Source organism: Grus americana, chromosome Z, assembly GCF_028858705.1.
Source record: "Grus americana isolate bGruAme1 chromosome Z, bGruAme1.mat, whole genome shotgun sequence".
In the NCBI taxonomy this organism is placed as follows: domain Eukaryota; kingdom Metazoa; phylum Chordata; class Aves; order Gruiformes; family Gruidae; genus Grus; species Grus americana.
The window spans coordinates 67,996,864-68,141,042 of NC_072891.1; positions in this window are offsets into that span (position 1 = coordinate 67,996,864).

The following is a 144,179-nucleotide window of genomic DNA, read 5'->3' on the forward strand; positions in this document are numbered from 1 at the left end:
CTGTCACTTTCTGTAGTTTAAAGTCTGTTTCTATTCTATCTGTATTATCGAAAAAGACTCCCATTAATTGTACTTTATTATAACTACATTATACTTTCCATGCTTCATTGTGTTTCTTTTAGGTAAAATGGGAAGAGCCTGGTTCAAACCCTGACTAAACTTACTGTTAGGGAGTCTTTGCAGCAGCTTCAGAGGTCATTATGGATCATTACCTTGCAAATATAAATATATGGTGTTTTATAGTAAAAATGGAAATTTTAGATTTCAACCTATCCGGAAATTATTTGGCTTTATTTTTATATTTCTCAGTATTTTATGTTTTATCTCACATCTTATTTATTTTATTAAAGTAATTAAAAGAGTGATGGAGAAAAAGCCTAAAAGGCTATCATAACTTGAAGTTCATTACTTTCATCAGAAAATTAGTGGTTAAACTGTGCTGTACTCTGCAAGAATTTTCAATATTTATTCTGGGACTTAATTTGTACAGAGTATTTCTGTTTTTATTGGTGGAATTCAGATTCTGAATGGTTACATCCTTTGTGCTGAGCTATACTGTCTTGCAGTCTTTATTGATTGTTACAAAACTAACCAAACCAAAATAAAAATTACATGTGTAGTGGTTTGCCTCCTGGCATCCAAGTTGAAAAGACAAAACTTATTTTTACAAAAGTATTATTCAGATCATTATTTCTCTTACTCAGGGTACCTTATCACTCCCTTTTAAAAAAATAGGCCTTATTCTACTTGCCATATGGTCCATTCCAATGTACCTGAACCTCGACTGCAGCTAGAGTGGATAAGGCAAAAACATTTTTAAAGCTGGCAGTACAGGCAAAAAGATTCTAATCCTGAAGTGCCACTGGTTTTGATTCCTTAACCCAAGTGATGCTAAGAGAGAGAGCAGCTTTTGTGGGAAAACTTAGATCAACCTCTGAACTTGCTGAGTTGCCTTAATCATTTTGTACTTGCAATGCTGTATAAGAAACATGTTGAAAGACTTATTCTACCAAAGGCCCTATCTACCGACTTTGGACAACAGGGTTGATGTTTGTTTGAAGCCATTCGCTTTGCTCTTTGTAAAAATATATCTTCTTTAACTGCCTGGGCCCCTCTAGCTTACGAAATACCTGCTTTGAACAAGTCAATGACACTAAGAGCAGTTTGTGATTTGTGCTGAGATTATACCTCAGAATAGAATGCTTGAAAAAACTGCATTGCTATGCTGGTCATTTTCATAGCTATTCTGTGTCCTTATAGCAGATCATTAACCCAGAGAAACCTCAAAAGGCAAAGCTCAAACAAACTGCAGTGTAAAGATGGTCATCACTGTTTTGCAGGTTCCCCATCTATGATAATAATACTACTTATAGGTTAATAAGTTAGCTGTAGGAAAAGACCACAAAGGAATAAATTATTATTAGAAAATTTTATTTGCATTTTTTCCCTCTCTGCTTTTAACAGACTCTTTAAAGGTTATGCAGATATTTGCTTGGTCAAACTATTAGCACATCTATTAAGCTGCTCAGTTTTTTAATTTTTCTTTAAAGTTACTGTATAGTATGATTTTTTTCACCCATAAAATCAGTAATGTTACTGTCATTGCTTTTTGGATCAATTTAGTCAAATATATTAATTTAAATTATTGTATTGACAACACAAGTCAGATCAGTGAAGGCTGCTCTTACACTTGACTGTTCTTATCAAAATAATTCATATTCACACAAGACAACTTCGGTGGGAATAAAATCCAACCACACTTTAATAAGAATCAAGCTTTTTATTTCACTGCTACCGTCTGTGCTGGAGGAAGAATATACAGACTACTCTGTCATATGAAAAGCCCAACACTTAAAATTGTATATTTATTTTTTAGAAAGGAAGCAGAACGCGGTATTGGAGGGACATGTATGAATTACTGAAGAATTCTAAATTAATCTTCAGGTATATTTATCCTAAGGGTCTGGTAAAATTTCCTTTGTTTTGAAGCTCATCACATTAACTGTGCAGTTAAGTTACACCAACGCTGCTCTTTGGTCAGATACATAGCTACGCATCAAGCTCTCTGTGTAATTATCTGCACTGTCTTCATGAGCAACTGTAGCAAAATGCTATAGCAAACAGGAAATTACTGTTTTAACAAATGCTGATTAAGCTCCACATGGAAGTATTGTGGTGAAGTGAAATTGCGTGTAATCTACAGGAGATCAGGCTTTAAAAAATGTGTGAATCTGTTAAATATGCTTTGCTTCAGTTACTAACTTGCACCTAAATAAGTCTCATGGAGGAGAACAGGACTTCCAAGATATCCATACAAGCCAATATATTAAAGATTAATTTCACCTCTTTTTCCTTGTGTTGAGTTTCAGTTCACATTCAAGTCTGGATATGGTGTCTACTTATAAATTTTGTTATCATTTTTATTTATATCAGTAACAGGTTTTTGATGTTTGTGTTGGGTTTGCATGGCAAGGTTTTGGTAGCGGGGGGGCTACAGGGGTGGCTTCTGTGAGAAGCTGCTAGAAGCTCCCCCTGTGTCTGACAGAGCCAATGCCAGCCGGCTCTAAGACGGACTCGCCGCTGGCCAAGGCCAAGCCAATCAGCGCCTCTGTGATAACATATTTAAGAAGGAGAAAAACAGTTAGAGAGAGCTTTTGCAGCCGGAGAGAGGAGTGAGAAGATGTAAGAAACTCTGCAGACACCAAGGTCAGTGCAGATGGAGGGGGAGGAGGAGCTCCAGGCGCCGGAGCAGAGATCCCCCTGCAGCCCGTGGTGAAGGCCATGGTGAAGCAGGCTGTGCCCCTGCAGCCCATGGAGGAAGGATGAGGGGGTGTAGAGATTCCACCTGCAGCCCGTGGAGGACCCCACGCTGGAGCAGGTGGAGGCACCTGAAGGAGGCTGTGGCCTGTGGGAAGCCCGTGCTGGAGCAAGCTCCTGGCAGGACCATGGAAAGAGGAGCCCACGCCAGGACAGGTTTGCTGGCAGGACTTGTGACCCCGTGGGGGACCCACGCTGGAGCAGTTTGTTCCTGAAGGTCTGCACCCCATGAGAGGGACTCCATGCTGGAGCAGGGGAACGATGAGAGGAGTCCTCCCCCTGAGGATGAAGAACTGGCAGAAACGTGTGATGAACTGACCACAACCCCCACTCCCCGTCCCCCTGTGCCGCTGAGTGGGGAGGAGGTTGAAACCAGGAGTGAAGTTGAGCCCGGGAAGATGGGAGGTTTGGGGGGAGGTGTTTTAAGATTTGATTTTATTTCTCATTCCTCTACTCTGTTTTGCCTAGTAATAAATTAGATGAATTCCCTCTCTAAGTTCGGTCTGTTTTGCTCGTGACGATACTTAGTGAATGATCTCTCCCTGTCCTTACCTCGACCTACAAGCATTTCATTATGCCTTTTCTCCCCTGTCTAGTGAATGAGGGCAGTGACAGAGTGGGTCTGGTGGGCACCTGGCCCCCAGCCAGGGTCAACCCACCACAATGTTGTATGCTGGTAGCAGTGTCACAGACTGGAAATATTACCTTGCTGAAAACTCACTTGCTCCTTCATCACAAATTTCATGAGATGTAGTGTGAGATTTCTTTCTGTTTATTATAGTAATGGTTGATGAAGCAACTTGTCCTGGAAACCATTTCCAAACATGGGAAGGACAAGGTAGTGACTGGAGGTAATCAGCATAGATTTGCAATGGGGAAATCATGCTTAACTAGCAACAGCCTTTTACAATTAGGTGACTGGCTTGGTGGATGAGGGGAGAGCAGAGGGTATTGTTTACCTTGACTTTAATAAGGCATTTGATACTGTATCCCATAGCATCATCATACACAAGCTTACAAAGTACAGACTAGATAAATGAGTAATAAGGTGGCTTGGAAACTGGCTGAATAGCTGAGCCCAAGGGGGTTATGATCAGTGGCACAAAGTCCAATGACAGGCAAGTAACAAATGTTTTACCCTGGGGTTGATATGGAGCCAGTACTGTTTAACCTCATCATTAATGACCTGAATAACGGGCCCAGCAAGTTTGCAGGTGACATGAAACTGGAAGGGGTGGAGGGTGCGCCAGATGGTTGTGCTGCCATTCAGAGGGATCTGGAGAACTGCACTGAGAGGAATCACATGAAGTTCAACAAAGGGAAATACAAAGTCCTGCATCTGTGGAGAAATAACCCCAAGCATCAGTACACACTGGGAGCCAAATGGCTGGAAAGTGGCTTTACAGAGAGGGACTTGTGGGTCCTGGTGGACACCAATCTGACTGTGAGCCAGCAATGTGCCCTTGTGGCCAAGAAGACCAGTAGCCATCTGGGCTGCATTAGTAAAAGCACTGCCAGCACGTTGAGGAAGGGCATCCTTCTCCTCTACTCTACAGTAGTGAGGCCAAACTTGCAGTCCTGGATCCATTTCTGGGCTCCCCAGTACAAGACAGTTATAGATTTACTGGAGCAAGACCATGCCAGAGACACAAAGATGATTAAGGGACTGAAGCATCTTTTACATGAGCAGAGGCTGAGAGAGCTGGGACTGTTCAGTCTGGAGAAGAGGAGGCTCAGGAGGATCTTACCCATGTGTCTAAACACCTGATGGGAGCGAATGAGATGAAGGTGTCAGGCTCTTCTCAGTGGAAATGAAAATTTTATTTTTCAGTTAAGCAAAGCCAGCAAGTCATCTATAGAGAAGGAAAGAGATATACACATTTTGAAAACATCTCCAGACTTCTCTTTCCATTTCTTTTTAAAGATATATCTAATAAATAGAATCAGTACAAATATTATGTTTGGTTAGTACTGAAAACCAAATAAATGTAAAATAAGACATAAGATTGAAACTAAAAGTAAGTGTTACTTACATTCTGACAAATAACACAGTTCACACTGCAGTGGTTATGAATCAGATGGTTCATTTCAGGGATCTGAACTTCATGATGACTGAGAACTATTTCAGTGCTGTAAGATCTGTGGGTGTCTGAGATGATTCAATCAGCTGTGACATGACTTGTAAAAATTAGAGCAATTCAGAGAATATATAGCAACTTCTTGGAGCTCATCCAGGAAGGTTACTGGGTGTGTTACATTGAGAATTTCCCTTTCCAAAAGAGTGAAAAAGTTAGTGGAATAAAATCATAAAATAAATATATTTTTCACACAAAAAAGGAAATTCATTGCTTTGGAATAAAAAAGAGACTGAAGCTAAAGGTAAAATAATTTTAATTTCACATGCAGATAATATATTTAACATCATTTACTTCTTTCACCTTCTTGAGCATAAATTACTCTTCTAAGGAGAAAGGACTCATGGGGCAAAAAAGATGCAGTATATATAAATAATGGATGTTGACTCATCAACAATAAACTGAACTGTTCCCTAAACAAGTAATAGTGTATTCAGTGTATGATGAATAAAAACTCCAAGGCAATCCTATAACATCCCACAGGTGACTGAATGAGTATCCCACTGCATTCTGAATGCAGAAATATGGTGACAAACATTACCTGCAGTTTGTCTTCATCACATGGTAGCAGTTCAGAAGGAATTGCAAATAGGCTTGCTTATTTATTAAAACCGACTGAGAAAGCATCTTTTCCCATCTCAAGCTTTATGAGAGAACATGCTTGGAACAATAGTTTCTCTGTCTGCCAGTTTAGGAAAAGTGAAGAGGAATGAGTCGTTTTAAAGCTTTTGCAGGCATTTACAGTTTGACAGCTCACAGCAACACGAAATTGATAGGAATGTCAGTTTTACTGAACCAATGCCTGAAATGTCAGGACTGGTGACTCCTTAGTATAGTGCTGAGATGTCATAAGTTTTAGGCATCAGTCTGTGCATAACCACAGACTTGAGAAACATGTTCTAAGTCCCTAGTGTTGGGGCAGCACCGTAGAAATAGCAGATTTAATCCACAGTGATTGATTTAGTGCCATTTTCTTGAATTTGAGATTATTTTGGTAAACAATCTCAGGTTGCACAGTCTGCTAATTTCTGATGAAATCAATTTGCTTGACATAGATAGCTATACATTTACAAATGGTGCAATTTACCTGTGTTTCATGAACAGCACAACATGTTAGACATCAGGTCAATTATTGAATAATAAAAAATTTCAGATTCCATCTCAATGACAATTTTGGGCCTTGTAGAGAAAGATATGGGTGAAATGAAGCTCAACACGCAACAAAAAATGCCAGCTCGATACTTTCACTTTCATAGCTCGTGTACACTAAAAGTAAGTAAACGATTTATATTCTTTTACATACTTTAAGTTTCCTATTGCTAGCATAATTACTTAAATTTGCAGTTCTACACAGAGTGCTGATTCCCAAGCCATGGTCCAATAGCTCATTAAAACACCTCTCTGCATAACTATATCAATAGCATTAGCAGATAGGGTTTGTTTTCAGTCAAAAGACTGACTATAGAGGCATGGCACACCACAGTTCATTTTCTGAAATGATAGGAGTCGTTGATCTGAAATTTTTGATTTAACTTAAATTTAAATACTGCTGAATACATACTATGGAGTATCTGTCTCATCTGACTTTTGTGCAATTAACTGAGTACATAAGTATGAACTTCTTATTCTCCACTTCATATATTAAGAACATAGCTCTGTATAGTACACAATGAGACTTTGTATGATTGCTTTGTAACGTCTCAATTTATTGCTTTTATCTCATTAACTGTATAACAAAATGCAGCCTGCACATTGGTGTAAAATTTCCTTTAAAATAGAAATGATCATATGTACCACTCCTACAAAAAAACCCAAAAAACAAACAAACAAAAAAACCCCAACCAAAAAAACCCACCAAAAAAAGCCCCAAAACCCAAACAGCTGCCAAGAAAAAAAACCAAAAAACAAACCTTTATTAATATTCAGACTTTCCTTCAGACTGGTTCGGGATGAATGGAAAATCTTTTGAGACAGCAGGATTTGTTGCTTCATTCCCACAAATTCATTCTGAAAAGAGTTGTCAGGATTATCAAAGATAGAGGTATTCCAAAAGAAGTTAGAAAAAAGAGTATATGGAATTGAAAACAAAACCCCAGATGATCTATCTGTTCTTAGAATAATCATCTAAGATAATTTTGAAGTTTGATAATGGGAGATCAATGAAGTCATACTAGGAAAGTATGACCCATAAGCTACTAGGGTTTACTAACACTGATAAAAAGATGTTATCTGAAAGTCTACCAGCACCTTGATCCACTAAGGAAAGTGTAAAATCATAATATTAATTACATTTAATTTTTGAGGAATAGAGTCATACCATGCAAAAGGTGTGTAAAAGATTCTTGTAGAAAATCGTACTGTGCTTATGTCCCACAGTTGGTGTCTTTTTCACTCTTTTAACTGTTAAAAAAACCCCACAAAACAAGGTGTTCTGAGTCGTCTGAATATTTTCCATTTCATTAATGACCTGTAAAAGAAAGCAATTAAAAATTCTGAGTGTTAGAAAAATGATATTCATTAAATGGACATTATATTATTGTTAAAAACATGGACCATGTAACTAGTTATTTTAGCTTTGTGATACTGTCACTTTGCAGAGGCAACCTTCATCCTTATTTAGATATATTTTGTCATATTTGCTATGAGTATGCGTATTTGCTGAGATTTTTGTTTTCAACCTCTATGAAAAAATAATTTACATTTTTTTTTTCTTGCATTCATCATGCTTCTCCTTCAGAGGTGTCTCTGAACTTAACATTTACAGTTATAATCTCCAAGGAGTTAAACTTTCTCAATAACATGTATGATGGCAAATTACTTTAAGTTGCTAAAGTATTCCTCCTTGTAAAGAATGCAAATCCTTTACTTTAAAACTGCCAGGAAGTCTTTACATTTAAATAATGCCACATGTAATAATTCTATTTTACCCAGACACTGGTGAAAACACGGGATGAATTAATTGATAGGATGCAAATATATTTTTTATGGAATGTGTGTACATTCATATGTCTGGTGTTCAGTACTGGTTCTCACCTGTATCTCTGGTGGGAGACACTGAAATCTCCATTAAAGAATGAAGAGCTCTCACTCATTCAGATCTACCTCCTTTTCCTGTGACTTAACACTACATATTCAGTGTTCAAACACAACAGATTTGAGTATAAAAATAACCTCCTAAATTGGCAGACATTTAAAAATAGTGCCCCTTAGTCATAACAAGTCACTTATTTGTGATATTATTGTTGTGCAAAAGGGTAAGAGTCTGACGTGTGGCTGAGGGCGGCCCTCCCATTGAGTCACGAGGTTCAGAAGGGACCTCCTTGCTTTCTGAACTCCTTCTCAGAGAGGAGCCTAGGTGCGTCTAGGTCCAGTCTTAGTCCCAAACTTAGTCAACGGTTTATGTCTAAAGGATTATGTGTAGCCACATGTCAGAGTCAATGTTTGCCTGTCAGAGCCCCCTAAAGGACTTTCACAGAGACAGTTTTGCAAAGTTGAAACAGATAGGAATTTATTAAGGTGACAGATACAAAGAGTTCAGAATTGCCGTTGATAAATGCACTTACTGCAGTAGCACTAATATATGATGATAGTGCCAGCACAATGCTCTCCCAGGTGTTCTTCACCAAAAGGTGAAGTCGCAATGCTTACCAGGAAGGGGTCCCTCTCTGGGGTGGAGGAGAAGGAGCACAGCCTGTCAACTGCCTCTTCGGGGTCTTCAGTCTCTTCTCTCCTCCCAGGGGTGTTTTCCTCAATATGCTTTATACCCCAGCCTTAGCTGTTCCCCTCCCTGGGGTAATGTTTAACATGATTTGGGTGGAGGGTCGAGTACTATCGTCATATATGTTTAGCGTGTACTTCTTTTAGCTCGTTATCATATTCAGGGATTTTAACTTTAATATTAATTTCATGGATAAATGAGTAAAAGGTCTCACTCCAGGCACGATGTCCTCCAAGATTCTGTATTGAAACCGTTTATCTGCTTATTCTGCATTCTTCAGCCAAAACAGGACCATCCTGACACTGTAAGGCTCCCTCTTTTGTCTGCTTCTTGTGCCAACCTTGTACATCTCCATCCACAATGTTTTTATAAGAGATAAGCAGACACCAACATTTTTTACCTCCTATGTTCAATTCTCACAATTATGAATACGATTAAAAAAAAAATTTGGCATAATATAATATGTAAGTCCCAGACAAACTACTTCTTGACAGCTTTAATGCTCAGATATCTCATAGTATATACTGGGTCACATCTCTGCTCCCCAAACTGGGCTGAGCACATGCGGCTTGGATCATAGTTTTATCCTTCTTGGGTCTCAACAAACTGGTGCCCACAACAGACTGTTAAGTTTGCACTTAAGAGGTGTTCAGGCAAAGAACCAATCAAGTACCACTTTACAAATCTAACTCTGTAAATCAGAGCACTGTGAAAAAATTTGGGATTGTCACCATCTAAGCTCATACAGTCTCTGTTTCCCATCTGACTCTCAAGTGAAGACACAATTCTCACTCTCCTCTTTCATCTGCCCATGTCTTTGTATTTTCTCCAGCCTGCTTCTGTCTCCTAAGTCCAGCTCCATGCATGTTGTGAAGCATTACACCAGTGGCATTAATCTGGAGGCCTCAAATCTGTCACTCTTCTGTAGCCCTCTGGATTTGAGTGGACATGTCTCACTATACCTCGTGGAAGTAGTTGAAGGTCCTCTGTAATATCCTTACAAGAACACCCCAAAGGTGCATCTCCATTGGGAACAAGTTTCCTTTTCAGTTTCATCAGAACAAGAAATAAGTTGGGGATGGAAGCCTGTAGAGGCAAATTCAAATATGTATTATTTGATTTGGATGGGTAAACTTTGCTTATCACTAGGAGTGGATGTTTGATGCCTGACAATCCTGAATATTCATGTTGAGCAGAGGCAGGAAGTAATTTTCTCATGCATCTTGATTATTGATTATTCATCCTTGTAACAGATCCTGGCTAGCACACAGGCAAAGCACAACCAATCCTGATTCATAGTACTGGCTGATTATCAACTCTAGGTAGGAACAGATGATGCACAGTGTCTTGTGCCTATGAGACAGTGGGGAAGCAGGCACAGAAGTGTTCCCAAAGTACCATGAATAAGACCATTTTGCACAGAACCAAACTGGTATCTTGTCCCTGTGCCAACCAATTCCTGGCACTCTATTGCACACTAGCTAGTGTCAGCTTGCTGCTGTGCAGGGCCCCATGCTGCAGTGTCTCATCAGTGGGCGCTCAGAACCAGGAGCCACTGGTTTTGTGCAGAGTTAAAATTATTGTCCATGCATTAATAATGCATGTAGCTGTTTTTTCCACCCATTCATGGCAGTGAAAACCTTTGAAATTATTTTTGGCTGTAACTATTGTGACATTAAAAATCAAATTATTTCTGCTGTACAGATAAATACCATCTTTTTAAGCAGAATGACTGCAGATGACAGATAATAGCTTGTAGGATTCACAATCATTTGGATAGCCCATTTAAAATTCTATTGTATTAAAAACTCACAAGCCGATACAAATTGCTTCTGACTGCAAACTAAATTTTCATATGTCTTCTTGAATAGATTCATGAATCAGTTGTTTTTTTTTTTTTAAATATCACATTGCCTCTACTTATTCTAATAAGATTAGATTTCAGACATTTCTAGTGTTGTTTTACATCTAACCTTGAAAAATTGATGTTCAAACTTCTAGTGACTGGGCTGAAATATAACCCATAAATTTCTGCTTTGAAAAAGAAATTAACCAACATTATAAAAGGAACATAAACAAGAAAATATTTTAAAGTCCACTTTTTTGTTCAAACTCTTGCTATTGATGTACCACAATTTTAATGTAATCAAATATTTTAAATGGAACATAAAAAACATTAAATCATGGCTGGGATTTGGTGGATGGAGTTACGTATGAAAAGATTTTACAAGATAGAAACTACGCTGTGAAAAACATAAGGATTTCTAATGCAAGGAGGTGATAAGCTCATATTTAACATGATGTCTAGGGTTTATAGTGCTTGAAGCAGTTTTCCAAAAAACCTCCTCTCAAATTATAATGAAGTCTAGTTTACAATAACAATTATGTTTGATGTTGTAATCACTCTACATTTTGTTACTTGCATTTGAAAGGGTTACAGAACAAGGATTAAGGAGATTTACTTAGTCTGTTATATTGAGAACGCAACAATATTTTACTTGCAGGGAACTGAATTAATTCCATATTAGATAAGAAGATAAAATAGTGTAAACTTATACATCTAGTTTAATTCTGAAGGAGTTGTTATACATTTGTGGTGATCTTTTATTAATTTCCTCACAGCAATAATGGCAATCCAAAAAGAAGACTTTTTACCTTTCTATTACTTTGTCTTTATGAAGCCAATAATGAAGATGCACACTTACAGACTGGGAATCCTTGCTCTTACTTAATTTTCCTCTTTAAGTGCAGCTGTACCCAGAATTTTCCTTATGTAAAGACACAGAAAACAATTGAAAGAAAATATAAGCTGTGTATTTTCTCAATTAATTGTAAAGACTATGGTTTATGTAAAACTTTGTAGGTGAGGAGCACTTCATTGTACAGGTGAGCTGCATCCATGCTCTTCAATCAATATACATTTTATGTAGTTGTGTTGGCCCACCAAAATTAAATTTGGGTAGATGATCCTACAATACTAACTCATATAACAGATAATTACTTATCGTATGTAACTGCAGTGTAGAATACAAGGTAAGTTTTCAATTTGGACTATGGATGTGCATTCACTAGGAAAGAGAAGAGCACAGATGTGATCAACTTCATTTCCAGGTATAATGAGGACCTTCAAAGTGCAGCCTAAACACATGTGCTACTGTTTACATAGGTAAAGCTGATGTCTTTGTGGGGAATCAAGCTTCTATGCACAAAGATTATTTAGAAATCTTTACCTCTAATTCTGCAAAATAGTATCCATACAAAATGTTTGCATTCTATATTAAAACTACAGGCTAAACCTTTCCAGAGTGTGCATGCGGGACAATGAAATCAGCATTTGCTTTATGGAATGTGTAAGTCTGTGAGGAGTTGAAAATGAAACCGATTAAAATATATAAGTAAAGAGACTAAAACTTTTCATTTTACTTTAGCTACTAAAGGCAGGTTCAGTTACATTCTGTGAGTTATTGAAACCAACAGAGGACAATAACGGAGGATGCTTTTTAATCAGACTGAAATGATAAACCTGGGTGGCTGTGACTTGTACATTAATATAATTGTCATACCAGGAATTGCTGTTTTTCTTTTTGTAGACCTGAATGTTTAAAATGCACATTTCTGAAGTAAAAACATTTCATCCTAACCTGAGGAATTTTCCAATATTATTTGTTTCTTGGAAAAGAAAGATTTTTACAAAGAGCCCTTTCTTTAAAAGCATGTGGTGGCACTTTTTTATATAAAAGTTGTATTGCTGACAGTCGCAGCACCAAAATTTCACCCTGAAGCATTTTAATAATATAGTATTTCTGTATTTTAATAATATATTATCTCTGTTGCTAAATTAACACAAGTCCATACCTTTAGATTTCCAAACCTGGCACAATATATTTTAAAATAAATTCTACTCTGCCAACTTAAGAGGACTTGAAAGAAAAGAAAGACTTTACTTACAGTACAACCACTGAAGTCCTCAGAAGTAGTGAAATTTGTAAAAATACTTTATTCCAACTTCAGCACACAAAATATAGCAGATGACCCTCTTCTCTCCTCTTCCATGCTTCCATACAGCCATATATTTAATAGGTGTATTTCAGTGACTTATTTTCCCAGCAACAACACAAGAACAGCCATGCTTTTTCATGCTGAGGTCTACAGGCCAAATGAGTGAACAGAAACTGATAATGTATGTAATGATTGTTCATTAAGCTCTGTGAAAAACAATTAGCAGAGACTACTTTAGGGTACAGGCATATGAAGAAGCTATTTTATAGTAGGCTAGAGTATAAGTTTATTACATACCAACTCTTTCATAACAACCAGCTATCACATACCATATTCAACTGCAAATGGAGATGGCTCACCAGTCTATCATTAAAAAAGCCAGAGTAATTTGCCTCACATGTGCAGGAAATACAAACAGCTATGCATCATGGAATAGTTAACTGGCGAAAATTTTTCCATCCATACTTTGGACTCCATAGAACTTGTTTGTTTGGTTGGTTTGTTTTTCCCTAGCTTTAAAAAGAAAAGTGACCACTTCCTTTCTGTCCTGTTTCTGGACCAATTAAAGGTACTGTTTTCAAGAAAAATTATTACTTCTCCCTTTGTGTTTCTTCTAGCATTCTGCTCCTTGGCTTTTACCTGTTCTTTAACCAAAAATTTTTATTCTAATCTCAGCACTGTTGAGTATCTGTCAGTTTTATCTGTGAGAACCAGATATGTCTTCATGTGAAAATTACACTAAAATTCAGGTTATATTGCTCTCTTTTCACGAGTCGGTAATTGTACAGGGCTCTGAAAATTACATTTCAAAAACTAAATACAATATAAAATCATATAATAATAATAATAATGCCCTCTAGTTAGTCAGCATGAACTATCTGTAACTGAACATAGTACAGTTTGAATCTTAATTATACTTCTTTCCATTATAAAATTTCATATTAGTAATGAGAATGTAATTTATGTAATTAGTGCACAAAGGGAATGTAAGTAACAAAAATGTGTATACCTGAACATTTCTAAGTCCCTAATGCTTGGCAAAATGTAAATTAATATTGAAATAATAGCTTCCAGCCATCATACGATGACTAGTACAGACTATATTCAGGGAGTTAAACTTTAATTTTTTATGTCCCTTGAAAGAGAAGAGCAGGTACATCTGAGGGTAAGAATTATAAATAAAGCTACTTGAAAAATTATTCTAATGTAACAAGATTGTCAGCTGGTGTTTTGGGGTTTGATTTCTTTTTCTTTAATGAAACAACTTTTTTACAGTAGAAAGCCAAGTAATACAGTATGTAACATTTGAGTATTCAAAGCTATACAGTGTCTGGCATTTTCATAAAAAAATGAAAAGATACTTATTGTATTTTTATTTTAAAGTGAATTGCTTTCCTGTAGTCTTCATTTGAACATTTCAGTAATAACTTTCCATTCCTCTCTCTCTAAATTTATCATTGCTCACATACTCTACTGTAGGTGGCTTTACTTAGAACCTCTCTGAGAGGAGCAGTGAATCAGCCTAATGCAAACTGAAAGATCACAAAGCAAATGATGCAGCTGGGAGTCTAGTATCAATGTGGAAAGGGATGATGCTATCAGACATCTCGTCATTTATTTATCTCTACAAATAGAAGGATGACCTTGTAATTTAGGGCATGAGTTAAAAATGGAGGAAAGTAACTTTGAGGATAAACCGCAAAATCTTTTTGGGTGGACATACAAATACTCCATGCACAGAGAAAAGCTGCACTTGTTCAGCTGTGTTTGTGCATGTACAGCCAAGCATTTCCTGTGTTTCTGAACCATGGAGTCAGCTTGCATCATCTGTCAACCTAACTACATTTGACTATAGATCTACACATGACAATAAAACAGCATAGTCATACTCAAATGTAAAGAGCTAATGATTTTTTGATCTGGGACAGGAAATAGAAGGGAAGTAGGAGAACAGAATAGGAAGTTTAGAATAGAAAGCCTCATATAGCTCTTAGAAAAAGGGATTATGAATAGCTTTGGCAACAAAAATATAGCAGATTCATATTCCATGGTCCATTCAGCAAACTAGACATTTCAGTCTCTTTTCTGAAGTTTCACGTATATTCTGCACCACATGTTTCTTATCAGGGGCCTTCCATTACTGTATATGTCATGCAATTATAAAAGAAACCTAGTGAGAGGAGTGATGTTGTGCAGAGGAGCTCTATGTCCATTGCCAACAGTTTTTTTCTAAGAGATTGTGATAGTAACAATGAATTTTTGACAACAGTTCATTTTTAGAATTCTTCCTCTCCTCTGTCCTTTTGGAGAAGAATTTAAGAAGAAAAATAGCCTCTTTGTTTTTTATTTTATTTTATTTTGTTTTTAATTTAGAGACAAATAAGATGGTTGATTTAGTCTTTATCACACTTCCAATGTTCTAGCTGCATAAGTTATAAAATATTTATTCTTATACACACACAGATTGTCCCATGATACAGAAAAGCCAAGTCTGTACGACAGTTAACTCCTGAAGGTAGGCAGCAACATTAGTATCTGGTAACAGGATGGTATAACAGTATCTCTTCTCGCATGTCTTGGAAAAAAATGTTCTACATTGGTATGATATCCTTGCTTTTAAAGATTTTTTTAAGAAAAGTTAAAGAAGGAACAACTGTTAGCACTTACTTATATCTTACCAGGATTTGTAAACTCAGATGCTGACAGGCAGGTCGCAGACTGGCTAGTCTGAGTCATGCATTACTGTCCTTCTTAGCAGCCTGGTCCTTCACAGTGAGTCATGTTCTAAGGAGGATGTGGGTGGGATCACAGCATCACGCTGATTGATGAAAAATAGCTCTTTTGCTTATTTGCCAATTTCCAAATATGTAAAGGTCACAGATCCACTTGGTCTTTCAATGGCGCAAGTACTGTGCTATGTCCAGGGAGAGAACGAAGCAATTTATGGTTGGAATGGTAAAGGAAGACAGTAAATTAAAATTAAATAAAAAAAGTCCTTCAGCCAAGGAGCAGAAACTTGCTTTCCAATCCCACTACTCTATCAGACATACAGCTGAGAACAGCAGAGCAGGAACAAGCGATATCCTAGCTGTGTCTGTTAGCTAAACTAGCACAGTGAGGACAATGATCAGAGCTTAGCATAGGAGGTGTCCCAGAGTAAGGAAGAAGCAGAGAATGAAAGTGACTTCACGCTTGTGAGACTGTGTGTGGGATATTGGTACGCTTGGAGCACTCCAGTGCAAGAAGGGCACTGACAAACTGAGTAGAGCCCAATAGAGCACCACCAAACTGGTCAGAGAGCTGGAGCACATGATGTACAAGGATACTCTGAAACATGCATCTGGTTATTGTGAGGATGGAAAAGCTAAGGACAGGGGTGTGTGTGTCTTCCTGTTCTCTACAACTTCCTAATGAGCAGTTATAGAGAAGACAAGACCCAGACTCTTCTGGGAGGTGCATAGCTGAAGGACAAGAGGCCACCTACACAAATTGCAGTAAAGGAAAATACAACTAAACATTTTTGGAGGGGGTGGGGTCGGGGAATTGTGGAGAGCGTGGTTAAACACAAGAACAGATTATCAGTGGAGATGGTGAGATTCGCATCCCCAGAGATGTTCATATCTCAGCTGGGCAAGGTGATGAGCAACCTGCTCTAACTTGGAAACTAGTCCTGTTCTGAAGTGAGGGTTGGACCAGATTATTTCAAAGATCATTTCTGATCTGAGCCATTCTCTAGTTAGCCTACTGTAGATAAAATTTTAACCCTCTTAAAATACTGAACACCTCCATATGGTTATATTATTAAAATCACATGCTGACAAAGTAATTATAAGAAAAATAATTGTCAAAGAATAAAATACCTGAAGGAAATTGGGAAATGTTTTGAAGTAAGTATGATTTTTATGCAAAAGAAATAAAAAAATATATCATAATATGGTTTAGTAAAATACATCATGTTGGCACAAGAAAATAATCATTGATTAAACACTGTTCAGGCTGTCAGGATCTCATGAAGAAAGATATTTTATATACTTCATTAGTCTGTGCACAATATCAACCTCTGCTTCACTCCATGTCTTCTGGTAGTTTTGAGGAGCAATGAAAACGTGTTTTCTCCTGTTATATTAATGATGACACTACAGCATTTTTATGATTGTATCTACAGATACATTCTCAGCAGCAGCAGATATGACATAAAGATGGAAAGACTGAGATTTGATTTGGTGCCAATTGTTATGCTTCTAGGAAGGTTACATCCATGTTTGTGTTTAGTAGCAGTGAGCGTTGTGCTACTTTGTGGTCTTAGGTTTGTGCAACATATCTGTATACATACCTGTACCCAACCGGTGATGAGTATACATACCTGTATCTAACTGGCTTCAGAACTGCCATCCCAGATTGCCCGGCTATTATGAAGAGAATCCCACACTCGTAGGGAGGAAAGCACTGGAGGATCATAAGTAAAAAGTGTTTTCCTCTGGAAACCCCCCTCTCTGGAGTGGGGGGACCATATACCAAATAGAAATTGAATATGGTCAAGTGACGTGCTGTAGTAGCATCTTGAATAAACTTCAAGTTTAGTAGAGTGCATGCTATAATAACCACTATGCATGCTTTCTGCATCGCTATACAGTGTATTTAAAAACTTTTTCCAGCACGAAACTCCTGTTTTTAGAAAGCCTTAGTGGTGACTGGTCTCACTACAATCTCCAAATGAAGACCCAAAATGCAAGTGCCCTTACGAAATCCCAGCCCCTCCCACCAGGTAAGATTAGGTTCCATTTGATTTCCATAGAAGGATTTAAAATGAATCTTTAAATCATGTTAACAAAAAGCAATTTTTAGTGAACTAAATCAGCTGAATTACTATATGTAGTTACAGAGGTGCACAACTGTACAAAGATAAATTATCTGAACCTCACTGAGGACAGAGCAACTCCAGGAAGACTCCAGCATTTTGGTGCCTGTAGGAAGGATGGGAGGGGTTCTGAAGTGTTTACTTCTCTTAAATGATTACCAACTACTTCTTACTGAGAGAAAGAAATTTAGAAATTAGAGAGAAACTGTCATTAAAAATTATACACTGTGTTAAGCTTCCTGCAATAGCAACAGCTATTATTCTGTTGTTTATTCATTTTAGAAAAAATGCGTTCAAAAGCTCTACATTCCCTACAAACTGTGTGTTCTGGTTTGGTGGGGGGTTTTTTTGTTTGTTTGGTTTTTTTAAATTTAACATCTTTCATACACTATAATGAAAGGTAAGGTTTTATGGTATGAAGTTTACCCTATTTCTAAAAATTGATGTTAAATATTCATTCACACTACGTTAGGCATTTCATCAGAAAAAAAAAAAATTACATAGCCATCCTAAACAACATACGGCTTCAACTTCAGTGTTTAGACATCAGTTATTTTAATAATAGCTTACATATGTTAATTTCACTTAACTGAATAAGACATATCTTTATTTTGTACTCAGTATTCCTGTACAGGGATTGTTTTATTTCAGAAAAATAAGGTGAAAGGTTGAATTGTCATAGTTTGATATTTACCACTATCTGTAGTTTAGTGACATGCAAGTACATCCTGGATTCATTTCACAGAAATTGCCTACATTAAGTTTGAGTCATTTTTGGCTGTTCATTTTTAAAATATGTTCTGTTCTCTGTATTGGGTCTTGTGCTAAACATTTTTACTTTTGCTATTTCTCTCCGTCAATACCATCCTAATAAATTTGAATACTTTTTCAGTAGATCAGGATGGAGGGATAAATGTTCCAATTATATGATGTTTTTGTAACTAGTGGAAGCCATCATGCAGATTGGGAGTGAAGTCCATATGTGTGCCTGGTGAAAGACACACTGAAACTTGAGTATTTTTTTAAGCTACTGTTTTTTCTGTTTGACCTACTGGCTAGTTATCAGATGTAGTTATGAGAGTCACTGTATTTCATTTAGGTAATAGATAATTTGTGGACAATCAATGAATCCTGAGGTACTTCAAAGAATTGTTGAAGGATTTTTGCCATAACTGTAGTAATACCAGTGGTCAAGCTAGCTAGTTAAAAATAGCTTCATGCTACAAAGCATTTATTTTGCTGTTGAATTGCAGACATGCTTCCGATGCTGCTTCTCTGTCTAAAGTGGTGTGGTGCATTAACGAGTCTTCATGCCTTGGAACCTGATGCAAACACAGTTGGGTTATTAATTTATGTTTCTCAAAAGGATGCGCATAAACGATTTAATAGCTTTGAAACATCCTTTGTTTATCTGTCTAGAAATGAGTAATTTCCATGGAGACCTCTTTAAAGCTTTTATGTCTTGAATAAATAACAGTTATGAATAGCTGAGATTTTCTTGTCAGTCAGTAACTGATCCCTTTAGCTGTGAAACCTCTCATATGTTACAGATTTTTAAGCCCAACATATTTTTGATAGCTTTTCAGAAAATATAAAAATCCTCTAACATCTCGCCCATGAAAAATACTTTTGTCACTGAACAATAGTTTTCAAGGTAGTGAGTGGGTCAGATTCCTACATGACCATAGGCATGCAGCTTACATGTAATTTTAAAACTCACGTATTATTTTGTATAGCTTAAAGTTCATATAGCAGATTAAATTGGGGTCAGTGAAAAATATACAGAATTTGAGTTAGGGAGTTTAGTAAATTATTTATTTTTCTTGATTCCTTTTTTTGTTCTCATGATTTTATCTAACTTCTTCGGCAGCTTATCTGTCATAGGAAAACATTGGGTTTTGCCTTTGTTTTCTAAGATATAAAGTATAGGAAAGGCCAGAAAACTTATGAATCCTTATTCATTATGAAACAACATTTTGAAAGTTTATTACAGTGCGTGACTGTCTCCCTGTAAGAGATAAGTTAATTGTTAGGCTTTCATGATTATTTCTGATAAGTAATATCAATTGTTCCTTGAGCTCTGATGCATTAATTCTATTTTCTTGATACAGAAAGAGAGATGTTTGTGTTTTTTACATGAAGCGTTTTTAGATGCTTTGCCTTGGGTGAAAATTATGTGCACAAAGAAAGCAGCAGCTAGTAACCGCATTCCATTCCCCCTCATTGTTTTTACATCAGCCTCCTGATGCTGTCATTTTATGATGCTGTGCATCAATAATTCTTATTTCATTTTAAAATGCTAATTAGAACAAACAAGCTTTCCTGTCATTTATTTTGCAGGTAAATGTATTTTAATTGTGTGCAAAGAAAATGGTAATTGCTAGGAATAAATGTACTGTGCTGGTTCAGGTAAATGAAGCAAACAGAAACATACTGGCTTACAGAAATTTAAATAAGTAGGTTTTGCCTGTATTCATATTACTTCATATCTGAAAGGTTTTTATATATATATATATATATATATATATATATATAAGCTGCAATTTACATGTGAAAACCATATTAACATATAAGGTTTTGGTGTTAGGTGCCAAATATCCCATAGAAATATCTAGTTTAATGAATTTTTCATCATTTTAACTCAAAATCAATGAAATTATTGAGAGTATCACATGATTTTGATATCACAAGAAAGGAAAAAAAAAACCCCAACAAAATCTCATGATTTTCATATCACAAGAAAGAAAAAAAAAACAAGAAAATGCTTTGAATGCCTATTGCAATCATTCAGCTAAAGGCTAGAAAGTTGATTTAAACTTAATTTGGTCTTGATTGTAAACTGTCATTGTATCTCAGTAAATGTGTATTCAGACAAGGACAGTGGTCACAATTTTTACCCATTAGTGCATATGCAGTAATACAACATTTCTTTTATATATTTGTGTGTGTGTGTACGTGAATCTGTGAGTTACTTTCATAAAATTTACTTGTATGTATAGCATAGCATAACACAGAACAGAGCAGAACAGAGCAGAACAAAAAGGAATGGAATAGACTAGACTAGACTAGACTAGACTAGAATACAACAGAACAGAACAGAATAGAATAATTTCAGTCGGAAAGGACCTACAATGCTTACCTAGTCCAACCGCCTGACCAATTCAGGGCTGACCGAAAGTTAAAACACATTGAGGGCATTGTCCAAGTGCCTCTTAACCTCCTCTGACAGACTTGGCACATTGACCACCTCTCTAGGAAGCCTGTTCCACTGTTTGACCACCCTCTGGGTAAAGAAGTGCTTCCTGATATCTAGTCTGAACATCTCCTGGTGCAGTTTTGAACCATGCTCACACATCCTATCACTGGATACCAGGAAGAAGAGATCAGCACATCCCTCTCCACTTCCCCTCTTCAGGAAGCTGTGCAGAGCAATGAGGTCACCCTTCAGTTTCCTTTTCTCCAAACTAGACAAACCCAGAGTGCTCAGCTGCTCCTCACAGAACATGCCTTCCAGACCTTTCATCTGGTTTTGTTGCCTTTCTCTGGATGCAATTGAGTACCTTCACACCCTTAAATTGTAGGGCCCAGAACTGCAGACAATACTCAAAGTGAGGCCACACCAATGCTAATGTGATTTTTTTATGCAGAGGACCTAAGCTACAGCCAAAGAAAATGTGTAAGAAATGTGACTCAAGATTCACAAATTTCTTTTCCATCACAGCAACTAACATTAATACACAATGAAAGAAAAAAGACCCAGAAAGATTTTGTCAATGCTTATTTCCCATATAAATTTTATGTGCTTAAGAGAAGCTCTCTTAATCATTGAGTTTTTCCAAATTGATATTTTTTCTGGAAAAACAAAAAGAAGTGCAGACAGTTTGCCACTCCCAAGAAGCTGTTGGATTTTGGTTTTTGTTCGAACTTCTATTCTCATTTCTTTTCTTTTTTTTTTTTTTTTTTTAATTTCAAAATAAATACAGACATTACTGCCCTCAGTGACTCCAGTGCAAAGTTTATCTGAATTATACTAACATAATATAGTAACTAAGAAGAGTATTTGGTGTGACGTCTCCAAACAGTAAGTGTATCCTATGATTTTGTTTCTATCTGTACACTGGATATCACAAAATACAGTCTCACAGTGGGTCCACATCTTTTATTTTCAGTACTTTTTTCTTGTAGAGTATTTTACAGAATACTTACTAGAGATAGGTTGACCATGAAGTAAGAAAAATTTCCGACATGTCAACCAAAGACAGCAGTGACATTAGACACGAGCTGAGTGAGGGGACATTCTGAGCATTCAAAGAAAAAAGAAGCAACACAGAGAGCAGAACAGCAAACTCTCTGGGAAGGAAAGTCCTCCTCTTTTTTTTTTTTTTTCCCCGCAGAGTTCAGAGGACCACAGTGAATGCAAAAATGTACTGTAGCAAGGGATGTTTTTGTGTGCACTTGGTTGAAGATGTTCAGGTGAATGCCAGTGGGTGGGTCCAGGAAGAAACAGGAAAACAGAAGCAGGAGAGGACTCTGAAAGATGAGTCAAAATGAGTGTGTAAGTTAGATGATGCTTAAGGATTTTGAGTACTTTTGGCATGATCAGTTTGTGTGTTATAAATTACATAAAGTGGGAGAACAAGGTCTATGCAAAACCATAGAACTATACAAGGCAGTTGCTGCAAACACAGAAGAAGTTTCATTTCTACATTTTCCAGTTGTTCACATTCTCAGCAGATGTTTCTTGTAAGTATTGATGGCTGGTATTATATCAGGAATTATCAGTTCCTTCATATAAAATCTGTTGTACTCCTTGGAATTTCTATTGGTAGCTCAATGTGATTAAAAGAATTCTCAGGCTTCAAGTAAATATTTTGATAATTTACTTGGACAGGCAAATAGGTAGAAACACTGCTTTTCTGACAAGATGGAAAGAAGAAAGCTTTTTGAATAATTGCTATTTCAGTGTGCTAAAATTTGCTTCATACTTACAAATTAAAATCTTACATTACATCTCTTTAAAAGTCTCTCTTTTTAGCTTCATCTGCTATTTTTTATTGTGAGAAATATATACACAAGCTTTCTTTAGTTACACCTAAGCACAACTGATGAATTTCAAATTGCAAAAATGACTAAATTAAAAATAAAGTGAAGTTTTATGAGTAGACAAAAAGAAAGATCTGTAATAGATGGAGAATGAAAGCACCAGACTTTTAATATAATTATTTCTCAAATTAGTATTCTGTCATAGTAAAGAAAGAATGAAAAAAAAATGCTGAAAATATTAAAGGAACATTTCACAGGCATTTTTTTCAAAGCTACAACCCTTTTATTTTTACAATTTTTGCCATGTCTCTTGCTTTAGGGATTTCATGTTGATGAGACTGCTGTGCACTGTGAATTTTTTTTCTCCTTCTCCTAATAGTAGCATTAAAAAGCATCAGGAATAATGGATTGCCAGGGCATTAGTAGCACCATATTTGCCTTATGCTTGGGTGGATGATAAATGGTGGCATCATATTATTTTAACATTTTATTTAATTTTTCTCAATCTATTCATAATTGGCTTACTACATCAGAAGTTAGTCATAACAGACTAACTGATCAGTCTCCTCACTTACCAGAACTATACTGGGTTAAAATGGTTTATTGCTGGAATCCATGCAGAGTTATTAGTCCAGCTAGGAAAAAAGAAAGGGAGTACATGCAGTTTCTTTAAGGCTAGCCTTTAATTTGACAGTAAAAGTCTGAGATTGGCACATAAGAGGCTTAGTGCCTCTCTTAGTGCATCCCTAGAAAAGAGATGCTTGTAGTTTCTCAACTTAGAGCCTGTTTGCTTAATACATAGTGTGGTCTTGTAGTCACCTGTTTCAATGGCTGTTCTTCTGAGGACCTCCTCTCACCAAGTAGCTGTTGGTAAGAGTATTCCCCTCACACTAACTGAAATATCTTACCTCTAAAGTATAAGTCTGTGAAATAGATACTAATAAGAAGGTAGGTAATATTCCAGCTTGGACACTATATCCTATCAAGCAGTAAAAATTACTTACATAACTTAAATAATAGGTAATATAAGAATGACTTTTATGTTTTAATATTAAGTACAGAAATAGGGACTCATAATTAAAGAAGGTTCTCACTATCAGTTCAATTAGTCTCATAAACATGGCATGTATCTCTAAGACCAGAACTGCAGCTGGTATTGTTGGAAACTGTAGACTGCTGTGGTGGAAGTTTTCTGAGAGACTGAGACAACAGGCAACTTCCAAGACTTCAAACATACACTTACTTGTCCTCAGGTACTAGACAATTTATCTGCTAACAATTAAATCTCAAGTATTAAACAAATATACTAGTCAAGCCTTAGATTTGATACCTCCAGTCTTACATCATACCATTTCTTCTGACAGCCACAGTGTGGTATGGTTCTTAGTCTCCAGGTCAAGATATACCCTTGAGAGCTCTTCAACACGAGGGCCCAAGACCAAAGTGAAAACCTCTCTTCACCATATTCCATTGTGTTGGAGCTGGTATGTATACATATTGTTTCTCTGGAGGAAGACTAGCCTGATCCAAAGGTGTTGATCTTTTGACAGGTTAGACCACCTTTACAGTGATGGTCTGTTCTTGCACCTCCATGTGTTTATGGCCACTTTGCAGACTGGGTACCCAACTGCACATTGGATCATCTGATTCCTTCAAGTAGTTGCAGACCATTATCTTAGTTTTAGTGTTTTTACACAATTATGCCAAAGAGGCAGATAATACAAAATATTTCACTTTCTACCTGAAATTGGGTAGTCTTGTGGTATATCTGTGAGCAAAGCAAACAGAATGATTTGAGTTTCTCCTTTAAATCAAGAAGGTTTGTAGTAACTTGAATGCAAGGCAAATAGGATATGTTTCTCAAATATGTTTCTCATACAAGCCTGTAATTTGTTATTTTGAGACAAACTCAAGACCTCCCTGTTTGCAGTACCAACAGAGTCTCTTTGTGGGTAAAGCATCCACTTTAAATGAACAAAGAACTTGCTTCAGGTAGTCAGTGTCAAAAGCACTAAAGGTATCCCGTAGCGGGGCGGGGGTGGAACTAGATCATTTTTGAGGTCCCTTCCAACCCAAACCATTCTACGATTCTATGATTCTATCATGATGAGAAGGAGCAGAGAATTTTGGGGACAGACTGTTTTAGTTAACAGATCTGTTATCCAAACAAATAATTATTCAGGTCCAGAACTGAACCAGCACCTTCTATTTAAAAAGGATTCAGTACATGATCATTATCAAACTTCTCTCTGTAATGGAGAGTACACTATTTAAAATATTTCATAGTTTATATTCCTTCTCAGACTCTCTGGCTTACATCATGTACATATAACCATAAAGCAACTTATACTGGCAGGGACATGTCAGTTCTTTGGCCTTGTGTAGTAACCTCTATGTAATTCTGTTGCTTACTACACTTTTTAATAGACTATTTAAAAAACATTCAACATAGCTAACATAAATGTGACATCAGAGACACCAATTCCTCCAAGTCGTCTCAAAGGAAATCATCTTGCTTCAACTTCATTTTACAGCAGAGCACATGGTGTTTAAGGTAAACCATTCTACAGAAGACTAGCCATTTAGATCTGTACTGGTAAGACAACTACATGCAGGCAGATGGCAAGTGTCATATGCATTGTTTAATGTATACACACAGACCTGAGGCTGCTGCATGTCCCAGGTTTTTTGCTCTCTTTCCTATGTGTGTATTTCTGTGAGTGGCGTGGAGGAAGGAGAAGTGTCTGACTATTTTGGGGGGCACATTTTGGAAGCTTGATTAAAACAGTGCCTGTAATCAGGCTGACCAATATCTTACTAATTCTGACTGCACGGCAAGTGCTACTGTATGTCCAGTCTGCCATGCACAATGATGTTCTCTTCAGGGACAGCAAGCCTCGACACAGCCATATCACACTAAAATCACCAAGCGTGTGCTATAGAAGTCCGCTCAGCCTTTCTGTAGAGAAATGTGGGATCCTTGTGTGAGTCTCAAGATGGTTAGGATTTTAGGTCACAACCTGATACAGTTCACCAACAGTTTGACTCAGAAAACAAAAAGGAACAGAAAAAAACCCCACACCACCAATTTGGAATGACACCTGTAGTACTGCCATCAGTGCAACGTATTTGTGTGACATTTATGGAGCTATTAAACAGATGGTTTGCATATGGATCATTGCAATCAGTTTGAAAAGAAGCAGTATAAGACAAATCCAGTGTGTAACTATAATAGTAAACATTTGCATAATGATTCGTTTATTTTTGAAAAGTATGCAAAGCACGGAGAATACTAAATGCATTAAAATAGCATGATACAAATAGGTGTTTTGGAAATCATTTAGTACTTAAAGTAAATGTGCATATTTTTCACCTTTTTAATTCCTGTTTTTCTATTCAAAGTTAATTACTTACAATAACAAGAGCTGATCAAATCTTTAAATTTAAGTTTCCTTTCAGCCAAAAATACCTTGGACCTGGGAACTGAGAAAATAGATACATTTGTTGATTTCAACTTCATTTGTCCAAGTCCAATTTTCAGTTAAAACAGCACAAGAACTTCTTGAAATTTAGTCAAACTAAAAATAAAATAGTCGGGAAAATACCTTAAAAATATACCATTGGAGATATTAGCATTAGATGCCTTTTACTGACTATCACAAACTGACAAAAGGGCTAAATCTTCTATTTTCTCAATATTCAGGTTGTTTAAAACTGAGCATCTTCACTACATTTTGGAAGTTAAAGTTTCATTCAAGCAAAAAAAAAAATCTCAAGTTTTAATATCTCCCAGAGATTAATACGGTCAGATAATAATGCTAATTAATCTTTCCTGGTTCTAAGAAATTTATGAGCTAATATTTTTTGCCAAGTCAATTAATATAAGGTCTTTCCTGTAATACTTTCTGCTTTGCTTAGCTGAGTGTTTTCATCAATTTTAATGAAGAAACTGTCAATTTTGGAAGAAGTTAAAACAAATGTATTATGAAAATATTTTTCATACGGTTAAGTTAGGCAGTAAAATTGATAGTGCATTATATAATGGGGTTAAGGTAAACCAGAAGGTATTGTCAGAGCTCTTGGTTACTCCATAATATATGAGGACTAAATTCAATTAAAAAAATGATGCTGACAGAAAAGTCTTTAAAAAAAATGAAGAAAAGAAAAAGAATCGATATTGATAAGTAATAAGTTGTTTCAGTATTGTTTCTTTTTAGTTTCTTGCCTTTTTTAAACAAAAAAAAAAAGAGGAGGAAGAATTATTTTTATTTCTTTCCTTTTGTTTGTCTAAGTAAAATAAACCAGCATGACAGAAGTTTTCCTTTTAGGGAGAGTTGTGTCCTCGTTCCTATACAGGTCTCTCTATACTATAAAGCAATGCCTATTTATGTGTCCCTAAGACTGTCCATTTATTATTTCTCTGTATTACGTGAGGTTTTTAGCTACAGGTCATATTGGTGTGTCATCCTTACCTAACCACAAACTGCCAACACGTGTGCTTTCTGTACTCTTTCACATCTGCCTGGCTGGGGGGCAGCAGGGGCAGGAGGTGCACAAACTTTATCTCTCAGTTCCCGGTGCAGACTTGGATGCGGCCGGCTGTGTCCATCCCGTTTGATGGGAAGGGAAGCCGCGTAAGCAGCACTGGCGGGCTCTGTCATTGAGCCCTAGGGATGCACACACAAAAAAGCTGGCGGAGTTGAAGTTAGTGGGAGAAAGAACTGACAAAAACTGAATGCTTGTTATCGGACTGGCATAAGGAATACAACAAAACCAAGCAACTCCAAACAGCAAGCATGAAAAAAGATGTGCATTTTGGAATTATGATTGGTATGGGGGGGAAACCGTGGCGTCTGTTTGCAATACACGATGTGTTACAACACACACTGTGAGCAAGAACCCAGCTCGCCTGGGCAGGTGGCAATGTCCGGATGCTGGACAGGGAGGCAGGTAGTGGCATCAGTGTCCTGATCAGGGGGAGTCCTTGTTTAGCGGGAGAAGTGTGGGGTGGAAGAAAAGCCAGCGTCATCCTAGAGGTCCATACAGGGATAGCTTGAGTCATTAGTCAGAGGACGCAGCATGTTGCTAATTACTGTGTTAAAAAGAGACATGGGTTCACTGTTTAAAAATATGAGGCCAGATTTTCTTCCTGCTGACAACTTCGGCACTATCTCTGTTGGCAGATTAATTAATGTAACACATAGCTGAACCAAATGTTCACAAATCCTAACCACTTTAAAAGTTTCACCAAGAATTATTTTCAGTCTCTTGGTTGCTATATTATTCTTCTTTCAAACTCTGTAAATCAGGGATAAATGTGTAAGGGAGAAGAAGCCCTAACTAACTTTTATCTTCTTAGTACCTCTAAAAAGAAGTTACCTGTAGTAAAAAAGTCATTTTTCTCACTCTACATCTACAAGTTTTTTTTTTGTAGTTACCTGATGCCAAGCATTTCAGTTTCTAAGTATCAATGCCTTTTCTGCATATTCTGATGTCTTATGTCCTCTTTGCTAAAATTATAGCTGAGAAACTGCTGTTTTCGTTCTGCTCAAGTAAACACTTTGTTTTCTTTTTTTTTATTTGCCAGTAAATGTAAATAGTAACAAATTAAAAAATTCTCCTATTGTAATTTGAGTTATATGTTACTCTCTTTATCTCAGTGTTAGCTGCTCAGCTACTGCTGCTTAAATACAGAAAAGCATGTATAATTCTTTTATTTGAAATAGGGTAATAACTTTATTTTTCATCTTATCATTGAAGTATTATCGTTGAGTGGAGGAAAATATAAACTAGTATTAGGATTCCATAGTGAATAGCAAATTAATGTTGGTTCAAGTAAATTTATGAGATTTACCTTTTAAGTATTATTCTTTTTGTAAAAGGACTGAAGAACATTAAGGGACAAGATACTTGTGTGATGTAAACTGGTGAGAGCAATTTACTGAAATGCCAAGAAATGCCAGCTGATGAGCAGGCATAGAAAGCTTTCATGCTGAGTGCTAAAAAAGGAAAATAAATGTACCTTTTGATTAAGGAAGGCTGACAGAATAGGAAGAAAATACCTCATTTAGAATAGAAATGTAGTTTTCAGAATGTGAATAACATTTGTAATAAAAACTATTATTCTCAAGCTTCCAGTATTCGTCATTTGTAAAATGAGGTATTAAGAATGTTGTTCATTTTCACCTGGTTTTCATAACGCATAAATGCCACAGGCTTTACCTCTGGAGTAGCAGCATGCGGCAAAAGCTTGTCTGCTGAAACTTAGCTTTTCTTTTAAAAATACATTACTTGTGAGAATTGAGATAAATTTAAAGCTCTTCCACACAGCCGAAAGTCCCAGATTTTATTGATCTGTTTTTCCATAAGAATTAAGAATTCTATAAAAAGATTTCAATTTCTCACTAATGAGGAGTATAGGAATGTGTTTTGATCCCTTTCAGTAACTGTGAGCCTTCTGGTGGACTTTTAGTTTTGAAAAATAGTGATCAGTTATAGCAAGAGGGTTCACGTACCTGGGCCTTACGTGTTTCTGTATGCTTAGTGGACATGTGTTAAGAATCGTTCATACCAGTGTGCTTTCTACTTAACACATATGAACCATCTTTTAAAAATATCTTTATAAAACCAGTATTTGGATTATTCTTGATTAGCAGCATTACTTGCTCCCTTAACTCTTTCTGAATGCTGTCTTCCCTGATAGCTTAGTACATCACCGTATCTACTGCACTGGTGCTCTTGTGGAGAAATTAGTTGTTCTAGTCAATTGTTAGTAGGGGATTTTTGCATGGGAAAAATAAAAAACCTAGATAATACAAAAGAAGCTTCAGAGTAGCATGATCATGTACTCTTTTTTTTTTTTTTTTTGAGAGCTCAGCAGCAAAACCATATTTCTGTCTGAATCAAAACACAGACTTGTTATATTTGTGATGAAATTGTTAATAAAGTGAAAATGTTTACTTTGAGTCTGTAAGATGCAATTTTCAATAGAGCATGTAATCTTTACTTATTGATTACTTCTGCACTGAGCCTTTAGGGATTCATACTTTTATATTCTATCCATGAAGAGAAAATCCGGAAATGCCCAGCATTGCATATGTTCCATATTATCCTTTATTTTCTAACTTAAATTATAAATAAGGTACATATAAGACAAGAAGGGGAAACCCATATGTCTGACATCTTGCTGTAAAGGAAGAGAGAGAAAGAAACAGTAGTTAAAAAGCTATTATTAGTAACAGTCTATATGTTAACATGCTCTGGGCAGTGGCCATACTGCTATATAAACATCTGCATAGTAATATACATGCTAGACTTACGTAGACATTAGAAACATTGGAATTGGATTATGAAGACATAAAAATTTAAAAATTCTCAAATTAAGAACATAAAAACATTATATTATTAGTGGGATATGAAAACTGCTTCAGTGAATTATTTTCCATTTACTTTGATACAATAAAATGTAACATGTTAACATTTTTTGTTATGTGCTCAGGGTAGCACTTCTTTTTTATATGAAGTACCAAAATGCTAACATTTTTCAACCTGCATTAAATTTTAATGTATTTACTTCTATTTTTTAAAATTATACCTCTAACGTACAAAGCTGGACAACATGGCCAAGTTATTAGAAATTAAGGAAGAATTCTAACATCCATTTTAATAATAATGGTTTGTCTTTTCCTGGATGAAATCATTCCTATAAAAGAATGAGAACAAAACCTGTCATATAAAGTATTCTTTGACTCCAGATAAACTTTTCCTGTCTACCAGTCTCGTTGGACCATTTTAGCAACTTGTACAACCGCTCCACTCCTGAGGAATCAAACAAATGCATTATAATACAGGTTTTAACATGTCAGCAGTCTCAAAGTGTGGAAAGATAGCATCAGTAGCATAAATTCTTACAAGCTTTTGACACTTAAGATGACAAGTAGAAAAGATGGTACAATATTTATTATTTCTTTTATAAGCAGATCGTTTTGGAAATGGAAAATGTAAATCATCCTTGAGAGAGGTTTTAAAATAAAGATTCTTTTCTTTTTTATCAGGTGCATAACTTTAACTTTTTCCTTTTCTCTGTCATTGGATGTGAATTTAGATGTAAAGCTATTTTAAGGAGGGTCTTGGATAATGCTAATTGATTTAGAAGGAATACTAGCTCTTCCCATTCTTTTTTGTGTACAGTCCACTGATATGTGGAAAAGGGCCTCTGAGTACATGGCCAAGGAGAAGGAATAGCTCTCCTGCCTTTGCTTACATAATATTCTTATTATGTAAGTTAGTTCATTGTATAGATGACCAAATGTTTTCAAGGGCTGAGGGTCATAGAGATCACTGTTTATTCTGTTATCTAAGGAAATTAATATTCCAATATAAGCCTGTATTGCATTTGTGCAGCAAGGTTTCAGTAGCGGGGGGGGAGGGAGGGAGGGGCTACAGGGGTGGCTTCTACGAGAAGCTGCTAGAAGCTCCCCCTGTGTCTGACGGAGCCAATGCCAGCCAGCTCCAAGACGGACCCACCACTGGCCAAGGCCAAGCCCATCAGTGACAGTGGCAGCGCCTCTGGGATAGCAGAGGGAAGAAGGAAAAATAACAACCTCGGGAAACTTTTGCAGCCCAAGTGAGGAGTGAGAAACTCTGCAGACACCAAGGTCAGTGCAGAAGGTGAGGAGGAGGTACTCCAGGCGCCGGAGCAGAGATTCCCCTGCAGCCTGTGGTGAAGACCATGGTGGGGCAGGCTGTCCCCTTGCAGCCCATGGAGGGAAGATGAGGGGGTGCAGAGACTTCACCTGCAGCCCATGGAGGACCCCATGCTGGAGCAGGTGGAGGCACCTGAAGGAGGCTGTGGCCCCGTGGGAAGCCCATGCTGCAGCAGGCTCCTGGCAGGACCTGTGGCCCCGTGGAGAGAGGACCCCACGCCAGGGCAGGTTTGCTGGCAGGACTTGTGACCCTGTGGGGCACCCACACTGGAGCAGTCTGTTCCTGAAGGTCTGCACCCCGTGGGAGGGACCCACGCTGGAGCAGTTGGTGAAGAACTGCAGCCTGAGGGATGGACTCATGTTGGAGAAGTTGGTGGAGGACTGTCTCCCGTGGGAGGGACCCCAGGCTGGAGCAGGGGCAGAGTGTGAGGAGTCCTCCCCCTGAGGAGGAAGGAGCGGCAGAGACACCATGTGAGGAACTGACCACAACCCCCATTCCCCGTCCCCCTGTGCCGCTGGCGGGGAGGAGGGAGAGAAATGGGGAGTGAAGTTGGGCCTGGGAAGAAGGGAGGGGTCGGGGGAGGTGTTTGAAGATTTGGGTTTATTTCTCATTAATCTGTTTTGCTTGGTAATAAATTAGATGAATTCCCTCTCTAAGTTCGGTCTGTTTTGCTCGTGACGATAATTAGTGAGTGATCTCTCCCTGTCCTTATCTCGACCTACAAGCATTTCGTTATGCCTTTTCTCCCCTGTCTAGTGAATGAGGGGAGTGAGAGAGCGGCTCTGGTGGGCACCTGGCCTCCAGCCAGGGTCAACCCACCACAAATGCCCTCTGAAGGATCTAGTTCCTGTTGTCTTTCAACAAAAAGGTCTTTTAGAGCCAGCCCAAGATAGAATCAAATTTATTTATATAATTCTTGATATTTATTTGTCAAATTTCTGTTTGCAGTGAAGATTGCACAGCCTTCTGGAGCAATGATTTTGTATGCCCTATTATGGACAGGGTCTTCAAAAGAGTAAGACAAAAGGATTACCTCAGAGAACTGGACATCTTTGTAGTTACTCAAATATATATTTGTGAATACTTCTGAATGGTTTTATCCTTTGCCAGGTCAATCATGAAGAACACATGCAATATTTTGCTTCAGTATCCACATCACATGAAAACATATTATTTTGACAGCTGAAATCAGTTCAAAAAGAACAACAACTTTGTGAAGTGGGTGTTCAGAACATTGCCTAATTAATGTTCTGCTTATTTGCAGAGATAACACATAATTATCTATATTTCACCAAAAAAAAATGCAAGTCAGATGGTGATTTATCAAAAGAATAAAATGAATATTTACTGTAGCAACCACTGAACTGTATGAAAAATACTATCTCTTCCTGGGAGGAAGAACACTCATAAAAACCACTGTTCACTAGTACTTGTTCTTTCTCAGTTCTGGGAAATTCCCAAACTGTATATTGAAAAATGCATATTATATTCTTTATTCTCCTAGTTATGTTTTTGTAGCTGGCCAGTAAACAAGATGTTCATGCTGTGGGAACATGTGATGTTTGTGTTGTGGCCTTGCCTTGCCTTACCTTGCCTTCTGCCCTGCCCTTACCCTGCCCCACCCCACCCTTCCTTCCCTCTTTCCCTTCCTTTGAATTATCCTTTCAAACTGATCTTTCCCTCTGTATATGCTCCATAGTTTATTCCTGTTCCAAGATATCCCTCTATACAAAGCAATTGCAAGACTTTTCACAAGTGGAAACAGTGTACACACAAACATGGAAGAAAAGGTTACAAATATGCAGTTTTGCAGTGTCCCTTTTGCAGAGACACCGTTGTATTAAAGGGAGCAAAGCTAGAGGACTCAGCTCAGGTCTTTCTGACTGGAGCATGAAGGGTGGAGTGCCTCTGTTAGTGCTTGGCTGTGATAGCTCCTGACTGTGGGCAAAACCAAATGGGAATATTCAGTTAACAACTAGGTCCATAAAAAATCATTTCATAGTAGAAGCCCAAAATGAACGGCTCACCCTTCAACTGAAACAGTAAATGTAGATGGGCCACAGCTAAATGCACATGGACATAAAGCCTCTGCTAGCCATAAAATGCAGAGTAGAAAACCAGACCCATGCTGCTCAAAGGTGACTTGGTAATGATGTGAATACCTTTCTCTTGATACACTCTTCTCCTACCCAATAGACCGTCCTGCCTCCAAAGCCTGGCCTTAGCTGTCTTCTGCATGTTTGTAAATTACATCAGGTCTTCTCCTGCCAGCTTCACATTCAGTGTTAGGTCACTTGTGCTGGCTCTTCTGTTGAGCAGATGTTGAATGAATCAATGATTTTAGTCCTTCTCTACCTTTATTAGCAAGGGAACAGTGATTTTACAGCAGTAGAAGTAACTTTTACTGTTCTGTATTGAAGACTAGTGCAGGTCACAATCTGGCCTTTAATAAAGAGGCCATATAGCCATATTAAATCATCGCTTGCAGAATAACAGAAATATTTTTTCTGTATTTGTAAATAAAATTACTGCTTAAATACATCCCATTTACTTTCAAACACTTGTTCGCTAATGTCTAACAGAGATCATCATAGTTCAGAAATAAATTATTCCTTTGGTTTCGTTTTTACATAGGAAGGACGCATTACTTATGAACATTCACTATAGCATATTACATTTCTTTAGCAAATTTAATCTTTAATCTATTAATCTAAATTTAATCTAATTTAAGCTATCACCTAAATCATCTCTAGTAGCCTACAATATGACTTAAGGACTCTGAATATTCAGCAGTATAGGCAAACTTTAGGTAATGAATTGACCCATTAGGAGGCTAATTCTATTAACCAAAATGGCACAGAACACTCTGATATTTTATTTTACCACTCATTTGCTGGAGTTCAGCTATTTTGTAGACTTTTGAGGGGGGCAATGGACAACAGTATTCCAGGAATATGGGGACCTTGTGCCCAGTTTTGGTGCGTTGACCCTGTCTGGAGGCCAGGTGTCCCCCAAAGCTGCTCTACCACTGCCCTCCTCAGCTGGGCAGGGGAGAGAAAATATAACAAAAGGCTCCTGGGTCGAGATAAGGACAGGGAGAGATTGTTCACAGGCAAAACAGACTCAATTGAGAAAAAATTAATCCAATTTAGTACCCAGAAAACAGAGTAGAGCAATGAGAAATAAACCCAAATCTTAAAACACCTCCCCTCACCCCTCCCTTCTTCCCAGGCCCAACTTCACTCCCCATTTCTCTCCCTCCTCCCCGCCAGCGGCACAGGGGGATGGGAAATGGGGGTTGTGGTCAGTTCCTCACATGGTGTCTCTGCCGCTCCTTCCTCCTCAGGGGGAGGACTCCTCACACTCTGCCCCTGCTCCAGCCTGGGGTCCCTCCCACAGGAGACAGTCCTCCACCAACTTCTCCAACATGAGTCCTTCCCACGGGCTGCAGTTCTTCACCAACTGCTCCAGCGTGGGTCCCTCCCACGGGGTGCAGACCTTCAGGAGCAGACTGCTCCAGCGTGGGATCCCCCACGGGGTCACAAGTCCTGCCAGCAAACCTGCCCTGGCGTGGGGTCCTCTCTCCATGGGGCCACAGGTCCTGCCAGGAGCTTGCTCCAGTGTGGGCTTCCCACAGGGCCACAGCCTCCTTCAGGTGCCTCCACCTGCTCTGGCGTGGGGTCCTCCATGGGCTACAGGTGGAATCTCTGCACCCCCTCATCCTTCCTCCATGGGCTGCAGGGGGACAGCCTGCTTCACCATGGTCTTCACCATGGGCTGCAGGGGGATCTCTGCTCTGGCACCTGGAGCACCTCCTCCCCCTCCTTCTGCACTGACCTTGGTGTCTGCAGAGCTTCTCACATCTTCTCACTCCTCTGGCTGCAAAAGCTGCCACTCTTTTTTTTCCTTCTTCACTCTGTTATCCCAGAGGCAATACCACTGTTGCAGGTTGGCTCGGCCTTGGCCAGTGATGGGTCTGTCTTAGAGATGGCAGGTATTAGCTCTTTTGGACCTAGGGGAAGCTTCTAGCAGCTTCTCGTAGAAGCCACCCCTGTAGCCCCCCCCCCACTACGGAAACAGAAAACACTAGTGGAATGACAGTCAAGTCAGGACTCCTGTATAACATGTGAACTCTAGATTTAGTGTTCTGCATTTTGTTTTCATGAGAACCTGCAGTACCTGAAAGCCTAAATGAAGCCAATAAATGAAACAGAACATTGTCTGCAAATGTGTTTGCAATGTATTCAGCAGTATTCCTTGAGAACAGACATGTAAACAAAACTGTCTCTAAAGCTCACACAGTAACACAAATAATTGGTGGCACAGAGGGTGGGAGGATGTGCTCTGTTTCTACAGAGATTATTGGAAGCAATGAAGTCAACATGAACTTGACATACAATGGTTATTCTGGGTCAGAACAAGTATCCATGGAGCAAAGTGCATGTCCTAATAGTAGCCTAAAGTATTTGCAGTAACAGGTGACACTACAAGTAGCAATACAAGTAGAGCATGACCTTAGTATTCAAAGGAAGGACTACCTTCCTTTGGAAGTCATCTCTCACTTCAGTTCGTGGCTAGAAACTTATTCAGGAAAATGCTACCTTGGCAATTCTGCATATATTGGATCCTATAGGTTTCAGTTAAATGCCAAGGGAGGTTTGGGGCTTGTGTGCCACTGCTGATCAAAGTAGATCTTAAGTCTTTTATGGTAGTTGTGTGACATAATATTTGACCACCTACACTTCACAACTTTTCAGGAGTTCCTGAACAGTCAAAAATGAAGGCATATTCCTAAATAATTAGTTAGGTTGGTGTGCTCAGAAGCAGGAGGTAGAATGAAACAATGTATGAAATCCTGACTATTTCTTCTCTGGATATCAAGTGTTAAATACTGAAGGGATTTCACTATGATCTACAGTCACAGACCTGGCAGTCAGGTCTTGGAAAGTAATGAGAATTATTTTTTTTTTTATGTTTTCACAGGGATAAATAAATGGGTATGTTACTGGATAAGTTGGTATAATTACTGGAAACTGCCAGTATTTACTAGAACGGATTGTATCTGCTAAAACTGAATGTTCAGCATCTTTTCTGAATGCCCATATAGGCTTTTTGACTTTGAAGGAAGTGAAAGAAATTACTTGAAATACATGCTAAAAGAACTAATGAACTCAGACTGAAAGCATATGGCAGAAGATTGAAAAAAGTATTTTAATCATTATGTTAAATTTCTGGTTGACAAACTATTCTATATCAAAACCAACCAACCAAAAAACAACCCGTGATGGATCTGTTCTTTTACTTTCTGCCATGGGAAAAATACAATTACTTTTACATGCTCCTGTAGGAGAGATGTGAGTATTGGGAACTGATGTAATATTCAGTTTGAGGATTTATATTTTTTATTTCCAGTATTGCAGAATGTTTTCCAAGTAATTCAGCAGCAATACCAAAAATAGGCATTCGTCTCAAAGGTTCATTGACAAATTAACACTTTTACCTGTTTTTGCAAATGGTAAAACTGGTTTTGACATGTGTGGTTGGGTTGACTTTGGCTGTCAGGTGCCCACCAAGCTGCTCTCTCACTCCCTCTCCTGAGCAGGACAGGGGAGAAAATATGATGAAAAAGCTTGTGGGTTGAGATAAGGACCAGGAGATTGCTTATGAATTACCACTATGGCAAAACAGACTTAATGGCTTAATTTATTTTATTGCCAATTAATAACAGAGCAGGATAGTGAGTAATAAAAACAAACCGAAAAAAACCATTCCTCACACTCCTGCTTCTTCTTAGGCTCAACTTCATTGATGACGCCTCTACTTTTTCCCACCCCGATCACTGGAAGGGGATGTGGAATGAGGGTTGTGGTAAGTTCATAATGCTTTTGTTTTCTTTCCTCCTCATGCTGTTCCTCTGCTCCAGTGTGGGGTCTCCCATGAGATACAGTTTTTCACGAACTGCTCCAACGTAGGTCCTTCCTATGAGTGCAGTCCTTCAGGAACAGACTGCTCCAGTGTGGGTACACCATGAACCTGCTTCTGCATGGACTCTCCATGTGCTGCAGCTTCCTTCAGGGCATGTACACCTGCTGTAGCAGCGGGACAACCTGCATCACCATGGTCTTCTCCATGGACTGCAGGGAAATCTCTGCTCTGGTGCCTAGACCACCTCTTCCCCCTCTTTCTTCACTAACCTTGGTGTTTGCAGGGTTGTTTCTCTCACATCTTCTCACTGCTCTCTCACAGCTGCTGTTGCACAGCATTTTTTACCCTTTCTTAAATATGTTATCACAGAGGCACCACCAGGGTAGCTCATGGGCTCAGCTTTGGCTGGTGGCGGGTCCATCTTGGAGCCAGCTGGAACTGGCTGTCTGACATGGGGACAGCTCCTGGCCTCCCTCAGAAAGCCACCCTTGCAGCTCCTCCCCTCTCCTGAATACCAAAACCTTGCCACATAAACCAAATACAGCATGTTAAGTCCTTTTTTTTTTTTCTTAGTTTCTAGGTGATTTTTTCCAAAACCCCACCAGTATTAGGATCTGTTGTCGTTGCTGTTAGAGAGTTGTATTGATGTTACCTCAGCCTGATGATGGAAGGAGCTTTTCAAGAGGAAGGTTTTGTGTTGCCTATTTTCCTTGCACTATAAATTCATGGAACTGAAGATGCTTTTTTTTCAGATGACCTTTCATCAGTTTAATTCTTCAAATGTTTGTAAAGGCTAGTCATTCATTGCTTGAAATTTGATCTTTGATGTAAACAAGATTTGATTGTAGTAATTTCTTTGAAGTTTAGGTCTCAGGTTTCAAGCTGGCATCTGACTGACAGCAGACAGAAGGTGTTGAGCACAACTTGGGGTATATGTGGGAAGCCTGTGCCAGGGAGCAGGCAGGCAGACACACTTAATTGGAGCCATTGAGCCTAGAAATGACTCATTCAGGAATCACGTAATTGTTAAAGAGGCACAAAATGGAAAAAACAACTTTCCTAACAAAATGGAAAAAAGGTATTTGTAAATTTTGAAGTGACTTAGACAATTTAAATGAAGAAGACACTTTAGACACCTTAGACACCTTAACTATCTAAGACTTCAGATTACTATCTAATTTTAGCTAGGACTTTGAAGCTTCACTCAGTTTTGATTAATGTAGCCTTTATGTCTTTGATGCAAAATATATGGAAGATCTCCATGCACACCTACTAGCTGTGCTAGCTGTGTAGTATCCCAGAGCTTTTTGTTATAGACTTTCTGACAATTTTAGTTATAGCTTTCACTGAAAACAATAGATATAGTTGGGCATCATCAGCAAGCCACGGACAGCTGGGATTGTGATGAGTAACCTTCTTTTCCAATGACTATTGGACTATATTCCAATGACTGGGGGGGAAAAAAAAAAAAAAGGAAAGGCAGCAGGTAGAAGCAAGCAGTTGAGCAGTCGCTGCCTTTAGAGGAGGAAAAAGTGTAGTCATCATCATTCCTATAACTTTATCAGACGAAAATACTTGGAACCATTTTGATATTGAATTCTATTCCATGTTAAATCCTGTATGTGTCAACAGTGCATTGTATATTACAACTTCAGGAAGACCTGTGCACTGTTGCAAGAGCAGGTGCTGTCCTGGGGACTGGTGTGAAGGCATTGTAAAATGCTTGAGATAATGGTTTATATCAGTCTTTTTTCATTATTTACACAGGTTTGGTGATGATTTGGTTGGGTGTGGTGTGTCTGGGTTTTTCTTGGTTTTGGTTTTAGGGTTTTTTTCCAAGACTGATACTAAGAAAATAGGAAGAAATTAGAAATGCAATTTTTTTCACTCCTAGTTGAATACTAGTCATGTTAAAATATATATGTGTGTATATATATAATAATAAGATGCATCGTACATTTGGTTATCAGTTGTTCCTTCATATTGCATTCCCTGGTAAATCCCTTCCACACCATTGGTGTGTGTGCTGTAGAGTAGCTTTATTGTCTGGACTAAAGATGTCAATCTGAATCCAGCTCACTGTCGGCATTTAGAGGGACAGAGGTTTATGTTTTCTTACAATTCCTTTTAAAATAGATAAAAATGAATTATTAACAGATTAAAGTCAATCTGTCATAAAAAGATACATTCTTAATATTTCATAGTCAGAAATCTTTAAGCATCAAGTTAATTTTTACAGTTTGGAAAGCTGAACATGAAAAAACCTGACAGCAATATCTACTTTCTGTTTTTCTCCTTACACTTACAGTTGAAACACTATACTGAACAAAATAGTTATGCACCTCTGGGTAGTTTTATCATTCTGGCTATGGTGGTAGTGAGTGGTTTTTCAAGTAAACACAGCCCTGTCAACTACCTTACAACATGCAATCACAGTAAATTTTCCTGACAAAGTTGCATACTGTGGGTTTTGTTGTGTTTTGTTTTTTTTTTTTAGTTTTTCTTTTGTATTGCTACTTGTTTTTACAAAGGGCTAAAACAATTGCTGATTTTTATAGGCCAAATTGGTTTTGAATTATTTAGGCAAAATTATGCAATGCGACTGTGCATATTTCATAATGAAAAACATGGTTTCTACATGTCAGATATTAAACTGGTTAACTCCCTTACAGTCTGTGGGAAGCTGTAAATATACATTTTGAAAACTGAAATTCTCAGTAGGTCTGAGAATGGCCACTCCTCTTTGTAGTTACTGGTTTTGTCAGAAGTCCTTGTTGATATCTGCTGTTCACGTTAACTGTACAGCTTTGTGATGCCTCGCTGTAGTCAGTCACCTACAGACGTTGTTTGAAACAGGAAGATCTAGAAAAGTTTACCAGGTTCCTGGATGCAATAGTTCCTTTTTGTGAAATAATAAAGCAGACTATTTCAGCAGAATGGAGCAATTCAATAGTGGCTCAATTCAGTATCTGGAAGGTGGGGGCAATTCTACAGTTTAGTATACCTAGGACAGGAATGGTGGTAAGGATTAAGAAGGAAATATTGATTTAAATGAAACATTAGGTTAAAATACGATTCAGTTCTAGGAGTTCTAAGGCAATGGGAAGCCAAAAATCCTGGTTAGTACTGCGTATCAGATGCTTAACTGTGTATGTAGTCATAAGGATATAAGCACAGCAAAGACTGTATCTGGAGATCGTATCTTCCATTAGGGCTTTATTTCTAGTATTAGCTGGCATACCTGGAAGAATTAGATTATATTTACTGGACTCAGAAGTGCTCCTTCAGGACTGAACTCGTCACCTTGAAAGCTAGATGAAGCTCATTCAGTACTGTTATCTGTGCACTGCCTGTTGGCATTGCTATCTACTAGCTTCACATAGTTCATGATACAGTTAAGGCTGAGCTGAGGGCATGTTATCTTGCTCCTGTTAACCACTGTGCCATAGCCTGGTTGCATAAATGCTAACTTGGACACTTTGAAACTTATGTCTCAATGGCATCTTGGAAGTTAGGCAGTTTGACAGATGCCATGTGTTTATCTGTATCAGATGGCAGCTGAGTCTGGAGTAGGGTTGAATCCCTACTTAAATGAAATCCCTCCACCTATGCCTAGTTTTCTTATACAACATTCCCAAGCTGGCGACATTCAAAATGAGTATTCTCAGTGCAGAAGAATCTGAATTCAGACAAATACTGCAAGTCTGGTAGTACATTTAGATAGCTATTATTTCAGACATAATTACAATTTAAAACACAATTGTATTTATGTTTCTCCGTGTGTCTTGTCTCTCTCTGTCTCACAGATCTAACTGACCCTGCTTGAGCAAGGGAACTGGACTAGATGAAGCCAAGAGGTCCTTGCCAACCTCAATCATTCTGTGATTCTCTGTTCACACTCATGTGAATCAGACATGCTCAAGCTCCTCTAATAAACTAGCACTTCTAATGAGGTCTTCCCATCCTAGTAAGCTCATCCAGTGCATAAGATCCACCTTAATGGTGGACAGTCTTGTATGAAATATTTGAAAAAGAAAAATCTAGAAGACCTTTATTTGCAATATAAACAGAGACCTGCTTTACAGATTTTCAGTGAGTTGACAATGCTGTACTTCATGAACGTAGATTTTAGCTGCATCTTCTAATTAACAGACATCTGTTCAGGTTCTTAGGGTTGTAGTGTCATAAATAAATTCTTAGTTAATATTTCAGGTTACAAGAATGCAAACCTTGAAAAATTTCTCTAAATAAGCACATCAACCACTTGCTTCAAGGGTAGTGTAGCTTTATCTACAGATAAGATTTTTCTTTCCCTGAGCAAGACAGGCTTGACAGACTTTGAAGTACATGCGCAGAACATGGAGCAATTGCTGGCATATTTCATAGCAACTAACTTCTTTGCAGTTGTGACAGGTAGTGATTCCTTTGCCAGCAAGGCACTGGAAATAACTGGCACGGCACTGGAAATATAACTGGAAATGGCTGTTTGGTTTAATGACAGTGTTTAGCTGTGCCAAATGATAAAACAGGGCAAATGGTAAACCGGAAGTTTCAAGTATAAATTTTTTGTTAATAACACCATTAGAAAGCATGACAATGGCGAAATCAATAAAACAAAAACCACTCAACAATTACATTGATGTTCAACCTAAGACATTTGTAAGGAATACTACAGCATTAACAATTATTAGATGCTTAATCATTGACAATAAGTACTTGGCAAACCAGTAAAGAATACTTAATAATTTCTTACTGTTAAAGAGGTGTCAAATTAGGTATTTTGTTAGTTTCTGCATCCCTAATACTGTATAATTACTCGTAAAATTTATTAACGCCTTGTTCACACAAGTGCTTTTGACAGTTAAATACATCTTAATTCACAGTTTTTGTGAGTCTTGTACAGCTGCAGTGAAAGGCAGCAACATAAAACATAGTAAAAATAAACTATAACATAATGAGTCAGCATCAGGGTCACTCTGCTTCAAATAATCTTGGTAAGATTTTTTTAATAACTGACTTTAAGTAGATGTAGGCTTAAGCCAAATCTCAGTGTTCTGGGATAATTCTTAGCCTTAACCTTCACATCAGATGATAACAGCAGAGATAATAACAGGAATTACCAACACACAAACACTCCCAAAATTTAAAGCCAAAAGTTACTCAATATATAAGAATTAATTATATGGAAATATAGCTAACCAAATGCTACTGAATATCCTCAGTTTGCCTCCAAATGATACAGAAGTTTTGAGCAGTTCTACTTGATCATATTAGTTTGCCTTTCTATTTTTCTTGCCATGCTATCAGGGCTGGAACTTAATGTTAGTTCAGTAAAGCTGACAATTAAACAAATAATCAACATACCTGTTTTTTTGGGGGGGGATGTGTTTTGTAGGAAGAAATAATATATTTTTTATTATACCACTGACCTAGTTGAAAAAACAAAAATATAAACTTTCAGATAAATGGTTTCAAATCCGTAAGAAAAGGATACAATTATTTAACATTTTGACTCTTCTTTTTTTTTTTTTTTTTCTTTTTTCTGTGGTGATGACAGTGGTATTTGACACTACAAAGAAGTATCATGCAAGTCAAAAATACATGAGATTCATTTGGGTCATAAAAGGTCCTCCAAAAGCAACTAGAGAAATTTTGAAAGCTACAGCCTCAGCAGTATGCCATGGTACTGTAGCTGAGGAGACAAGCTAATTTAAAAAGTAACATAAGCTGATGCTGTACTAACGAAGGTGAAAAGGGGTGGAAAAAATAAGCCTACTTAATATCTAGCTGCCATCGGACTGAACTGCAATAGTTACCTCGCTTGAGTCTTCTGTGTACTTAACCATCACCAGGTGCTTGGAATTTACAGCTTTAGGGGCAATATTACTAGTTTTATAACATTTTTTGTTTTCCTCTCCTTCCTTTTATCCATAACACAAATATTGATTCAAGCTGATTCATACTCTTGGAAAATCAGAATTAGGTTTATACTCTTCATATTTCTTCAGGATAGAGAATTTTAAAATTTGGAAAGTTTGTGCAATGGCATGTTTATTATGGTAAACTCTGTAAACTGAATAGACAGTGAAAAGGTAATATCACAAAAATTGTGTAGAAATACTTCAATTGCTACTGAACTAACAAGGTTTTATTTTGCTTTTTCTACTTTTATTAATACTCTAATAGTATTAACTGCTGAATATTTTCTATAAATAAAATACGGATTCAACCACCTCACAAGTTAGTATTTAGTCAGTTGGTTTTTACTAGTTTTAATAGGAGTGCTATAAGTGAATATGTATGCATGTTTATAAAAATTAAAGCACTTTATAATATAGGATTTAAATAATAACAAAATCTAGAGTATGTTCTCCCATCTGAGCAAGCCAAAACTCATTATAAGCTCTGGGGAATTCTTTATAAAGAATGAAGAGTACTTTAAATCATCATTAAACCTCCCAGAAATAATCTGAAAAAATGAAGGGAAAAATCTGAAGTTACTTTCTCAGAGGTAAATACAGTTTTCTCCATCTTTTTTCTTCTATTTTTCCATGAACTGAAAAAAAAACCCAACTTGCCAAAGGGCAGATGTTAGTTTTAGGACAGGAGAAAATATAAGGGCAAACAAAAATTTATTGAAAATCATCTGTAACTTACTTTTAAATTTAATAGATCTCATTCTCCTAATATTAAAACAACATTTTTTTTAAAATACAATTTCCATGTTTTTCCTTATAATTCAATGAAGAAACAGCACCAAAAGCTACTTTTAGCTGAGCAATTATTAATAGTTATAAGTATCATGTACTTTAATAAAAATTAAACCATGTAGCATCATGAAAGTTAAAGAATCAAATTCCACTCATCTGGATAATCCATCCTCTTTGCAAACTGCAAATATAGAAAAACTTTTGATAAAAGTTACCCCAAATTACAGAAATTCGGTGTTCAATGTTCATACAGCAAATTATAGGGGGAAAACTGGTGTTGGTCATTGTCTATAACTAATTATTGCACTCTTTTCTTCTAACACAAACATCACAGCAGCAGTAGTGATGGTCACCAAAGCCTGGCCCTTTAGGGCCATGGAGTTGAAAAATTTATCTGTCCAATAATAGCATTTGTTATATTAGTCATATTATAATAATAAAGGGTGTTCCACCGTTGTGTACAGGTCACTTTACAAATAGTTTTGTAACTATGTGTACTTACCTTGAAATCTGAATAGTAACTGTTGATTCTTATGCTTGGGTTAGGTTACCCTTACAAACTTTAGGGGGAGAAAAGAAAATAAGTCTCTGAAACGTCTTGTTCTATCACTTTTTGCAACAATAAATGTCAAAGTTGAGCACGCATTACTTTTTTATTAGGACAGTATTTTCTTTTATTTACCTTAATTTTCCCATATCTTAATTTAAATTAAGTAACCAATGATTTGTTTAGAAAGTTAATGAGTAAACCAGAGAAAAATTGAAGGGAACTGCTGGGGTACAGAAAACTCCTGAGAACCCTATTGTAAATCAATTTGTTTCAGAATTGCCAAGTGTCAGCATAGCTATTGTTTTTCATTCTTTAATATTAATTTTGGCCTCTCAGAACATATAGGAGAGTTTGCTGTATTTTCTATGTTTTATAGAGTATGTACAAGAGAAATTATGAGTAAAAAATATATATATATAAAATGCCAGCCAAAAGGAAGGGAAAGGTAAATGAATATCTAGTTTTTCATAATCTAGGTACAGCATGAGGGATTACATCTTAAACTGCTATAAAATGATTAGCCTCACTTCTTTCAGAAAGTGATACTTAGTTATGTAAACTGGAAAACTCTTAGAAGGCTTCTTTGGAAAAATGAGGAGCTAATGGGTTGTAACTTAGAATTAAAGACAAGTCTAGGACCCTGAGAGATCTGAGCATCCCTCATCTGCTCTCAGTTTAGCTTTGCATTTTCTGTTATGTAGGTAAATTGGAAATACAGTGACTGCATCTGGAGGTCTTTGTTGAAGTAAATTAAGCTGATGATATACTCTGTTCTGTAGTGTTGGTTCTTTGCAAAGCCAGAAAAGTCTTTCCAGCTGGTACCCAAAGGTTGTGTATTAAAGTTATTGTCCTTTGATCAAAAGAGATCTGAGCAGAAACAAACTGTTGTCTATTTTCTACTGCTATGAAATACTTTTTCCACTCCATTGCTTGAGATCACTGCACATTATAGTACTGTTTCTCAACAAAGGATGTTGAGAAAAACCGACAAATTAATATTAATTATATTTCAAGGTATTTCAAGATCTGTGGAAGTATTCTTTACTAAGAATATATATAATATGAAATATAATATATAATGAATATAATATAATATAATATAATATAATATGAAATAAGCATTAAAAATATAGCTGGAACACTATACAGGGTGAGAACCATTTATATTTTTATACAGTTAGCAAATACATGTATTTGTTCTTTACACAAGAGTGATAAAGAAATGCAACAGGCTGTCAAAAATGACTGATAACAGCAAAGGGTACTGAAAAGAAAATATAAAAAAACCCCTTTATTCCAAAATTCATGCAGAAGGCAGATCATTAGGACATATACTTTGAGTTAATTATCTGCTGACGAACACTGTCTTGGGGCTCCAGTAATTTATCAACTAATATAAATGGCCAAAAATATAGACTGTATAGAAGTTTAGCATAGAAATGGGAAGAGGACTAAGACAAGCATTACTAGAGGAGTGCAGCAAATTTGGCTAACCATACTGACATTTTATCTTGCTTATTTATATATTTTTATCTTTATTGTCTTTATTGTCTATATTGTTACTGTTGTCACTGTTACTGTTGTCATTGTTGCTATTGCTCATGTGGGATATTTTGGTTTTTAAGAGTACAGAAGAAAGGGACTGTGTTTCCCTACACATTTATAGTTAGACCTGCATTCTTGAATGCTCCTATGATGCAAATAAATGATCAGTAGGGTATAAAAAATGAACAATGATATCTGGTACACGTGACAGCTGAGGCAGAGGAGATGATAGATGATGAGTGCTAAAGTCAGCTGTTTTGATTGATGTTGTCTTTCTGTTATCTGTTCTAAAAAATGCCTTATCTGGACTTGGAGTTAAAACTAATAGGCCTTTGAATTTATCAAATAATCAGCAATGCATTTTAAAATACAAGGATCAGACTTTTGTAAGGGTATTAGGAATTAATTTTAAAAGCTTTATATGGCAGCACTATCTACTTCCAAAATGATTAACACAACTGACAGTTCTAATTTTGAAGTTTTAAATGTCAAAACACTGAGACCTAGAGTGCTTGATAAAAATAAGCTTCTATAGCTTCTGATAATTGTATTTCACATTATTGCTTTAGTCGGTATATTGGTATTCTATCATAATGACAGACAGAATTCTATTAAAAGTTTGAAAAAGGTATATTGTTGATGTAGTTGAAGCATTGCTTTGATATAACCTCCTCTTACCCCCACCTCAAATGCAAGTTCAATAAATAGTGCTTTATAAATAATCAGTGTTTAGGTCAGTGCAGAGATAAATCTGATTTATAAGATCTGAAGAATAATTGATTCTGACTTAAGCTTTAGAGCTTCAGAACATTTGAAAGGAAGAATTCTTTGAGCCATAATCGCATAAATTTTATCCATACGAGTGACTTTGGATGCCCCTTTTATTTCAAAGCTTAAGTCACTTCAATTGAGCATTTTAAAACTGTTTAGGGATTACTCTGCATAGTGAGGAAGAACTAACATGAGATATTAAATAGGTGGCTGGTTGCTTAGGTGGCCATCTCCCACCCTTACATGTTGGCTTGTGCTGTGCTGGAACAGGACGGAAGGAAGCAGGCACGAACAGGGAGAATTCTATTGACTCTGTTATGTTAGTAGGTGGAAGCAGTGCAGGTTATATGTGGGTGTTGAGTGCAACTTTGAGACCTAAGAAGATAAAACGAATTTCAGGATGGTCTTTTACCAGATTTTGCATTGGATGGTGCTGTCGTGTAAGAGAAAATGTGCTTGACTGACTGAGGAACAAACCCCTTTGGGCTAAGAAAGGGAAAAGCAGTTTACGTAGGCACTCATCAATGATTGTAAAGGATAGGGACAATACAAATGACTTGATTCCTCCTTATCCTTATGTCAGTCTTTTTAAAAAATTAGTTATAGGGACATATGTTTATTTTTACAAATCTGTGTAGGATGTTTCAGTACTCAAAATATATGTGCATCATCTTATGAAAAAATAATATTTTAAAACCATTTTGTCTTTTAAAATGTAAAAATTTCCCACTGTTTTCAATCTAGTTAACTCCCATGCTTTAGAGCCATTCTTAGTGCCGCATGGGAAACTTTTCTTTTGTATAAGAGTCTCATTCTTTCTAAATGTCCTCTACTGCTCAAAATTAATAGCATACTACCTCTGAGTTTGTGAATTTATCACCCAATTTACTTTTCCTTTTACAATCCAAACAAAATGACTAAATGAAATGGGCTCATTAAAAAAGAAAACAAAACAAACCCCAAATCCCCAAGATGCAGTTCATATATTGTGAGACATTTAACCCAATTACATTATTTTTGTAAAGTATCCTACCATTAGTTAGAACTAGTTAAAACAGAAGATTAATCCTGTTTTTCAGGAGGGAGCAGGTAGGAAGGAACCTTGCAAAACAAAAGCACGCAATTAAAATAACCACTCCACACTAGAGCACACATTTAGTGTAAAACACCTTTCTTTTTCAGACTGAAATTGGCATTTATCATGTTGAGTAATAGCAGTAAAAATAGAACAACATTCATCCACGTCACAAAAATAAAATATCTTGCTGATTGTTAATGTGATCATTACTGTGGAAAAGGTATCAGCGAAAGCAAATACTTTTTAGTCATACCCCATCACAGAAGAAGGTTGTCTGGGCTTTGCCCTATAACAGCATTGTCAGTTTATAGCTAGGACTCAAGCATTATGAGGAAGTTACAAGAGATCTTAGATTTAAGAGGAAGGCTTTCAAAGTCAAATTTTTGTACTCCTTTTTTCACAGTGAGGAATAGTGTGAAAAGAAAATGTAAAGAGAATGAGTTACTTGGACACTGCAGCCCAATACATAAAGTCATCCACAGCTAACTATCTCCTTTAATTGCATTTTAGGAGATCAGATTTAGTTTTCACTCAGCATTGTGTATGTATTCTAATGATATTTGCTGGCATATATTACTCATTATCTCTCGATACATCCTATTAAGTTTCTCTAATGAAATGCAAGCTGTTGTTTTTCAGTACTCACGTGAATTTTCCTATGAACAGTGTTACCCTTTTGCATCCCCACGCCCATACATGATGGGTGGCTAATCATTCACACTGTTGCTAATGAAAAGTACAGTGACTGCAAATATGCTTTTACCATTACCATGACCTATATTGCAAATCTCCTCAGTCGAAACAAGTAAAGTTAACCAGGAAACTTAGATGAAAGTTAGCAGAACATAGTGAAATTAGCAGTTCCAAGATTTCACATATTTTTTGTCTACGGATGATATAAATATGTATTTTTTTTTTAAGCCAGAACATATGTGAAGCCATAACAAAGGGGTGGAAAAAATTTCTAATAAATAAGGTTGGATGACTTCAAGGGCGTTTTTTTGTATAAAGATTTTTAAATTGGAAAACTCAACTTGTTTGTTTAAATCAGCCTCACAGAAATATTGTTATGTCCAGACAGCATATTTAGTTAGAATAAAACAGCAGGCCATTAATTAGGCCACACACACTTTTATGTATGAAATGCAAATTAAAGTCCTTCTTCTGAGTAATTTAAAAATTTAAATCTGGACTTTTCATTGCTCAGCCTTTCACATAAAAGAACGCAGCAGGGATAAGCCCAAAGCTAAAAAGCGTACTTTCAAAGCTAACATATAGGCTGCTCAAAGATTCAGATAAACACTCTGAAACAAATTTATTTATCTGAAAAAAAACAAAACCAAATATAACACCAGAAAATCCAGCCTACTCTGAGAAGTAGACAGCAGCAGAATCTTTTTTAGGACTTCTGCTGAAACTAAAAGAAATGTTACTACCCAGTTGATAAGATCAGGTAAAGTAATTCTCCAATATTTTACAGCAAGTCAGCAGGCAGAATGACTTCTGCAGATACCTGTGGATTCCAATGTGGACTTTTCCATGGTTTAGGGTTTAAGTACGGTGATTAAAAGCAGCATCACAGGACGTACCAAGTCGTCCCTGATCATTAGTGAGCATTCTGCAGACTATCATTTCATTACTATCATATCACCTTGGAAAACCACACTTGGACATTCGGTTCTACTAAATGCAGACAGGCATTGAATAACTAATACTAACAGTAAATTTCTGATCGTAAACTACCACACTTTTCACAAATAGGTGATTCTCCACCAATGTTTGATTTTTAAGAAAGAAATTTCTGAACAATGGCAGATTTTGAAGTAAAATAGTTACAGTATCCATACATACTACTGGATATAACTGTATTTCACATAGAGGGAAAAAAATGAACTTGCCCATTTAAAAGGTCTAGAGAATAAAAAAAGTAATACATAACTATATATTACTTATTCAAAATAGACTTAGGTACTGTGTTGGGTTTCCATGGCAAGGTTTTGGTAGCAGGGGGTGGGGTGGGGGTGGCTACAGGGGTGGCTTCTGTGAGAAGCTGCTAGAAGCTCCCCCTGTGTCTGATAGAGCCAATGCCAGCCGGCTCTAAGACAGACCCACCGCTGGCCAAGGCCAAGCCAATCAGCGCCTCTGTGATAACATATTTAAGAAGGAAAAAAACAGTTAGGGAGAGCTTTTGCAGCCAGAGAGAGGAGTGAGAAGATGTAAGAAACTCTGCAGACACCAAGGTCAGTGCAGATGGAGGGGGAGGAGGAGCTCCAGGCGCCGGAGCGGAGATCCCCCTGCAGCCCGTGGTGAAGGCCATGGTGAAGCAGGCTGTCCCTCTGCAGCCCATGGAGGAAGGATGAGGGGGTGTAGAGATTCCACCTGCAGCCCATGGAGGACCCCATGCTGGAGCAGGTGGAGGCACCTGAAGGAGGCTGTGGCCTGTGGGAAGCCCACGCTGGAGCAAGCTCCTGGCAGGACCTGTGGCCCCATGGAGAGAGGAGCCCAGGCCAGAGCAGGTTTGCTGGCAGGACTTGTGACCCTGTGGGGGACCCACACTGGAGCAGTCTGCTCCTGAAGGACTGCACCCCATGGGAGAGACTCACGTTGGAGAAGTTCATGCAGGTCTGCACCCCATGGGAGGGACTCCGTGCTAGAGCGGAGGAACGATGAGAGGAGTCCTCCCCCTGAGGACGAAGAAGCGGCAGAAACACCGTGAGATGAACTGACTGTAACCCCCATTCCCCGTCCCCCTGTGCCGCTGGGGGGGGGGCGGAGGTTGAAGCCCAGAGTGAAGTTGAGCCCGGGAAGATGGGAGGGGGAAGGTGTTTTAAGATTTGATTTTATTTCTCATTCCTCTACTCTGTTTTGCCTAGTAATAAATTAGATGAATTCCCTCTCTACGTTCAGTCTGGTTTGCCCGTGACAACAATTAGTGAGTGGTCTCTCCCTGTCCTTATCTCGACCTACAAGCATTTCGTTATGCCTTTTCTCCCCTGTCTAGTGAATGAGGGCAGTGATAGAGCAGCTCTGGTGGGCACCTGGCCCCCAGCCAGGGTCAACCCACCACAGGTATGTAGGTCTTTTTCAGGTCCCCTGGGGTGGGAAATGTAATTTTGTTTTCAGCAAAAATATTCATAGTAAGTTTTGTGATATGAATATTTGTTGAAATAATGTTTTTGCGTGTTACAAAAAAGTTCTGTAATATAAACGGAAGGTGTATCTATCCTCGCGTGACCTAAGGAGAAAAAGATAGTAAGTTTCTAGCACTTTCTTATGTCTAAGGACCACTTAAAGGCATTTAATAAAACTATGTAAAGGAATTATTCCCACTTTGCAAATTGTGATGTTGCAGAATAGAAAGATGGCATAAATAGCCAGCAAGACCTAGAAGAAACCAAACAAATCCACCTATGGTTAAGGGTCAATCAGAAGTAACTATTCAGTTCAGCTTGATGTTGTGAATATTTGTTGAAGTAAAGCCTTTAGAAAGTTGTTTTATCAATGTTTGCAACAGCATTTTCAAAAGGACCTGGAAGATGTTTAAATTCAAAATGATATTTTGATATCATGCTAATTATAACTAAAGTAGTTTAAAAATTAACTTTTTTTTTTTTGGTAGAGTGAACATATTTTAATTCAGAACTTTTTTACAAGACAATCCATGAGTCATAAAGGAAGTTGGTAAATATTTATTACTATTACTATAGGAACTAAGCTGTTCTGTGCAGCTAATATAATAAATCTGCTGCTCTGTAAACAATCTGTGCTACTTTAATGTTTCAAAACTTGGCTGCTTTCCCTCAAGCTCAGCTAACCTCAGAGACAACTCCAAAGGAAGATAGTTTAGAAGCCTTTAGTGAAAACACCTTCAGAGATTATTAACCTGCAAATTTCCTGCAGATATTGCTCCTTTTTAATGGCCAGTAGATTTGGTCATATGGCTGTTCTCAGATTCAATATTTGTATACATGTGAAAGATCTGCATGTTTGCTTGTAGTCTGCAGTCTGCTACACAGTAGACTACGTAAGGTACTATGGTGTTACATAAGGCCATGCTCCTCTGGCTGAGGGAGTATTATAAACAGAGGAAGCTGGTATACCTTACCTAAGCAATTTGAGCACTTGTTGCTCCCAGGAAGCTTAACCTGAAGATTAATAATATCTTTATGGCTTCTCTAGATACTTAACAAGGAAAAATCAGCTGTGATTACACAGAGATTTCACTCTAAAATTTCTAGTAGGTAATTATTTTACAGGGAAGTACTTTGAATTTTAATAAATGATTTGTGGGTAATAAATGATTACACTTAACTAGTTTCTGCTACTTCATTATGATATTAAAAGGAGCCTTATGCTAAAAATAAGAAAACACTAGCAATTTTGGGGGAATCCTGTGAGTAATAAAAGTAGCAATTTTCTACAAGATAGAGTAGCTAAGGATGAACTTGAACAAGTAATTTGAGATATCATTGCCTGCGGACCCTGGGATGCAATTTAATCACCAGGTTTTTTTGTCTAGTCTGTAAATACCACCTCAACTTTAATTGTGTTGTAGTTACATTTTACATTTTGATTTACTTAGTCTTTGCATTTCAAAATCTGATAGAGCCTTTGTGGATTGCTTTTTACTTATAATAAAAATTTAGTATTCCAATAGCAAATCAATGTAAAAGCAGAATGTTCTTGTTTATCATTAGATGAAAACTGAAAAATAGCTGGTCATCACTGGAAAAAATAGTGAATATTCATGTTGAAGAGAATCTAATATCTTTGGTGGTACCTTTGTCAAAGATGCCCATTTCTGTGTCCTGTGGGCACTGTGGTTTGATGAATGAAATCTCTACATTGAACTAGGCCGTTTTCTCTGGACTGTATGAAATATGTGGCTTTGTTGTGGTCTATTGTGATGTTATCTTGTCTCAAAAAACATCTTTGGAAAGGTAGGCTAATTTATAATGAAGACCAGGTATCTGAACTACAACTGCCCACAAAATGCTATCACAACTGAAGAAGCAAAGATTTTCATTAACAGAGCCAAAAGAAACTGTTTCATCCTATATTTCAAATGAGATTTACTTCACGAGCAAACAAGTAACATCATGAATTTGTAAAGGACAAAAAAAATAATCTTGAGATGAGCATCTGTCATCATCAGCTGGAATTAGATTTATGCAGAAGAAATATTCCTAGTCTGTGTTTGAGAGGCCTTAATTTTCTACTTAATAAAACACTTTCAAGACAAAATGATGGTTTTCTGACTAAAATGGACAGGGGTAGAATAGAAATGTTTAAATTTCAAGGAGTTTTAACTAGGCAGGTTATCTTTAGTTTAACTAAGCCAGTTTAGTCAGCTATAATTACAGACATTCAAAGACTTTTTTTAATTAGAATTGGGCTGCTGCAAGACTAAGCCCTAGGAAAACTAATTTTCACTGTTCCCTTAAGGCATATGTTCTGAAGCAAGAAGGGGTTTCAGGTCTGATTTTTGGGGTCTTGTCCTAATGTAGTGCTTGAAAAATAAATGTGAGAATTCTAATGCAGGTGAAAGACTTAAAACCTAAACTTCCAATTGTGATTTTTTTTCTGCCAAGAAAATGTAAACAAGCAATCCTCATTTTAAAATTATCCGTACTTTGTTTATATTGCTTTTGGATACTTTTGCAGAAAGCTGCTGTTATAGCAAAAGGAAACTTGTAATTTTATACAGAAAATGTATAGAAAACTGACCACCAAAATACTGTAATGACTAAAACAAAATTGAAACACTTATCTAAGTTCAATGATGCTGAAAGAAACTAGATGAATCCTCCTCCTCACCTGGCATTGTTAGATCATGTTTAGCAATCTGAGTCTGCAGATTGCTTTATTTTCTTTTGTTAGGAAGGACAGTCTTTCAGAAGTAAAAGTCATGTTAGACTAAATGATTAAAAGGACTGTGTGGAAGAAGTTTAACAGGAAATGAAAGGTCTAGAGAATATGACATTACAGAACAATGTTTTAAGATCAGTCCAAGAAAGCATATATGTTCATGTATCAATGACCAAACTTCAGTGTCTCTCTCCTGTTTAAAGTGTCACCATTAGTAATACTGAACAAATGTACAAATGAAAAACATGTAAGATACCAAGGAACTTACATATTACAATACAGGTTAAAATACTCAATTCATATTTCATATATTGCAAATAATACTTTTTTACTGTAAAATTGTAACTTGTTGACATGACATCTAAGTGATTCTTTGGAGGAAAATTAGTTTCTTTTACAGTGTTAATAGAGTTATACATAATTTTTACTTGTTGTTCATCCAATAATGGAATAGAAAGGTGATGCAAGCACTACTCCTTTTAGGGGAAACGGAAGAGCTATGTATTTGTCATAAAATGAGAATGGAATCTAAGCAGAGCTGAAAAACTGATTCAGTGCAAGTCAGGTGAAGTTCAAGGATGATGAAGTAAGATGTTCTGTCCAAATTGAATAGACCTTAGCAGGCCTAGGAAAAAATGCCAAGATCAGGTGAGAAGACATGATAACAAACATCCTTGCAGTGAAAGAATACTTAAGTTGCTCCTCTGCAAAAGTCACACCTTTGTTCTGCTATTTTTCCAGTAGCATGTTGCATCCAAATTAGGACCCAACCTCAAGAACAGTATACCTATGCCAATCACAAACCTTAGATGTTTATTGCCTTTTAATGATAACAAGAAAACTTGAGATAGTGTCTGAGGATACCAGTAATCAATTCGATGTACTTTATTCTGAAGCTGTTGTGCTCATGAAACTAGTAGTTTTTGTTGCAGTCTTGACATCTTGAAGACAGTTCCACTTATGTTACCAGTTAAGGACAGCTTCTGTAGGTTGTTATACAACTCTACGTCTGTAACTGATCATTGGTATTTAGAGTCTTGAGTCCTCTGTATTTGTACGCAAAGAGGTATGTGCCACAGTGTTTGTTTACTCCCTGTTTTCTTATTCTAGTATCATCAATAGTTCGTGTTAGAAAACAACAGTTTCTTAATAGTATGTATATATGTAAAAAGTCTGAACTACTTATTATTAATGACAGCAATGTTAATTGTAGTTTTCAAACTTACTTAAATTTGTTCTGTTCTGCTCACAGAATGACAAGCAAGAGCTGAAATAGTCAATATTTAGAAAGGCATACTGGCCTATTATACAGAAATGTATCTTTAGATCGCAACTTAGAATTTTATATAGAACTCCCAAATTTCACCATCATTTTTTCTTGGGATAACAAAGAGAGCTTTAATACATACAGGAGATTTTAGAAATGTTTTTAGTAGGCTACACTGAAAAAATAACAGAGGGACTACGTGTTCCACTGCTGCTGAATGGAATCTTCAACTGCTTCTGACACCTAAGCATTTAGAGTGTCACATAACACAGAGTCTGCAGAGAGCTTAAGAACAGCATACAAAATTCCCACTTACCAAAATAACTAAGCCAGCCAGTAGACAGGCAGTGTGCTTAAATTCAGTAAAGAGGGAATTTTCTAGCTGTAGTCATGTTGCGAGAGACTGGACTGTAAGAGCATTTGTCTCAAAGATCGCTTGCTCGAGCGGAAAACTCCTCTGGCTGCTGAGTGCGATAAGGATGGTTGCAGGACCGCAGAAACTTCCAACTTGCGAACAACATCCTGCGGGGTCATGTGCCGCTGCGTCAGGTGACAATGGTGTGAACAGCGGGGCTGGAACCGCAAGAAGCGTGTGCGCGTGTGCAGGAATGCGGGGCTGTGTGGTACGTGCCGTCGCCATGGGAACCGCTACCGATATAAAAGGCACTGTGAAGACCAGTCCGTGTGCAATTGCCCACCGCCACAGATAAAGAGATTGGGATGCCCGAGACAGTGTGGATCTGTGGTGGTGACTATCCTTGCAATTCTATCCCAAAGTCTTGCTTGGTTTCTGCCTTTCTTTTCTGCTCTATCCTATCACTCTTATCACTCGTTTACCTTACTTTTTTCCGTAATAAAAGCTGTTTTGGGTATACGGCATTTGACCTCGTTTGTGTCTTAATCTCACTCTTGGGATCATATCGAAACCTCCCCGACATTGTATCGGGACACATGTTTCACTGCCTTCCAGTTGACTTCAAACGTAAGAGAAACTTCATTGCAGAATGCCTTTAAAATACTATCCTGCTTATTTATGAGTTTACATGAATCCTAGCAAACTATTACTGTCCACCTGTGTATCTGCTGAACTGCACATTAGAAGGAGAAATAGGGAAAAAACTTTTTTTCTGTATTTGTCTATGAGATAGAAATGCAAACCCAGATTTCAAGGGACAAAGGCTTACACTTACTGTTAATGATGGAAGGAAAAAGGAGATACTGAAGTTTAACCTGTTCTTTAAGATTCATATCTCTGCTTTTCTTCTGTATCTGTATAGGAGTTTTGTAGAAAAGGAACTCCTACTTTGGTTAGATACCTAAGCTTTGGATTGCTCAAATATTTTTAAAACTAGAAATAACAGTATACCCAGACAGATGAGTTCCCTTATGATTAGTGCATTCATAAATATTTAATTATACAATGCAAAATCAAACAGCTTAAACACATCACAGAAAGTCTTCTCACAGCCATTGATAAGACACATTCCTGAGAGGCAGGAGTTCATTCAAGCATCTGTGGGCAAGGCAATATTTTTAACCTATCTCCTACATCCCACATAATCCTATTTAGCAGAAAGGCTGTTGGGCTGAGTGCGCACTCCCATTGTGGCTTTCCAAAGCCCAAAGCAGCAGGCATTCAGAGAGAAAGCTTAGTACCCTGTGAGCTTGAGATGAGCATGGGAAATACCTGTTTTATGACTTTCAAAGAACATCGCACAAAGCAGAGGCGTCTAATTCTTTGGTGTTGCCAAGTTAAGCAGTTATGAGGATTCTGCTGGTCAAAACTTAGGTGGCGATTTGTGGTTCTGAGATGCAGACTAGGGTTATGACATCTAACTGCTCCTTTAGGACCGTAAAGCCTACAGACATGCTATTTCTCTCTACCGTGTTTTTCAAATGAGAAATACTTTTAAGCAGTTCGAACTACTATAATACAGACTGTGATTCCATTTGAATGATAGAGGTTTGTTCATAAATTTAGCAAAGATTCTTCTCATTTCTGCAGCTGAGAAACCAAGACAAGTGAGTAATCCCACTCACTGAGTTTCATAAGTGTATCTTGTTCAGTACTAAACCAGTACCTGCCTGTCTGAGGAACTGGGAGCAACTCTGGTATTGCACATATGATAAACTGTGAGAGAAAACAAGTACTACATAATTTATCCATAAGTTTAACAGAGATGGAAAATACCAGATGTAGAAAAAGATGCTAAAATCTGCTATTTACTTTTCCTCAAAGGCTTTGTGACTGATCTTCCTGAACGTGGAAAAATAAATTGTTTGCAAAATACTTAGCATGTGTGCCAGCCTTTGAGACCTGAAGAGCTGCTGAAGTTGCTAAAAAAATTCGTCTCATGAAAGTACGGATGATTTTCTTGATATGTTTGTTTTTATTCAAGAATACTTTATATCTGAACGAGGTGACACCTCTCATGGTAGCACCGTACTTCAAATTTTATCCTCTGCCATCAGTCATAAGCAGTCAGTGATCTATTTGATACTAACAACTTTGCAATGCTAAAAATAATTCGAGAGGCCAGGACTTAAAATTCTTGTATGTCTGGGCTCACCATATAACCTCCTTCTGACTCAAAAATGGCATAAGAAGAGTTCTGAAAGGTAACGGTAAAGCACAGATATCAGTTACACACAAAACAGAGTCTGGAAGATCCCTGTTTAATAATAATATGTTGTGAGCAAAGGAGATAATTGTTATTATTAGAGGATAATGGCAGTTAATAGCCTTTTATTGCAAGAGTCAGTTGGAGACTGAAAGTCCTAAATTAGGTCCTATTGATTCCTTGTCTTCATCAAGACTTTTCAGTAGCAGGTAAGATCAGTGGCAATTATGTCTAGACTCAGTTCCTTCATCAATTCTTTCCCTGCAGTCTTAATTAATGAGAGAAAGGTGAATGGCTGTAAGATTATCAAGGTTCTTTTAAGCATTTTATTTATCAGTTTGTGGTGTGAATAAATTTGATACTTCAGGTTTTATGGGTGCATTTGTTAGAGGCCACAGGACAACGAATCCTGCTGTTATTCAGCAGAATAACAAGCGATTTTTTTTTCCAGTTTTGCTGAATGCCCTGCCCTGCAATAGGCAACCATTTGGATCTTCTAAATGGCAAAGGTTGTCCTCTGCTTTAAATTTTTAAGGTATGCTTATATTTTCATTCTAAAGGTCTTGCTGAAGTTTCTGTCCAGGTCAGGCCTCTGAAACTAAAAGTTGCTGAGGGCACATGCTTTCCAGGTCTGTTTCTAACATGCCACATTCTTTGCAGTAAGCCAAGTCACCTTTCCTCCAGCTGCTAGATACAAGCAGACTTTAGTACTGGATGAACACCTTCTTTTGTCAGTCAAATACAGCTTAAATGCAGTCAAAACAGCTTAATATTACACTACTCATCTGACTGTTTCTACTGTTTTCACACATCTACGAATCTGAAGTATAGAGTTTGGAAGATAACTACCCAAGCAAAGGGGTATCATACCTGATGATTAAAACTGCTGAAAGATGTAATAAAATAAATGCATTTAAATTACAGATTTTGCTCATGTACCAGTAAAGCTACACCCTACAATCTACATGTCATATTATGTTAGATTCTGTGTCAGCAATGGTTATAGAAGGGCTTTTTTTCTGCATCATCCTCAAAGGCAGAAACATACCTACTCTTCACGCAATGGCTGTTAAATAACCTTCTGTAAGTTCAGAATTCCAGCACACCACTTGATAGAATAATCAATCCAGAAATTTCTGATCATTTTGCAAATGAAGATAATGTCAAATTAATCAAGTCTTTTTCTGCCATGGGGTTTGTCTCCTAGATAATTGTTCCTGTGTACCTTCTGCCTAACAACACACTAATAGAAGGATCAGGAGCTGACAGAATTTTCAAACCAAAGTAAAACAAGGGAAAAAGAATGTATTCTTCTATGAGGAAAGACTATTTTTCTTCTAATACAAGATAGAAAATATTTATGATGCTGGAATATATTTATTGTAAAGGTGACACTAACTGCATAGGTATGAAAATCAGTACAGCAATACACTCTGCAGGCTCACTCAGATTATGATTAATCATAGAATCATAGAATCATAGAATGGTTTGGGTTGGAGGGGACCTCAGAGATCATCTAGTTCCAACCCCCTTGCCATGGGCAGGGACACCCTCCACTAGACCAGGCTGCCCAAAGCCCCATCCAACCTGGCCTTGAACACTGCCAGGGAGGAGGCATCCACAGCTTCTCTGGGCAACCTGTCCCAGTGCCTCACCACCCTCACAGTAAAGAATTTCTTCCTAATACCTCTAAATCTCCCCTCTTTTAGTTTAAATCCATTACCCCTTGTCCTATCACTACACACCCTTGTAAACCATCCCTCACCATCTTTCCTGTAGGCCCCTTCAGGTACTGGAAGGCCACAATTAGGTGTCCCCAGAGCCTTCTCTTCTCCAGGCTGAACAATCCCAACTCTCAGCCTGTCCTCATAGGAGAGGTGCTCCAGCCCTCTGATCAGCTTCATGGCCCTCCTCTGGACTCTCTCCAACAGCTCCAAGTCTTTCTTGTACTGGGGCCCCCAGAGCTGGATGCAGTACTCCAGGTGGGGTCTCACCAGAGTGGAGTAGAGGGGTAGGATCACCTCCCTCGACCTGCTGGTCACACTTCTTTTGATGCAGCCCAGGACATGGTTGGCTTTCTGGGCTGCAAGCGCACACTGCTCATGTTGCGCTTCTTGTCCACCAACACCCCCAAGTCCTTCTCCTCGGGGCTGCTCTCCATCCATTCTCCACCCAGCCTATAGTTGTGCTTGGGATTGTGCCGACCCACGTGCACTTGGCCTTGTTGGACTTCATGCAATTCACACAGGCCCACCTCTCAAGCCTGTCAGGGTCCCTCTAGATGGCATCCCTTCCCTCCAGCATGTTAACCACACCACACAGCTTGGTGTCATCAGCAAACTTGCTGAGGGTGCACTCGATCCCACTGTCCATGTCGCCGACAAAGATGTTAAACAGTGGCGGTCCCAGTACCGACCCCTGAGGAAAGCCACCCATCACTGTTTTCCACTTGGACATTGAGCCGTTGATCACAACTCTTTGAGTGTGACCATCCAGCCAATTCCTTATGCACCGAGTGGTCCATCCATTGAATCCATGTCTCTCCAATTTAGAGACAAGGATGTCCTGTGGGACAGTGTCAAATGCCTTGCACAAGTCCAGGCAGATGATGTCTGTCGCTCTTCCCTTGTTCACCAATGCTGTAACACCATCATGGAAGGCCACCAAATTGGTTAGGCATGCTTTGCCCTTAGTGAAGCCGTGTTGGCTGTCACCAATCACCTCCTTTTTTTCCATCTACCTGAGCATAGTTTCCAGGAGGATCTGCTCCATGATCTTGCCAGGCACAGAGGTGAGACTGACCAGCGTGTAGTTCCCTGGGTCTTCCTTTTTTCACTTTTTAAAAATAAGGGCTATGTTTCCCCTTTTTCAGTCAGTGGGAACTTTGCCGGACTGCCATGACTTCTCAAATATGATGGATTAAGTTACTGAGAACCTGGTTATTAATTTCTGGGATATATATGTATGTTAAACATGCTTAATATTTCACTGAAATTTGTATAACTGCTCAAGTCTTGTGGTCCATGCCTAGGTATTTAGTCATACGCATTGCTAAATTCATTCTTTACTGAAAAAAAATTGTTCTTCTACCTGCTTTTCCCTCCCAGATGAGTATTAGCCTTTTAGTGACCTCCTAAGTCACACAACATTAATTAGGGAAAGTCCAGTTGCTGACTGGAGTAGTAGTGTTTACTGGCTGTTACAGTGAATGGGGAAAATTGTTTGTACTCAGGTATTCAAAATACTTAGCTTCCATAACTACTGTTTAGTTTGAGAGGAGCTAGGACATTAAATACTATTAAGACACTGGTTTTATTCTTAGTACTTCAATGGAAAATTAATTTGCAATAACTGATATTTTCAGCAGCTCTAAAATGCCTGTATATAAGGTCCAGTTTTACAAGACAATCCATATTTAATCACAATAAAAAACAACTCCTTATTAATTATTTCAATCAACATAGTATTTACTGGGGTTACCAAACAACTAATAAAAGCAGGAATCTATCTGAAGTGTGGGTGGATGTATATTACTAATCTGTGACCTAAATTCAGTGATAAAATGGGTAGTGATCTTGATTTAACATTTTTGGATTGTTAATTTTCCTAGAGATAAATTTGTCTGTGACATTTTAAGAAAAAAAATCTGTGCAATAAACATACAACCAGAACAGATTAACGGCTGAGTCACAATTCTGACAGTGATAGGACTCAGATCTCCTGCTTCTCCATGTTATTGGCAGTGACTTAATGGTCAGTAATCATTAGATATAGTCCATGAAAAAATTGCAATGTATGGTTTATAAAAGTTTTTTTTCTCAAATAAATTAACTCATGATTAAGGTGACACATTAAGAATGACATCCAAAGACTTAGAATATGGATGTAGAAGTCTACATTTCCTCTCCCCGGTATTCTCTGCTCACTGACATTTTAACTTAGTAGGTAACTCGTTTTTGTACATGAAAGTGCCTGTGAATATTCAGTTCTTTTTGTACCAGAACTGCTCCCCAGGGGCCTTCAACTTGGTGACACAGCATCTGACATGGTCTCAGTTTGATAGGCTAGCTTGCAATTAATTTAGTTCATGCCAGCTGAATGAGGTCCTCTTAAATATTTATAGATTTCTGTGGATTAAATATTGGCAATTTACATAAGTAGTGGTAGTTATACCCTTTTGTATTGCACCATGGTGAATATGTGAGGAACAAACATGTTTCTCTAGCAATGGCTTCTGCTAATTGTAACTGGATAAGATATTTGCAAAACACCTATGCAACTCACTGAACTAACAGTTGAGAGGCAATTAATTGTAACAACAATCCAACTATAGAAGGTGTCATGGCAAGCATAACCAGGCTGATTTCCTTTGTTTGGAAGACACCTGGAGACTCCAATATCTGTATGGGATAAGACAGTCCGGGAATTTAATAGTATTGGCAGGAGGCAAATTACATAACACATGGATTTATCATACCACAAGGCATAACTGGCATTGACATGAACTCTACGCTAAAGAGCTTTTCAGTCATAGTCCACTCTAGAAAGATATATTTCACCTTCCAGATTGACCGTCAAGGTTTTACCCTTTCATTGTCAAGTACAGAGCATTACAAGTGAGACATTGTTTTCAATTTAATGTAAAATTTGTAGGTACAAAATTGCAAAATGGAAATGCTAAAAAAACCTGAGTACTAGTTCTTACAGTGTTACTGTTTTAAATATATATGTGTCCTCAGTTAGACACTTATAAAGTCTTAATTATCATCAGTTCTGTCTGTTTACAAAACCAGAGGGATTAGTGTATTTGTGAATCAGATTACATTTCATCATGTTCCACAATAACAAAAATGGAACTAATAACCATTTTAAAAGGTACCAAGAATTAATTTTCTTAACTTAAAATCAAATCAAAGTGACCCAGAACTGATTTACAAAAAGTCTGCATTTTGTTACTACTGTGGTAAAATGCATCAAAAAATCAACTTGATTAGAAGCTGTGATAAAGTTCCCTGCAGTGCTTCTACATTTATATTCATGAAGATGCCATTAGGAGCTAGAATTTATTCAAAGTGCCAGAAGTCCTTTAAGAATGTCTCATGCTAAACATGCAATAATTAAGAAGGTCTCAGCTTTCCCACAAAGCTTCTTCACTTTCATTAATTCAAGAAAGGATTTGCAGGCCTTCTCCAGAGATACAAAACACAATCAAATCATGAAAATAGCTCAGTTTAGCTGAAAACAATATTCGTGGTGAATTAAACTGAGATTTCATAGACCGGTTTGAACAGTTTACTTGAATTTAAGATTGCTACAGATATCTCTGTTAGAGATCTGTCACTTGATTGTGTCATTGTAAAGTATTGTTTCCATCTGGAAATACTGTGAGGAGGTATATCAGCAGGTCAGATGAAAATTAAGGGCGAGGTGGGAATTTTAAGACCAGTAATGGTGCTATTAGTTCTTGATAATGCCTCGTTCTGCTTTTTAGTCATTGGAGTAGGAATATTCCTACCATCTTTAGGTACAGTTACATGTGTCTTTTACTTTCCCATTTTCCTACTTTCTGTTGCTCCCTCAATTACTACTCTGTAGTGGCTTTACTCTGCAAACTTCACAATGCAGCATAGTTCACATAAATCTCTGTGGAACAGTTTGAAAAATCTGTCTACAAAGTCATTAGTTTTAACTGCCAGCAAACTGGAATAAATGATGACTGGAGGTGGAATCTGTTACAAAATTGTCTAGCCTAAAGAAGTAGCCGTTTCATACCCAAGCATTCTTTTTAAAATTTTTCTGGAAAAAGAAGGGCATCTTGGAAGGATTAGCAACTTGCTCAAGCTGACCCTGCTTTAGCACAAGGGTTGGACCAGAAGATTGCAGGAGGTCCCCGCCAACCTTAGCCATTTTGTGATACAGGATTCTCATGGTACAGTGGTGGCTCAGCTTACGAATTCAGATGCTAGTTCATGAAAACATTTCAGTATACTTTCAGACACATTAGTAAGTATTTTCTAGTCAGCAAGGTTATAATAGAAATGCCAGGCTAAACCCAAAACATACAGCACAGTGTTTTAAGTAATATATGTGAATTGTTTGTTGTTTGGTTTTGGGGTGGTTTTTTGTTTTGTTTTGGTTTTGTTTGTTTGTTTGTTTGTTTTGTTTTCTAGATCATCATAGCAGAAAAGGAAGTAAATATTCTGCTGTACAATGAAGCATATTGTGCTTTTTTGTTTGGTTGGTTTGATTTTTTCTTCTTTTTTTTTTCCTTCCAGTGCAATGAATTCTCCCTTTCCCTCCACAGGACTCCTTCATATCTTATTGAATAAATGAAATGTATTAAATTACTCTAAAATCTTTTTAAAGCCATAGACATCTCATTTGTAATTATTGTTTTCCCAGCTGATGCTTTTACAATGTGCACTCATGGCTTCTCAACAGACAGCTTATCCACTGGGATTTTAATATATTTATTAAATATGACATTTCAGGTGCAATAATTTAAAATTACTTTTTTTTTTTCTTCCCATTTTTGGGTGGTGTTGAGATTTTGAGTATATCCTAAAGCTGTGCTCTGTAGAGAGATGGAACCAAAATCACATATAAAATAAGAGATGCAACCATCCTGCAATCAATTTCTTCTGTTGTTTACCAATATATTGTCACTGGAGTTAATGCAAAGATGCCAGACTCACTACAGTGATACCTGAAGATTTTCTAATGTGAAAGTCTTAGCCGTGGAGAAATCATCAGATTTATTTCTGTAGCAGAACCTGCTACTTCCAAGACACTGCTGTTGAGGCAAAACTGAATATATCATCTTTTCTCAAAATTTGATTTTTTTTCCCAAGACCTTGTACTAAAAAAGTCTCCATGATTATTATTTTGAATAAGCCTTGTTTAAATAATTCCATTACTTACAACTCCTGTAAGGAAATACGTAGATATTTTAGTAAAGTGTAATCTTTTGCTTTAGCTTCTTGACTTTATTTGATGCATGAAATCTTAATATATATCTTGTATTAATATCTAAACTGGTTCCCACTGTGATAGATTTCCCAGCAGAGAGTGTTTGTATCAAATCAGAATTCTTATGAAAAAAGGTTTAAAATAAACCTGTGAAAGGTCTGTTCTCCACAGAGACCATTATGTCCAATTTAAATCTCTAGTCCCTGTACATTGTACTTGTATTTATGTATACTATATGCTACAACATTTGCATAAAAACCAATGTATCTCCTTATTAATCTTTAGCATTCACCAAAGGGAAAAACATGTCTTAATTCATTCAACATGTTTAAATGCTTTACCTCACTTGCTAAGGACAGGCAGAAAAAACCGGTGAATCTCAAGCACACTTTTCTTCTGCTCATGTAAGTCCTTTTGTTGGATATGTACTGATTCAGCTTAAGTAGGCTTATGGCAGTATGAAACAATTCTTAGCCAGGGAAAGAGACAAGACTAATGAGGAACTAACTCTGTGCGACATGAGAGCTGGCCCCTGAAAGACTGTTTCATACGTGTTTTATTCTAGTGCAGATAAGGCAATGATTAGAGAACTTCCCTGGAAGTGCTGACAAACTGTTAAGGTAAATAAAGACCTGGATCTCATTCATCATGTTCCCAGTGACTGCTGTAACCGCAAGATGTTTATCACAACATTTATCTCCCTCTTTCCCTCCATATTTGTATATCCTTCTCTCACAGGCACACCTGAGAGACAATACATACAGGCATGTCTCTCTTGCAGGAATGCTTTGTTCCCTGTTCTTCCCTTCCTTACTTATTGAACAAAGATTTCCAAACTATAATCACAAATTACCAGTAGAACAAAATCAACTGAAAGGTTATAAACTGCTACAAACAGTTTTTTTTTAAGAAAGCATATATTACAAGACTCTTCAACTGCAATTCAGATGCAGAAAGTCAGTTTGGGCTCCTGCACCCATTGCCACTTTGATGAGCTCGTCTTCTCAAGTACTGGTAGTAAACAAACGAGCAAAAAGTTCAAACTAGTGTGCAAGACCAGTCATCTTCTAGAAAAGCATCTGCTTTGTGCAGAAAGTATCAGAATAGTAAGTATTTTAAAAATACTCAGCAAAACCATCATTGTTTGTAGAGGAGACAGCTTTTGAACTATGAAAAAGATCAAGACTGTTTACATCTGGCTATAAACACTAGGTCTCTCCATTTTAAGCCAAATTCCAATATACTCCTAGAAAATAACATAATAATGTAAATGTACCATAAAGTCCTCTGATGTATTGTCTGGCATATTCTCAGCCTTGAATACATGCATATACATATACTTTTAAATGTACAACAGTAGCTCTTTGAGACAAGTTTTTAAGAAAATTCAGCAGTAGTAGATACTATGAAAAAAAAAAATCTTAAGGTATCTTTGATTAAGTGATCTCATAAACTCTGAGCCAGAAAGCTTGTTGATGTTGGAGTTTAGCAGTCTGAATTCGTCTGTGAGAAATACATTTTAAAGTAAGTGTCATAGCAAGGAGAACTTCAAGGACTGCTGCTAATAAAAGCAAAACAAACCCTTCTCCCTTCAAAACAAAATAACCCATGGCTCTCCTTTTTTTCGGTAATCCTGGAAAATTAATGGTAGCTCCTACATTTAATAAGACTACTTTGATAGTTAAAAACAACAAAAAAAAGAAAATATGACAACAGCATTAAGAAAACTTCTTAGCATGCTTTTTCTCAGCTTTTACCTAGTTCATGGACTGTTAAATTATATCAGTTACTTCACATCCGAAAAGACCAGTCTTTTAATTATATCCATAGTATTCCCTGGGAGAAAACTCATCTTCATATATATTGAAAACAGTAACAATTATTTTAGCTCACATAACTTTTCTGCCAACAGCAAGATCCATTCATTCACTTCTAATCTTTTGTTTTACTGTAAGTTTCCCTAAACTTTTGAAAGTTGGCCTTATTCAAAGATGCTGATTAGGATTTCCGAGTCCTCTAACATATATAGTGAATGCAGTATTCCTGTGCAAGTGCAAGACTACTTGAGATAGCTGGAGAAATCATACTTAAAATCTATATAAGCTCTGGAAATAGATATTTTATTAACTCAGCATTATTATTATCCTGAGGAAAAAAACCCCAAACAAATTGACGTCTTAAATTCACAAATTGGGTCTTGAAATCTCTCATAACTTTGAAGTGGTTGTTGAAAACCTTTAACCAGAATATCTGTTTCATGCAAATTTTTACTGAAATGAGTTAGTAACCATTATCCCAACCTGAATTCCAGGCTGTTTTAAGAGAAGTTCCATTTAGAATCCATCTAAAGAAAAAATCCTGCTCTGTAGAAACATCTGGGGAAACGTTCCTCATTATCCTGTCAAGGTTTCAAGGTTCTAAGACAAATCAGGAGTCACTGTAACAGTTAACTGGTCCTTGGGAAAGGATTCATAGACTGTGGGAGAAAAAGAGAGCCAGAATAAAAGCGGGAAAGTAATACTGTGCCAAGGCTGAAGAAAGAAACAAAGAAAAGGAAAGATTTTTCTGCCTGGAGTGAATTACGAACTAGGATAAAGAGAGATAACAGTAGAGAGTGATCTCCACATGCAAGGGAGTTGTGACCTACGTGCAAGTGTGAAAGAGTGAAAATAGAAACACAGAAAGAATGCGTGAAATAAGTATTATTTTTTCTAGCAGTAAGTATGGTATGACAATGTTCTTTTAATGCCTTGACCAGACTTTTAAAGTCCCACTGTGAAAAGCCTTGATTTTTAAACAGATTTAACAGAATGAAGGCTGTTTTCAGGCCTCAAACCATCCTGTGCTTACTTATACTTCATTTTTTCTCTGTGTAAGAGAAATCGTATGCAGTCTCAGACGTTAGAAGTCAAAAAGAGATTAAGAGAATAGATGCTTAGTGCTGATTTTAATCATGCTAATTAGCAGCTGTCAGGTCTGGAACCCTTTTCAGGGTTTTGCCTTTGTGGACATTAGTATGTCACCAACGTAAAGCTCTCTTCAGCCAACTCTGTCATATTTGTGTCTCACGTACCCTTGAGATGAGGAAGTGAGTTTTGAGTTTGAAGCTGTGTATAGACAGAAAATGAGATTTATATAGTTTGGTTATAGGAGTCACACCGAGTATATAAATGCCTTGTTATGTGAGTGTAAAGCTGTACACAAAATGTGGAATGTACACAGAATGTCGTGAGTGTTATGTTGCTCTGCCAGAAAAAACAGTACAAGATCATTTGTCTTGGTTGGCTGTTACAACAAAACCCATGTGTTTAGGGGGTCCTGTACCTTCATTTGAAAAAGCAAGATTAAAATGTACAGGAGAAAAACATAGATAAAGAGTATTGAATGTTCTCCTTTTAACATATAGAGTACAATTTGCATTGGTAATTTTTGGCAAGAAAATATATGACTAATTAATAAATGAGAAAGCAATGGTTTTCTTTGTATTTCATTGGCAATTTCATTCGTTAACAGTCAGAAGATCTAGGCTTTTTACATGTAAGCTTTCTCTCTGCACAAAATAATCTAGGCCACAAACACCAATATTTGGACATGTGAACATGGTAATGTAAGCAATTAGATGTGCAAACATTTGTAGAATGCCTTTTCCATATGCTCTCAACTTTGTAAGCTATAGAAATGACATTAATTAAAACAAGTGAATCAATGGTTTTTTTCATCTTACTCATAGGTGGAGATAATAGCAATAACAGCTGAACTGAAAAAAGGAGCCAAAGGAAACACAGAAGTTATTAATAGACTTCTTGCCTTTGACGATAAATATTTTGGTTAGGTGAAAGTATTTTTCCAAGTTTGTCAGCCCCCTAGGAAGATATTTCATGTAATACTCCATAGCAGTATAAAGAAATTTTTCCCTTCTGACATTTCACTGTGCCATTGAAGGTCTTTCATGACGTGTTAAAGATTTTATGATCTTTTGATGCAAGTTTGTGAAGAGTTAATATAATACCTGTAGCTGAGATGGATAAAGTGTTGCCAGATTGCAATGTCAGAAAGTGCTGTTGCTCACAGATTTGTCAAATAGAGAGCACCTCAAGCATGTTTCTCTGTGTGCCTTTTCACAACGATAAATTGCTCTTCATGGCTTAATAAACCTTTTTTATAGACTTGAAAAAATTAACACTATTTACTTTTTGTTCTTTGCTTTCTAGATTCAACAAAACATGCTGAGGTGTAGATTATCCTGCAGAATATATACAAATCTAACTGACATCACAGCATAAGTGGGTATTTGAGCATTTGGTTTAGTGAATACTGGTTACCAGTAACTCAGAGGTCTTTCATAATTAAGAATTGCCGCATTTTCTTCCGTGCACCAGAATGGTTAACTGTCATCACTCAGGGACACAAGCATATGAGGCACTGCTTCTGCTGTAACAGAAACTTTGGGCTGCCTCCTGAAAGTTTGCATTTTCTTACTCGCCTAAGCTACCAGGCTCTGGCCTGAGCATTTCAAAAGGGAAGAAAAAGAAGGCAGTTTGAAAAAACAGTACGAATCATAGCCAACTAAGTCGCACATAGAGCAGCTCTGATGAGGTCGTCTTGGGACACTACAGAATTATTTTTGGGCTGGTGAAGGAAACAATAACCTTTCACAATGCTGCTGAGTAAATCCAAAATAAAATAGGAGTTGGGATGTTTTTACACAGTAAAGTCATTCTGAGACGGATAATTTTTTTTTTTAAAAAAAAGGTAGTATCAAGAATTGGGACAGGATCATACATTTCTTGATTTGTAACACAGTGTAATGAACAAGATGGCTTAAAGAATAGGCTTTTAAAAAGTTAAAACAATTCAAAAAGAAGCCCTGGCTGTTCAGGGAGAGGAGCTCTGATACTTTTAATGGTGACAAATGGTGTGATCCTAACAGTGAAGGGACAGCCGGTAAGTCAGTTGTTGGAAAGAAGGAAATGGTTCAGCCTTCTGAGAATTTCCAGTGAAGGAAGAAGAGTCTTAGGTCAAGGTGGAAAAACACCTCTGTCTTTGCCCGAATATCTAGCTCATCTCAATGACATTTCATATGTTCTGACAGACTTTTTTTTTTTTTTTAAACATGGTTATGGAAAACTAATTAATTTATTAGTTATCTAGAAGCTAAGATATCAATAACATAAGAACTATAGCAAAGATCTTTCTCTTTGATTGCCTTGTTAGTCTCAAACTCCAGATGTTGGCCTTACAAGACAGGCTTTCCCTGACACACTGAGACACAGAAGGTTCCTGGTGTTGTGTGACATTGTGTTTGATAGAAATAGTGCAAGTTGTTTCTACAGCTCAAAATAATTCATAAAGCAAAGGAGTCATTAAAAAGTGAATAGCATTGTGGCCGAGGATGATAGAAATTACTATTATAAGAGCATATTTAATATCAGATAGTAAAGTTAATAATGAAGACTTTAGGATTTCAGAGCAGAAATGCCTTTTGTTTGCCTAGCAGGCTTACAACAGTGGGTCCCTGATCCTCATATAGACACAAGATGCTACTGTATTTATGATAAGCAACAAAACCCCTTTATTAATTCTTGATTCCAGAGGTTCAGTACTACAAGAAAATGCATTTTCACAAGACAGTGACATTAAAACTTAAGATCGTACAATTCAAATGAGGAAGATTTTAATGCCTTATACACAATTAAAACATCTCAAATGCATTTGGAGCACTAGATTTTGTGCTTCCATTAGATGAGTTACTGTGGCAATCACAGATTTGGAAAGTTACACACACGATTTTTAACCAGCTTTTTGAGACACATATCAATAATATTTGCTTGCAACACACACACAAGCACTGAACATGTATGAAAACTTGCAACATAATCTTGACATATTTTATCCTGTATATTCATAACACCAGAATGGAACTGAGGGAAGATGTAGGGGATACAACAAGGGAAGTTCACAGCTGCATTGAACAGTCTTGAAAGCCAAAACAAGAGGCTACGCCGTGACAGTGAGAAAGAAACTGCCTAATCCTTTTTTTGGCTTTGGATGGGGACACTCTGGAGAAGGGCTGTTTTCATGTTATTGCTGCCACATGTCAGCCATAAAGCACTTCTGCTGTAGTACAGTTATGCTGGTTTATTCTGGCTAAGGATATTCTTTGGTGTCATTTACACAAATAGAGATTCTATACTTGGCAAAGTAGAGCAGCCTATAATGGGATGAGCATATGTGATTCCATTTATTGAAAATTAATGGATTCAGAAATTAAACACTTGACAGCACACACATCAGATTTGAAGTCCTCCTTCTCTAAAAAAAAAAATCTGCTTATCAGAATACAGACTGATTGCTGCATGATCATCTCTATGTTTGGTACAAGTCATTCCTCAATTCCCCAGAAATTGTCTTATTGTCCTACATTTTACAAAATTCTGAAAGCTGCCTTAATAAATCTTAAAATAACTGGAAAATAAAAGTCTGTGAGGAGTATAAGCAAATTTCATTACTATAATTTCTTTTTTCATTACACATGAAAATAATATCTGTGGAATTTAGTTATATAAATAACTATGCAGATGAAAAAAATTTTTCAGCATTTTAACAATATTTTCAGACATCTTTATATTCTTCATCTTACATGATTATATCGTTCAAGTATATCAAAATTGATTGTTTCAAAGACAACTTCAGCAGCTGCATCCTAAATTAAAGTTCTTAAAGTTACTTTAAATAATTGATTAAAGAAATATATATGATTATGTAGAGGTTTTTTTTTTTTAATGGAAAAGTTTTGGGTGTTATTCCTATTACCCTGAGAGTTTAAATAATCCACTAAGTCAAATTCTAAAAGCCAAATCTTCCTCAAACCCACATACAGATTCAAATAATAAGTAATAAAAATATGATTAATATTATAAAATTGATAATATATGGAAGTTACTTAGCCTTTGCAGAAACTGATCAGAGAATAGAATAACTACATCTATTGGAAGTGCTGAAAGTTTGGTATTTGGTAGCTGTATTGAAACCTTTCAGTATAAACATCTCCCTTGTATTCTAGTGTTTCAGTTCACCATGTGTCTGTATTTTGCTACCCACGCGTGTTTCATATTTATGTTTCTCTCTCACTCAAGCAACATTGAAAGCTAATTTTCCTTCTGAGATAATGAAAAATGTATCAATAACCAAAGTAAAAAGTTAAACTGTAAGCAATGGTACAGCAATGGACAAAGCACAAAACCACAGACACAGCAAGTCCTGTACCTCAGACTGATGGTATTTACCCAGATAAATGACACATACATTTATTCCTACCAATGGCAATACCAAACAGGTTCTGGTGAAAAAGGCTAGGACACTGCCTATGTCTTTCACACAGTGCCCAATGGGGAGGTTCCTGAACAAATGCCAGCCAAGTCAGCTCCAGAGCTGGAGCAGTGTAACTGCACCAGCCTTGTAGGTCTAATTGCTCTCGTCAATTACTAATCTGTAGGAACAAAACCGTCAGATGACAGAATTGTACTTCTCTAGGACTACAGCTAGCATTTCTGAGCTTTGCCACTCAGAAGTACCAGCTTGCTCAAACTTTGACCCAAGGTGAACCAATGTGAATTTACACAGGACACAGTGTAAGCCAAGTCTGTTTTGCCTCGGATGCCCTGGATTAAAGTAGTGCTCTTTATAACTTTTGCTAGTCAACTTTTCAGTTGGCAGTCATTATATATTCAGTTTATTTTATTAATGTTAGCGAAGCAACTGAACTTGAGCCACATCATGCAAAAAGGCATACTTTTCCCCAGGTCACCACATCCTAAGTAGGTGCAACAAAGTCTAAGGCAAAAAAAGATTAGAAGCACAGTGACACTCAGGAAACACTTCATAGAATCATAGAATGGTCTGGGTTGGAAGGGACCTCAAAGATCATCTAGTTCCAAACCCCTTGCCATGGGCAGGGACACCCTCCACTAGACCACGTTGCCCAAAGCCCCATCCAGCCTGGCCTTGAACACTTCCAGGGAGGAGGCATCCACAGCTTCTCTGGGCAACCTGTCCCAGTGCCTCACCACCCTCACAGTAAAGAATTTCTTTCTAATACCTCTAAATCTCCCCTCTTTTAGTTTAAATCCATTACCCCTTGTCCTATCACTACACACCCTTGTAAACCATCCCTCACCATCTTTCCTGTAGGCCCCTTCAGGTACTGGAAGGCTGCTATAAGGTCTCCCCAGAACCTTCTCTTCTCCAGGCTGAACGATCCCAATTCTCTCTGCCTGTCCTCATAGCAGAGGTGCTCCAGCCCTCTGATCAGCTTCATGGCCCTCCTCTGGACTCTCTCCAACAGCTCCAAGTCTTTCTTGTACTGGGGCCCCCAGAGCTGGATGCAGTACTCCAGGTGGGGTCTCACCAGAGTGGAGTAGAGGGGCAGGATCACCTCCCTCGACCTGCTGGTCACACTTCTTTTGATGCAGCCCAGGACACGGTTGGCTTTCTGGGCTGCACACTGCCAGCTCATGTTGAGCTTCTCATCAATCAATACCCCCAAGTCCTTCTCCTCGGGGCTCCTCTCAATCCCTTCCTTGCCCAGCCTGTAGTTGTGAACTTGATAAACCTGATACATTTTGTAAACTGTCATTCACAAAAGAAAGAAATTAGTGTACCAAAATATTTGCTGGCACCCCAGATCAGGATTCTAAAATGGAAAGAGGTGGCAGGAAGCTGTAGTGGTCAGTAGACTGTCATACTCTAAAAATTCCTACTGCTCTTTCTTCAGTAACAAGTTTCTGGAAGTGGATGATCAGTGAGAAGTCATGTATTATAAAATATTTAATCATATTGATACACATGAAGTTGATCATATTAGTGTCAAAGGATCAAAACCTCACATTCATCAGCATGTATTAATTAACCAGATGGTAAATTCTACCTTCAGATGCTGAATTGCCAATAATTTACTTTTTTTTTTTACATAGATACTGTCTGCTAAAATATTTTAAATTTTACCATGCCTTTATTCAAAGGAAAAACATATTTTAACAAGCTGGCTAAAAACTGAATTACTGTTACATTTCTGAACTACAAACTGAATTACTGTTACATTTCTGAACTACTATTTTTGATACACATACACTACTGTCTAATATTCAGTTTTGCTTATAGCGATGATCCTGTCAATTCTCTTAACTTGAGATGCAGTGTGCTTGCAAAAAGTGTTTGTTATATTTTATGAAACAGACATGAGTGAAACTCATATGAAAAAGGTAAGCAGACACTATAAAGCAGGAACTGAACAAAAAGAAGAAGTATGGATTAGTAATGCCCAATTTATGAACGTTATATTAAATAACTGAGACATGGCAATTACCATTTAAAAAATGGTCTCTGTGTGCAGCTAAGAACAGTGAAGAGACTTCATTGGGACTGCTTCCTACATTTGTGTCTGAGCCAGGGTGCAGCAGCTGTTTAGTCCATACACAGGGTTCACGAAGAAGCACAGAGGTTCTTTGAAATATCTCAGTGCTACTCAACCTTGCTAGAGTCAAAGTCAACACTTCCCTAACATTTAAAGTGCCAAGCAGTTATCTAGCCAGTTTCTCATTCTCTTTGCAAATATTTTTGGCCAGTTATGATGCTCTTTAAGACATACATGTATTTTAAATAAATATAAATATAACTGTTTTGAAACTTCATCTTAATCTTTCTTACTCTTATACACTAGCAAGCTTATTATATCATTAAGGTGAACAATCCAATATGCAACTTTCTAACTTTTCATTGCATGTCTAAGATCAAAATACTTTATAAGAAGATACTGCTTTAATGGTAAAGTTAGTTTCATTTTTTAATAAAAAGCTTAATTTAACTAAAATAAATTTTCAGTCTTTACCAACCATGCTTTTGAATTGAGATTAATTTTCCCAATACTTACATTGATAAAGGAATACATAAAACATGTCAAGTATATGGCCACTGCCTAAGATAAATTTCAGTGAAACATGGCATTTGTGCAACAGATTTCCTGTTCAGTGACCAATGCTGTATATCTTATTCAAGTCTTTACGATATACTTGCATAACAGCAATAAAAATAAAAAATAAAATGCCTGTTCTTGAAAATATGTGTATCTCATAAAATCTTTACTTTAAAGCTACTAAAAATTGAGAGTCAAGTGCCCTCAGCACCTGGGTCAGGGTATAGTAATTTAGCTTCTCTGTTTATACAAACATGACATGTTCCAACTTTTTAAAACTCTGTAGATCTCCACTCAGCACAGGAATTAATTTCATTTTGCTGTATTAAGAACAACTAATATGACACAAACAAAAGCAACAGTGTACAGAGTAGATGGGTAGAGCACGTTAAAACGTATTTGACCACACTTGTGACACTTGGATAGTGAAACGAGTCATTGTGTGATAGCACACAGTAAGTTCCTATGCAGGGACTTATAGGTATATACTACAAATTTACACTGCACATTGATTAGAGTTCAAAACTGAGAATTAGCGAAACTTTCAGGGAAGAACATGACAGTAGAGAAAGTACTTGTAATACACAAAGGAAAATTTAGATTTTTTTTAAATTTTTTTTTCAGTAGAAACCAGTAAGGGAATGACCTTCACAACATTTAAATGAAGGAGATAGCTGAAGGCCTACCCATTGAGTAAAAAAAAAACCAAACAAAAACAAAACAACAAAAAACCCCACCCCAAAATATTAGAACTATTTTTGGGAAGAACAGAAAACTTTTTTTTTTTATCAGTTATCTTGATTTCATTCTACCTAGTGGAATATGTAGAATGGTACCTCTGCAGTATGGTCATATACTTTATTTTTCTTAAGACACAATCTTGATCATACATGAGAATGAAGTAAATCTGAGAAAAAAAGGACTTACTTTCTCCCTCAGTGCACTTGTTCAAATCCATGGGCTTACATACAATTCTCGAGACAGAATAATAAAGTTCATATTGGTCTTGGGACCATTTTAAGGAAGGATGTAATAGTGGTATATAGCTCGTACTATATAAGAAGAATAATGCATCACTCCCATTTTAACAATGCCAAATATATATGAAAGTCATAAAGTCATGGTATTGGATCACACCAGACCCTGGTCTGTGGATGTTTATGTTTATGATTATATATTAAAGAGGCTCTGGGCTTTACCCTGCAGATTCAGGTGCATTACTTCACAACATAACAACTGAAAAAGTCCTGATATCCTCTTACTATGAAAGGATATAATCATGTGTTTTCAATGCTAGTAGCATTATTTCTCATAAACAAAGCTTAAGGAAATGCCATAGCAACACATGAAAAGCAAAGTTGGAGGAATTTAACATATTGAACCACTTGGAAATTTACATCAGGAGCTCTGTGAACAGGACATGCAATCAGGGAGAGGTATCTGAAAGGAGCAGTGTGGCAGTTTGCACAGCATCCCAGAGATAGGATCCACCTATCTAGAAGAGACAGGAGAATCTTTACCAGTATGTTTGTTGACTTAGTGAATTGTGCTGCTGCAGCAGCAAAGGCAAATTGGATCCTAGGCTGCAACCACAGGAACATTAGTAGCAGAGATAGAGATGTGGTCATCTTGCTATACTCAGTACTTGTCAGGCTGAACCTGGAGTAGTGTGTCCAGTCCTGGTCCTCACAGTTCAAAAAAGATGTGGGCAGACTGGAGAGGGTCCAAAGGAACACCATGAAGATGATCAAAGGGCTGGAGAACCTGCCCTGTGAGGAAAGACTGAAGCAGTTATGTCTCTTCTCCCTGGAGAAGAGAAGGCTCAGGGGGGCTCCATCACGGTATTCCAGTACTTAAAGGGCAGCTACAAAGGGAATGGAGGCTCTCCCTTCACAAGGAGCCACATGGAGAGAACAAGGAGCAGTGGGTACAAGTTGCACTGGGAGAGGTTTCATCTTGATACAATAAATCACCAGTACAGCCTCCCCAGGGACATAGTAGAGTCCTTATTACTAGAGTTTTTCAAGATGTGATTGAACAGGATGGTATATAATCTCATCTGGGCTCCTTTTCCCACAAAAGTTTGGAGCAGAAGATCTTTTGAGGTCCCTTCCAGCCTGAGCTAGTCTATACTATCATATCCCTATGTCAGGACATTGGGACTGAATATGCATTTAATCTCATGAATTAGAAAGCATCACAGCACCTTAATATTTTTAATTCTGCCCTAAAGGATAGAATTATATCTCTATCCTGTTAAATAAACTATTTATTTAAAGGAAGGTAAATACAGGTTCCTAGCTTGTTCCAGGCTATATTAGATAGAAGAGAAGGAAACAGTACCACCCAGTTTATAGATAATACCTCTCACCACTTTTTTTCACTGTACCCATGCTCTGTATTCTCTTTTTTAATCCCCCCACCCTCTGAACATGCAAAGATAAAAGTGGAAGATTATGTTATTGATGGGATATAAATTCCCTCTTTCCAGAAAATTTTAAAATATAATTTGAAAGATTTTGGCACCTTTAGGTCAGCCAGGTTTGGAAATACTGCACATATGTGCTAAAGAAAGAAAATCAATTGCAACTAAAACACTGTATTCACAGTATTTAAACAGGGGAAGAAAATAATAAAAACAAAACAAAACAAAACATAACATTACTTTCTTCTTCCTTAAAGTGAAATGATTGAAACCAACTTTGGATTGGCATTATACAACAATATATATACAAGTGTATCAGAACCAAATTGTGACATTGGGCCAATCTTTTCTGTGAAGCTATATATAACATATTTTTCCCTCCTTTTTCAGGTACAGTGAATGTAAACAAGATTACCAGCAGTACTACTGCAAATAGCATTTTCTAATAGTTTCTGTTGTTATATGTCCTTTTGAATGCAAATTTTGAAGACTACTATGTTTGTTGTTTGGTATGCACTGTAAAATATAAACAATGTTGCTTCTTTCAGCTGCATTCTTTTAAAATCTTATTTATCTGAACTGTTTTTCTTAGCTTTTAGCATTTTAACACCCCAAAAACGCAAGTTTTAAAATAATTTTGCAAAGTAACTTTTGTATTTAATATAAGCATTAGACTTTTGTGTTTAATACAAGCATTAAGCTGTTGCCTATATACAATTTCCAGTTGGAATGCTGAGTTCCTTTTCCCAGGTTTTTTTTTTGCCACTAGTACAAATATTTCTAGATAAAGTCTGAAAGTGAACATTTTCCAGTAATACCTACATTTGCAAAATGCATTAGCACTAATGACAGCAGCTCTAAAAATGTCAGGGCTGTAGCACTAAAAGTTCAGTGTCCCTTAAGAATTGATGTTCTATGTGGGTAATATCAATAAATGCCATACTTACTTATACTTCTACATAACAGGCACTGACAGTTTCTGTGTATTTTTTTTTCTTATCTTGTCAGCAATCATTTTTACCTCTGTGATCTTGATCAAACTTCTCTACTGCCTCAATTCTGACAGCACACTACAAATCTTTGTCATATAGTCACTCCTGCAAAGAGGAATCCTGTAATTAAAGACATCAAAATGTTGTCATTTTGGAGTCAGGAAGTACGTAAAAAGGGATCTGTTTCATACACCTCCTCTCTAATTGCTTGGGGTTTATGACTTTTCCTTTCTGCAGTCTAGGTCCTCAGAAGCTGTAGGCTACACCATATAGAAGGCAGAGATCCCAAGTAAGCCACCAGAGCCATGTCAGCTGAGAATTAAAGGTTGAAATACACAAGATATGGGTTGAAATGAGTGAGAAACAAACAATAAAGTTGCTTTACATGCAGAGGGGAGCTTCAGCCTCCACTGTGAGTTCCCGTCTCCTTCTACAGGCCTAGTGAATCACGTATTTCACATCATGAAATATTTTTAATTAATTTTCACTCTTCACATCTATGCCAAAGATACAGAGAGCACTGTAGTCCTGCACAGTGCCAGGGTATTCACTCCTCCTTCAATCCATTGTCGCAGGTTTACCTGGTCAGCACAATACAGGTGTCTCGCATCACCTGTTGTCTCCTTCTCCCTGTGTCACATTAGAACTGCACTGGGGTTGGGGAAAGTAGCTTCAACGACTGGAAAGTCTTCTGTGTTTTAAAGGAGGAGTCCGCAGGTGACATAGCAGTTCTGCAGAAATCATGCCATAATCAGAGGGGGTATTAGAGCTGATTTTTTGAGTTTACCTTCAAATATTAAGGCATATACTGGGAACAAGTCACTTTAAAAGTGAGCATGGGCACACAGAATGTAAGGTGCACAATTCCCTCCTGTTTTATATATTATTCACAAAGGACATGTGCAGTAATCATTCTCCATGCAAAAATCCCAAGACTTGTTTAGAACTTAAAAATACCTCTAACTTTAAAATGTTATCACATTTTATTGGGATATAATGAGGTAAAAGAATGAGTGAAGTAACTAATTGAAGTAATTACATGCACTGCTCACTGAAGAACTCTGAAATCACCTCTGTGTATTAATATGTCCACATAAAGACCTCACATGTGATTTAAGAGATTTACAGAACAGTAATTTTATTCATAGGCATACTCAGTACACAATTTTTCCAAAACTGAGTTTGTTTGATTTGGTTGTTTTTTTTTTCTATAGACCAAGGTCATTCATCACCTGATAATGTTTTACATGTTTAGAACAATTCAGAAAGAAACCAGAAACACATGTTTTTCCATCTATCTTTTCTTCTATTGTTTCTGCTATTCTGCTGTTAGTCAATAAGCACTGCAGAGTATGTACAATAGAGTAAATAAATTATATCACTTAGATATGCACCATCTTTCAGTTGACTTGTATAATACAATACATGCACACTGTGGAATAATACATGTATATTATTATAGCTACACATAGACCAGTAACTTCAGATATTGTGGTGGGTTGACCCTGGCTGGAGGCCAGGTGCCCACCAGAGCCGCTCTCTCACTCCCCTCATTCACTAAACAGGGGAGAAAAGGCATAACGAAATGCTTGTAGGTCGAGATAAGGACAGGGAGAGATCACTCACTAATTATCATCATGAGCAAAACAGACTGAACTTAGAGAGGGAATTCATCTAATTTATTACTAGGCAAAACAGAGTAGAGGAATGAGAAAATAAAATCAACTCTTAAAACACTTCCCCCCACCACTCCCATCTTCCCGGGCTTGACTTCACTCCCGGCTTCAACCTTCCCCCTCCCTCAGCGGCTCAGGGGGACGGGGAATGGGGGTTATGGTCAGTTCATCTCACGGTGTTTCTGCCGCCTCTTCATCCTCAGGGGGAGGACTCCTCTCATCGTTCCCCTGCTCCAGCATGGAGTCCCTCTCATGGGGTGCAGACCTTCAGGAGCAAACTGCTCCAGCGTGGGGTCCCCCACGGGGTCACAAGTCCTGCCAGCAAACCTGCTCTGGCCTGGGCTCCCCTCTGCACGGGTCCACCGGTCCGGCCTGGAACTTGCTCCAGCGTGGGCTTCCCACGGGCCACAGCCTCCTTCAGGTGCCTCCACCTGCTCCGGCGTGGGGTCCTCCACGGGCTGCAGGTGGAATCTCTACACCCCCTCATCCTTCCTCCATAGCCTGCCCCACCATGGTCTTCACCACAGGCTGCAGGGGGATCTGTGCTCCGGCGCCTGGAGCTCCTCCTCCCCCTCCATCTGCACTGACCTTGGTGTCTGCAGAGTTTCTTACATCTTCTCACTCCTCTCTCCGCCTGCAAAAGCTCGCTCTCTCTAAGTGTTTTTCTTCTTAAATATGTTATCACAGAGGCGCTAATTGGCTTGGCCTTGGCCAGCAGCGGGCCCGTCTTGGAGCTGGCTGGCATTGGCTCTATCAGACACAGGGGGAGCTTCTAGCAGCTTCTCACAGAAGCCACCCCTGTAGCCCCCCCGCTACCAAAACCCTGCCACGCAAACCCAACACAGATATCTTTATGCTTTTCCTCAGGGGTCACTGTTTACAAGGAAATATATGAAGTGCTGCAAGCACCTGCTCTCTGAAATTCCAAAGGTGACTGTTTGCCACCTTGTAGAAGATAAACAATTTTCAGACCAGAAGTGACCACCATAGTTCTGGTCATTTCTTTTGCTCCTAGGTAGGTTTCTGAGAAAATCAGTTAAATCAAATTGCCCTTAGAAAAATGACAGACCTATCTTCTGAATGACAGACACCTGTTACAACAACCAATTATTTAATTTCTTCATGACAGATGGTTATCAAAAGTTAGAACTGAGGAACAAGTGTCAAGGCTTTTACAGAGTTTTTGCACACACACTTGCTCTCACACAAGATCTCCATGTTTCCCAAGAACGCCTAGGCACACACTGTTCCTCATTCACAGCATATGCAGGAATTCATGCTTCTTGAGGGGAAATCCCTGGGAATTGCATGTGGAAAGGGAGATCAGAATGAGAACTGGAACCAAGGACAGTAACACTTTAATCAGTAACTGTTGTCTGCAGAATAAATATCCACTGGACCAGTGACTGGAACATTCAATTATTTGTCCTATTCATACAAAATTCAGACTTGGGAAGAAGGTAGCATGTCCACAAATAGCACTGAAAGATGGTTTGGTCAGCATTTTTAAAAGATGAGAGTCTCAATCCTATCACACAGAGCAGAGAAGAATGCAAGTCTTTTCCAACACCTGAACAAGCAGGTGTAGGAAAAATAGCTGCTGGCAGAAGGAATAGCCATCATTCCTAAAACAAGGTAGAAGTTTCACAGCACGGTGATGAGTCCTTACTCATCAGATGTGGCTGGGAGAGAAAAGTAGTTAGAAAAATCAAAAGAGCCCCAAATTTTGTTGACACCTTTGTCTAATGTCATGTACCAAAACCAAACCAATAAGAACAAAGCATTCTTTAAATCTCCTAATAGTCATGGTTTTAAAAGCCAGAGACGTTGTTCAATGTTATAGAGCAAATGCATCATTTACATCTCACAGCATTAAGGTATATAGCATATACATACACACACAAACCCTTCTTTTTCCCTCTAGAATTAATGGTATTCTTTACATTTTTAGTGATTTTTACATTGATTCTTGACAGTTCTAGTTTACATATGTTTTCTACATGTAGCATTTGTGTTAAAAGGAGCATTGTTTTATTAGCTGAACAATGATCTTTGCCATTTATCCTTAGAATGAGAAAAAAATACTAGTATGTTCATGTACTTGAAAAATCTTTGAAGACAGCATTGCTTCTGCCAAGGACATACTGAAATTGTGGTAAAGAAAATAGGGAGTAACAACACATCAGTCAGGAGTTCCTGAGCTAGCTGCGAGCTCTGATTTTCTCAAACACGCAGGCACACCGGCCACAGGAGCCTTAGAGGATCCCAGTTTCAGGTCACATTAAGCAACTCAGCTTCGAAGAATCAAGTGGTTCAAGTTGCACTGTCAAACACAGACACCCAAACCTCATTGTTCACTTCAGAAAATTTTGATTTTGTAGTTTTTTAATTTTATTATCTGTGGAAGTTAAGATCTTGGGTATTTAGAGAGTATTTTAGTATTAAGACACTGACAAAAAACCTGCAAAGGCAAACCTATTGCTTAGTAATGACAAGCCTGTGCTTTAGGAATGTATCCAGCATGGCTATTTTATTTCTCCCTCTCTCCTTAGCTAAAGAATAACTGATTTGAAGGATAACTTCTGAATTCTGAAAGCCAATGGGCAAGATTGTCATAAGACTCAAGAGTTTTGTGTAAGATCACACAGTATGGAAAGTGAATTGTGGCTTTCCTTTCCTACAAATGTGACAAACCTGTCTACATTGGGAATCTCCTTACATTTCAGCCACCCGCCACAACTGTACTTAGAACAGAGCCCCTTGGGCAAGAAAAGAAGATGTGTACAGCAGTGGCACTTAGTGATTATGATTAGTTTTTTCTACATTGCTGGTGTTAGTCTCCAAAGTTTGAACATCCTGCCATAGTCTTAACAATTCTTAGGTAGAGATAACCCCTGAAACAATCCAGAGCAATGCTTTGCAGATTATTTTCCTTCCTTCTAGAGTTCTGGATGGCTTAAATGAACATTTCCAATATAAAATCCACAGGTGTCTCTATTGTGAGAAGTTGTGTGCTCTTCTGCATCCTTCTTGTGCATCCATTTCAAAAAAGGATCTGTCTTCATAATCTTTGTCTTTTTTTTTTTTAGTTTTACTATTTTGACTGCAAGTTTGAACAGAGCAGAAGATAAATCTGTGTGCACAAAGGCTGATGTTAATTATAGCTTAAGATACTACCATCAATGTATCTACACGACATGATTATTCCACAGTTTCACTAGTTCATCAGTGGAGATTGTGTCATATACAAACAGTTCATTAATCATAGAATCATTTAAGTTGGACAAGACCCTTAAGATCGTCAGCCATGTACCTAACACTACCAGGTCCACCACTACACTGTGTTCCTAAGCACCACATCTATGCATCTTTTAAATACCTACAGGGATGGTGACTCAATAACTGCCCTGGGCAGCCTGTTCCAATGATTGACGACCCTTTCAGTGAAGAATTCTTTTCTAACATCCGATCTAACCCTTCCCTGGAGCAACTTGAGGCCGTTTCCTCTCATCCTATCACTGAGTACTTGGGAGAAGAGACCAACACCCACCTGGCTACAACCTCCTGTCAGGTAGTTGTAGAGAGTGATAAGGTCTTTCCTCAGCCTCCTTTTCTCCAGGCTAAACAACCCCAGTTCCCTCAGCCACTCCTCATCAGACTTGTGCTCTAGACCCTTCACCAGCTTCGTTGCCCTTCTTTGGAGACGCTCCAGCACCTCAATGTCTTTCTTGTAGTGAGGGGCCCAAAACTGAACACAGGACTCAAGGTGCGGCCTCACCAGTGCTGAGTACAGGGGGACGATCACTTCCCTACTCCTGCTGGCCACACTATTTCTGATACAAGCCAGGATGCAGCTGGCCTTTTTGGCCACCTGGGCACCTCAGATTCAGCCAGCTGTCAAACAACATCCCCAGATGTTCTTTAACATAATTAATTGTCATATAATCTTTTCTATCCCCTTTTGTCTCCTAGTAAATGGATATAGCCAGGAGTCCACAGTTACTAATCCAGATCATCTTTTTTGCTTCAAAAAGTGAAGGCTGAGCAAACTGACGAAACAATATAGGAAGAGAAAATAAAACAGCTGTTTTGACTGGATCAGCATAGAGAGGAAAAAGAAAGAGAAAAGTCCAACTGGTATACTAAAGGCAGAACACATGGAAAATGTAAGCACTGTGAATTTACACTGGTCCAATTTAAATTGCCAATCTAGCAGTAAGAAAGTGGACAAATGAAAAGCATCCAAATTTTATACTATATTCTGCAGGAAGGTACTGTTGGGAATTCAAGAGAGATTTAGTGAGAAAAGACCCTGGCCCTGAAAGACGAGTCAACTCATTGCACAAGGCTAACCCTTTGCCTAAAACAAACTAGTAGCAAAGAAGTTAAAAACATCCATTTCTAAGACAAGTAAAGTGTCAATCATTTTCCCAGATAAACTGAAAAGTTGTTTGTATTTCCTGATTTCCACCTGTAACTATTATAACTACACCTCATTTAAAAATCTTATTTACATTTTCATTGAACCACCCTGAAGGAGGTAAATGCTTGCAATCAAGTCAACAATGGAAGAAATCTGCATGCAGATCCAGATTAAGAAGCACTAAGCGTATCTTTGTAGTATTCTTCTGGCAAGCTATGAAGAAATGCAAGAAGACAATGAAAAAAAAAAAATGGACTGTTTTACATTCACAGGAGAAGCAGCACAGCAATATGACAGAGTGCTAAAAAAGATCTCTTACTTATGTGCACAGACTCAGAGCAAGCCCTAGTTAGGGATGAGAGAATATTGCATAGAGGTTTGTGTCTATGCTCTCAGGATCCCAGTTTCACAAAAGACCCAGGCCAGGAGTATACCTCATCTAGTCTTGCTTGTGTTTGAGAGTCTGTACCCTTGGTATATGATAGCACAGCATCCCTCTAGACAATTAATTTTAGGAAAAGTAGACCTCGTCCAAAACCAGTAGATTCAACAGCATGGGCTTCTGCAGCTCCAGAGCTCACAAGGTCCGTGGAGATGGGAACCAAGGGATGGAATGTGTGTCTACTACAGGGTACAGCAGTGGGAATAAGTACAATGGTTGACAGCCAGCTGACAAGTCTATTTATATATATTAAAATTCTATTATTGTCTCTCCCAGGAAGGTCAAGTTTGCTTTACTACTATTATACTTTGACTGTGATGTAAATAGTCCTGGGTAGCGGGCACGACACAATTCACTTGGATAGGACTGATTTCAGATGTATTTCCTGTAAGTGAAAGACTTCGAAAAAGTTCAGCAATTCTATGACAAAAGTAAAATTCTTAAAAAGAAAGCCAGAAATCTATTTATGAACAAAAGTTTTTAGTGTCTGCTAAAATTTCAGATATTCTTGAAAGTAACTTGATTTTCTCTTAATTTTCATCTGAATCCTCTGTAACTTTTTTCTATCATCTGTATAGTTTCAGAAGATACTATACACTGTAAGAGTTTTCTGACCTGTTTTCCTATGATTAACAAGGAAATTGGATATGCCTGGTGGATTTCTTTTATACTTGAGATGGTGTTTTCTGGTTCCTCACTTTATTTTATTTTTTTCTTTTTTACATTTAATGATAAACAAAATGGGAAGCATCTTGCTAAGGTCACAAAAATATCTGGGAGAACATTTCTATGTTATTGACCATTTTAAATAAAATAATTTCAAGGTAATCTTTTAAGCTCCGTAGAACAAGGATATTAATAAAAGAGAGCAAATGTGCTCTTCTATGCAATAATAGTCACTACTTTATCATCAGGACTTTTGCTGTTTAGAAATACAATAGATTTTCAGTGTGAAAATCAGTGGATAATTTTAAAACATTTGATGCATGGGATCACTTGTAACTGTACAGTATTTTGTGATTCATCTAGTGTTAGTTATCAGATACATACACTGAAATTTCTGTTTCATTAGGTGACCTAACTATGCAAGAGTGAAATAACTGGGAATTCAAGATATACTTAATAAACTGCTCTCAATTTGCCATTATATATATCCAATAATTATTTACTGCAAAATTTATGAATATACTAATAAAAATCAATACTTCTTCACATTGCTTAAAGACAATTAATGAAAACTGCCACTTCTGCTATTGGGATTTTCTCCAGTTTAATAATAACTGAAATTACCATTTTACATTTTCATTTATAAAGCTTGTGTTATTTGCACAGCATAGGGAAGTATTGTAATGTAATTTTATGTGGAATGGTATTTTATCATTTGGCAACCCACTCAGTTTTGCCAACAACACAAAGCGGACATGAGCTCAGCTCAGTCATGACACTCAGAGCGAGTGTGCCTCGCTCTCATTGTGTGGAACTCTTCACAGCAGGTAGTCTGCATAATGATACAATGCACAAAGAAACTGCTGACCACTGTAAAGAGCAAAAGAAAGAACTTCGTGGAGAGTTAGTGTTATTTAGAAGATCTGTACTTTGGATATTCATATCATTGTTCCAATGTAAGTGTAGGGTGGTGGTGCTTAAGCAGAATGTACTGATGCCATGTGCTTTCCTTGACAGAAATAAAATACAGTTAAATTTAGCACACATCTGCATCTTGGACAGTTTGACTATTAAGATATAAGGGTTTTGCCATCTGGAAAAGTGGTAGGAATTGAATGTTAGCAGATGAATCTGTCAAAATGACATATTTTCTTCTAATGAAAAATGAAAAGCAGTGAGCAACTCAGGAAAATTAAGCCTGTAAACTGGAACTGATCCACAAGAATTCTATCTGATGGGATCTGTATTTGAAATGCTGAGCCACGTTTCAAAGAACAAAAGCATCAGGTCAAGGTGTTTACACACTTATATCATTTCATTAACATGGCATTAATAAAAAGCTCAAATGTTTCTAGCGTTGTACCTTCTTAACAACAAAGTAACAAATATGAGATATCAGTAGCTAGCCATTGCTCAAAGGTTAATCCATTTTCAGTTAGAAAACATACACATGAACATACATAAAAAAACCTGTTTCATGCAGAAACTGTTTGGAAAAAGTGTTCCTTTTTTTTTTTTTTTATTTTTTTTGTGATAGCAAGGGGTGTAAACTGTTTTGGTCTTTTGAGGAAAAAACCAAAACCAAACCAACAATAAACCCCCAAACTCTATACCTAGAAGGGTATTCAAAGTTTCTGCTATTTAAATTTTCTTCAGGCAAAAGTGAAAAAATTGTATACTCTGAGGAACAGTAGTGAGTGAAATAGGTAGCCCTAACATTAGGAACAAATCAGCAGGCTTTAATCCACCTCAAAAAGGAATTTTGGCAAAGTTTATAGGAGAAATACTACCACCTTGTAAAGCAAGAAAACATAGATCCAAATTTCACAGCAGCTGGGAGGAAAAAACGGGACACAGAAACATGCCAAATCTTGATGTCCCTGGATACTAATTATAGTAATTTTTGATATATCCTTATTTAATTTAGATCTTTGACTGCAAAGTGCATAACGCATGCTTTACTTCTAGTATACTATAGTAAGTCCATGTGGTGAAGGTGAGCACTGGATAGAAATCTTTTTTAATGTAATTAGAACATTATGGGAACATGCAATAAAATTAGTATGCACTAAGGCAGGAAATGAAGGATATATAGAATCAATACAATGTTGACAAAATATTTGAGTCTTTTGTAAGGAAGATTTATAAGAGATTAAAAGCAAGCTAAAAAAATAATTTTGCTCCTCCAGTTTGTAACAAGGAATCTAGCTTATTTAATTCCTATGCATCTGAGGAAATATAGCAAAAGATTAAAGTGGCTTGGTCAGCGATAAAACCAGAGAATTTTTGAAAGAACAATAAAAAAGCTAAATATGCCAAAATATGTACAGAAAAAGATTAGCCAAATGTAAGCAAATAAAACCAACAAGAGTTAATCCCTGAAAATATGATTTGGTCAAAATCAAATGATGCAGTCAGTACACATTTGAGAAATCATCACTATACAGGGCTAAACAAACAAACAAGCAAAAAAATTATATTTCTCTATGAAGACAAACAATAATGCCAACAGAGCTCTAATGGGGCTTCTCTTTGTGCTGGCAGAAGGTACTCTTGCTGTTCATAACCACACATTTTGATACATTTTTCTTTTTAAATTTTGATTGTGACTCTTAGCAATATTTGAACATTTTAGCACTAAAAGAGATATAAATTTAATTAAAGAAGAAGATGATATGAAGAGCTTTAAAGAAATAAAATTGAATTCAGAATTTCTGTTTCTACTCTGGAAATTTAATTATTTATTTGGCCCTAGGCTTAGCCATAGAACCATACCGAACTGACTATTGACCAGGTTAGGCCTTGAATCAAGGCTAATTAAAACAAACACACAAACAAAACTTTGAAATAGACATTTTTAATTGTTATTTTCAATTTCTTAAAAGTCTATAATAGGTCCAAAGGATGAGACATAAATGAAAAAATGTAGATTAAATGGAAGAATGCATACAAAATAGCTAAATGAAATTTATATCTGAGTATATATAAAAATATTTTTATATTTTAAATGTCTTTGTTGAAAAACATTTGATGGAAAGGAAAAATAAGATTCAGTCCTACATTATCAAGTATATGAACATAAACGAGTCTATGTTTTCTGTTTACGCTAACATATAGGAAAGACCTGCTATTAGAAAAGAAAAATCACCTTAAATATTTTTCATGTCAGTTTAATCAGAAAAATGAATAATAAAAATCTTTTTAATAAGTATTTGGAAAAAAATCATCTTAACAATTGGAAAATAGTCTTTTTCTGAATTTAATTTGAAAAAAAAAAGTGTTGCTCTGAGTTTATTGGTAGATTTAGGTGATATATTCAGAAAGAGACAGAAAAGTCTTCCAATCAGATTTCCTGTAGGACCTATGCATTCACACTTATTCTCTGCTGTGAAAACAGGGAAGAAGTACCATTAAAATAAAAAAAACCCCACCAAAAACAAAAAAACCACACAACAAAAATAAAAAACCCAAAACCAAACACCAAAAAAACCCCAAACAAACACCCCCCCCCCAAAAAAAAAATCCTTCAGAGTAATACCAGACTGACCACAAATAAAGAATAAAGAAATGAGGCAAAATTGATAATAAACCTAGACACAAGAGTGATACAAAAATTCAAAAGTTCTAAAGTAACTGTGACCCCAACTCAAAATTTGTGAGGGGTTTTTGGTTTGTTTCCACAACAGAAACCACCACCCCACCCCCTGAAGGACATTTTCAAAAGTTAAAAAGTCTCCATGACTTTGACTTTTAAATCCAAAAGTAAAATCAGTGTAAAATTTAAGTATTTCTTTCTAATGTTGGTAATGTCCTCCAAAAAACAATAACATTCATCTAATAAATGAAAATCACAAATGAAACCATGTACAAAACAATTGATTCAAACAAGGCATGAACAAAGTTGCCCTGTCCATGTGTTTTTGTTTCTAAACAGAATAAAATGCTATATGAAGCAAACAATGTTTGTTCTTTAATTTAACAATCTACATGTTCAATAGGAGCATATTTGGCATACTGAGCAAATCTACATCCTGAGGTTCCACATTTTAACCTGTACAGCTACAATCAAAAGAGTAAAAAAACCCCAAACCACCTCTAAGTGTAATGCAATTGCCATGTCACCCTGGTAGCACAGCATTGTAAAAGAGAACATAAAACTCCTGTTATTAATTATTTGTGCATTGCTGATCTGGACTTCAGGTACGTGGTGTTTGTGAATAAAAATAATTCAGCCAGAAAAAAAAAACAAAACCTGGAAAAGACTCATTTGGGTCTCTAGTCTATTCATCTTCTATAAAAAAATAAGTATGTAAAACCAGGTTTGGTTACACCTGATTTAGTACGTAAGGGGAGACAGATCAATATTAAATTGCTGTCTCTTTGAAACTACAAAAAAAGCAGAATTACCCTCCACTGCAAAAAGCAGGATTGTCTTTCCCCCCCACCCCAACAGTTGCATAATGTCCTTTCCAGATTTAATTTTTTCAGGTTTTGAGGAAAACCTTTTTTATTAATATTATTTTTTAATAGAAAGGTAAAATTGTTTCCATGTTGTGGTGGGTTGGCCTTGGCTTACAGTCAAGCACCCACAGCACCACTCTCTTGCTCCCCCACACCCTTTTCCTCTGCTCATTTGTGCATTCCAGAAAAATAAAAAATATACACTTCCTGAAATACAGCATTTCATTGACAACAAAGAGCTCAGACGTGTTCTGTGGTGGGTCTGTTGCAGACCCACTAGGGTCCAGCTCAGGGCAGCCCCTGACCGCCTCCCACAGAGGCCATCCCTGCAGTATCCCCCACTAGAACCTTGCCATTTACATCCAATATACAACTTCCCTTCTATCTTTTATTCTAATTAAAACATTTTTTTTTTTCTGTAAAATCAGATGCAATAAATCAAAGCAATATATATTTTTTAAAAATTACTTTGATTTTTTTTCAAAAGAGGAAAAAAGGCAAATTTTAATCTTAAAAATAGTTTTCAGAGGAAAATTTAAAAAAGTATTGACCTGTCTGCTGTCTTCATTATTCTAATGATTTTGTACTAAAGCAAAAGCAAACAGTGAATTGTCCTCAAAAACGATGGGTTTCTATTTGTATGAACAGATTAAATTAACAGTTGGAGGAAAGATAACTGAGCAATTTCTGCTATATTGCATGCAGTTTCAAACCAAGATGGATTACTTATTTTACTCTTTTGAGAAATACACATGAATTTTTTCAAATTTGTACCTAAATAAATCAGTAAATAGTCTTTATTTTATATATGGTATAATATATATTAAATAATGCAAATATATAGCAAATAATGCAATTAACTAACCTAAAAAGCAGATTTCAGTGAATGTTTACTGTTAAAATTTTAATAGTGTTTAATATTTACAATTAAATCAGTCTTTAAATTATTTTCCCTGCACACAGATAAATTATGCATAATTGGTGTTGAAGTAGCAAAAGTAAAAATGCTAATGGTTGTTAATTTCATGTTCCAGCTTACAACGTGCATTTTATAGAGACCAGTGAGCAATCACAGGCAACATGAGCACACTAATCTGCCTCAGTCAAGTTTGAAAGTATTTGTGGTAACTTCCTCTAGAACATATTTTTTTTTCTCAGTCTTCCTGTATGTGAAAAGGCAAATAACTCTGATACAAAATGTGTGTTAAAGTGTGTAAAGTATGTAAATACACACACACGCAATTATTTTTTTATAAAAAGGTAAAGTATGTAGAAGGATGTTTAAACAATAAAAAATTAGCGCATAGTTTTCATAGAAAATAGCTGTGGATTTAGACTTTTCATCTTCTTCCCCACTCCCCCAAATGTGAAAAATAGTATTATTAGCCATTAAATAAGTTCGCCATCTTCCATAATAGGCTAAAGGAAAAAGAAACAAAGAAAGCCTGAGAGCTTAAATTAGGAAAAAAAATATAACATTTCTGCTTGTTGAAACATAATCTGTGAGATCACAGCCTAAAGCAATGAAAAAAAGCAGAGTGAATAATAAAATATTTATTTTATCTTCTTAGAAATGTAATTGTCACCATTCAAGAAAACAGCTTTCAGCAACAATGCTGGCAAAACTACCTACTATTCTGCTGTGCAAAGAACACATTAACTTCATTTTTATTAGTGCCTTATCAAAGGGCGGATCATAGATCTTGCTTGCCTTTTGTGATTTATCTCAATTTCAGTAATAACACAAAATGAAGCAAAGGGACATGATTAAATTGCAGTTCATGAAACAAAAGACCAAAGCAAGATGTCAGGCAGCTGTCAACTCAAAATGCTTAAAGTTATGTAAAGGAAGCTTCACAATTTTTAATTAACACTAACCAGGAAATTGCATGAAATAAGAAATGGGGGGAAACTATTATTTATATATTTATTTATTTATTTTACAAGAAACAGAGTTCCTAATCCTGAAACATATATTTCCATCCCACAGGCACTTTATGAATAATATATATAGAGAGATATAGATATTATATATATATATTTTTTTTTTACAATACCTCTACTTTTCTTGGAAGAAAGTTAACACAGGGATGATAATTTTTTTTTATCACAGCTGTGAAGAGTCTTACACAGGATAGCTAAGGAAACCTTCATTTTTAGAAACATATTTTTTAAGCTTAATCTTCAGCTTCTTAATCTGAAGAGTTTTAGAAAAAGAATTTTTCAGGAAAAGTTCAAAAAACTCCACAACCCTGCTTTACTTTGGACACCATTCAACTTAGCTCGTTCCTTGCCTAGCTATTCTGTGCTAGTAGTTGGTGACTTCTTGGTAGCCTATTAAAACCAGCAATCGCAAAAGTGCTGGAATGGAAGGAGTCTCCATGGAAACAGTAGTTAAAATTGGGTGGTAAAATATGCTAGTATAAAACTGCATCTCTCCATGGCTCCTAGTATAAATAAATAAATAAATAAATAGCCTGAACTATATAAAATACTATGTAACAGTATTTTGTGACACATAATTCTCCAGCACAATCTGTACTACAACAAATATCACACTGAGATGATAATTTTGCACAATGCGACACCTGCTGAGGTCTTCTCTGTAATAGCTCTCCTTTTCTTAAGCAAGTAATTGTTACTACAACACCATAGTTTGGGGACAGAATGAGAAAGAAAAAGGAAAAATAAAATCTTCCACAACACCAAGCAAATAATGTATTGTAAGTCATCAATGAAGTTTCCCTTCTGTACTGTGTCGTGTGAATACTAAGGTGGGAGTACAATGCATAAGCAAACCCCCCCCCACCCCCTCCCCCCAAAAAAACAAACCAAAAGAATTAAAAGGAAAAAATCACATTCAAACAAATTTTACTAAAACAAAGAAAAAAAGGGATTAGCACTTCTCAAAACCCATGACACATAAGAATACATCCATGCTATCAAAGGGAACTTAACTGAAATATAGACATTCTGCATCACAACTGACACACTTCATCAAAATCAGAAAGCTGAGGGCTTGATATACCGGGGCGGGGGGCGGGGAACCAACCAAAACCCAAACCAACCCTAAAACTTTCATTGCCAATCAAACTGATCCAGGAAAGTAATCCTGTAAATTCATCCTATAGTTTTCTTTATGTGTGCAGTTTTGTAGTTCACATACTCATTGTCTAATAATTTCACAAACAATTGTATTATCTTCTTAATAGAAACTCAGGGAAATACTAATATTCTGTCTAGATGGGGAACTGAGACACAGTGCGATTAAGTGCCTAGGAATATATAAAATTTTATAGTTAAACTTATAGCTCAGCCATATCCTTTCAAGATACAGTCCAGTTTTCAAACACACCGTCTGTAACCTCAGAAAGCTTGGCAATATATTAGCTTCTTTCATCATTGTCGTAACAGCCAGGTATTAGCAAATAACCCTATTCCTGCAGTCGTTTACTGGCAGTCTTGAAAGCTACTTGAAATGACAGAATTCTCCTTGTAATACCAAGTACTATAATCAGCTAAATTCAACTCACTGACATTTCTAGAACAACCCTATTCAAAATCATAATGCAAGGTAAGGGTGGTTAAGATGCAGTTTACTTTACCTTTGTTATTTCCAGAATTTCCTCCTTGTGAAGAATAGAGAAGCGTAAACTTTCCATATCTTTATTGCTAGATTACAAAATGTGACATGCTAAAGTCTCTAAGGCACCACACACATTTTGAAAGACAGCAGTTACTACAGTGGAGTAGGTCCTAGTTCTTGACTGTTCAAGAATGAGACAACTCAGATACATTTCTCAGATGAAAAGAAAAATCACAGCACTTAATAAACAGACAGATTTCTCTAAGTAGTAAAGGCCATATTTTCATTCTCAAAAGTAATGAATTTCTGACAACATGCTGTATACTGGTTCAGTCAGACTGTACCATTTATTTTACTCACAGATCCATAGAGTCTTTCTTTCCTTTGCTGGTTTTTTTTTTTTTTAATTCTATAAAAAAGAAAATATACACTTCCCAAAGTATAGCATTTCATTCACAGCAACACTTGCTATTCTGTCAGTGAGTCACCAGTCAGCCTGCAGATTTATGCTATAAAGAAATTAAACTTCCAATTTTATAACTTTGACGCTCCTGCCTTTTCACTCAATTCATAATTATATGAGTACCTGTGCACACATTAAAATGCACAGAGAAAAAAATCAAATAAGTAGGGATTATAATAGTAACGTTATTGTATAGATATTGCTTCCTCGTGACACAGATAAATACATTTTAGTCCTCTCTGATGACACATGGCATCAACGGAAGGAGCATCTAACTAGTGCTCAACAATCTGGTATTTCAGGTCTATATATGGACATTAGTTAAATCCAGTTTATCTTCTTACCTATCTTTCAAATGGTATCCCCAAATAGACATATTCTTCATATGAAAGACAATGTAAATGCAAAGGTAAAGGAATTTATTGTGGGAACTTAATCTGTGTATGAAAACAGCACCAAAAGCAAGATATATTTTTTAAAAGTCAGTACATTTTTAAATTTATAGATTTAATTTGCTGGACTAGATTATATACCATCTCACGTTCAAGTAGTTACATAATTATACAGCATGCAGCTATATTAGTATTCATCTAAGTCTTACTATTTAAATCCATTGAATCTCATTTGTGTATTAAATACTCACGGGAGTGAAAAAAAAAAGCTAAAATATTTATTAATATTTTTCCTCATACTCCCAGTGATCTTCACTTGCAGAATCTGCTAACAAAAGTAGGATTAATCTGAAGCAGGGGTCTGCACTTTGTGCCATGGGTTTCACTTCCTGTCAAGATATACAGTGGCTTAAGATTCATTTACAAATTAATTTACATAAAGATGCTTGAAATCACCAGATACTGTCTGAAGGACTCAAAAATAGAACAGAAAAGAATCACTAAATCTTTAGAAAATTGTCTCCATCCAAAAGTTATCTCTAAAAACATTCTCTCTTGTTTGTTATTCTGATAATATCATCTGTTTTCTCTTTACTTATAAATAATTTATTACTTCTCATTTCCTATTACAGTTCAAAGATACTCCGCCACTCAAAAAACTGAAAGCAGAACAGATTGCAAAGGGCATACAGCTACTAAAATGCAAAAAGGGGTGGAGGAGTGCACGCAATACTGCATTGGCACAAGTCTGTTTCATGAATTGAGACAGGACAGGGGAGTGTTCCAAACTACTCACTTTCTCACGCTCACTCCCTGTAATAGTGCAGTGCTCTGGCTTCTGACCCACTGCCTCTCATTGCACTCATCTTCACCTTCAAAGCTGAACTGGAGCTATCTCTTCCCAATTGGAATTCTACACATCATTAATATTTCGGTCTCAGGTACCGGTCTGGCAGCGATGCTTACCTAGCTTTGCTAGGCACTGATGTTTATTATACCTCACTGCTCTGCTGCCCCTCATACGGCCTCTTTGTGTAAGACAATCAGTCAACTGACAATGGTTATTCTTAGGGGCAGCACACACTTGCTTACCGGGCTGACCTGCCTACTGACTATAGCAGTCACACCTTCATAAGATGTATCCCTCCATCTTCAAGAGATGGCGAAGGGAAGGGCAGGTTGTCTTGATCAGTGAATTGAGTTTACTTAGCAAGCTTTTGGTATTGGGGTGGGGCAGGAAGGTTGCAGGGGTGGCTTCTGTGAATAGAGATCTGAGACTGCCCTTGTGTTGGACAAACCCAGTTCCAGCCAGCTCCAAAACAGACCCCATGCTGGCCAGACATGAGCCCATCAGTGACACTGGTGGTACCTCTGTGATAACATATGTGAGAAAGGGTAAAAAACGTTGTGCAGCAGCTGTGAGAGAGAGAAATGAGAAAAAAACATGAGGGAAACAGCCCCGCAGACACCAAGGTCATGAAGAAAGGTGGGGGAGGAGGTGCTCCAGGCACTGGAGCAGAGATTCCCCTGCAGCCCCTGGAGAAAACCATGGTGAAGCAGGATGTCCCCCTGCAGCCCATGAAGGACCACACTGGAGTAGATATCCATACTGCAGCCCATGGAGAAAACTCAGATCTCAATACATTCTGTGAGACTACAAACTCTTAAATCTACATTTCTGAATTGAATCTCACAGTAATGAAGATTTCCAGACAGTATCAGACTATTTGAAATGGCTTGCAGATTCTGAACTGGTATTTCCATCTATTGTATCTTGCTGGAAGAAAACACTACTGTATATTTCTAAAAAACTTAACCCAAGATTTAAAGGATTTCAAACACAGATCTAAATTCAAACTTCTAGTGTCACAAAGCAGAGACCTGCTTGATGCGACAGTTTCTAAAAGATCAGGTACAAAGAGAAAAGAAGCTTTCTCCAGTAAAACAGCAATGTACAAGAAGTGAGTGAAGTGAAACCTGCAACCAACAAGGAGGTGTATTTTGACAGACCACCACAGAAATCAAAGCTAAAGGAAAGCCTTATATGATGGTATTCTTCACACAAACTCTAGAATGTGCTGAAGATATGTACTTCAGTGCCCTTCTAGGGAAATATAAGCAACTTTATTAAACCTCTGTCTTATTACCTGCTGGCTTATATCTCAGAGTCTTTGTCTGTGCAAGTTTCTTCAGTGCATGGATCTGCTATAATTACTATCTCTGTAACTAGTCTGTTTAGTATCACCATGCAAAGGTTTACAGAAAGTCTATATTTATGCCAGTGCTTAAAGTTTTACTCATAAAACATAAGTCTTTTTCATTCCTTGTTCCATATCACTCTTATTGGATGATTAGTAACTTAGAATTGCTGGGAAGCATATCTGACTATGATCTCTAAATTAGAGCTTCAACAATGTGAGTCATTACATTTTGTTTTGGTTTTTAAACATAATTTGACTTTTTCAAAAAACTTACATTCTCTTCTGAAATATAATGATTTCCCCTTTTATTTCTCATGAAACAGAATTTAAAACTTTTTATCTGTATTTTCATGCTCATATTAGTAAACAATATAAACTGCCAACATGGTAATTTGCTGTTTAGAAATAATCTCACTAATCAGTAGAAATTTCCAGTGAATGCTTGTAATTACAAGTACTCTCTGTGACATAAGCAGCCCCCCCCCAACTCATAATTTTTTTTAAATGGAAAAATAACACTTGAACTACTATAGTTGGAATGAATGTAAACATATTTTTGCTGCAGTTTCCTTGTTTTACTAGTCTCTTGGATTACTGATCTACTGTATTGCATACAGCATGTTATATGTTCACTTTCAGAGCATTTTCAGGAGCCACAAGCAATTTCAGAGCAGCAGGCCAACACGCTGCCAGCAAGCCACATGTCAGAAACAACGAGTTTAAGTATTTGAAGGCAGTCTACATCTTGCTAAAGTGTCTCAAGAACTGCTGCTGGCAACCTGTACCAGAAGAATTAACATCTACATTAAAGCCTGAGCAAAATAGAATGGTTTGTTACCTTGTATTATCTTGTATATACTGAATACTAAGCCAATAATTTCTCACATCCTTTGCTTCTCTTGCACATTTTGAGAGCCAAAACCAATAAAAGTGCCATATGGCCAACATAGCAAGTTTATAAAAATGTTTTGGCAATTCTTTCTGAAGAAAAAGCATTGTGGATGGAATTCATTTTAATTCTGAAGTTATTGAGTTCTAAACCAAAGAAATTTGAAGCTAAAAACACAAAGTTACCAGCCCTGTTTCCTACACTTTGAAAATTTGTTTTATATTGATCAGCCTCAAATACTCTCCAAAACCTGTTTTGGCTCTTTCCTGTAGTGGTTCTTGTAAGGTTTAACAGGGAGCCCATGCTGTAATTTCTCTCCTTGTGAGGAATGCTCACATTTCTGTTTCCCTTTCTTTAAGGAGGTTGTCTCAGCCTGCCGAGTGGATGCTGACAGCCAGGCATCTCAGAAGCCACGCAGAGGCCAAGCTTCCACTGTACCATCACTGTATTGGTACCAAAACCCCAGCATATGTCTCTTCACACCAACTGTGGTACGGTGGCATTTCCTGATTTCAGCAGCTATCTGGGGCAGTAACTACTTAATTTTGAAAGAAATTTTCAAGAGCATAACAGAAAAATATGAAGCAGATTCATAAAGGACTCTTAATTTGCCTACTTATAAACACTACAGTGAACTATACAGTATTTCTTTCAGTGCCATTACTAGTATCACCATTTCTATATTTCAGGTGTTTTATAATATGTCTTAATTCTTCAAGAAATACTGTACCTACCTCTTGTCAGCTCCTGTTGCCCATCACGATTGCAAAGCATAGTATTCTGTTCTGGTAAAAATACAGGATTAATTTTCCTAAGATATGCAAAGATTTTGTTACAGTCTGTTAAACTATTACTCTAGATCATTAGCATAGATAAAAGAGCTGCAGCCTCACATATAAAAACAAATTATGACTGTTAAAGGTTTTTTTTTTTTTTTACTTTCAGTACTAGCAGGATGTTTTTGCCTGAGATCCAGTGCATAGAGATTAGAGATAGATATTGACATCAGCACATAATTAAACAAGAAGAAATACAGTAATATTTTTATTACTACCTTACGCACACAGAGAAGTGTTACAGTCAGAAAAGTACTTTCATAAACCTGTTGTACAACTGCCTAATCTCCTTTTCCTTACTGAGGGAATACTACCAGTCCCTTCAACTCACAGTCTATTAGGAAAAGATATATATGTCTATAAACAGATGACAATAACATGCTAAGAGCTTATTAATTATATTCAGTTCTTTGTTGCAATGTCAATGGCTTATGAAATTGCTATAAAAACCTCTAATAATTAAAGGGGAAATTCTAATTGTAACTGCTCAGCAGTGGTAATTTGTGACTGAGGAATTACCTGGTACAGAGGGCAAGAAGGCCCAGCTACAAGAAGCAGTTAAACTGGCTGGAAGCAGGAATGCCAGAGACAGAGCAACTCCTTGCAAGGGAGTGAAGTTTCCCTTGGTGATAAGAAACAGCCTCAGCATTGTCTTGTAGCCATCCTGGAATGGGAGCAGTCAGGGACTGAAGCTCAGGCACCACCTCTGGGAAGCAGAGCTGGGCTAGAGGATGGAACAAGGGCTGGGCTGAGGTGTAATTACCCATGGAACTGGTTTCAGCAAGGGTACTGGTGCAAGAGTATATAAGGAATCTGATATACAATATGATATATACTCATGTGACCAATTTGATGACAAGCCTTCTATGGTGGCATGACTGGCTGGGTGGATGAGGGGAGAGCAGTGGATGTTGTTTACCCTGACTTCAGCAAAGCTTTTGACACCGTCTCCCATAACATCCTTATAGGCAAGCTTAGGAAGTGTGGGTTGGATGAATGGATAGTGAGGTGGGTTGAGAACTGTCTGGATGGCAGGGCCCAGAGAGTTGTAGTAAGCAGCACAGAGTCTAGTTGGAGGCCTGTAGCTAGGGTGTGCCCCAGGGGTCAGTACTTGATCTGGTCTTGTTCAACATATTCATCAATGACCTGGATGAGGGGATAGAGTGTGCCCTCAGCAAATTTGCTGATGATACAAAACTGCGAGGAGTGGCTGATATACCAGAAGGCTGCGCTGCCGTTCAGCAAGACCTGGACAGGCTAGAGAGTTGGGCAGAGAGGAACCTGTATGAATGAAGTTCAATAAAGGCAAGTGTAGGGTCCTGTACCTAGGGAAGAGTAACCCCAAGCACCAGTACAGTTTAGGGGTTGACCTGCTGGGAAGTAGTGCTGTGGAGAAGGACCTGGGAGTCCTGGTGGACAACAAGCTCTCCATGAACCAGCAATGTGCCCTTGTGGTCAAGAAGGCCAATGGTATCCTGGGGTGCATTCAGAAAAACGTGGCCAGCAGGTCAAGGGAGGTTATCCTCCCCCTCAACTCTGCCCTGGTGAGACCACATGTGGAGTTCTTTGTCCAGTTCTCGGCTCCCCAGTTCAAGAAAGACAGGAAACTACTGGAGAGAGTCCAGTGGAGGGCTACAAGGATGATTAGGGGACTGGAGCATCTCTTGTACGAGGAAAGGCTGAGAGAGCTGGGTCTGTTTAGCCTGGAGAAGAGAAGACTCTGAGGGGATCTCATGAACAGTTATAAATATCTAAAGGGTGGATGTCTAGAGGAAGGGGCCAGACTCTTCTCAGTGGTGCCCAGTGACAGGACAAGGGGCAACGGGCACAAAGTGGAACCCAGAAAGTTTCATCTCCACATGAGGAAAAACTTCTTCACTTTGAGGGTGACCGAGCACTGGAACAGGCTGCCCAGAGAGGTTGTGGAGTCTCCTTCTCTGGAGATATTCAAAACCCACCTGGACACGATCCTGTGCAACCTGCTCTAGGTGATCCTGCTCTAGCAGCGGGGTTGGACTAGGTGATCTCCAGAGGTCCCTTCCATCTCCTACCATTCTTTGATTGCGTGAATCTGTGAATCTGCTTGTGATGCATCTTTGCACGCTCCATGTAGAACAGCATACTGCAGTAGGACTCTGCCCAATGCATCGGTTATTATATTTTTCTTTTATATTTAGTCACAAATGTATGTTTAAATTGCCTTCAGGGGTACCATAGAAATTCCCTAAGATAATACAAACTACAGTTCATTTAAACATCATGAACCCACTTTTTAGCTGAAAAGAAGACTAATGCAATTTAGGTAAGAATTTGCAGACAGAAATTTGTTGATTTCCAAATTCTGACGAAAATGTAAAAACCTGAAATGGAAACATATTGCTTGCAGAGAATTTCTTCACCTTCTTGTGACACTTTAATATACATTGAAGAATAAAAATACTTAAGACTATAGAAAAAAGGAGTAGGGGAGAACTTTCACTAGCCTTTCTCTGCAATGTAACTTTGTTGAAGCTGACATCATTAATGAAGTATTGTGATTGAAGAAACACCTCCTGGTGGAAATCCATCCACGGAAATGTATTCACCAGGGAAAGCTGAAAAGTTATGAAAATGTCAATCCAGTTAACTATTTGTAAAGGTTGATCAGCAAACTCAGTACTTGTATGAAAATCAGACTGTCTTGGAGACTCCTACATTCCATGATTTTGGCAACTAATTTTAGGATTCTCTATTGGCACTGTTTATTTCTATAACATCCCCAAAACATCTTAAGTCAGAATTAATGTGTTCTGTGGTTTCATCAGAAATCACTATTTTAAGAAATCAGACAGTGCAACATCAATATTATGATACTGGGCTTTTGCCATTTCAGTTGAGGAATGCTGTTTGAAGTTTAAGTAAGTCCTGTGTTTGTTTAGTGGCATAACATTTGAGATTTTTAAGAACACGAAAGGGTAAAATGTACCTTATGAATACAAGGAAACTGTAGCGCTAGAGCAGATTTTCCAAAAAGGCTGTGGAACTTCAATCTTTGGAGATTTTTCTAGATTCAACCATAAATTACCTACTCAAATATTGGCAATAACCTTGTTTCAAGGACAAGGTGACCTCCAGAAGTCCTTTCCAAGCGGCACTTTTATGGTTCTCTGGAAAAAAACATCAGGGTTTTACTGAGAAGTATTTATTCATTGCAAGCCTTAATAGAAGATAATGCATTGGCAAAGCATAGAGACAACATAAAAAATATGCTAATATTGAAATACACTGCAAATAGAACATACTAGGCTGATTTATTTTAAAACTCAGTAATTGCAGACCATTTGTCATGTAAGCAAGCAAGTGGAGAATAAGCCTAATGCATTTCAAATGTAGCAGAATTTCTAAAGCTCATCACAGTATATTCATAAAGATTGCTTCCAGTTAAACATAGTAGAGGCTCAAGGATTATTACAATATAGTCTCATATATGAATAATTAGTTGCATTCAGTCATGTCCTCCAACAAACTCAAATACTTTTCTCTCTGCAAAAATAGTTAAGTGTGCTCTTTACATACAGATACACTCTGCAAATATATATTCATATTAAAAAATGAATTAACATTCAACAAGATACTGCTGAAAGACCTCTGAAATGAAATAATTTCAATGATTTTGTCAGTCAAATTCATAAAGTACAAATCTGGCATCCTGGAATTCAATGGCAAAATTTTCTATCAACAATTCAGCAGGGCCAGGGTGACTTTCAATAATAATCCCTTTCTGTAGGAATCAAATAATATACTGGGTTCCTATAGATTTCCAGTAAATACATTTCCAGTACAGGCATCTTACAGAACATCCTCAAGTGATTTTACTTAATACTTAGAGTGCTATACTGGTTTTGGCTGGGATAGAGTTAAATTCATTCGTAGTAGCTAAATTCATTCGTAGTAGCTTATATGGTTCCATGTTTTGGATTTCTGCTGAAAATAGTGTGATAAAACAGGAATATTTTAGTTATCGCTGAGCAGAGCACACACAGCATGAAGGCCTTTTCTGCTTCTCATACCACCCCACCAGCGAGTAGGCTTGGTGCGCACAAGAAGCTGGGAGGAGACACAGCTGGGACAGCTGACCCCAACTGACCAAAGGGATAGTCCATGTGACATCATGCTTGGCATGTAAAGCTAGGGGAAGAAGAAGGAATGGAGGATGTTTGGAGTGATGGCATTTGTCTTCCCAAGTCACCATTACACGTGCTGGAGCCCTGCTTTCCTGGACATGGCTGAACACCTGCCTGCCCATGGGAAGTGGGGAATGAATTCCTTGTCTTGCTTTGCTTGTGTGTGGCTTTTGCTTTACCTATTAAACTGTCTTTATCTCAACCCACATTTTATGCCACTTTCACCCTTCAGATTGTCTCCCCGGTAATGCTGGGGGATGTGACTTAGCAACTGTGTGAGGTTCAGCTGCTGTCTGGGGTTAAATCACAAGACATCTTCAAAGACCTTTTGGAAAAAGGCACTATGACATAAACGTCCTGTAAAGATCAGAAGTCAGATGGGGAAAAACAGCCCATTCTTCTTCTCTCAACTTGTCATGTCTGCCCAAATTTATGCTAATGTAGCAATAAGTAACATTCAGAGGATATAATTTCTGATCTGCTGCAATACTTTAAACATGTTTACTTCTACTTTAAGGACAGCTTTCAAGCTTTTTGGGTCTATTGAGTGTAACAAATTGTGGTAAGATTAAAATTAGGACAACTGAAAATTTTCAAAGTGTATATGTTCACCTTGAGTTGTCTTTTTTCTCTTTTTTACTCATCTTTTGAACTTGATGCAGACCTGGATGAAAGAATGCCAACAAGTTATAACTAAAGTTCCTGAGCAGTGAGGATACCACGGCCCCTTGGAAGAAACTGGATGTAGGATGAAGACACAAAAGTGCTGTAAAGTAATTTTAATTCTCAACTCCTGTCCCACATGCAGACATATCTGCCTGTCAAATTCTGAACTTACATATTAATAATACAGAAAGTGTAAGAATCTACATGAACATATATAAAATCTACTGAACTAGGAAACATGGCAAAAGGTCAAAAAGGAGAATACTTTGGGAAAGGAAAGACTCTGTAGAGTACCCATAAGATACAAAGTGTATCTTAAGTCTTTGTCTAATTTCATGCAGTCAGACACACATTCAGCCAAATGATCAGCTTTTGTAAGTAAACATTACATTTGTTATTGTCACTCCTGCTTTATCATGTTATTAGATGTTAAATCTCAAACCAAAAAGTTCCATTAATGTACTACAGTGTTATTACAACAGAAAAAATGTTTTGAGTCTTACTATGACTTTGAATATAATATATAATGTTTCAATTTTACATTAGTCATCCTGGAAAACATATAGCTGTGATATACCATTATCAGTTTTGTTGACAAAAAGAATGTCAGATATTAAGGTAAGGACAAAAATCAATTTTGAGTGTCCCTGTCAACTTGTGTGTGTGTGTGTGATGCTAGTCTTTAATTATATGCTGTTTCTGCTGAAGGACCTCTGCTTCACTTTAGCAAACTATCGAGTAAGTGCCTTAAGTTGGTAGATTTTAAAAAGCACATCACTGCTTCAGACCTTCAAATTCTTTGGCACTTCACAAATCTGAATTCTCTGGCCATTCATAGAATTCTATAAAATTCATTCACTGATTCATTTTAAATAAATTTGGGATAACAGTCGGCTTTAGATTGTGACGGTAAATAGTCATACAGACAATAGCTCTGTGGATACCGATGACTATAGCAACTTCAGGTCTGCACTAGTTTCCAGGACTGTTATCTCTCCAGTATAACAGGAGGTTCAGCTATTTATCAATAATATTCACTCCCTTGCCTTCATACTACAATTCCTTTCGCATTTGTATATTCCTAAAGGAATAGTGCTCTGAAATATAGGGTAACAATGCCTTCTTAAAAGTTACCAAACTGTAACTAAAGAGCAGTCTTAGAAGTTCACTGCTAAGGACTCTGGTAAGTAGAATGAACTTGACATCCACAATTATTCTGAATTCACCCTTCCCTCCGCCCCCCCCCCCCCCCCCTAAATTTTAAGATGTAGTATCTGCTTCAGTAAAGAAAAATAATATGCTATCTTCAGCCCCTTGGTCAAAATGTCTCTGAGGGTAATTGCAGAAGGCAATCAAAATCATCAGAATGCTGCTAATTTATTTAAAAAAAAAGTTCTTTTCTTTTCTTTTCTCTTTTCTTTTCTCTTTTCTTTTCTTTTCTTTTCTTTTCTTTTCTTTTCTTTTCTTTTCTTTTCTTTTCTTTTCTTTTCTTTTCTTTTCTTTTCTTTTCTTTTCTTTTCTTTTCTTCTCTTTTCTTTTCTTTTCTTTTCTTTTCTTCTCTTCTGTTCTCTTTTCTTTTCTTCTCTTTTCTTCTCGTCTCTTCTCTTCTCTTCTCTTCTCTTCTCTTCTCTTCTCTTCTCTTCTCTTCTCTTCTCTTCTTCTCTCCTCTCTTCTCTTCTCTTCTTTCTTCTCTTCTCATTTTTTTTCTATGAGCTGCATTAGTCTAAATTCACCGTTAGCAAGCTAGAGTAATATGTTCTTTATCAGATTAAATTAATAGTACTTTTATTATCATACTTTCTTTTTTATTTTAATTAATTTAGATTTTATTTAAATGAAAAAATCAGCTACTCTTTGTGCTAGGTGGGTGAAAGGAGTATATCATTTAAGTGTCCTTTCACACTTAGAGCAGTATGGTGCTAGTATTAAGAAAAAAAAATTTTTTTTTTTTGAAATTCATAAACTATGAGGAATTGCTTCAGTAATTATTGACAACTGAAAAAAAGTCAGAAATTTCCATAGGGTGCATTCAGATTTATACTATAATATCTCTATGATTTTCACATTAGTCAAGGACTAGAGCAAACCTTTACTGAATCTGGTCGCTTTATTTCTGTATGATTTTCTGTCTGAAGGTGGTGGGAGAATAACATAGATTTCATGAGATACCATGAAATGTATTAAGAATCAAAAAATTTAGCACGTTTTCGCCCAGTTAGATACATTACTGGATGTCATTAGTAATATTTGTGTAATCCTCGCTTCCTATACATGCCAAAGCTGAGTTAAAGGATTAAATTTTCAATTTTTGAAACCTAAGCTTTGAGGAGAACAGTCTATGCTTTATGTTACAGCTTAATAGTCATAACATTGTTCTAGTCTGAACTTTCCTATCATGTTGCCATGAAAGAGGGTCTCTTGTAGCCAAGGGGTGAGGCAAGATTGAAGAAAAGTGCATGATTTGGGAAAACCTTTGTTTCTGCAATCCTTTCACTACATCTGGGAAATAAGAACAAAAATTCTGCTGGAATTTCATTTTCTGCAGCTAGTAATTTTATTTATGCATTCTCAAATAATTATTGAATTTATGAACATGAAAGGATTATTTTTGTTCAAAAATGTGTCAAATGAAGCAATTCTCAAAATTCTTTTTGTAAATATGGAAGAGCACCTTGTAATAAAACAGATCTTTGAGGTCCCCAGAGTTGGGACTGTATTGATAAAGTGCTATAACACATGAATGAATCCTTTAAACAAATCAGACTTCACACAGTTTTTTACTTTTTCCTCACAAATCAATTGCATGAACCAGTGTCTGTCATGTAGAAAAATATTTATAAACTCATTCACATAATAAATTCCACTTTTCAAGGATGAGTGCAACATCAGAGGAAAGATGGGGATTTCAAAATATTGTGCGCATTTAAATTGAATTAAAGATTTAGTACCTAAAAAGATCCCCTGAAGGGGAAAATCTGTCTAGCCATACACATGAAATATCTTAAGAGATAGTTGACACCAATCATTTGTGAGAACAGAAGACTCTTTACAGCTGCAATAACTACAGTAAAGCCAAACTGTCAAGTGGTGTGTAATATAAATTACATCCAGCCCCAGAAAACCCAAGTCCCTCCGTGTTTGTGCATATGACAACAGCACATCTCCCTTTGAACGTATCACAGGGCACTCAACAATGAATATGTATTTAAGAAATCATGGAAAAAAACTTTGAGTAGTTGTCTCAAAATTAGAATGTAATCACAAGTAAATCTATAGACTGACAATTTTCATTAAAAAATGAAAAAAGAAAAGCCAGTGTTTAAACTTAATGTGTTTTTCACAAACATGCTATCTTAGTCTGCTTTAAATACTTCAAAGCTGTAGAAAAAAGCATAAGCCATTGAGGAAAATGGTAGATCAGCTGGTCTCATGCAAATACAACCATGCAAAAATGCTAGAAATCAGAATGACGCCAGTTTGCAGCTGGTGGGCTTAAATACAGTTACTACCAAGAAAGAAGAGGGAGTATAAGAAATGTGAAACCCAGGAGGAGATTTCTAAAAGGCACATCATCATTAGAAAAGTTAAAATTTTGGTCTTCATTGAGCTAAATTACTCTGTTTTGTTCATGTTTGGAAAAAAGTTCAGTCAAGAAATTGCAAGTGAAGTAGATGTGGTGGATGTCCTGAAATAATGGAAACAGCCAGAGATGACAAGGCATTGTTCCTTTTATTGAACTGTGAAATTGCTTGAAATCTTGTCCATGAGTCATCAGAGAGAAGTTGGGCTTATTGGTCTTTCACCTGGGCTGAAATTTGAAAGTCTAAGTTAAAAAGACAGATTAGGAGTATTAGACTGCTTGCAGGGTTACAAGCTGCTGCACATTAAAACATGAGATAACTGTACAAGTGTGTCTCATTCCCAGCCTCTTTCCTCCTTCAGTTGTGTCATGCCTATTTCTGAGATGAAATGTATCTCAGACTATTGGTTTATTAAGGTCATCTTCTACCTACAGCAATAGCAGTGACACCTTCAACCTCAACACCTACCTGAACATCTGATCCTGCATGTGCAAGCAATACCAAGTGAGGGCTTGGAAGAGAGGTGGAAGACATTCAGATTTTGCATCTCAGGTCATAATGCATGTTAACTTATGCATCTGGGCTCTTTCACCACAATAATCAGAAAAAAACCATCAGTAAATTCATGTATCCTTTACACTTTTATAAGTCCATAGATAAGAGAAAACAAATGTGATTTCTCAAACTAATATGCATTTTATCAATGTGCACCACACAATGGTATTAACCACATAGACTTGTGTCTCCTATTTTTTAAACCAAACCAAGAAAATGCTATTCTGCATAATTTTGAAAGTCAATGAAACCCAGGCTGCTAAGTCACACTGATCCTTCTAGCCCTGGAGCTATTAAATGCTTATTTGCATGTACATAGCAACTAGTTAACCTATAACTATATAATCATTTATTTCTGTGTAAAACCAACACTTTGATTAGCCAGTCTGTGGTTTGCAGTGATAGATTTCTTAATTTTTCTTTTAATTACTGTGTGCACTGACTTTTTTTGTCTGCTGAGGGTCATTGTAAGGTCCTGATAACAAGTGAATATCGCAAACTTCCATCTTGACCCAAGCAGGGATAAACTGACAATGCAGGAATGCTGAGGGAATGTCGAGGGAATGGCACAGACATCCGTCTCAGCCCAGGACAGAACCTGTGGAGGCAGGATACCGTCCTGTGAGCCCCTTCCCCTATTCCTGAGACATGTAGACAAAAGACCATCTGTGTCCTGTGCGTGCGTGCCCAGGAAAGGCCATCATTCAGTCAACCCCGAAGTGTGGGCAGACAGTGAGACCCCCAAGACCCCCACAACCCACCAATTCATTTCTGGAACGTTCCTGAGCACACACTGCACCTGCTCAGTGATGACAGACCCCCGCCTATGTGGAGCATTTTGGGTTACAAAAAGGGGAAACACAAGCTCTCGGCACACGCCCACCACCTGAGGAATGCAACTACGAGCAGAGAACATCGCTGGATCCAAGGGTGGTGATATCTTTTCTTTTCTCTTCTCTTCTCTCTCTTTCTTTTCCTCTCTCTGTCTCTAACTTCATTTTTGGCATATTAAGATAATATCGTCACAAGTTTTGCTAAGCTGTTACCTTTCATAGTTCTGCTAAGTTTCAAGTATTGTTATACCTTTTGCCAAGCCACTGTCTTTTGTAGTTCCACTGAGTTTTAAGTAAATTTGTGATTTGTTTGAACCTCTAGAGTGATTGTCGTTACTCTGGATTACCGTGCAGAGAATTAAAAAGTTAACCTCACCCTAACCCACTGAGTGGGATGGGACAATCCATATAGAAAAAGCTTGCAATGTTTTGTTTATCCAGCAGAACATTAACAATAACAGCATGCAAAATGGATGTGTGAACTCTCCAAACAATTAATTTCAAAAGTCAATTTTTTTCTGCTGTAGTGCCACAGCATGAAATCAGAATTTAGTTTTCACATCTGTCACTTCCCTTGTAATCATTCTTTTTTACCTAAGAACAGACATAAATTCAGGAAAATCATATTTAACTGAAAATTCATAATTCATGTTGCCTACACTATTCTTGTCCTACAAATTTCTTCTGAAAACTCACCTCTACTAACATACTTGCAAGAAACCATTAATAGTAGTGAAAGAGTAAGAGAGATGAAAATTTAAATATTAAAATTAATTTTAAAACCAGCATCTAGATTATTAATGTATGTATATATGTATGTATGTATATGTGTGTGTGTGTGTGTATATATATATAATCAGTGCTATCCTGAGGGGATATTTGGATGTTCAGTTGATTATTTTCCCCTTACAATTGCATTTAGAAAAGAGTATATTCCTGATACTCCTGCAACCTCATAGAAGCTAGCTTGTTAGAGCATGGTAGAACAGCTACTTATTGTATAGATATATTCTCTATTACTTTGAAATTAAACTTTCTTCCCTATCCTTTCCTTTTTTATACTCAGGTCACATTTGATTTGAGCTTATACTTGCAGGCTGGGGACTACACTTTGCCTCATCTCACATTGTTCCCAAGCCTACGCGCTTTATTATTGAAGAACACTGTGAAAAATTACCAAGAACAGAAAATGAAACACTTGACATGGATAATAATCTTCATAGCTAACCCCCAAATTACTCCACAAGCAGACAAATAAAGTCTGTCCACATACAGAATTGTGATTCCCAGATTTTCCCAACACAGTAATAACTTCTCCTTTTTCTCAGAGCAACTTTTTACCAGCCTTTTACACACCTGCTCATGCCCTGACTCCCTTCTGTCTCCTTTTTGGATGAGTAAGTGGCAGTGTGTCCTGTGACTGGTTTGCTGGCCAACGGGTGCACGTGGCTGCTGCCGCTTTCAGGTGATGACAACAGATTCGATCTTGAGGGGAGTATTACTTTGAGCTTCTCTTGAATCCACCTGCTGTTTTCCATAAGATAGGAAAAGCATAATAGCTTACCTTCAGTGAGAATTGTTTGTTTAGTTATCAAGAAGATGGAAGAGTATAACTTTTTAGGAGGACAGGATAAGAAGAATTCTTCTCTGAGGAGGAAATTTTTTTTTTTTTGTCAGTCAAGTAAATTATTAACAACAGCTTTAAATTTGTTTTGTGTGTGTTTTCTTTTTAAATCACTTTAACACGAAAAGGAGTTGCAGAAAGAAGGAACTGAAGATGGAATTGAAGTAGAGGCCTTCAAGGTACCCAACCAAGTATTAAACTAAATGTCTTTTTCAACTGTGCCTGCCAAAACTTTGTATTGCATTTGCTAGATTCATTACAGTAAATTATTAGCATTGAAGATAATTTTGGCTGGCAGCAGTGACAATGAGCCTTAGCAATGTTTTAAATACTTATGCCATCCAACAACAGCATTGCTTTTGCAGGAGTAACCTATTAAATAACCTGTTTAAAGCTGAGTCAAGTATCATGCATGCTTTAGTCACAGCAGTGGCGTCATCTGGCTTGACACAATGCATTTTACCTTTTTAACCTGTAACTCCTTCAACTCTCACTTTAGGCTAACTAGAAGTAAAGAAGTAAATAATTGGTCGATGATATATTCTTCAATGCATCAGTAAAATCTATACGGCCTAGTATCCACATTAAAAATGAAGTAATCATGAAAATCAAGCCAAGTTCAGTAGAGTTATAAATGCAATATGATGGTACGTAAGAGATTTCACAAGTTAGCCTAGCTTTGATGCTGGACCACCTGATTTAGTAAGTACTTATAGACTTTCCATTTTTAAAATCTGCCTATTTGAAACAAAACTAACATTAAAATGATGTTTCCAGCCATGAAAAATGTAAAGCAACAACATCCAAGTGTTTAAAAACACATTCTTCAACACTACAAATACTGTTCAGTATTTTCTAAATGCTGAAAGTCTACTTTAGATGTTACTTTCTAACAATCCCATGTTTTCCTACATCTTTTACTTCAGTTGTTACCAAGCAAGCACATGACCACTCAGCAAGAGACTAATTTTTTATCCATTATCATATGTTTGAATTGCAAACAGCTTTAGAAGTACAGGACAAACCAAAGTTAATTTATTTTAAATCTTTACTCTTCAATGAGTAAAACTCAAATGTAAATATTTACAGAATTTTTCACTAGCTGTAGATACAATTATGCTAAGATGTAGGATAAGTACTGAAGTCTTAAAAACAGGTGTCAGTCATATACTACTTTAAATTGACAGATTCCATAAAGCTTTATTACACTGAGGTGCCTTTCTGTGAAATCAGAAATAAGTTCCATATTAGAAGTAAAGGGATCAAAATTTGGTCACGACAGCAAAACTTGTCAATTGCAGCTCTTCCCAACTGGAGATCTAAGGTACTGCAATGGATCCTTTATTCTGTGACATACACTCTTTAAGTCATGTAAAATGACTCATGTTGCAAAATATTGCATTCAATAATCTTAATTATTAAAAACCAAAACAAAACAACTTTGACTTCAAAATTATTTCAGATTTTTTTTAAAATAGTTTTACTTCCACCACTAAACCAGCAAGATGTATATATTTAGTATTCCAGAAATATTTTAAGTAAATTTTCTAATTAACCTTGGGACTCAACAATTTACAGACCTGCTCATCATCATCTCTTCCAGATTTTAGATTAACAGCTCTGTTTATCCATTTAAACAGTGCTTCCAAACACAAGAAAAACTCCCATGGCCTATCCAGATAATTACACCTTTAATCATTCTGCTGCCAAAATAATTTGAGTGCATTTTAGTATTTATTTGCTAGACTGAAGGCACAAGTGAGGAAATACAAATTTTTATAAGCAAAAATATGGATTTTTGGTTTTCATTCTCTCTCTCATTAGCCTACATGTAATCACAAAACAAATCCAGACAGATGATTAACTGCTATATTTACTCTCTTTTGCAAAGTATTCAGTGGCAATTTTGACATTAGGTGACTGGTAGAACATAGGTTTTTTGCCTCAAATTATATAAATGAAGTCAGAGGCAATCAGGTGTCGTATTCCCACTTTTCCACCTGTATTGGGTTTGCGTGGCAAGGTTTTGGTAGCGGGGTGGGGGTGGGGCTACAGGGTGGCTTCTGCAAGAAGCTGCTAGAAGCTTCTCCTATGCCTGACAGAGCCAATGCCAGCCGGCTCCATATGGACCTGGTGCTGGCCAAGGCTGAGCCCATCAGCGACAGGGTAGCACCTCTGTGATAACATACTTGAGAAGGAGAAAAACCATAGTGGCAGCTTTTGTAGCCAGAGAGAGGAGTGAGAAGATGTGAGAAACATATAAGTCAAGAATGTTTTGTCTGCAACAACCTTTTAAGAATCCTTAGGTCTTCTTCCAACTTCAGTGAACAGCCAGAAGCTGCCTTACTCACTAAGTGGAGACTGAAGACCATATTTACCTGTTTAGCCTGCATTAATGTGCTCATATCTGAGGGGTTTTTTTTCAAGTTTTCTTGGCTGTCCATGTTTGCTGGATGAAATTGACTGCACAGAACTTCTGCATGGACCTCCATGTCCTCTCTCTGTCTCCTTACAGCAGCCTCTTCTTCCTTCCTCCACCTTAAAGTAGTATACTCCTCAGGAAAAAAAAACCCCAAAACTATGATTGAAAATGGAAAAGGGAAAAAAACCCAAAAACTTGTGGCTTGAGATAATGACAATTTAATAGTACAAAATAAAAGGAAAAAAAGGATAATGATGATGATGATAATAATAATAATAATAATATACAAAACAAGTGATGAACAGCATAATTTCTCACCACCCGAAGCTGATGCTCTGCAAGACTGCAAGCTGACCCACGTCCCAGCCCAACCCTACTTATATATGGGACATGATGTCGTATGGTATGGAATATTGCTTTGGTCACTTTTGGTCAGCTGTCCTGGCTGTGTCCCTTCCCAGTTTCTTGGGTGCCCCCCGCTTCCTTATTGGTGGGGTAGTATGAGAAGCTGAAAAGTCCTTGACTGTTTGGCAGCAGTTAAAAACATCAGTGTGTTATCAACATTGCTCTCAACCTAAATCCAAAACACAGCAGTATACCAGCTGCTAGAAAGAAAATTAGCCCTATCCCTGCTGAAACCAGGACATGCCTTCATGTGAAAGGTGACAGGATGCCTTCGTTGGAACTGAAAATTTATTAAGGCCATCTTATAAAGGACCACAAAGAGCTTCATGACTCAGAGTTACAGTCATCCTTATTGGATTCCCACTGATTTTAGTGACTACCAGCCACTCATTATAGTTAATCATGGTTGCTATGTATGCACTTTATCAACTAAAGTATTAGAATTACCAGAAATACAATATTTTATAATTAGGGTTAAACTGTTAGAAAACTCTGAGGGTGGTGATCAATGGGTTTTACTCAGGCTGGCAGCATGTCACAAGTGGGGTCCCCCAGAGATCAGTACTGGGCCCCGTACTGTTCAACATCTTCATAAATTATCTGCACGATGGGACTGAAAACACTCTCACCAAGTTTGGTGATGACACCAAAGTGAGTGCTAAGATCGACACATCAGAAGGGAGACCTGGACAGGCTGGAAGAGTGGCCTAGCAAGAACTGTGTGAAATTTAACACAGAAAAGTACAAAGTCCTGCGCCAGGGATGCCATAACAAAAGAGCCCTGGACAGACTACGCTCCGCATGGCTGGGGAGCAGCCTTGCTAAAAGGCGCCTATGGATCTCGGTGAACAGCAAACCATACATGAATCAGCACTGTGCTGCTGCAGCAGCAAAGGCAAATTGGATCCTGGGCTGCAACCACAGGACTGTTAGTAGCAGAGGTAGGGATGTGATTATCTCGCTATACTCAGCACTTGTCAGGCTGCACCTGGAGTAGTGTCCAGTTCTGGTCCCCACAGTTCAAAAAAGATGTGGGCAGACTGGTGAGCGTCCAAAGGAACATTATATTCAGATGGCATTGTCAGTCTTTTCCAGGTCGTATGGTTTATTTCCACAAGTGATATTTTTCTAGGCACAAACCCTAGTACCTGCTGTTATTTCAAGCAAAACACACAATTCAGAATGAGGAGATCATAGATAATATAAAATCAAGACCATTTCTGTAATGCATTTGAAAGCAATAACAATAAATTCCTAAGCTTTCTAAATAGGCTTTACCGAGAAAATTTTTTGCTAAATAACAATACCAAGCATTTGATAAAAATGAGGTGCCAGAAGGATAGGAACAAAAATGTGAATTTATTTGAGAAATTAAAGACTATAAAAAAAAAAAAGAAGAAGACAAAGGGAAGGAGAAAAACCTAGCATATCTCTAAATTAAGTAATAGCCAGCAGAACAAGAAGTACCTTGTAAATAATAGATCTTTGAAACACTGATAGATATTTAAAAATCAGTCTGGGAGAAAGTGACACTAAATAAATGAAAGCTGTTCTAAGCAGGATAACCAAGGCTAACACTCACAATTGTATTGGGTTTGCATGGCAAGGTGCTGGTAGTGGGGGGGGCTACAGGGGTGGCTTTTGTGAGAAGCTGCTAGAAGCTTCCCCCATGTCCAACAGAGCCAATGCCAGCTGGTTCCAAGACAGACCCACCCCTGGCCAAGGCCAAGCCCATCAGCCATGGTGGTAGTGCCTCTGGGATAACAGAGTTAAGAAGGAAAAAAAAAAAACACCTAGAAACAAAACAAACCAACCAAACAAAAACAAACAAACAAACAAGCCCCCCCCCCCCCCAAAAAAGGGGGGGAAAAAAAAAAAAAGGAGCAGCAGTTTTTGCAGCCAGAGAGAGGAATGAGAAGAAGTGAGAAACAGCTTTGCAGACACCCAGGCCAGTGAAGAAGGACAGGGAGGAGGTGCTCCAGGCACTGGAGAACAGATTCCCCAGCAGCCAGTGGCAAAGACCATGGTGAGGCAGCCCTCACCCATGCAGCCCAAAGAGGATGATGGAGCAGATATCCACCTGCAACCTTGGAGGACCCCGTGCCGGAGCAGATGGTGGTACCTGAAGGAGGCTGTGACCCCGTGGGAAGCCCATGCTGGAGCAAGTTCCTGGCAGGACCTGTGGCCCCGTGGAGAGAGGAGCCCACGCCAGAGCAGGTTTGCTGGCAGGACTTGTGACCCCGTGGGGGACCCACGCTGGAGCAGTCTGTTCCTGAAGGACTATAGCCCGTGGGAGGGACCCACACTGGAGCAGTTGGTGAAGAACTGCAGCCTGAGGGAAGGACTCATGTTGGAGAAGTTGGTGGAGGACTGTCTCCTGTGGGAGGGCCCCCATGCTGGAGCAGGGGCAGAATGTGAGGAGTCCTCCCCCTGAGGAGGAAGGAGCAGCAGAGACACCGTGTGAGGAACTGACCACAACCCCCATTCCCCATCCCCCTGTGCCGCTGGCGGGGAGGAGGGAGAGAAATGGGGAGTGAAGTTGGGCCTGGGAAGCAGGGAGGGGTGGTGGGAGGTGTTTTAAAATTTGCTTTATATTTCTTATTGCTCTACTCTGTTTTGCTTGGTAATGAATTAGATTATTTTTTTCTGAGTAAAGTCTGTTTTGCCCATGACGGTAACTGGTGAGTGATCTCTCCCTGTCCTGATCTCGACCCAGGAGCCTTTCGTTATATTTTCTCTCCCCTGCCCAGCTGAGGAGGGCAGTGATAGAGCAGCTTTGGGGGGCACCTGGCCTCCAGCCAGGGTCAACCCACCACAGCAACTGAAAAAAATGTGCGGTTTAGACACATTTTCAGGTTATCCAGCAATCTTAATAAATGAAGCATAATGTAACAGAATGAAGGGATTATGAATTAACACTATTGCAATCAGACACTCAATAACAGCCAAAACAAAATCTTAAGTTGTAGGAAACTGAAAAAGACTAGAGAAAAAAAAATCAAAGATACTACAGAATGTGTCATGGTCACCTGTAACATATATAAACGGAAACAGTTTTACTCACAGGGTATCAGTTTAGGCAGCATCCAATGCTCAGGAAGGGACAGAAAAATAACTACTTAAGAATTTTTTAACAAAGCCAAATGTTGTAATGGCAGAATAATAGCTTAAAAATCATCTACAATTTTTGCATGGCTTACATACAATAACTTTTTTGGATATGGGAAACACAGATCCAGGACTTTATTTGCATAAAAAGCAGAAGCAGATGAAGAGTCTCGCCCAATTTGCCTGAAGCCAAATTTGCAAGGACCCTTATGATGAATATGATTGTCACCATCAAGGAAATTACTGACCTTCTTGTTTAGTAAATTTCATTCCTCTTGGGACTGTTACCCTATTGCAAAACATCTCACGAAGTTATTTTCTTTCTTTCCTTCTTTCCTTCTTTCTTTCCTTCTCTTTCTTTCATTTTCTTTCTTTCATTCTTTCTTTCCTTTTCTTTCTTTCATTCTTTCTTTCCTTTTCTTTCTTTCATTCTTTCTTTCCTTTTCTTTCTTTCTTTCCTTTTCTTTCTTTCCTTTTCTTTCTTTCTTTCCTTTTCTTTCTTTCCTTTTCTTTCTTTCTTTCCTTTTCTTTCTTTCCTTTTCTTTCTTTCCTTTTCTTTCTTTCTTTCCTTTTCTTTCTTTCCTTTTCTTTCTTTCTTTCCTTTTCTTTCTTTCTTTCCTTTCTTTCTTTCTTTCCTTTTCTTTCTTTCCTTTTCTTTCTTTCCTTTTCTTTCTTTCCTTTTCTTTCTTTCCTTTTCTTTCTTTCTTTCCTTTTCTTTCTTTCTTTCCTTTTCTTTCTTTCTTTCCTTTTCTTTCTTTCCTTTTCTTTCCTTTTCTTTCCTTCCTCCCTTCCCTTCCCTTCCCTTCCCTTCCCTTCCCTTCCCTTCCCTTCCCTTCCCTTCCCTTCCCTTCCCTTCCCTTCCCTTCCCTTCCCTTCCCTTCCCTTCCCTTCCCTTCCCTTCCCTTCCCTTCCCTTCCCTTCCCTTCCCTTCCCTTCCCTTCCCTTCCCTTCCCTTTCCTTCCCTTTCCTTTCCTTTCCTTTCCTTTCCCAGATAAATGTCAGTATCTATGCACACAGGGACAAATTACATGGATGAGGATGACTTGTTTTACATATCCCAATTTAGATGAGTAGGGGTTAGGGTGGGGCAAAATCAGTTGGCAGCCATTAGACAACTGTAGAAAAGTATTGTTAGAACAGCTGAGGTATCATATTGTTGATGTTTATAGTAAACAACATCAAGTAGAAAAATCTAAACAAGAAAAATAAAACAAAATAAGTGAGAAGGAAATTAGCTGGTGACCATGCTTAGGAACTCTGTACAAGTACTGCTGGGTATTTTTAATGACAACTACATGACCAATCCAATAGTCTACTCAGTTGTACTGAATAAACTTTTCATTTATTACCCTCTCAAGACTGATCCTGCTTCTTAGGATTTGATATTGGATGCACACATCTGTATTCCTATGTTTTTCATATTTTCCCATTTTTCTTAGCTATTGAATAATAAAAACACATATATATTAATGAAAGCTACTAAATAATATAGTAATAAAATATATGCTCTTTGTTCAGATTATCTGTTGCAGTTGTTATAGGCTCTGTAACTTAATTAATCTAATGTTTTGTGACTGTCCCTTTGGGATCATACTCCTGGTTTTTGCTGTTTTCCCTGTACATAATCCAGCTGTCATGTGTAAGTAGAATGCATCAGCAATAAAAATTAAAAAACATAATTGTGATATTTATGCTAAGGATGGGTATAGTAAATTCATCTTTCACCTTACTCCCATCTCAGATTTCAAATTCCCTCTTTCTTTTGCTCCGTTCCACAAAACCCTACATCCTGCTTGTAATCATTCACTCCTTTTTGAGAAGGCATTTTTTTCTCTCAACAATAACTTTTTCACCATGCCTAGTATATACAAGAAAAGGGAAGCAATCTCTGCAGTTCAATAGCATAAATTTGTAACAAGCAGGAAGTAGATTAACTACACACAATTGGACATGTCTTTCACTAATACAGTATATTTTAGAATAAAGTATCTAAAGATACAAAATTAATCCACAAAAAAATAAGCAATTGCAATGAAATATAGATTTTAGGAATCACATTAAATTGCCAGATTACTGCTGTAGAAATAATTTATAATTTATAATTTATAATTATTTATAATTTATAATTTTTGTTTTTAAAATCTGACACTTTTCACAGACATAACTTAATTGTATGTTAGAGTAGTATGATGACACTTTCTATTAATGCAACATATGCTCAAATAATTGTGCACTGAATCTCAGAAAAGCTTTATTAAGGCTCTTAATACTGCTCTTGTAACCATGTAGTCAGTTTTACTCTCTGTATGTCAATTTGCCTTAACAATCACAGCTAGGAAGTTCATTGGTGGACCCGAAATAAGAAATTAAGATTTCTCTTGCATGAAATGGAAATCAATACTCCTTAAAAAAAAAAAAAAAAAAAAAAATCAGATCCTTGTCAAACCATTTTTTCTCCTTCTAATATACAACACAACTGCTGAAATAAAATTAATTTATCTGAAAGTGTCCCTCACAGGAATTTGAGTAGTTCCACTGTATCAAACCATGCCAAAGTACTCTAGATTAAGATTCTTTTCACAAGGAACTAAAACATGAATGGGGCTGAGGAGGAAGAATCTGCATCTTAAAAGTATTGTCACTCCTCAGCTATCTTCTACCTTCCCTTTGGAGGGTAAAAAAAAACCCTCAGGAAGAGATAACTCTTTTTGGCTGTGTCTGAAGTAAATGTTCTCTCCTTGCAAATAAGGCATGCATGCCCAAGCAAAGGGAAAATCAAATACAAACATTAATACAGAGACATGCATAAGGATGGTTGCTGTTAGTATGAACATATATCTAATAACTTGCAGTTAAAAATCTACTTTGGGGTTGTTATGGCTGATGTACAGTGCTTGAAAAATTACTTAGGATTCTGAACAACAAACAAAACTCCCAGCTGTCTATTTTTATGGTGTTACACCAATACCTTATTTACAGATGCATACTATTTGCAAGAGATGCTTTAATTCTGATTTCAAAGAAATTCCACAAAAGTGCCCTAAAACATTGTCAAGAGCAGAAAGTAACAGTCATACTGTAAGAAAATCTGTTTTTCAAAGTGGGTTCAGAGAAAGCATTTGTAACTTCTTCTGTGTCCAAACATCTCTATTCTCTTAAAAATGAGAAAATGACAGAAACATTCCAGAATTTCATCCTATTGTCCTCCCACTGAAAGTGCTGATGCTATACATGAGCAAATACCAGTTCATTTTTGCCACTGGTAACAAAACCAGGGAGGCTTGTTTATGAATAAGCATTACACTTAATATGAAAAACTTGTAAAAAAAAAAATCACAATTGCAATACTAATACTATCCAAATTCACAGGCATTTCAGTGACTGATGGAACATTGCTACAACCAGAACCATAATGCTTACTTGTTCAAGTCCCAGTCTGAGGATATCTGTACTGCAGTCTTCAGTAAACACCAAAACATTGAGTGGACATTGCAGAATATTCACCAGAAAAAAAAAAAAAATTTGAAAAATTTGCACTGAAAAGTTGATGCTAAGGGTCATTTTAACAGGAAACAAATGTACTGTATTATCCATATATCTGCTTTAAGTGGATTTTCATAAAGTTAACATTTAAATAAGTACTTCACTAGTTTTTATACTGTTTATAAGGTGATTTTGCCCAATATGAAAAAACCACTCAAATCCAGAATAACATGCATTTTTGCAGTAGCAATGTGTTTCGTGAACAGATCATGAGCAGCAAAGAAAGCTCCATTTTGTGAAGCAATTGCCTGCTCAAAATAGGTCAAGCAGATCTGGTCACAAGTCCCAGCAGCTGTTCCCTATCACTTGAATGAAAAACATAATATTCTCAATCCAGACTTAAACAATGGCTGACTTCAGGACTATAGCAATCAAGCTAGATTTTCACATATGTGCAATACTTATCAGCACCATTTTAAAAATTCAGTGTCTAAGCCGATCCATCCTTGAATGTCTGCAGTTATTTGTAGGGCAGGCAAATTCTCAGGTATCAAGGTACCAAGTACAGTGGAACTACTCAAATTATACTAGCTAATTATAGACTCCTTTAGCTGGACCCAAAACCAGGTTCTTATTCTGCATTTTAAAGACTTTTATTTGGGGGAAGAGGAGAACTTTCTACACATTTTTAAACTATTATCAGTTAGCAGGTTGAACTCAAATGCAAAATATACTTTGCTCCCTCCCGTTCTTTACCCTTCATCCTCAGTATGCTATGCTTAATGCTGCTAGCAAATGGAAAAGATAAACTAGAAAAGTAATTATGTTTTTAATATGAATGAAGAGCTGAGGAGAAGCTATGATAATAACAAAGTACTCAAGCAACGGGCTTTTCAGAAAGCTAATTATTATGATAGATGATCTTAATATTTAATTATAGAACAACACATTAAAACTACTTTCATTTTTTACTATATCTTCTCCCCCTAGCCTGTGTCAAAGTTTACTAATACCATCTTTCCCACACTCACGTCAATAGATTAGATAGAGTTATTCATTATCATTTTAGCATAATCAGCAAGGTTAGATCAGACCTGTATTTCCTGAAGGGATTCACTTAGTCTAAACATATGGCTTTTTGTCCTGGGTTTCAGATTATTGCTCATAACCAGTCTGCCCCACTGGAATGCAATTCTGGATTTATTGTATGTCCTCAGGAAAAGATTTTTGTTTTCAAGGGGTCGCTGCTGTTGCTGTTAAGCCACAACCGACAAGAAGAGGGTGGCATTATCAGTTAAACAGACATGCTGATTTGGATTGACATCACTCTGTGGTTATAAAATACATCATTTACTTTATATCAGGAACTTTTATTGTAATGAAAGAAGAAGAGGCCAACAATGACTGAACTAGATATAGAAAACTCCAAGGCTTCAAGGTATAATAGTATTTGTATAAAGCTACTTGGTAGAAGTTACTTTAATTCATTGTCCTGCAAGTTGGTTGTGTTATCAATTAAAGCCAAATAACTTTATCTCCAAGGCAGAAAAGGTTCGTAGCGTACATCAATATATTTGTAAATATTTGCTTGCATGATGAAAGCTATGGTTTGTACAATTATTTTTGTAATGAGGGGAAAATTAAGTTACAAGTACTATGAAAGAGTTCTTCCATATACTGATCAGGCTCACAAAAAAAAGACCACAGTCAAACCCCAAGTATTTTAATTATATTGGTGACTTCAGTTGTTAAGTTTCTAACTTAAACTTGTATCCAGCAAGATGCAGGTCTGTAACTACATGAATGAATGGTGCCACTGGTTTGACTGAATGAAAAAGCAAACCATTTTAAGCCAAATAAAGATTACTCATGTGGCTGAGTATGGCACAAGAGCATAAAGATTATTTCCCTTCATCATTTTCCCCTCATCATCTTCCTCTCCAAATTACAGCCTTGGGCCTCAGCCTTGTAAAGGTATAATATTTTATGGGTGAAGAATCAACTCTGATTGAGTATGCCAAAACCGGCAGGGAATCCACCGCTATATTTGCCATATATTGAAAGCCAACTTTCCTGAACTGTGAATTGGAAGATGCTCTGATTAAGATACTTGACTGTTTTAGTCAAAGCTTATATAACATGCAGCTAAGTTAATAAAGATATAGGACAGGAGAAGTTTCATGTAACTGATACACAGGCACAAAATTCACATCTAAGTAGTATTTATCACTCTGCAACCCTTAGACAACACCTGCAGCAACCTTAAGGTAAAACAGGTACAGATCACTCCATTACACTAGCCAAAAGTGGCAGCAGAAGTACGAGCAATATCAGAGTGCTTTTCTGATGACAACTGGTTGTTTCCCTGAACACAGGTGTGTTTTATCAGCTGACACTGCCAGACTCTTCTGCTCCAGCTGACCATTAATTCTGCCCTGTCTTTCCTGGCAGATTATTTTCCTCTGAACAGTGTTGGTTGCAGTCTTTCCACAAATGATCTGTTTCAATGAAACAGTAAACCCATTACAAGTTTCCAGCAAGACACACACCCAAATACTGGGTTTAAATTTTTTTTTGCTAATAATTTTATTTTACTAATATTATTATATATTTTTTAATATTTTATACAAGATATCTCTGTAGAAATGTAAATAGAGATGCCTAGCCATACCATGCACCTAACCTCACTTTTATTTTCTATGTTCTTAATGTATTAACAGTACTGCTGAAGTCCTTAAATTAACAGGTTAAGGCAAATCCAACATGATTCAGCAATTGTATTAGAATATACTCAACACAAAAGTGAACTAATGACTACATTATAAATCTATCCTCCTAAAATACAGCATCTTCACTATTGCTTCTTAATTAAAAGAGAGAATTCTGTCAGTATTGGTTTCTGCACTGTTTTGTTATGAACAAAGTATTAAATCAAACTTAAATGCACCCCAACTAGTCATTGCCAACTTGTGACCCAGGAGTGGCATGAAAATAAAATTCTGCCTGTGGATGCAAAGTAGGAGTATGGCTTTTGATAACACTTGGCACTTGCAGAACACAAAAGTGTGCAAACATTAATTATCATAATTGTCCTACAAGTTAGGTAAATGTTGTTTGACAGAGTTAAGATTTGGTATGAAGATATCTTTCCTTACATTCATTTCAGCTTATTTACATATTTTCCTGTCAATCTCTAGCACTGTTTTGCAAGCTTTTAAAAATAAACTTATTTCATGAGAAGATAATTAACTAATGGAAATTCTCCTGATTTTAATTTGAGAATTGTTTATGAGAAAATATACTTCAGAGACATCATGTCTTGACTTACTAAGTGCTTAAATATGAGTTTTAAAATAAGTAAAGTAGTTTCAGGCAGGAATGAAGTATAGTAAGAGAACATTGAAGACATCGTTTCCTAACGTCTGTCTCCCACTTTCTCCCATGTCTGTGATTTTTTTATTCTGCCTCTTTGCCCCCCTCTTGCCTGCCACCCCCCTTTCCCTTCTCATTTCATGCTTGTTTTGTGAGTTGTCACTGATAGCTGAAATAAATTTATATTGCCAACCCAAAGACATTTCTCAGGGTCTGGAGTGTAAGCACTGACGGAACAGTTTGAAGGGGAGGGGTGCAGGGGAAGGGGGGGGTGGGGGGGGAAGAAAGAAACCCAACCTTTTGAGCCAGATGCAGCTTCAAGATCATTGCATGAAACAGAAACCAATGGATATACACGAATTTTTAAAATCTTTTGAGCCAGATGCAGCTTCAAGATCATTGCATGAAACAGAAACCAATGGATATACACGAATTTTTACAATCTTTTGAATCCACTTGTATGTTTGAAAGCTGTGTTGATTTGCAGCATTTACAGAGATCCAAGCTAATTACTGTAGGAAGGAATTGATGTAGCTGGCAATGATATAATGAATGACACGTGAGTTTTTCAGGGATGTGAAGTGTGAGTTTAGTGGGTTTGAACATATTATCTTGCATAATAGAAGATAAAGGGTCAAAAAGAGAATACACACAGTTATATGGAAATATTTCCTCCCTTTCACCTGCCAGTGTTCATTAGACCTGTACTGGAAAAAACAATTTTCTTGCCCATTTAGTCTTTGGCTTTCCAAAACTGTTAACAAGGGTAACTGAAAAGGTTGTGCTGACATTCATTAAATCTGGAAAGAAGTCTAGCGTGATTTTTCTCCTTTCTACAAACCAGTGAGGAATTTAGCAAATGTTGGGATGTAATATATTCAATCAAAATTGAACAATGAACAAATTAGTATCTTATGATGATCTTCGCTACTTTAATGGAAGATGTATAGGGCTGCAATTATTATTTTTTCATTATTTTCTAAATAGTTCTTAAAACAAAGCAAACACTCTGCTCGCATAGTACCTATACAACTTCGACACCATTCTGCATATTTTATACAGAAAGTAGAAAAATACATGAAAAAAGCAAGAATCTGTTAATTTCTATCCCCGTATAGTAAATAACCATTAGGTCATTGCATAAAAATAAAGTGATCGAGAAAAAGAGGAGAGAAAAAATGGTTCTAGTCTATGCGTGTGTACACAAAATCCGTAGCGCATTCAGAGAAAATGTATGGGAAAAAAAGGTCTGAAGTAGCTTTTTGCTGATGGCATTTTGAAACATTTAGTGTCAGAAATCCTGACAAACCTGAAAAACAAAGAGTAACAGAATATCAACTGTCCCCCATTCAAATGTGTGTGCGCATATATATATATGTATACATATACACACTAATACGTAATAATATGCTCAGAGGCCAATCTTAGGTCAATTGTATACTAATTAGTAACAGCTCATGGCATCAGAACAAGATCACTAATTCCAGCTGCCATGTATCTATGACAATAGACAGAATTAATGGTGACTTCAAAAAATAAAACACATCTATAGCAGGATCAAGAAATGCCATAAGTTTTATATCACCAAGACCAGATTTACTTTGCAAGAGTCAACTACAGTTATAAACCTGTACCAATAAAAAAAAAAAAAAGTGTTAGACAATATAGTGGCAGCTTATGCATACATTGCAAGATAAAAATATTCCCACCTTTCACCTGAAAACATTACTCAATGATGGTGTGCAAAAAGAAAGAGCTTACAAAATGGAAGTGAAATCTCATTGCTTTCACTTTAATATGCTGAGCAAGAGATTGTGCAGGGAGAAACCGCAAGGAGAGGTAACAGCAACAAGAGAAAAAAATGAATGCTGAGCTGTTTTGTCATTACCACAAAACCATTTATAGAAAAAACTCCTGGTCAGGTCTGCTTTCAAGGCTTAATTTTTTTTTTTAATTTTTATTATTTTTTTTTAATTTTTATTATTTTTTTTTTAATAGAGAACAAACTTACCTGTCTCAAACTTAACCACTTTAAAAAAAAATTAATAAATTTGTGGCTTCACATTACAAGTCATGGAAAGACTCTAAGATATTCAAACAGGCAAGTGTGTCATGAATGTCTGGAGATAAATTGCGTATTTTTTATAAGAGTACAGAAGGCAATAATTCAGTAGAATTTCTGAGTACAGAAAATTCAAGAATCAGTAGCATAATTAAAAGAACTTGGGAAAAAAATACAAAAACATGCAACTCAATCTAATTAGAAGAACAGAGCAAGAATTTTATTCTTTAAAATTATAGGCAGCCAGGTACAATGGGAAAAAATAAACAGAATTTTATAACAAATAAATATATTTGTGTGTGTGTATATATATAAAACAAAATTCTTTAAACATGTCAGAGTACTTAACAGATATTTGAATTCTATTTATTTGTTTATTTTAAAATAGGATGATGATCCTGCATAATGAGAGAATGGGAACATACTTCCTTTAGCAGAAAAAAGGATATTAATAAAGCCAACAACATAGATCTTCTCTCTGCCCTTTAAGTCTGGCTATTTAAAGTAAGTCTTTAACTAAGAAAATTACAGTACCCTGAAGGAGTGCTAACATGGCATCCTTGTTTGGGAAGGGTAACATTGTAAATAAACGTATGCTAGTTAATCTGACATTTCATGTGAAGTCTGGGCAAAAAAGCAGATGAAGGAAGGATGACAGAAAGTTGTTAACTGGATTCAGCTGAGGGTTTCAGGGCCAAAGATGCTGCAAATTTCAACTTATAAACATAGAAAACAAGTTTGCCATACAAATGTGATACCACCCACTGGGATATGAAATACAAACAAGGCAAGACACTCTAATTAATTTACCTAGCATTTTTCAATACATCACTGTAAAAGCTAGCTTTAAAGAAATTGCTAGCATGAGAACTGCTTCTTAGTCAGTAAGGGGATTTCAGTATTTGAACAAGGGAAGACAGCTCTCATGTGATTGCAAGGTGAAACAACATTTCTCAGATAATTTGAAGAGCACACCAGTGTGTGAGCGTAACTCAGACATAACCAAATTAGTGTTTGCCAACAGTGCTTCAGAGCATGAGAAAATAGCTACTTAGTTCTGCAAGAGGAATATCTCTATGTGTTCCTTGCAGCAGTGATATGCTGGTTTTCTATTATGATTGAAATTCCCATGTTAAATTTGCTTGCTGCTCTTTCTAATACAATTTCCCCACTGCAACAATGACCTATGTCAGATGTTTCTAAAGAAGAGTGTAAGCTTACTGACTGCAATTAGAAATAACCAGCCCACAGAGAAAGTTAATTTTTATGCATTGCCAGTGAGAGGTAGTTTTATTCCCAGACACACCACATATGTAAAAAGATAAGGCAGAAAAGCAGACAAACTCATACGTAATTTCAGAATACATATTCCCTAGCAGAAAGCTCACATTGCCTGACTGAGGGCTCAGCTCACTTTGAACAAACACATGTGCAAATCACAGATCCTTTTCCTTGAACTCTCCCTGTGCATTCCCATATTGTTGTGTTTGCCAGCAATTGTATTCTTGCACCCAAACAATAAACTAGATTTGAGGACTAATCTGGCTGAAAGGTTTCTTTTTTCTTTTATCTACTTAGTTTGTGACCAAATCAATTCCCTATCAAGCTCACCCAGCAGCTGCACAAGCTCCTTTCAGTGGCGACATACAATTATGTCAGTATAAAGCAACTGTGGAACTTATAACCAAAGAAAAGTAACATCAGTTAAGAGCTGACCTCTCCCTATTGATTACGATACAAAAAAAAAAAGCCTAAGCTCCTCAAATGAATGCCCTCTCATAAACTACATGAATGAGTATCACTCTCCATATAAATATTTCTCCCTCTCTCATTTGAACCCTAAGTGCTTGGCTTTAAAAAAGGTAAGCACTGGTCATAGCATTATTTCTTTTCACAGTGCATTTCCACTTTTTAAAGAAAAAAAAATATTTATCTGGATAGCATCTTATTCTTGAATTATAAGAATGAGTCAACAGGAATAGAAAGTTTGCAGGTGTTCATTACCCTGTAAAAAATTAGAGAGTTTAAAATTTTTGTTCAACAATGAAACTGAAGTTGTGGTATGAGGATGACTTTACAAAAGGCCTCTCTCTTCTCTCCTATTCACCAATTCTGTCAAAAAAGATGGCACAGGTTTTCCTAATTTATCTTGTCTTTAGAAGACTAAGCTAATAGGATTTTTATTTTCTCTGACAAAACATATAACTATTTCTTGTGCTCTTTCAAAGAATTTTCAGGTTATTTTATCAATCCTTCTTTATATACAAAGATCATTCTCCAATGTTTCTCCTTTCTTTCCTTCACTCTTTTCCTAATGGCCCTACAATGTTCTGGTAAGACTAGGCCTCCTAGAACTAACTCACTGTAGAGGACATTCTGGTACTCTTTTAGGTTTTCCAAATCTTTTAGCTATTGTGCCAAATTGCTTTCATATAAACAGTGGTTTGACGTTACTTTGACTTGCAAAAACCAGGAAAGACATGTACCATAGCATCCTTACTCTTTTTTTTTTTTAAAAAAATAAAAATCCTATTTTGAAATTTCTGTCATAAGTGGATTAAAGTAGTTTGACCTTGAAGCAATTCAGTCCTAATGAAGGAATCTTGTTGCCAGACATCATTACTTTCACTTGGCACCTTCTGAAGATCAAAAACCACCTTAAGTGCCTGGAAGGTATAGTTATACCTTATGCTCATCTTGTAGATTACTTCCTTGTGTACACACCCAGCTCCCAGGTCACTCAGCTCCACAGCATTTATTCTGCTCTTCAACAGCTAATAGAAGTTAGGCTCAATTAATTCTTTTTGCAGATGTTGTCCTCATGCACATTAGAAGCATTTAAGACATAGGAGACAGATTACAACAGCTTGCAGTCAAGGGCACCTGTGTCACAACAGCTAGCTAGTTCTCATGTTGCTATTCATGTCATTTTCCTCTTGATCAACTGAGGGTGTTAACTCAGTACTGAATAAATCCCTACTGACCTTGTAATGTTACTCTCCTTCTCTCTTTTGGAGATTATGAATCCCTGTCATAGGATTACTTTGAGCTAGATTAACAGTTTTCCACTAACTATATCCTTTCTTCTATCCGAGACTAATCTGGAGAACCGGTGTAAGTAATAGGCAAGCACGTACACAGAAAACAATCCATTTCAACCTGACATGAAAAACTTCTGAAAAAAGAAATAAGCCATGGTTAGATATGCAAACAGCATTTTTTACTCCCTGTAGCGTTAACATGAGGACAAAACTACTGTTAGCCTATACCCCAATTTCAGAGAGTAACTTAATCAGTTGGCCTTTATTTTTAAATTATTGTTAAAAATTTAAATAAATGTTATTCATCTTTAAATGCCAAAATTCATGAAGGAGGACAAAGCACAACCTTCAGCAGGCAGGAGCAATTTTTTTGTTGTTGGTTTTTTGTTGTTGCTGGTTTGTGGGTTGTTTTTTTTTTTTGGTTGGTTGGTTGGTGTTTTTAGGGTAAGGTTGAAGACTAGAGCAGAAAAGAGAAGCTAAAGTTGACAAATATGTAACTAATCTTTTAACTCTAATGGTACTTTTTTCTGTTTGTCAGAACAAAAGCAAAATCTAAAACCACTTTTTCTTTGAAAAAAACCAACCATAATATACAGGTTCATTGGGTTTAAAATAATTCATAAACTAAATAATCTCTGACACCACCACACACCGTCTAGGAAGTTCCAAGTCCACCCAAAAGATAGTTCCTCGAAACTGTGGTATGCTAGCATATTGAAATTCAGAAAGCAGTAAAAAAGATCTGGAATCTTAATTCTCTTCTAGAATATGTTGTATCAGAGACCACAAGTACCAGTCTGAGTAGGCTTTTTGTGAAATACCTGTAGGTAACTGAAGTAAATTGAGAAAACTATTCTCAATATGACAAAATAACTGCAGTTGTTTTCCATTTTCAACAGCATGCCTTGGATCACTCATATGTCCCTCAAGGAGACATAGAGTGTGAAACTGATCTAGCTACGACTATTAGCAGGTAATCTGGCAAGACTGTCCTTCGTAGGAGAACACAAAACAGCTATCTCCACTCAAATAAAATGGGGAAATGGATGAGAGATCAAAGAGTGACCACCTGTTATAGAGCAAAGCCCTATTAAACTGCCAGACCTAACTATATGATAGTTCTCAACCAGGAGATAAATAGACCAGGGAGCCCAAGAGAAGAGAGTGGGAGTCATCCAGTTGTTTTGTCTCTTCACTACTCTGCAGTCCCTTTGTATCCTCCCTAATACATGATGGGCAAAATGCCAAATCATAATCCTGAATGTTAGCCACATGTGTCATAGAAGCAGAAAAATAATCAACTATTTAATGAAGCAGCAAGAATAAACACAAGCTATAACCAATACTGACACTGTAGATCCAATATTCCTAAAAAAAATTTAAAAAATCTACCCCAACCACACTTCAACTTACAGTGAAACAAGCATGTAGTACATTTGCTCTAAAGACAACATTCTTTGTGGTACCTCAAATACTTCATACCTTTTGAGTTAATTATAAATTGTTTACTAACTCTAATATAAGAGGTCTTATTTAGATACATTTGAACATCACCCTTCAGACAGTCTTTTGATCGCAAAGGTTCACCCAGTTTAACACACTACTGACCTGAAAGAGTATCATCAAGTCTTAGCTGAGCACTAACTACCTTATCCAGCACTTAGAAGAAATGCAGAAATTGAATACTTTCTGATTTACTGCAGAAAGTCACACATAAGCTGTGTTCTGAAGCAGGAGTAAAGACAGACTGTACTTGGATAAAGGGAAAGAACAAACTCAGTGTTTATTTCAGAGAAGAAGCTCTTGGACACACACACGTGTCCTTGTACAGTGTACAGTTCCTTACAGTTGCACATTACTCATTCATTTGTTCTATGAAAATAACCAGCATAATTCATGTAACAAAAATTTTCTTCAAGGCTAGATTTCTAATTACATTGCTGTTTTCAGCTGAATAACATCTTACTCCACAGAAAGTCCTACTGCAGGAAATAAGGTTACCCATTTAGTACGGTAAACGGGAGCCAGGACACTGGAATCTCTAACGTATTAGTTGTGTGAATTCTGTATTTTTCTAATTTGTGCTGATTTTATTTAGTAGATCTATGCATAAAATTAAAAGCTAAGCAGAAAATTTATACTTCTTTTGAACGCATCATAAGTATTGCAGTTTAACTTCTATATTTCTATATAAATCTATATGATTTGCTACATAGAGGTATATAGCCAGTCTTTGCCATGTTTCTCTATGGGGTAGAAAACAATATCAAAAATCCATACTATTAATAAAATCCACAAAAGACTTGCAGATTTGAACTCATTCCTAAAAGAACATGAAATTCAGCATATATATTTACAGGCTTTGCTAAATGCATTTACTTATTACCCCTGTTTGTGTGGCATTTATATTTTGAAGGATTTTTGTGGAAAACAGAAGTCCCTGCCATTATTATTCAGGAAGTTTCCCTGCTGAGAGCCACATAGCCAAAAACAGTGTGAATATGCAAGTTATTCATCATGCAACTAAAAGAAAGTGAAAGTAAGAATTTTCAGATTTATGTGGAAAAAACAGTGCAATTATGACAGATTGGAAAACTGCCAGCATACACACTAGGTCACTCTATAAACATGACCTTTCAGGAAATAAGTATTCAGATATTAGATAATCTGAAGTAATTACCATCATTAACAAACTTCTACTTTCCCAAACAATCATTAATTCACATGAAAGCTTTGATGCACGTACAAACTTTCCTAGTGTTTTCTCTGAAAAGGCATCAGTTTGCACTTGCATTTCAAAAAAATGTGTTACTTCATTTTGGAGGAGTATCAAAGAAAAAATACATGCACAATCATTAACTTTTCCTCATGAAGTACTGATTTTTATCATCCTTTGTAGTAAGGACTTAGACTGACTTGTTTTCAAATCACAGTTCTGTCACTGAAGCACCACCAATGGAAAAATAATGTTCACTTCTCGCTGAGAAACACAAGATATTTCAATTAAAAAAAAAATCCAATGAATTTTTGCTTCATATGGAGAAATAGTTGTAGGAGTTCCAAATAATTTATAACAAAACCACTTGCCAAGTAGATAAAGAAGGGATGGTGATGTTGAATCCCAGCGTCAGGATTTTAACATATTTTGAATGTCACCCTGACACTGTAAAACAGTACTTTAGGGATATATGCCTTTTTTTCAAACACAATTTTAGACATTCCGTCACCAGTAGCAGTGATAATTTAATACAGAACCACTGATAGAGTACATAATGGCATCAAAAAAAGTTTGCAGTATCTCTACAAAAGAAAAGTATATGCATAATTCAGATGAAAGTACCATCTTCACTGTTAGGTATTGTAACAATGCAATTTGAGGTACTAAATATTTTATTTACAACACTTTGAAACCAGGTACACTGTAAGTAATGACTTTTTATTATTCTGTTAGGTTTCCAAGTTTAATCTGCTCCCTTCTCTTGTACATCTTTCTCTCTTCCTGTCCCCATTAAAATCAGTGTCATTTAACAGTCGTCTGCGTTTCATTTCCCTGCTAATGAAAACTGGGTTTGGAAGTTTACCAAGTATTTATTCATAGACACTAAGCTCATAGTTCTGTGATAAATGGTTTATAATCCTAGCAGTTGCCATTTTTCTGGTGACTATTAAAACAAACTGGGACCTGTCAATGGAACTAATACATCTTTGAATTTTATTTTTTTAATCCATGGGTTTTTTTAAGCAGTGAAGAGCATCCTTTTTTGGTATGATATATTAGGTATCTATGCCACACATTATGCATGTGTTTTTTAAAGAGGAATCCCATTCTTATTTTCTCTGCCCTTCAATACAGCTGGAAACACAATTTTTAACTGGTATATTTTGATGTGTGTCAATGTGATGACTGTTGGGACAATAGACCTTGTGGTAGGTAGAATGAAATTTATCAAGAAAGAAATTCATAACTGGTTTAGGTTCTATGTGTCTTTGTCATTACCATTGCCAATGCTTTTTTTCAACCATATTTTTTAATAGATATCTTCCTTTTTCATTGCAAACAAATAAAATCTAGCAGAAACCAAGTAGCAAAATACTTAAAAAACCTCAGTAAATATACAGGAAACTGATGCAAACTGCTGTAAAGACACAAATTAAGTTGTACCTAAAAAAACCAGCCAAACAAAAACTCAAAGTGAATAGACATTTCTGCAATTATTGCCATGGAAGAATCACCTTAATACTTGAAAATTCACCTTTCCTAAGGCCTCTTTTCATGCACCTCCTTACTGTAGGCTGTCAAAGTAGAGGTGAAGAATATTTGTATCTCTTTAGTGACTCCAAAGAACACAGAATTAATAGTTTCACAATTTAGGCATATTGGATGCGTGCTTGGAATTGCATAATGTACTACAAGAAATAGTATGAAAATTTTTCTATTCCACAGGTGGACCACAAGAATATTTCTTAAAATAATAACAAAAGTAACAGTGAAAACTAACATGGGATGCCAGACAGCAAACTCCAATACCTCAAATAAATTACATTGATAGCAAGAAACAAACACAAGAAATAGTAAAATATTTTACAATGTCCTGTTCCATTACAAGTGACAGAAATTGTAAATATAACATAGAGCTCAAAGATATTTCTTTTTTCCAGTTTCTGGATATTTCATGAAATTGCAGGCTTAGAAAATTGTTAAAACACTGCATATTTCGGCACTCACAGCTTCTACAAAACCAAGGTTTTGCCTGTATTGGCTTGTATATTTTATAATCTGTATATTGTTTTATGTTGCACAGTTCTGATTTTCTGATTACAGAGGTATGAAAGGCCAAGAGCAGCCAGTAAAAACCTCATTCTTTTAGGAGTCCATAGGTAAAGATTTTTGAGGATTATTTACTCAAGAAAATTTTCTTCTAAAGATTTTAAGTAAGTAATGTACACACTCTTAAAATACTGTTGTTTTAAAAACAATACACAAGAGGAGCTCATAATTTTCATTTTTGACTAAATTATAGTTTCAGCTAATCAAGTAAATTTTTTTAATATCTTTTGTCAAAGTTCAAGTTGTCAAGATAAATGTAGGCCCCAATACCTGATCTACCTTTTAGTCAACCGATAGAAAAATAAGATGCATATTCACTTCCTGTATTCTTAAGAACTCACTTTTTTTGCTTTTCCATCCTTTATCTATGGTAGTTCATGACCATCACTGTTCAAAGTGAAAGCTTAATAGTGTTTTAATCTGCAATAGTAAAAGTATCCCAATGACATGTGCACAACCTAGCAGGACTCACAAAAAGGGGTAGCATAAGGAAGAAATGCTCAAGTCCTTCTTCATGAAAGTCAAGTCTGCATGTTGGTTTCATATTATTCATCAGTCTATTATTATTGGACAGAGAATTGCTTTCATTCCAGCTTTATCCACTTTTTTTGGCCATTTTTAATAGTAATATTTTCTTTATATTCTTATCCCTTTTATGCTGGGATTTCTCCTGTAGCAAGCTTACTGACTAATCAAAACTGAAGGAAAAGTTGAGGAGAGTTGTTGTTCCTTGGAAACACAAATATTTCTTATGCCTGCAGCTGAAACAACAAATGTTGGGCCAACTGGCTGCTCCAACTTCATTAAGTCAATCAGGTAGACACTTAACAGAAAAGTTTTCGAACCCTTAAGAGCAAGAAGAATATTAGCAGAAGAAGAGCGTAACCACAGCTTCATGTTGTATCTATGAATTTAAAGACACCATCATGTTACACCTCAACTCTTTCAAACACTCAGAGGAATATAAAACTTCAGGAGTAAGGAAAAGAAAGGACCATTTTATTCTGAAGATGAATTTGCTAATCATTACAACAATTAAGACAGTAGTGCAATTACCAGACTCTAAAAGAAAAAAAACCAACCTGAAAGTAGGTAACTGCACAGAGGTTAATACGAACTGGAAAGGGAGCTGAACCCAGGAGACATCACAGAATACTTCCCCATGCAAAAATACTTGCCGCCAGACAAGTTAATTTGTTCCCTCTCCAAACATCCTTTTTCCATTACTATAAAGGATTGCTTTCAAAGCAATTTGGAAGTTAACATACAATGAGTTTTCAGCCTTGAGAACAAAGGGATTCACAATGGTTTTTCCAGTCCACCATTCAAATCAAAAAAGATTCAAAAAAACTTCATGTTTTTAACACAGATGAATGTGCAGTGGCTTGCAAACCATGTCTCAGGAAAGCACCTGACTTCTCACAGGATAAAATCATGATTTTATTAAAAATGTGGAACACATGGCGTTATAGCCTTATGCAACTTGGCATAAGAAAATTTAACTTCAGGTCATTTATCACACTTCGAGAGTTGCAGATCCTTTTATCAATCAAGAGAAGAGTTCTCTCTTTCATTTCAGTGGTAGGGAAAATACTCAAAAAACTCAAAATGATGACTTTAGGGACACAGAAAGAAAGTGATCTGTAATGAAACTAGTTTTGTTAGTTTAGTGAAATGTCAGGTACTAATGAATTAGGGTTTTTTAGTAAAGATTTAATTTTTTCACCTACTATGAAAATTCAAGGAAATTTCTCTCTCTCCCAGAAAAGAAAAGCTGTGTCCCAACTGCATGATCAGTTATCAAGCCATGCATTTACCATCTGTTTTCTTCGCTGGCTAGGGTCAATACAGTAGGTTAGAGTCTGTCAGTTCATACTGAAGCTTACTTTCTAAGTTGTGTGGAAAAGTTGCGTGGAAGCCCATTTTAGTATATACTCCACTTCTCGCATTGTAATTTTGGACTGAGAAAACACTTCTCAAAACACCTCATCATCTTGATAATAGCATAACAACTGAAGCAATAAGTTGTAAGTATATACCAGAGACATTTCATGTTGAAACAACTGGTACTGCTTCATATAAAAATCTGTTTGTTAATTTTGTTAATTATGCTCATTTGTTTGTTTGGGGTTTTTTTCCTCTTTTATCACAATATAGCAGATGACATACTTTCAGTGTGGAATAGACTTTTCTTGGCAAGGCAAAAGAAATGCCACATTCTGCCAACACTTCCCAGACTTTCCCCATTTCCATACCACTGCCTATTTGTTCATTATCTTTTTTTTCTCTCCACCACAGCACAAGGACAGAAGCAGTTTAAGTTCCTTCAAGAATTTTTTTTACTTGAATCCTTAAAGAGTAAGGAAAAAATTCTCCTCCTCCCCCACAGTACTTTACATTCTTACCTGTGTTGAGAGTTTCACTGCTCTTCCTGCAAGATGTTGTGTGTAGAAACACTACAAAAACTGCAGTGATTATAGTGTTGATCCTAACTGTGTGTTAGAAAGTGCTTAAAAATGAAGTAAGAATGCAGATTCACAAAATAAAATAACAATTCATCATATATAATTTCTCAGTGAAAATACTGTAACAGAATGGTTCAAGGAGGAGACTTAATATTTCATCTGAACATTACAGTTCTTGTCCAGACTCTTAATTAAAACAAACAAACACTAATTCTCCTATTCATCGGTTACAAGTTTTGTTATTAAGATAATTCTCCCTCCTGACATTTTGTTAAACCTAGATCCTCAGAAAAATACTAGGAAAGGCTAATTTCAAATCACTATCTTACATTAAAGGGTGAAGTAGAATTTGCAAACTCTCCCATTGAAAGGCAAATTGAGCTGCGAGAGGGACCACCTGGCTTTAGGATGAGCACAGAAAGCCAAACATATGCAATGGATGCATTAAGCACTGTCTATACGCACCTGTTGCATCCAGAAGTGCAATGCATGAAAACAAATTCACCAGTAAACATACTTCTATGCACAAATCATCTATGATTTGTCACATTGTCCTATAAAATTTGTCTGGTATAGAAATTATTAATGTCAAAAAAAAAAAAAAAAGAATGAGAAACATCTCAGCAAGCGTGGCAATGGAAAAGGTGGCATCAATCTGTTCTTGAGTGACAAAAAAGTCTCAGGTTTTCACAGCCATATTTGATAAGAGAAGTACAACATGAAAGTAACAATGAAACCCTGAACAAGTAATGAAATGCCTTTTCAAGAGCATGAAATAACTGCTAAGACTATGTACATGAAAAAATGCACAATGCGTAAGTTTACATTGGCATTTTAGTTTAGGCATTACATAATCTTAAGAATGGCAAAACCTTCAAAATGTTATCTCTACAATTAATGATTTGTGTTTAGCCAAGAGCATTTGTAGCAAGCAAAGAGAACCAAAATAAATAAGAGAATGTTTGTCACTGTATCAATACCATCCAGATTTATTGTAAGCATTGGAGATGGCTAGCAAATATCTGTGTTTCTGTCTGTATATCAAGTACTGCATTTTAAAATTGGAAGTAATAAGAACATGTCTTTTCTCTACTTTTCTTTTCACTCTTAATCAAAGTTAAACTTTCCTTACTTCACATATTGGGGAAATGCTATTTTGACCAGTTTTCTAGTGTCAAATATAAAGCATGGCTTGTTAGAGAAAGTCTGTAAATATCTCAGTACAGATATATATATGTATTTATACTGTCTTGTTATCTAATGTTATCTAAATCTTCCTAGCTTCACATACCTTTAAGATGTGTCCACTACCTTGTTTCTTTTTGTATAAGAGCAAACCCAGTAAACACAACACTTGCAACAAAACAGGATTAAAGAATAGAACCAGGACTATAATATTTACATAATGCATGCCAAGAATCTTGGAATGATAGAATGGTCTGTATTGGAAGGGATCTCAAAGACCATCTAGTTCCAACCCCCATGCCATGGGCAGGGACACCCTCCACTAGACCACGTTGCCCAAAGCCCCATCCAACCTGGCCTTGAACAGTTCCAGGGAGGGGGCATCCACAACCTCTCTGGGCAACCTGTCCCAGTGCCTCACCACCCTCACAGTAAAGAATTTCTTTCTAACATCTAATCTAAGTCGACCCTCCTTCAGCTTAAACCCATTACCCCTTGTCCTATCACTGCACTCCCTGATAAACAGTCCCTCTCCAGCTTTCCTGTAGGCCCCTTCGGATACTGGTAAGCTGCAATTAGATCTCCCCGGAGCCTTCTCTTCTCCAGGCTGAACAACCTCAACTCTCTCAGCCTGTCCTCATAGCAGAGGTGCTCCAGCCCTCTGATCATCTTTGTGACCCTCCTCTGCACTCTCTCAAACAAGTCTGTGTGTACTGGTGACCCCAGAGCTGGGTACAGGACTCCAGGTGTGGTCTCATAAGAGCAGAGTAGAGAGACAGAATCACCTCCCTCGACCTGCTGGTCATACCTCTTTTGATGCAGCCCAGGATAGGATTGGCTTTCAGGGCTGCAAGTGTACATTGATGGGTCATGTTGAGCTTTTCATCCACCAACACCCCCAAGCCCTTCTCCTCAGGGCCGCTCTCAGTTCATTCTCCACCCAGCCTGTATTTGTGCCTGGGATTGCCCCAACCCACGTGCATAAAAGCCATAAGAATTAAGAGGAGATTTTGGATTCAATGAGTCGTATTGTTCATAGAAAGAGCTACATGTGTTGGCCCAATTACACTTAACACACAAAAAGGAAGAAAACAAAGAAATCACTATTTTTGAAGTTCAGTTGCCAAAAGAGAAAAATAAATTAATAACTAACTAGAAGTACTCCAGGTATGAGTCACCTGAAAGAGAAGGAAAACAATTAAATAAGAAACTGGAAATATGAGAGATAAGGGCAATCTAATATTCTGTGACTATTCAAGGTCGATTACTTAAGCATTAATCCTAGTCTTTATTCACACCCCTAAAAGGAAGCATATTTTAAGTGTTTTGGTTTTTTCTTCTTTAATTCAGCATATAGATCCAGGGGGGGTGGGGGGAGGGGTAGTGGGGGAGTGTTAAAAAATTCTAAAAGTTCATTTGAAAGTTACTTTAACAGGATATACCAAACTATGCTTAGAACTGCTAGGATTGAAATTAATAGAGGTAAATACAACTAATACACACCATAGTCGTGGAAATTTCTTCCTCATTACTCATGCTATAGCTGCAGTTGGGACAAATAATTTTCCTCTCTATCCAACCTGAACTTACTCACCATTTTAGATGATGATTTTGATGCTGACATTACCCTTGCAATTTCCAACCACCTCATTAGAAGCTGTGAAGCCTCAGAGCTAGATCCCTTAGCACAAAAGTAAATAATTAATAATTAACCAATTTCCAATTAGCTCTGTTGAACCAAGAGAAAATGCAATCTACTGCAACAAGAACCCTTTACCTTGTCTCATTTCACTTTATATCCAGTGCCCTACATCTAGAATTAGATGTCATTTTTTTGTAGCATAAATGTCAACATCCTTTATTCTTTTATTTGATAGTAGAAAAGGAGTTACACAGTATTAAATTTCTAAACCACACAATTTTAAAGAAGTTTATGTGAAGACCCAGAAAATAATTTTATTTCACATTATTTAGATTTAATTTAGATAAACATCAAATTTAATTAGCTTTGTCCTTCTGCTTTGATTTCTAAAGAAGTCTATGGTTCTTCAGTCCTGCAACATGATCATGAATGGAAGTAATAATGTTAACTTCAGTACCTTAGTAGTCTTTCAACCAATTTAATATATTTTCCCTAATTTATCAATTTTATCAAAACCCATGCCTATTGGCAGACAAATCTTACTTCCCTTTAAAGAAAAAACACTATCAGTAGTAGTTAATATTTACAACAACTACAGTGTTCCAATGAAGATCAACAGAATGTCATGGAACACAATAGAGGACAGGAAAAAAATATTTTATTAAGCAGCAATCTTAGCAAGTTCACAAGATTTTAAAATAAGTTTTCACTGTTTTCTAAGTGACTTCTGGGTGAAACAACACTGTTTAAAAAAAAAAAAGTAGGAAGATTTTGACTAAAGACAGGCATCTTTTTTAAGCAGAATCTTACCTCCCAAAAATAAAAAAAAATTATCATTTTCCATTCAAAAATTCTGCGTTGACCTTGCAAGCAGAAATAAGTAGTTACATGCTCAGTCTTGTCTGAGAAGCAATTTGTCTAAATTTATTATAGTGGTTAATAAAGCACCATAAAGATGCACCAACTCATTTAAATGAGGATTTGGAAAATAATGTTTTAAGTGGAAAAAATTAGCACCCATTGTCAAGAGAAAGAAAGCAACAATATTTTGCCACCAAGCCACTGCAATTGGTGGCAAAATGTATATTGATTTTAAAATATACAACGAAAGATCAGAATTATACCAGTGTATTCAACATATAATTAACAATTACCAAACTACAAGAAGAGAACCATGCAGGATGTTTAGAGCTGTAATCCCTGCACATATTTATAATTACCACTGGTCTCAACCCTTAGTAAGCCTATGATCTGTGCTGAAAAGGACATTAAATAAGGGCATATTTACCAAACACACCAGACAATCACTCTTGTTGCACATAAAGCAACACCGTAGATTCCCCTGTGAGAGTCAGTAATGATGGTTCATTGACAATGGGTGACATTAGGTGTCATGGAAAAGCAGTAAAATACTGATTGATGGTCTCCTGGAAACCCTGAATTCCCTGTAAAATCTTGTTTGTTGCTATGAACCATGTAATCCAAGATCTTTATATATGTGTTACTTATTATATAAGGAGCAAAAATTTCTTTCATTATAAAAATACTTTCTTTGTATTAGCATTCTGGACTAACTTGGTATCCATGAAATACTACACCAAACAGCATGCACTACACAGCTTTACAAGCAGAAGACAATAAACTACAATCTGCAAGTTAGATCAACAATTCTCCTGGAAAGTACAAGTTTGAAAGCAGATTTATTTCTGTGTTGCTACAGACCTGAAGCACTTGGCACTAGAATTATGTAGCACTCACTCTGTTAAGCAAGTATCACTCTTAAACCATTGCATAAAAAAAGCCTGTGTTGCCAATTATGTGTTTCTATCAGCTCAAATCTAATGTTAGCTTTGTACGTTCGCTTTAGTTAAGGGTTGTTTCTTCTGGCACTAAAAGACGGTTTCCCTGCCTACCCTGTTGGCCACCTGTGACACCAAGATTGATAGTAACTCTGTCTCTACAAAGACAGTAAGCAAAGTTACCTCACCCCAAAGTTGTTCTCCACTAAGGTCTTTCAAACACGTAGGTGATATCAAAAACTGCAGCTCATGATGACCATCTGTTTATAACCCCCAAATGAATTCATTGCAAACATAACCTTTTTTTTTTCCTCTTCTGAATGGGTATAAAGTACCCCAGAAAGCACAATAACAGAACACCAATCAACTGGGTAATTTAATGGACGAGTTAGTGATAGCGGTTTGTGAATCTTGGATGAAGAAACATCAGGAAGCAGTTCTACAGTGCCTGCAGGATTTTAGAAGAATAGGTGGCTCCTCCCACATGTCTGCAGGTGTTTAAATGCAATATTCCTACCACTCCCCTCTTACAGGAAAAAAGCTGGGGTACAGCAATTTTGAAAAACGTGCTGTTAGCAGAACTAATACAACAAATTTTACAAAAGTGATTTCTGAGGATTTACATCCTTTGTCACTTGCAATCTTGCCTCTGTTCATTGATGCAAACCTATTTCTCCTGTCCTCTGATATTTCCTGTATACAAATGAGTTGAGAGGGCTGTGTGCAAAAAAAAGCATTTCAGCATCAAATGCTAACTAAAAGATGTGTATACTTTGAGGTAATGAAAGCAAAACAATAGTATCAAAAGAATACATTATCTCTTTTCATAATTCCAGCAAGTGAATTCACAAATAATTATTCTATATATTTTTTTAAAAAAATCTATTTGTTTTCTGTTCAGTTTTAGAAAACCTAAGAGATACTTCAATGATCTGCTATTTGCACATTTGACTCAGAAAAAGTTGGAATAGATGTGGGGTCTTGAAGCCAAGATTAATTCACATGCATACTGACGTACAGCTCGAACCACACGCCCCATCTTTATGGCTTCTCAATTTCTCCTTCCCTCGCCAGGAAGGAGGGGGAGAGGCTAGAGCTCAGTACATTGCCTGTACAGATCTTGTCGCAGAATTGGGGATGCAGATAGTTTTACACTGAATACAGTCCGCTGACAGCCACCCCATTTCATTTCCCTCCCCAGGGCGGGCTCAGTCCTCAGTCTCTGCCCCTGCTCTCTCCACCTTCCTTCTGCTGTCACTGTGATCATCTGACCCTGCAGGGGAGTTAGCTAACAAGATAAACTAGAAGAATATTAATCCCATCAAAACCACTGACTCATTCAATGCTGATTTAGCTTCTTGACAAGTCTTGGTTGAGCACCACCAGCTGCATAAGGAAAGCATTAGGAAAGTACAGCTCCCTTCAGGGGCAGACAGCCCTTGCTTTAGCTGGTGTATCAACCTGTACCCTGTGCAAGACTGTTGCTCAGGAGATTGCAACACATGTGGGGTCAATTAAGGAGTTTTGCACTTTGGAAGTTGTCTTCTGAAGTCAAAGTGCATGCTTCACTGAAGTACAACAAGGTCCTGAAAATATCCGGACACATATACCATAGGTTAGGAGGAAGCAAGTGCTGTTACAATTCATCCTTTCTTTAATATGTAGGATTAATCTTTTGAAATGTGTTTTTAAGTCAAAAAATGAAAACACCCAACAGAGAAATTTTTTCTTATTCAATTTTTTTAGGTTAATTTGTAAGTAAACCTGTTATTCACAAAGACATTACAATATCACCTTATTAATGTGTTTAATGAGTGCAACCTTCACAAGGAGGGTGCTATTTCAGAATGTAACTACACTAATACATAAAAGAAGAAAAATGGTATAATCACTGCTACTCTCCTCCCCTCCCCTCCTCTGTAGTGAGCAGGCTTCTGATTAAAGTACCTTACTTCAGTTCTGTTGTATTAGTTGAGTTGCCCTGTTCCATATAGAGACTATAATGAGTCTACTTCTGAAAGCAATGGTGTCTTCAAGAAAGCAAAATGATTATGACTTCCATGTGAGCTTATTTATAACTTCAATTACAGTTTTAAACCTCCCTCATATTTGTTTGAGGTGCTCCAACTTAAGAAGGTAGAAAATATGAAAAAAGAGGCAACAGCACTTCCCCCATCTTTTCTGCTTTTATTAAAAAAATAATATTCTTTTTTGAGAATTATTGTCAGGTCAAACATTAAATTTTTTGTTTTAAGACTGCCCAAGAAAATCTGCTTCACATGGTACTAGGATTAAAGATAGGATAGTCACAGTGCACTGACATTAACATCCAATAATTAATTACACACCTTTAGCACACAAATTCTAATAAATTTAAAACAATCTGTGACAATTTTTACCCAACATGACTGAGGATTTCATATCAGAATGAACTTGAATAGGGTTCATCAGATTCAAAATAATGTTTAGCTCTGCTTTCTGTAGAAGAAGATTCTGTCAAGGGAGAAAAATTACAAAACCCAGATGCACACACACACAAAAGCAAAGGAGAAATACACATCATTGCCAGTTATGTTTCCCATCAGTTTGAAGTCACTGCTGATCATGAAAATGACAGCAAATATCACAGTGAATGGCAGTACTATGGAAAGGATGAGAGGTAAAGCAGTCTGTTAAGGGAAGCTTTCTCCCAAAAGTGCTAATTCTACATTTTGCTTTTTATGTGAAGTGGCATCCAAATACACACACTTATCTTCCTGTGTGTTTTGCATTGCATAAAAGAAGAGAGGAAAAAAAAAAACCCAAAACCAAAAAAAAACCACAAGAGAAACACAGGAGTGAAGGACAAGTACAGCCTTCTGCCATGAAATTTGAAGAGTAACACAGCATAGAGCAAGTGGCAGGAATGATTTGATAGGGGGATTTGATGTTGCTGTGGAGCCTGCTCTACTTTTCTTCCATTAATCCCTCTCAACAATATGCTAATGAAGCCAGGGTCACTGGTTTTGTGAAGTATCATTTAAACTGTTTTAAAGAGCTCAACATAGAAAATGCATAATGTTTTTTCATCCCATCTATATATTTACAGTGGTTTTATATTTCTTACGTATTGCCCGAATTGGATTGTATATCTCTGTCAAAATGAAGAGACCATTATTTTTAAATTATGTCAAATGTACTTTGGACAACATAATATAAATCATACACAGAAATAAGTAGTTGGTAGAAGCTAATACAAATAATAAAGTTGTATCTGTCAGCAGAAAAATTTAACCCCCTCTCATTCCCTCTTCATCATAATGGAGGAGGGGAGAATGTATTATGCAATAAATTACTCAAAATATTTAGGACCAGAGAAAGATACAGCAAGAATACACAGAAGAAACAGCTGAGTAGTTCAGGCACTGAACTGGTAGCAAGGGACTTCTGAATTATCTGCTCCCAAAACTATTTCTAAGCTCATTTGCTCCTGAAATTAGTATAATGAGAGTTTAAATTAGGACATAAACAATCCTGAGAGCAGTTACTAGAGCAAATAAACCCTCCATCCTGCCCAAATGTCCTTATTACCAGGGTAGAAAGTGAAGGAGAAACCACACAAGTCTCATATCGCTGGCAATTTCCCTGCAGTGGCACAATACAGAGCACTGAAGTTTACCTTCATTCAACCTGAACCTACAGTTTAATGGTTAGGACACTTTTCAGCTTAAGGGGAATACTAAGCCCACAACATGGCTTTAGCTTTGGGGGCTATCCAAATTGATATTATAGATCTACCACTAGGTTCTTCCATATCCACATTTAAAGTTAGAGACCCAGGCCCTGCTTGCTTCCTTGGAACATCAGGAGTTATGGACTTGGAGAGGAGATCTACGCTCAGAATCGCAGAGATGGAAAAGCCTTCCAGGAATCCTTAGTCAGGGACCCAGGGCCCTGAAATAAGCAGATTTCAAGTGAAATTTTGCTCACCACCTTAGCAGTCAATCTTCATGTAGCTCTCACCTCAGCTTATTCTAAGCTTGGGTAGGGGAAGGCATTACGCCTTTGGAGCAAAATATTTAAACACTGGGATCTGTACTGCTGAATTTGGAAGGTTTTCAAATTCAAAGTTTAGGCAATGTTGCTTAGCATTTTTTTTCCTGAGGAAAAAGTGTTTAGAAATATCTCTTATTTTTTAAAAAATACCTTACCCTGTGGTTGTACATTACCTACTCTATCAGAGCCAGCTTGTTCAATATTCTTTTCATGAGAGGTGTTTATGTTTTTAATTTCAATGTAAGCCTGTTTCTTGCACAGCTGTTGCTAATTGCTGTCCCCCTCTTTCACTGAAAATGAGTGCTCAACTCTTCTCCAAAGCTCCTTAGAGATACAGCTACTATCCTCCAAAGACAAAAAAAAGAATTGCATTTTTATTACAGACAAGATATATGCTCCTGCTATGCTAATAGCCTCTCCTACTGTATTTCAGAGTATACCAGCATGTTCCTAAATAAGTAATATCAAAAGATAATGTTAACATCTACAGAATGCCTCATCAGAGCCTGACATAGCAGATCTCTTCCTGTCACTGTGAGATTTTAAGAAAGTTATCCAAAAATAAAGAAGCACTGAAGCCTAACAGCTTGCACACTCAGTGGTTCCTTCACTTAGGATGGTGTATTTATCCATATAATTCTAAACAAAGGAAGAAAACAGACCAAACCTTTCATCTTCCCTGACCCCCACCCCAACAACCCTCCATTAAACTTTCTTGCTATTTCTTATCTTCCTTGCTTGTACTTTGTCACCGTCTTCTCCCTGTTGTACTCCTCGCACCAACCTGCACCTGTGAAATGCCACCAGCTGCTGCCTGTAGGCACCTGGCCACAGGCAGCTAATTGCTTCTAGCTGCCTGCTGAACTCTTGCAAAGGGAAGGGTAGGGTGCCAGGTACCCCTTTCAGGC